At 40.2% G+C, this 140166-nt stretch overlaps 14 protein-coding genes, 4 long non-coding RNA genes and 1 pseudogene across 28 annotated transcripts in view; 12 read left to right on the forward strand and 7 right to left on the reverse strand.

Moving 5' to 3' along the window:
- The first annotated feature begins 316 nt into the window (after window positions 1–316).
- On the forward strand, window positions 317–4633 carry LOC5518784 (protein mago nashi homolog 2). The gene is made up of 6 exons (XM_032363596.2): window positions 317–452; window positions 524–582; window positions 818–874; window positions 2561–2614; window positions 3333–3415; window positions 4197–4633. The coding sequence occupies exons 1-6, from the start codon at window positions 359–361 to the stop codon at window positions 4294–4296; spliced, it is 447 nt and encodes a 148-aa protein (XP_032219487.1). The 5' UTR covers window positions 317–358; the 3' UTR covers window positions 4297–4633.
- A 130-nt stretch (window positions 4634–4763) lies between these two features.
- On the forward strand, window positions 4764–9195 carry LOC116602259. Its single transcript, XM_032363595.2, has 5 exons — window positions 4764–5210; window positions 6517–6675; window positions 6924–7578; window positions 7666–7900; window positions 8577–9195. Exons 1-5 carry the CDS (start codon window positions 5153–5155, stop codon window positions 8658–8660), a joined length of 1191 nt encoding a protein of 396 aa, XP_032219486.2. The 5' UTR covers window positions 4764–5152; the 3' UTR covers window positions 8661–9195.
- A 370-nt stretch (window positions 9196–9565) lies between these two features.
- Window positions 9566–22850, forward strand: LOC5518770. Its single transcript, XM_048725256.1, has 20 exons — window positions 9566–9901; window positions 10687–10777; window positions 11986–12113; window positions 12207–12250; window positions 12534–12615; window positions 12685–12738; window positions 12837–12898; window positions 13077–13150; window positions 16056–16138; window positions 16298–16392; window positions 16788–16850; window positions 17173–17227; window positions 17339–17515; window positions 17969–18035; window positions 18224–18352; window positions 19579–19779; window positions 20009–20124; window positions 20302–20449; window positions 21952–22067; window positions 22440–22850. The coding sequence occupies exons 1-20, from the start codon at window positions 9824–9826 to the stop codon at window positions 22479–22481; spliced, it is 1905 nt and encodes a 634-aa protein (XP_048581213.1). The 5' UTR covers window positions 9566–9823; the 3' UTR covers window positions 22482–22850.
- Window positions 22851–23069: 219 nt separating this feature from the next.
- LOC5518785 (carbohydrate sulfotransferase 6) lies at window positions 23070–26159 on the reverse strand. Of its 2 annotated transcripts, none has more exons than XM_032363572.2 (2): window positions 26007–26159; window positions 23070–25113 (listed from the first exon to the last, which is right to left on the reverse strand). In XM_032363572.2, exon 2 carries the CDS (start codon window positions 24920–24922, stop codon window positions 23600–23602), a length of 1323 nt encoding a protein of 440 aa, XP_032219463.2. In that variant the 5' UTR covers window positions 24923–25113; window positions 26007–26159; the 3' UTR covers window positions 23070–23599. The 2 variants fall into 2 exon arrangements, with proteins under 2 accessions (XP_032219463.2, XP_048581214.1); XM_048725257.1 differs by having other exon boundaries at window positions 23070–25110; window positions 26007–26131.
- A 116-nt stretch (window positions 26160–26275) lies between these two features.
- LOC116602265 (uncharacterized skeletal organic matrix protein 5) lies at window positions 26276–32263 on the forward strand. Its single transcript, XM_048725258.1, has 5 exons — window positions 26276–28938; window positions 29139–29277; window positions 30510–30552; window positions 30632–30761; window positions 30848–32263. Exons 1-5 carry the CDS (start codon window positions 28852–28854, stop codon window positions 31358–31360), a joined length of 912 nt encoding a protein of 303 aa, XP_048581215.1. The 5' UTR covers window positions 26276–28851; the 3' UTR covers window positions 31361–32263.
- A 3238-nt stretch (window positions 32264–35501) lies between these two features.
- On the forward strand, window positions 35502–47583 carry LOC116602249 (threonine-rich protein). 5 transcript variants are annotated; one of them, XM_048724705.1, is made up of 4 exons: window positions 37814–37971; window positions 41047–41239; window positions 41662–42471; window positions 46922–47583. In XM_048724705.1, the coding sequence occupies exons 3-4, from the start codon at window positions 42423–42425 to the stop codon at window positions 47359–47361; spliced, it is 489 nt and encodes a 162-aa protein (XP_048580662.1). In that variant the 5' UTR covers window positions 37814–37971; window positions 41047–41239; window positions 41662–42422; the 3' UTR covers window positions 47362–47583. The 5 variants fall into 5 exon arrangements, with proteins under 5 accessions (XP_048580661.1, XP_032219451.1, XP_048580660.1 ...); XM_048724704.1 differs by lacking the exons at window positions 37814–37971; window positions 46922–47583 and adding an exon at window positions 35502–35653 and having other exon boundaries at window positions 41662–46408; XM_032363560.2 differs by lacking the exons at window positions 37814–37971; window positions 46922–47583 and adding an exon at window positions 35502–35653 and having other exon boundaries at window positions 41662–42062.
- A 3576-nt stretch (window positions 47584–51159) lies between these two features.
- On the forward strand, window positions 51160–54591 carry LOC125561175. The gene is made up of 2 exons (XR_007307190.1): window positions 51160–51866; window positions 52103–54591. It is a non-coding gene; the product is annotated as an uncharacterized LOC125561175 (long non-coding RNA).
- Window positions 54592–54704: 113 nt separating this feature from the next.
- LOC125561387 lies at window positions 54705–55901 on the reverse strand. The gene has a single exon (XM_048725708.1). It carries the CDS (start codon window positions 55899–55901, stop codon window positions 54705–54707), a length of 1197 nt encoding a protein of 398 aa, XP_048581665.1.
- A 320-nt stretch (window positions 55902–56221) lies between these two features.
- Window positions 56222–61417, forward strand: LOC116602263. The gene is made up of 3 exons (XM_032363609.2): window positions 56222–56376; window positions 59820–59957; window positions 60948–61417. The coding sequence occupies exons 1-3, from the start codon at window positions 56328–56330 to the stop codon at window positions 61208–61210; spliced, it is 450 nt and encodes a 149-aa protein (XP_032219500.2). The 5' UTR covers window positions 56222–56327; the 3' UTR covers window positions 61211–61417.
- Window positions 61418–72986: 11569 nt separating this feature from the next.
- On the forward strand, window positions 72987–87447 carry LOC116602237. The gene is made up of 12 exons (XM_048725446.1): window positions 72987–73073; window positions 80255–80555; window positions 80978–81205; window positions 81537–81691; window positions 83171–83350; window positions 83585–83798; window positions 84296–84447; window positions 84856–85057; window positions 85331–85491; window positions 85790–85953; window positions 86406–86611; window positions 87305–87447. Exons 2-11 carry the CDS (start codon window positions 80264–80266, stop codon window positions 86590–86592), a joined length of 1935 nt encoding a protein of 644 aa, XP_048581403.1. The 5' UTR covers window positions 72987–73073; window positions 80255–80263; the 3' UTR covers window positions 86593–86611; window positions 87305–87447.
- A 323-nt stretch (window positions 87448–87770) lies between these two features.
- Window positions 87771–90239, forward strand: LOC5518775 (RING finger protein nhl-1). The gene has a single exon (XM_032363607.2). It carries the CDS (start codon window positions 87957–87959, stop codon window positions 90213–90215), a length of 2259 nt encoding a protein of 752 aa, XP_032219498.2. The 5' UTR covers window positions 87771–87956; the 3' UTR covers window positions 90216–90239.
- Window positions 90240–90773: 534 nt separating this feature from the next.
- LOC5518779 (major facilitator superfamily domain-containing protein 6-A) lies at window positions 90774–95492 on the reverse strand. Its single transcript, XM_032363618.2, has 3 exons — window positions 93451–95492; window positions 92722–92909; window positions 90774–92229 (listed from the first exon to the last, which is right to left on the reverse strand). Exons 1-3 carry the CDS (start codon window positions 95129–95131, stop codon window positions 92098–92100), a joined length of 2001 nt encoding a protein of 666 aa, XP_032219509.2. The 5' UTR covers window positions 95132–95492; the 3' UTR covers window positions 90774–92097.
- A 3682-nt stretch (window positions 95493–99174) lies between these two features.
- Window positions 99175–116111, reverse strand: LOC116609460 (annotated as a pseudogene). Its single transcript, XR_007307344.1, has 10 exons — window positions 115970–116111; window positions 115494–115557; window positions 114686–114730; window positions 113803–114183; window positions 112374–112763; window positions 111302–111673; window positions 102245–102625; window positions 100816–101205; window positions 99749–100120; window positions 99175–99635 (listed from the first exon to the last, which is right to left on the reverse strand). The product of XR_007307344.1 is annotated as an uncharacterized LOC116609460 (transcript).
- On the forward strand, window positions 104790–126347 carry LOC116602224. 2 transcript variants are annotated; one of them, XR_007307345.1, is made up of 7 exons: window positions 104790–104885; window positions 105094–105231; window positions 105992–107472; window positions 113768–116443; window positions 116652–116789; window positions 117550–119030; window positions 125337–126347. It is a non-coding gene; the product is annotated as an uncharacterized LOC116602224 (long non-coding RNA). The 2 variants fall into 2 exon arrangements; XR_007307346.1 differs by lacking the exon at window positions 125337–126347 and adding an exon at window positions 123793–123885.
- Window positions 122436–127698, reverse strand: LOC125561308. 2 transcript variants are annotated; one of them, XR_007307339.1, is made up of 7 exons: window positions 127538–127698; window positions 127062–127125; window positions 126255–126299; window positions 125372–125752; window positions 123914–124331; window positions 122872–123243; window positions 122436–122643 (listed from the first exon to the last, which is right to left on the reverse strand). XR_007307339.1 is itself a non-coding variant. In XM_048725420.1 (7 exons), exons 1-6 carry the CDS (start codon window positions 127562–127564, stop codon window positions 122873–122875), a joined length of 1278 nt encoding a protein of 425 aa, XP_048581377.1. In that variant the 5' UTR covers window positions 127565–127698; the 3' UTR covers window positions 122436–122643; window position 122872. The 2 variants fall into 2 exon arrangements, 1 of the variants encoding a protein (XP_048581377.1); XM_048725420.1 differs by having other exon boundaries at window positions 123942–124331.
- A 217-nt stretch (window positions 127699–127915) lies between these two features.
- On the forward strand, window positions 127916–137907 carry LOC125561313. Of its 2 annotated transcripts, none has more exons than XR_007307350.1 (4): window positions 127916–128011; window positions 128220–128357; window positions 129118–130598; window positions 136897–137907. It is a non-coding gene; the product is annotated as an uncharacterized LOC125561313 (long non-coding RNA). The 2 variants fall into 2 exon arrangements; XR_007307351.1 differs by lacking the exon at window positions 136897–137907 and adding an exon at window positions 135354–135522.
- On the reverse strand, window positions 133997–135929 carry LOC125561310 (pancreatic secretory granule membrane major glycoprotein GP2-like). Its single transcript, XM_048725422.1, has 3 exons — window positions 135505–135929; window positions 134433–134804; window positions 133997–134204 (listed from the first exon to the last, which is right to left on the reverse strand). The coding sequence occupies exons 1-2, from the start codon at window positions 135758–135760 to the stop codon at window positions 134434–134436; spliced, it is 627 nt and encodes a 208-aa protein (XP_048581379.1). The 5' UTR covers window positions 135761–135929; the 3' UTR covers window positions 133997–134204; window position 134433.
- LOC125561311 (pancreatic secretory granule membrane major glycoprotein GP2-like) lies at window positions 136874–139259 on the reverse strand. Its single transcript, XM_048725423.1, has 4 exons — window positions 139099–139259; window positions 138623–138686; window positions 137815–137859; window positions 136874–137312 (listed from the first exon to the last, which is right to left on the reverse strand). The coding sequence occupies exons 1-4, from the start codon at window positions 139123–139125 to the stop codon at window positions 136888–136890; spliced, it is 561 nt and encodes a 186-aa protein (XP_048581380.1). The 5' UTR covers window positions 139126–139259; the 3' UTR covers window positions 136874–136887.
- A 217-nt stretch (window positions 139260–139476) lies between these two features.
- Window positions 139477–140166, forward strand: part of LOC125561312 — a 9987-nt gene continuing 9297 nt past the window's right edge. For both annotated transcript variants that reach the window (XR_007307347.1, XR_007307348.1), the window contains exons 1-2: window positions 139477–139572; window positions 139781–139918. This is a non-coding gene — a long non-coding RNA (uncharacterized LOC125561312). The remainder of the gene's footprint in view (window positions 139573–139780; window positions 139919–140166) is intronic.

Raw genomic sequence — 140166 nt, forward strand, 5'->3', positions numbered from 1 at the left:
TTGATCCATAATCTTTTCTTTTTCACCAACACCTGGAAGTCCGATGACGACCTCTACTACAAGCCAACATTTTAGTTTAGTTTAGATTAGTTATTGTTAATAATATTATGTAGTTATTGTATTATTTTATATATATTTTTTTTCATTGTACCAAGCTATACATCGATCCTTCACTCCTGTACTCTTAATATATCTGACATTAAGCCACTTAAGCTTCCGGCTTTGGCTCTTTCCATGTATGTTATGACCAAGTTTTACCAATATAATTGAATGATTGATTGAATGTGGGGTGCCTGTGGTTTTAAACATAGGAGATTGGTATCTAGCGTCCAGCCGCGTGCGTTAGTTCTCAAACAAAATGGCGGCGGCCGATGACTTTTATCTTCGCTACTATGTCGGCCATAAGGGCAAATTCGGACATGAATTCCTCGAATTCGAGTTCAGACCTGATGGTATAAGATTGTTTGATCCTTAATTTGTGAAACTGATATCCTTGGTGCTAACTTAGAGTGTTATTTTTCAGGTAAACTTCGATATGCTAACAATTCTAACTACAAGAATGACACGATGATCAGGAAAGAGGTAAGATTGTCGATCAATAGATTACAATAGTTTGCATTTATGTGGTCTGCGCTTGGCATTTATCTACCTAATATAGAAAGTGTGATTGATTTCTTCACTTGACTTAAGCTGTTAGAAAGAATTACTTGCTTGACTACTGTACCCTGAAAATGAGTCCATGTTCTATGATAACTTATACATGATGTGTGTTGTGGTTTGTTAAAGGTCGTCATGTGTTACGTTTGTCATGTTCTAGGTCTACTGTCACAAGGCAGTCATCGAAGAGCTCAAGAGAATTATTGATGACAGTGAGGTAATGAAAAGAACTGTTGAAAACACACATTTGTTTAAATAAGCCAGTATAAAGTAGCAGTGCTGAAAAACGTAGTACTAGTTCTAGTACTGTGCGGTTAAACCAGCCTTTTGTTTTGAAATGGCAGCGTTTTACCAGCGAACTGTCACATTTTGGCGAATGCTTAGAAAACTAGACCAAAATTAAGGCTATGATTTTCTTTATGAATCCCTCATTATCAAAGAAATCTGTCATCTTTTGTACAGCATGGTTTTAATGCTGTACATTAAGTCAAAACAATATCTGAAGTCATGCCTTTACTCGAACAATTCAATACTATGATTTTGTTTGTTTTTGCCAAAGCACGCGCATGCTCACACATTATTCAGCAGTATCGTATAGAGTTTAAGAAATGACCGGGGAAGAATGGGTTGAGTCTGCACCATGGGACCAAAATCCACCGGAAGTTGATCGTTCCCCATACAAACCTTTGTATTTTTCTAGCTATATTGGGCGTATAAACTCGCTCCAAAAATTACTATTTTGTGTAGGTCTTGACCAAAAAAGGGATGCAACATGAATCCTAAGGTATGATTAATTAAAGCGATGGCTCTCTGATGATTATTATACAAAAATTGCCTCAGCGGCAAGCGATGATAAAACCCTTGATTAACCCCTCTTCTACAACCACCCTTTCTTTATTCAATACAAACTTTTCACCACAGAGTGATCAAATGTGCGTCTTATTCTCTGATATCCGAAGAAAAAGTGTCAATAAAACATGGAATAAGCAGCATACAATACAGGAAAATACCGTCTTGTTGTCTCTTGGTCAATAGCATGATAAGCCCAAAATCTTGGTTGTTTATTGTTGCTGGCTGCTAAAGCAATTTAGTCATATAATCTAAAGAGGCCAATCTCCTTAAAGGTTCATATTATCGCTTCAGATTGCATTCAACTTTGGTCAATGTTTTCATAAAATGACACGAGTTTGCAAATCCCATATCGCGCAAAAAAATACAAAGGTTCGTATGGGAAATCTTTACTTCTGGTGGATTTTAGTCCAATGGGTCAGACGCGACCCATTCTTCCCTGGACATTCCTTAAACTCCAGCTTATTGTTTTAAGAAAGTTTTGAAAGTTTGAAGAAGTATTTTATGAGTTGGATAATGGCTGGATTTTTAGCAATAAGCCTCCCTGAAAAAAATGTTTTGACTACCACTAGGCTCAATTTCCTGCTCATTTCTGTGAGCCTGCATCAATGGCTGTATAACTAGTCAGGTCCTTTGTCTCTCAACTGAAATTTCAGCCAATCAGGAAAGCGCCTATAGAGTCTCATGGAAGACTGTTAATCAAATAATCAATTAGGGGAAATAGAGTAGAACCTGCTAAATGAGGCCATAATAGATAGGCTACTTGCATTTAGTCAAATCACACTGATGCTTTATCATCAAAGCAGCATTCTGATTGTTTGACGTGCTAGTAGGCTATAGCTTAGCCTATCGGTAGCAAACACTGCTGTAAATAAAAAGCCAAAAAAATGACAAATGACCAGTTAGACAACATTTTTGGCTTTACAAACTGACCTCTGGTGGGATTTAAAATCAATTACAATGTAATACATCATATGTAAAATAACCTTGCATTTAACAGATTTGCTGTAGCTATGTACTCATTATTATCTTCTGTCCTCATCTTAATCATCAGGTTATGAAAGAAGATGATGCTCTCTGGCCACAGCCTGACAGAGTAGGCAGACAGGTGAGTAGATTAGTTTTTGTTTTGTTTGGCTTGTAAAGTTGCAGCAGGCACAACTTTCCCCCCCCCCCCCCCCCTCCGTCCCACCCAAAATTACTTACTTCATCTCAGAGCCTTGCTTAGAATATTTGCAGTACCATAATTAGCATGAATTTTATCAATTGCACAAATACATACATACAGCATACACTTATTTTAAGAAATGTTGTCATTGCAAATACTGAATGGCAATTGGGAAGTGGCAATTATGTAAAGGAAAGGAACCATGGATCTCAATATGTTTCTACAAAATGCAGAATGTTCTTCTTCTTTTCCGGTCTTTTCTTTACTTGTACTTATTTGTTATATGCATGTAATCCCAGTTGGATACTTGGGATATGTAGGACTTAAGATTTGGGGTTTGGGCTCCAAATATAGCCTGAGGGCTATTGGTGCTTAGCTTGTTGTTGTTTTTTCTTTTAAGATAATTCATTTATGGTTCTGACTTTGCTGAAGTTTATTATCTCCTTTATTCTCATGAATAGCATCATAAGTACCTACATTTCATAATAATTTTGTTCTGCTGTCCCACTACTGTATCACTAAAATAAAACCCAGGCAAAAACTAGATACACAGCATTTGGGTCTTGGAATTGTACTCAAATTTATGATATTAGACACTTTTGTTAGACACTGTTTTTATGCAGAAAGAGTATTTTTAATGACTTCTGCTTGTATTTAGGAGTTGGAGATTGTTTATGGAGATCAGCACATTTCATTCACGACTTCAAAGATTGGTTCCCTCGTAGACATCAACCAGTGCAAGTATGTGATCCAAACTACTCGCAATCCTATACTTAAGAATGAGGTTGGGAGGGGATATGCTTGTATATAACAGTTTCATTTTGTCTTTTGACTCGAAATATTTGACCTAGAGCCCTATTTTTGGACAATCAATTATTCATCCCAACTCTTTTTTACAATTAATTATTCATCTCAACTTATTTTCACATGAAATAAAAAGCTCAATAGTGCAGAGTAATATTTTCTAATATTCAGTGCTGTAAGGCCTACTCAGGGCCTATATTCATTTTGCCCCAGTGATAACTCATTTTAAAATAACATGCAATCGTTAGTTTACAAGAATATCCTAGAAAAGCCTTCTTTTCAATCAGTAGGTATTCCCTTAAAGAAAAGAAACACTCTTTGATGACTGTGTACTTTGTTTAAGAAATCAATTACAAAATAAGAAAAAAGTGCAAATAATATTTTCTTGAAATTATTTATTCTATAAATCAAATAATTTTAACAAATGCTTGATAGCATTGTGAAAGAAGAGGGACCTTACAGTATCTATAACTATATGGTTATTTAAAACAACAGGGTTTTTCAAAATATATTTTTTCCATTTAAAGTTTGATAAATCCATTTTTAAGCTTGTGTTTTTATTTTGCATATTTTCCATTAATGCCAGAGTGGAACCATGTTTGAATAGCCTTATCTAAACAACTCCTATCATCTGAAGTATTAGTTGGAATAAAAATATTCCACACTTTTGTATGAAAGCTGAATGAGTTATTGAGACAGCATTTGTTTACATCCACAGGGATCCTGAGGGTCTGCGCTGCTTCTATTACCTTGTCCAAGACCTAAAGTGTATGGTGTTTTCACTGATCGGATTACACTTCAAGATCAAGCCAATCTAAGCTCCTTATACAATCCTCTTAGCTCACCACAAACATCTTTCATAGAAGAAGTTTATTTGTACAGATTGAAACTTCCTACACCCTTGTTTCGTTCCTGGAGATGTTTAGTGCTTCCGTGGGGAATTACTATAAATAAGATCTACAAAGTGACTGTGAGATTCTTCTTCTGTTAAAGCGATCACATGGATGTTGTAGGAGAGAATTGTTTATTTAGCCAATATGTTTTAACTCCATCTTTGTATATGTTGACCATACATATTCTAGAACTTTCCATGCTATTGTAGATTTTTGGTTTCTTTTTATTAATAAATTGATTCGCCTGGTTTATTTACTTTTATACCTGTAGTGTCTGTATGAACTTTCTTTTTTAGAATTGCATTGCTTCCCTCGTGTCATCTGTTTTTCTTGCTGTGATTTCACTCAATATTGACTTGTTCAATGAATATTGACTTTTCAACATAAATTCTGCAACTATCTTGGCCTGTTGGGGACAATTCGGCCATACCAGCCCCTCCTTATTAAAACCTGCAGATGTGCTTTTCAGAAGGAACATATATTCATCTTTTGATTCGCTGTATAATCAGCTTTGGAACCGAGTTTGTTCAAATTCTTTTAAAATATTCTTTTTAAATTTCTTTGATTAGCGAGAGAAAAACTTGAATAATGGAACCCTGGAGTGCGTCTGACAAACTAGGTTGTTGAACAATTCTGGAGACATTAGGTAAATGTTACTTATGTTTTTCTGAATTCTCATGACAACGGAATGGTTAATCAAATAAAGGTTTGACTCGATAGAGATGCCCAAGCGCCCCTTCTGTGAGGCAGACGGCGAAGTCACTTCTTCCTCTGACAAAACATGGAATTGCACGGAATTGTCAACAGTGCCCTTCTATTTCTTGCTCTCTGTTTGCCAGGTATGGTTGTAAAGCCGTGCAGTTATTAGAGATAAATTATTCTTAAATGCATGCAGATATTACAGATACATTGTCATTTATTGCGTCTTCCTGTCCAGTCTTCCTTGTTCATACTTTCGTAAATACATTAATTGAAACATTAGCAGCAAAAAGCTTCGGATAGACCAAGGCTATCGAGAAGACAGGCCTATCCTTGCCAGACAATTATGTGACTGTCAAGTTGATTTTGAACATGTAGCAACGCCCGTTGAAAATAATTTTCAGAGCGGTTGCACAAGAATGAGTTCGTCACTTTTTATTTTCTCTCCTCTCGCACTGTTGAAAGCTTTAAAATGTTAAGAAGTAACAGATATTTCATAAAAAGACACGTTTTTGTGATACTGTACGCTACTGAAGGTATATACGCATTAACTTTAATGCAGCTGGCTTTGTCCTGAATTGTCGGTAAGAAGTCCAATGATGTTTAAAGCAAATAAATAAAAATGGTTGGCAAGGTGCGTATTGGAGGTGCTGCGTCCAAATAACATTTTTACGGGTCTGTTTGAACAAAGAACAATGATAAATCGCAAAAATTGGGTGGAATAGATAATAAAACTTACAATCGCGTTTTACGAAATATATCAACAATAAACCGTCAAGGACTGCTATCCAAACAATCGATATGCCCGTGTTAGATACCAATATCTGATGGCGAAAATGGGCCCTTATTTTGGAAATCTTCAGGGAAGAAAAGTTTGAAAATCTCAATAAAAAAGCGGAATTTTGTAGTTCCAGAAAATATACATACCCCCCCCCCCCCCTCTCATTGAGGTATGACCTCCCCAACCCTCTTGAATTTCCAACCCCCTGGAAAAAATAAATACAGTTACTGTTAAGAAAAAGGGCATTTAAGCCGCCCCTCCCCTCTGGAAATTTGGGCGTTTGAAACCCCCCCCCCCCCCCTAGAATTTCCAATCCCAACAATGGGGGTATGGATATTTTCTGGAACTACACATTGTCACCAGTTTACTGCCAGAAGGCCTAACGGAAACCTCAACAGACAAGAAACAAAAGAATCTTTTAGAATCCGCGATATATTTAACATCCGCTCTAAAATATCAGTCACATTTTCGAAGAAACTTCCAATAGACGCACTGCTTTTACAATTTTTCGCGGTTTCACCTAAATCATCGGAGATTGTTAAGTGATTGACCAAAAGTTAACTGGTGAAATGAAATTGCTTTTTGAAAATTTATCTGGAACACAAATAGAGTTTCTCCCCCCCGTAGTGAAGTCCTGAAGAGTGTATTTTGTTTTCTCTCCTTAGTGTGTGATGCTAATAAAAGGAAAAACAATGTTGGAAGCTTGGAATCTTGGGGTCCATGTATTTGGGAGAACTGTCAATATGGCATTCAGACCAAATCTAACGCGACCCAAAAATGCTCTGAGTCCTACCCAACATCCTGCTACCAGCCGACACCAACAGGTTGTTCACGTGATAAGCCATCTGTCCGTCACGTTATAGCAAATAACGAATGACGTGATTGGCCAGCATTGAGCAGTCAGTCATGTAGACTAAAGTGTGCAAATATTGCAATTTCTGTAGAGAGATTACTTTTTCAATTAACATGGTTCGAGATCAAGACTAATGTGTTTGACCATAAAATTTTGCAGTTCATATATTGAGCATGGTGATGAAAGTGGTTTAGAGAATAAATGCTTTTTTCTTTACAGCCAAGGACTTACTATCTGTGACGAAGACCTTGGAAGACCTTTCCCGTGGCGCAGAGTCCACAATCGACCTTACCAAAGCCAATTTTTTACCATCCCCATCGTCAAACACACATAGCACAACGACTACGAAACAGATAGAACACCAGATCACGCCAACGGCCGCCATGTCATTGAACGCAACACCCTCGATCGTTCTTGTGACGCCTGACGAGGATGCCGTGATAACCACGCAAGCAACTGCCTTTGAAAAAAGCACCTCATCTCTAGTAGCAGCCAAGTCCGGCAAGCACCCTCCTCCAACGGCTGCACCCCTTGAGGAACCAGACAAAGAAGATAATACCCCCACCACCCAAACAACTGCATTTGAAAAAAGCACCCCTTCTCCAGTAGCTGCCAAATCCGACGAGCACCTCCCTACAACGGCTGTCCCCCTTGAGGCCGTAGATACTAAGACAACTGAGAATGACTTCAAAGAGTTCAATGTTGATATGAAGATCGACAAGGAATTCACGCCGGAGCTGAACGATAAGACAAGCGAGGAGTTCAGACGGTTGGAGCAAACATGTATTGAGGCCATTGTCAAAACATTTGAGGGCGACACGAGTTTTGTCAAGGCGGAAGTTAATAAGTTTCTTCCTGGGAGCATCATTATAAGGTTGGCCATCAACAATAGTGTTCTATTATCGTTCTCTCTCTCATTTTCGCTCTCACATCCCTCTAACACACAAAATAAATTGATTAGTTCCAGCTTGTATTTTTCTCGTGGCTCATCTCCTCCAGTCAGCAGAGTCCAGTCCTCTCTCGAGCAAAGCAGCAGCCTCCGAAACCTGGGCATGACGTCACTGTCTGTACAAGATCGTACAGTCGACTCGTCTTCCGCAGAGGATGATGAGAAGGGGCTACCGATGCACGTCTACTTACTGATAGGGGGAGGGGCCCTCTTGCTGTTTGGCGCAGTCTTGTTCCTGTACTCTAAGGTATTATGCCCACTGAAGGGCCGACCGTTTGATATCTGAAGGGGATGTAACGATTTTTTTCTCCTGATCTTCTTCGCGGATCAGTTTGATCAATGATATTTTTTTTATAGAGATTAGTTTGGCTGCTCGACATTTTACTAGGGGGATTTACTGACCCGCGCCGGTTATCAAATTGTTGGTCCATAGTTGGCTCTCTCGAAGCACTAAGTGCACAAGGAGGGTTTCTTACGGAATTTGAGGCGATTTTCCCTTATCTTCTTGCTGCAGTTGTTTGGTGCGGTGGCCTTAGATTGATGGAGCTTATTATAAGTTATAGCATGGCACGAAAGAAATTTAGTGATTAACAAATTAACAAAATTTGACAAATTATAGACGTATAAAGATCTTTGTCTGGGCTCGAATTCAGGGTCGTAGTACACTTAATTTCCAACACGTTTCTGAGCTTGTAGTACTTGCCCCGATTAGTGGGGACGATAAAACTAAGCGACAGCTGGAAAATGTGCTAGCTGACACTCTAAACAGCATTCGGCAACCAACGTCACCCTTTAACAATCTTCCGAAAATTTTACTTAGAAGGTTCGAACAAAATTTGAAGCCATTTGAATAATTGAAGCCATAGACATAAAGCTTTAACAGCAAGAGGCTAAACGCTTTCAAAAACATTTCTTTTTCGTAGATAAAACAAAGACGACAGCATGCACGAGCGCCTGCCAACACAGAACAGGCATCAGATGGAGGTGAAGGACATAAAGACGCTTAGACAAGACGGACTCCCGCGTAGCCTCTATAAGATAGCGAAGAAAGGACGAAAAAAAGGCGTTTTTTTTTATGAGGGTTTCCTGTGGAAAAATAACCCAAAAATGTCAAATGTCGCAGGCCAGTCCTCAAAACCCTAAACACAGGAAGCCCAATCACAAAAAAGGCTAATTGTCTTTCTCGCGTCGCTATTAGCGCACCAACTATAAGTTATATTTACTAGCGTTTAGAATCATCTCAATCTCATCACTTATTAGGCCGGGAGTCAGAAAAGATTATGGTTTATGAAACAACCTTAATTAAAAGGTGCTCTAATAAGTATTTGCTCTAAGTATTTTATGGCGCTGATTATCCCTTTTGGTTTATCAGTAGAAAATTGCACAATAATCAAGGGAAACTACTTGTACTAGATTTTCAGCAAAATGTATCTAGAAGAATGAGATGGTGTTCTGCATGATAGTTGAACAGGTTTCAAGATACAGGTAGATCAAGCCAAAACAAAAACTTTTAGAATTAAAGACGGTGCTTGAAAAAAAAAAGTCATCAATGAATATTGTGTCAGGGAAAATACCCCCCCCCCCCCCCCCTCCCCCGCTATGTTCTCAGCTAAGATTTACTAGATTCTAATCCCTTTCGAAAGCACGTGTCGACACGTGGGTGCTCTCTGCTCTTTTCGTGACGTGGAGTTCGCTTAGGAGTTCCCTTATGCCTCACAACACGTTTTAAAGAGTTTGCTGTCGACTTCAACAAACCGCACTTTAAAAATGCACGCGGAAACGAGCTGAAATCGGTTTTGCGCACGGGAGCACGTTTCCTAGAGAAGGCGGACCATGTGCTTGTGGACGCCATTATTGCCATGGGCGTCCTGTGTTGACCGGAAGTGATACCCACAGTACCCTATGGCGTGAGGGAGGTCCCGTATGTTGTGACTGAAAGTGCAAGTTTTTGAGTTGGTCGTCTTCCGCTGGTCATTAAAAATCGGTCAAAGATTTGAAAAAAGAAGTAACATCCCTCAAAATTCCTATTTTAAGCCTATGGCGTATCTAGCCATTCCATTTTTTGAGCTTTTGTCTAAGTTTTTAGGTGAGGACGTACGCAAATGAAGCCAAGTTAACCTTGAAGCGCGAAGTTTGCTTGAATAAAGGTTAAGAGAGTCGGTGAAGATTGATGAGAAGTCATCGTATCATGGGGCAGTCACCGAGTCGCCGGGCAAGTTCTTCTTCAACTAGAGACGAAGCAACAGAGGTGAGCTTACTACAGTGAAGGGAGTGAGTTTGTTGAGATAGGTGGCTTGGACCGATTCTCCGCTGTCCTTGCTTTGGCTATAAAATGTGGACCCGAAATGTGTAAGATTGATAAACTGTGTTGACCTCAGACAGAAAATAGCCATGCAAAAATTGTGAGAATTGGGGGAAAAACTCTTGGCATCTGCCTTTCCATCTTCCAGACATACTAGTTGGGGTGATGGCTTGTCGATGTGTGAATTGTTTACGTCATTGTTTATTTGTTTGTGTTTATCTAGATATACATGGTATTTACCTACTTACTTTATAGACCCCCCCACCCCCCCCCCCCCAAAAAAAAAAAAAAAAGCAGTGAAACACTATTGCCATTAAGAACCGTTTCTATTAAATTGAATTTTTGTTCACTGGATGGTATTTTGATATTTGTTATTTCCATAGAATGTAAGTCATATGGCACTACTCATATTATAGATAGCCTACAGTAGGTTCGAATGTCAAGACATGCATACAAGGCTTCTTGAGTATTAAGTACCTATTCCCAGCTATTGCTTTTTGTGATTTTGCATTCTTATAAATCCATACAAGCCTGACTTCTTGGTCATTGTCTGTCTATTTATTTGTTTATTTATTTGTTTTTCACAGATAAACATTTTGAGTCTATTACTACTTCACTGTATGTTGTCTGTTACTTAATGAATCATTTTATCCTCAAATGTCACTAAAATGTTGGTGATTGTTTCAGAAGAAGCATTTGAACTTGTTTACCATATTTTATTTATTTTCTAGAATAATGGGGAGTGTAGTCTACATTCACCTACGCTATCAGAGCCCAGTATGGATTCCTCTCTAGAACAAGCTTGTAGCTCACACTCTAAAGGTTTGTCTAAGGGTTCCACGGATGATTAAACCCCATAGACTCGACTTGCTTGATGCATGGTTTCGTGACTTAGGAAACCAAATAAGATGCTAATCTCCACAGTGAATGAAATCTGCTTGAATCACATTAAATTTTAATCCATCCTGCAACTTAAAACAGATAAATTCTATTTCTTAAGTATCACTTAAGGGCCTATGGTACTATCTTGTTGCTACGAAACACCATTGCTACGGAAGGGAAAAGCGCTACATTTGATGAAATAGACTAAAATTGCCATGTTTCCACTAACTTGATTCTGTGGCCCAATGGTTAGCACCTTTGACTCATAAGCAAGTACTCCAGGTTCAATCCCTGGTTGAGTCTTTTTTGTAATTTTATTTTCTTCGAAACTCCAGTTCTAAAATTTTTTTTCTCTTTTTTTTTTCCCAACAGATTAATTAATATTAAACTTTCGACATTTTGTAGAAGAAAATGCAATTTTCATATGTTTTTAGGGAATAAAAATAGATGGCAAAAAAACAAGATGGCTGCCATTTCCGCCCAAGGAAAACACGTTAATTTTGAACATTTTACGACAGTTGTGAATTGTTTTTCACTCAAACCATTGATATTACCATTCCTAACAACTTAGTGCATTGGATTTTTGATTTTTAAAGGAATGAAAAGGTTATTACCAAATATGAGGTTTTCGAAGAACATAAAAAATCACCATTTCTCGCGGTATCAAAATTTCGCACATCCGATGCGTGAAGTTTTAGAAAATAGTGATGTTACAATATTTCTGCAAAAAATATGATATGTTATGTTTGAACAGTAGCTTCTCCGACATGTTTTTCTGTTCTAGGTCATGTGACCATGGGAGGGATCAGATGATGTCATCACTTGTGTCATTTATGTCCACACTTATATTGAAAGTTCCATGAAAAAAAAAAGCTTTTATAAAAAACAAATTTCCCTAGCAACGGACTCAAAAGATAGTACCATAGCCCCTTAATATGGGAAAGATGTATCTTGAAAAATGATGAAAGTTTTCATTATTCAAAACAAAAATAAAACACATTGTCACACAAGCCTCTTTCAATCTGCCTGATTCATTATTCCCTTGTTAAAAAGTCTTTTTACCTGCAATACCCACTCCAAACCCATAAACAAGCACTTTTGTCATTGAACCAAAAAAACCCTCTCGATTAAAGATTTTTTTTTTTTAGATATTGTTTCTCCTTATATAAAATGGCTGGGTATGGAAGCAAAGCAACAACAGAAGCACATCCAACATGCAAAAAACTGTATCTTGTCTCCTTTCCTATTTAAAAGGAAAAATGAATATAGTGAAAAGGTGAGATGCTCTACGTTGGTAATGTTTTATTTCTTTGTCTCCAAATAAATTTGATAAAGCTTCAAACCTAACGCTAAATTGGTATTGTTACAGATTTTAGTTTGGCTTCATCAGAGGGACCTGTTGCCAAACTCAAGGTAATCTAAAATCATACAGCAGCCTTCTAAAAAAAAGGAGTTTGAGTGCCAAAGGTTTCTTTTTTCTTGTTGGTAACAAAAGAAAAATAATATAATTTCTGCATAGATGGAGATAGTCAAACCTCCAGAGAAGGCGTTTTGAGAAGGCTATACAAACAAAGCTCACATGGCCAGGCCACCAAAGGGTTGTAAAGTTGTAGTCCTAATTGGAGCTAGTTGCCCAGGAGAGTGCATTCTGAGATTGCATACAGCTAACATTGAATGGGGTGTCTTCTTATGGTAGGAGTTTTGACTGCTTAACTGACAAACACATTGAGGTGTGTGACTATGCTGAGGAGGTTGCAGATTTAATTCTTTCGGAAATGGTGAGTGGTTTATCTCCCCTGTTGTTATTTTTTTCATTTGGGCTTATCAAACCCTTTTTCATCTTTCAGACCCGACAAGAGTTTCTATATGATGTTTTCCAAGTATCAGAACAACTGAAAGAGGTACATAACAATGGTCGGTATTCATTGTTATTTAACATTGGAAAATGCACTACTTAAAATTTTTTCATAATGAAGCTGACATCTTTTATTTCTGTTAGTGTAACCTTCTAACTGAAGTCCTGTGCATTGCAGAAGACAGTGAACTTGTTAAACTATTATGGTGAGTGTTATGGGATAGATGTTAAAAAATATTTTTAATTTTTATTAAGTTGCCCAGGACATTTTACATGCTGTGATAATATTTTCTAGTTGCTTGAATTTTTTTCATCATCCATTCATGGGAACATATAGTTATAGTAGCATTCAAATACATATACATTGCATTATCTCATTTGCAGGTGTAGTTCTACATGGAGCGACAAACTACGTAAAGAAGATCTTCTGCTGGTTTTGATGTCTGTTTTGAATCAAGGTAAAATGTTTGGTAGATTTGTTGTAACTACATGTTTGAAATGAAATGAAGTTTTTGAAAAGAGCAAATTTAGACATGATTAAATGCACCCCTTAATGCAACTGACTTTGCTAATTAAGTGTTTAGATATGAATTGCTCCACACTATTTACAATCATGAGTGCGAGTAAGCATCCCATGGTTGTACATGTGGATCAATTTTATTGTTGTTGTTGTTGTTTATTTTGTTGTGGCTCTCCATTAACACCATGGTTGTACATGTGGGGCCTTTTTATTGTTGTTGTTTATTTTGTTGTGGCTCTCCATTAATTGAAGCCTTATATCACATCACCATGGTTGTACATTTGGAGCCTTTGCCTTTTTATTGTTGTTGTTTATTTTGTTATGGGTCTAAATTACTACAGCCTTATATCACATCACCATGGTTGTACATGTCAAGCTGTTTGTTGTTGTTTATTTTGTTGTGACTCTCCATTACTACAGCCTTATATCATATCACCATGGTTGAACATGTGGAGCTGTTTGTTGTTGCTGTTTATTTTGTTATGGGTCAAGGGAGAACGGCAGAATATATTTATATTTAAGGTTACGAAACAGTTTTGTGTGGACAGAAATGCCGAAAAAATGATTTTTACATTAACTGAATCCCTACATTAAATACTATTCTGGAATAATATTTACGGTAGCGATTTTATTTTAGAAAATATCAGCGAAAAACGTTTTTAGGAGAATTATATGCATGACACATTTTGCGTTATAATCTTTTAATCCTGTTATCATTAGCAGGCGCTCATGCAGGAACTTACTCGAATTTGCCTGTTACCGAGCAATGCGTCACAAGTGTTGTGATTTGTTTCATCAGCGCTCACACTTGGGTTACTCTGTTCTGCAATTTTCGATCATTTTTAGTATTTTTAGTACAAGCCTCGCAAAAAGAAGAATCCTTGGGGCTCATTTTGTCCTGTTAAGATCTACACTTGCCAATAGCAGCCATTGAATTTAGAAGGACAGTTTTCGCTTCCTCTGGATTGAGATCCTTTGCTTCTCCCTTCTTCACACATGTTTGGCTTTTTTCTTTGCCCATGTCTACAACCTCCTAGTTTGTTGCTCTTGTCAAAAGCTCGTGTAACACTTGAAAAGCGTTTGTTTTCTTCCGAAATGCAACACAGCAGTGGTCGAACCCTGTTGGCTAGATTGCTCGGAATTGCATAAAATTTGGCAGGTCGATAGAGCAATACCTCGCTAACAAAAGTGTGTGTACAGCCATTAAAATTCTAAATCCATCGAAACTAATCGGAATTTGATCACCGGATATGGCTGAAATTTGCATACTGTAACTTTGAAATATAATTACTTTTGAATGAAACTAGATATCAAAAATCGAAGACACACTATTGTTAACAAACATGTGCTGATTGACATTTGACGTCAGTTTTCACTCACGGGGTATGGTACCTAAATCCTTCCAAAGATAACTGGCATTTTTTTAAAAAGTTTCCTTTAAAGCAATAAATAACAAACATTAGGTAAATTCTTCATTTTATAATGATTTATTTGATACCTCGTTTGTATAGTTTGGATAAATTGTGCGCACGTAATAATTTTTTTCGGGACCATGTCGCAAAACTGTTCCGTAAACTTAATGCACGATTGATATCATTACGAAAATAAGGGTGTCATTTGTGTTTGTTTTGTAAGGGGAGATGTCAACAGGGAGTTTGTTCGTATAATCCGCGATGAGAGTTACAGAAGAAGTGACGGGGAGTGAAACTGTAACTCTTGTATGTAGTGATATGTGTAGTATGTTGCTATGCCAAATTGCAACCTGATCTGCTCGCTCTATTCAAACTTCTAGCGCGCCTGTAGTTAAACTTAGATTCAAATTGATTAACGCACTGCATTAATGTACGATCAAGACAACAACAGCACAAATACCATAGACTCTGTTAACTATCTGAGGTCTGTTTGAACTTTCAAGAGAGCGTGTTTTTTTTTTTCTTTCGCTTTATGGAAGCTTTGTTAACTTGCATCTGTGTTTTTTTGTGTATTTCTTACGACACGCTCACTATTTATGTATTCTGCATTGTACGTTTCTTTGGTTTCCAATTTGGCAATTCAATAATCAGCTTAATCCTTGAATAATATTGGATACATTTGCCTTTCTTGCCTGGAAATGAACTTGACACCGACGAAGCATACCGAGTATTTTGCGACAAGTGCGTACGAACAGACAACGTTATTCCTAGTCTAGCGTCAATGGGGCGAATACCAGACCTAACTCTCCCTGACACAATGAAATGAAGAGTAGGAGGGAAAGCAAGAAAAATTATCCTTTAACTGTCTTTGGTCCATCCTCGCGGAGGATTACTTGTCACGGCTATGTTATTTGTAATGGATTTATATACTCTTGTTTCTCGTCACGGTTAACTTTAGATCTCTAATTTCAGTCGAAATATCTCCAAAGAAACTACTCGAGAGCCATCACGCCCACCCCAGTTTCACTCCCCTCTATTTTTCTTGCCTCTTCACGTATCCGATATCTTCGGGCGGTCTGTAACCAATGAAATGAACAAAAACCCTGTTGACAAACATCTAACAGCGCAATTGATGACTCCCACAAAACAAACACACATGAGGTGTTGCATAACAAAGTGGTTTATTTTCGTAATAATATCAATCACACTTTAAATAGAAACACATTCTGCCGTGTTTCCTTCTATGGGTCTCTGTAATTACAGCCTCACATCATCATGGTTGTACACGAAACGTTGTTTGTTGTTGTTTATTATGTTGGGGCTCTCCATTAATTGAAGACTATATCATATCATCCCATGGTTTTACACGGGGAACGTTTTTATTATTGTTGTTGTTTATTATGTTGTGGCTCTCCATTAATTTAATTGCAGCCTTATATCACATCACCATGGCGAGCGACAAGTCATGTGATCACTTGGCTAACTTTGAAAAGAAAACTGAAAGACATGACGAGGTAAAGTGTTTTTAAATGATTCCTTTCTCTTTTTAACTCCTCTGTTAGTGGTTTAGTTAGACATCCTGGAGGTTATCTAAAGCCTTTCTGTGTTTTGGTAATACTGCTGGAGTTGGTGTGCTTGACATTGTGTGCTGATGTGCTAGGTTTTTATTTCAGATCTGTGAGGGTTTACGATTGAGGGGAAACCAGTACTTCAAGGATAAACAATTCAAACAGGCCTCTGTATTCTACACAAAAGCCATCAATCTTAAGTATGTAGGCCACTCTAGGACTCAAAGCTAGAAACATCTGTGTAAGGTTGAAATTTGAAATATTCATCACATTTTCAGCTTAAACAAAATATCAGCTGACTGTAGTTGGCATTTTCCTTGCAGTCTATTGGTAGAATAGTTGTGTGCGTGTATCTTAGAAGCAGCTTTCAATTTTTTTGGCTTGAAAAGTGACCTATAATTGCCTTTTGAGCTTCAGCTTGCAGATGTGCAGATAGTACTTGCCAAATGATCTACTGTAGGTAGTGTTCTGAAAGGAGCCACTATGCCTTCCCTGTTATCAGAGAATGTGATGATTGTGATTAACTCTTTCAAATAAATATATCTTGGTGTTTTTGCTAAATCTTCACTGATACTTTATGTACCTTTTCTTATAGACCCTTCGATGCTGTTCTTTACAGCAACAGAGCTCAGACCTACTTAAACACCACACAGTTTAGGTGAGATACACACTTCTACTTGTTTTTTTAGAGACCGTTAATTCTGAAGAAAACTGAAGAAACCGAATTTAACCTCACGGTATAAGTTTTTTGAATAAAGAAATTCATCCTTGAATGCAAGGAGCCCATTGCCGCTGTACAAAATTATGACCTCTTTAGCTTCTCTTCACACTGCACATGCAAAGTTTTTCTCCCATCATGTCTGTCAGATCTAATGTGTATGAAAATTAAGACAACCAGTGGAAGAAACAAGGGCATTTTTAGGTACAACTACAATAATGGACAAATGAAAATTTAATCATGTTTACTGTATATGGTTTAGAGAGGCATTATCAGATGCTAGACGAGCTATATGTCTGAATCCAACATGGGAAAAGGTACAGAAATTAACTTTGCTACCTCTTTTTTATTTTTTGAAGAACAGAATGCCCACTTTGAGCTCCCACGGCTGTACCCTTAGACCATCTGAATGTTTGCTTGTTCTCTAGGGTCACTATAGGTATGCAAGGGCATACTATGAGCTTGGATATTATGAGAAGGCAGTGGCAGTAAATGAACATGCACTCAAAAGGTGCTCAGAGACAAGGGAGTTGCTGCACCAAGCAGACGAGTTTGCTAAAGCCATTGCTGGTGCCACAGCAGTCATGTGCTCCTCTTCTCATCAGGTGTGTTTTAACCACTGGAATAAGGATACTTTGTCAGCGATTTCTTTAGAAATAAAAAAAAAAGAAATCCCCAATTTATGTTGAATATTGAACTCAGCGAATAAAATATTTCTAACCTTATAATCCGAAATGTCTCCTGCCTTCTGAGTTAGCGAAATCCTTTTTAGTTGCCTCTTGTTATATTTCTATTTCTCTTGTCTAAAAATCATGTCTCATTTACCAACATCACAACATTGGCAGTAACAAGGCAGGTTTTTGAACAATGGAATCAAGCGTTGTTTCACTCAATTTTATATAGAGCCTAAATACGAAGTTATACATGTTTTAACTGCATCATGAATGATCCAGCTTGATACAGTATTAGTTGCTTTTGTAACCAAAATGATAGCAACTTTTAGCACATAAATTATGGCTTGGTTATTTGTTGTATGACTAAAATTGTTTTTATTGTAGTCTTCGCAAGACAGACACACCAGCCAATCTACTTCATCTAAATACAAGACCAAGAAAGCTAAACTTGGTAAGAATGGTATGATGATATTATGAGATGAGAAACAGACACATAAGCCAAGTTTCCATGAGAAGGGGGTCAATAATAAATGAAACTCTAGGATTTCACAATTATTTGATAATTTTATAAACCACCTGAGAGATGCACATATTTTCCTATCCCAATTAAGGATATTCAAACTTTTCTCTTTGCTGTAGGGGGTAGAAGTTCCTCATCTAACTCCAAGCGTAAAAGGCTTGACAGTCTGGGGAAACATAGACAACTACCACATCTGAGTGATGAGGACAGTGATGATGATATGCCAGAGCTTCTCCCTGACTCTGTTGGTAAGAAATCCTTGAATTTCCAACTATATCATTAAATTTTGATGACATTTGGTGTCATTGTTATTAGTTATCACAGTCTACCGTAACCTACACTTGAGATCAGAGCTTGTTATAGCCTCTGGAGCTACTAGCATTAAACTGTGTAGGTGGTTTTCATGGGAAAGAAAGAGAGAATAGAGCACTATAGGCCTGTGTTAAAATGCTGGAATGTGGTAGGTTTTATATATTAAGAGTAACAGTGCTTGCAGCATGTTTAGGGAAAGTTAATTTATTATCCCGAGGGGGGGGGGGGGTGAGGATACTGTGACGGGGCCGCAAGAAATTGCCGAGGTCTACAGGGGGGCGTTGAAAGAATGTGGGTTTTTAAAAGGGGGGGGGGGGGGCACTGATTTCTTCGTGTGTTATCTCTTCTAATTTGACCAAGTGTCAAATCAGACTTCTTGGTTCAACAATTCTCGGGGGCAGCTATTTGGCATGTAAAATCCAGCAGTCCAGAATACACATTAAACTATGTTTTATCTATGGAATGCAAACCTGTATATACCCTTTTTTATGGTTTCCACTTCATACTTATGTTCCATATTTGAAATAATTAACCTTCAAATGCTAAAGTGCTCATTCTTTGTCATCAATGTCCTCGCTCATATCTAATTTGCTGGCTTTTCTGGTGGGGGGGGAACATAAGGGGGGGGGGCAATGAAAATGTTGTTTTGCCTTAAAGCCGCATTGTTACCAGTTTACTTCCGGAGGTCCGACGGAAACCTTAACCGTTAAAAGACAAAAGAATCTATTGAAATCCGAGATATTAAACATGCCATCCGCTGTAAATTATCCATCACATCCTCATAAATAATAAACACACTGCTTTCAATATTTTGAAATATTTTTCGCGTTTTCCGTTAAAAAATCGTCGTAGATTGTTGCGTAATCGACCGGAAGTAAACTGGTGACAATGCGGCTTTAAGGGGGGCAGCTATTTTTTCCCTTACTGTTATATAAAAATTTTTCCCTTGATGTTATATTAAATTTTTTTATTCAATAATTTGTTTACTTTGTTCCCAGAAGATATTTTTTTAATATGTGGTTTTACAAAGCATTTTTAACTAGTGGAAGTAAACACAAGGAGTAGTATATATTGAGATGTATAATGCTTAAAGTGAACCCCTTTTAATAAACAAGATCTAGGCATAATAACCTCACATAATTGTTTTTGTTTTCACTTGCAGGGGACAATCCAAGACATGACCTGCTGCCTGACGAAGATGATGGCATTGAGTGTACTTGTGAATACTGCACAGACCAGGCAGAGTTTGACTCTTTTCCTTCATTTGTCAATGGACCATCACTGTGTGACTGTGTTGGAAATGATTGTGATGATGATGATGATGATTCATCTGAATCATCTGATTTACCACTGCTTCATTCAGGTATTCAAGTATGCCATCTTGTCTTTGATTTTTCATCACTACTATGAAATCTGCCTTAACGAAAAAGCTAAAACAAAGGAAAAAACAAAATAAAGAATCAAGGAGAGAGCTAATTTGTTATACTCCCATCTCCCCTACAGATGGCTTGGTAGGGCCTGTTTTTGCATATATGCTCTAAATGTTGTATCAATCGCTTTTAATATGTCTCATAAGAAGTTATCTTTTAAAGATTTTGAAGATGATGACAACAATGACAGCGATGTTGACGATCATGACAATGAAGAAGATGATCATGACGAGTTACCATTCATGGGACCATTTGGCAGAGTGCCTCACCCGACTGAGGTACTGTTTTAAGCATTATTGATACCAAAATCACAATAGACAGGCCTACCACTAATTAAAACCGAATAAATCCAGTAGGCGGAACATCTCAGTTTTTTGGTCATGTACTGTATTATGAGTGCATTTAGCCTCTGCATTAAACATGCCTAAAAGAGTTCCCTCTCTCTTCATGTTTAGCTGTTTATCGGCGGAGCGTTAGTGCTGGATCTTATTCGTCAGTTCCTGGAAGCACACCCTGAGATGGAGGGGGATGACACTCCTCCTGGTGCCCTGCCAGAGGTTATAGAATCCCTCCCAAGGATCAAGATCACTACGCAGCACACAGGTAGCCCTCTAGTCTTGCTAGCAATCGTTATGATCCTTGCACCCAGGTGACTCACTCAAGCAGTACACAGGTAACCCTCTAGTCTTGCTAGCAATCCTTATGATCCTTGCACCCAGGTGGCTCACTCGAGCAGTACACAGGTAACCCTCTAGTCTTGCTAGCAATCCTTATGATCCTTGCACCGAGGTGGCCCACTCAAGCAGTACACAGGTAATCCTTTAGTCTTACTAGCCATCCTTATAATCCCTGCACTCAGGTGGCCCACTCAACAACACACAGGTAACCCTCTAGTCTTACTAGCAATCCTTATGATCCTTGCCCCCAGGTGGCCCACTCAACAACACACAGGTAGCTCTCTAGTCTTGCTAGCAATCCTTATGATCCTGCACCCAGGTGGCCCACCCAACAACACACAGGTAACCCTCTAGTCTTACTAGCAATCCTTATGATCCTTGCCCCCAGGTGGCCCACTCAACAACACACAGGTAGCTCTCTAGTCTTGCTAGCAATCCCTATGATCCTGCACCCAGGTGGCCCACTTAACAACACACAGGTAACCCTCTAGTCTTACTAGCAATCCTTATGATCCCTGCACCCAGGTGGCCCACTCAAGCAGTACACAGGTAACCCTCTAGTCTTGCTAGCAATCCTTATGATCCTGCACCCAGGTGGCCCACTCAACAACACACAGGTAGCTCTCTAGTCTTGCTAGCAATCCTTATGATCCTGCACCCAGGTGGCCCACTCAACAACACACAGGTAGCTCTCTAGTCTTGCTAGCAATCCTTATAATCCCTGCACCCAGGTGGCCCACTCAACAACACACAGGTAGCTCTCTAGTCTTGCTAGCAATCCTTATGATCCTGCACCCAGGTGGCCCACTCAACAACACACAGGTAGCTCTCTAGTCTTGCTAGCAATCCTTAGGATCCTTTTACTGATGTGGCACACTCGAGCAATATATGCTGTTAAGGAATTTTCACTGCTAGAAAGAGGATTTTAAACGATTTGATTATCATTATAGATGGCTTTGAACTTCGCCAGACTCAATTCAACCCTCTTCTCATCTTGATCACAGGGTGTAAGATCGCGCACCACTTGTTGAAAAAAAAATGTCAGTGAGACAATTTAATACATCCTCTTTTGCAACGAACAGAGTAAGCAAACATTTTTAAACAAAGATGTTGAAAATATAGTTTCGTTCAGACAGGGAATATTACATCGCGACGTTCTTAAACTGTCATTGTTTTTAACTGCTTTTTTTAGTTGCAACACAAATTTCCAGTGTTATGGCTTAGAAATATATGACGCACCCCGCACCTTTACGCAAAGAAATTCCTTCTCCAGTATTTTATTTGTTGGTTTGTTGCCTACTGGCTGGCTATTGTATGAGTTTAGAAAATATCTATACCAGCAAAAACCGGGCGTCTCTGTGGAACTTCCCTCATGTGGGGGATACTAATCTTATTTAGACACAGTACTAATAAGATGTCGCTTTGCAGACAATGGGTCGTCTTGCCCTATATGTCAGTGTGATTTTGAAGTTGGCGAAGAAGCTGCACGTCTACCGTGTAATCACACCTACCATCTGCCCTGCGTCACTACCTGGCTGAAAATGGTAAGGCATACATCACAAGCTTATTTCCTCTCTTCTGAACTACTACTTGTGTTACATGGTAAGGTCCACCCACACCACCGCCAACATTCAGTTGCAGGAGTGCTCGAAAGGTCCATGATTACATAGTATGCTAGCTGTATGCTTATTCGGTTGGTCTGTCATCTCCCCCTCCCTTTCACGGATGTGGGAAGTAGTTGAAGTCATCTTGATTGACTGGAGTGGCCGTGAAAAATAGCTCTGCATCATTTCGAACATTTTAGGGCAAACCGTTATTTTAATACTTCACCTCAAATAATCCCACTTAGCTACCGTTTTGCTCTTGTCCATGTCTTTCAGTGAGAAAACCTCATATATATATTTTTATCTCAACAGCATGCCACGTGTCCAACATGTCGTGACGTTTTGCCACACTAGACGAACTTATACCTGCACGAATCAAGCCAGAGGAACTCTGAATCGTAACCAAATGGGGATGAGACACGCTTGCTAGGCTTGCGTCCTGCTGGGAGTTGTTCAGTTTCTACAGCAAGTTCAAAGTACCAGTAGGCATGCAGTCCTTACCGGCTACTCCTCCCATTACATGGTGCTAGCCGCTAGTCTCGCGCTTTGCGCTTTGTTCTGTCTTACACAAGAACCACGTTATCGTTCACTGTTTTGTTGCACAGCTCTGCTTATTTCGGCTGTTAGCTTCAGAGAATGTGCCAGATTTCTGAAACATTGCTGGAAGTGACACGGGAGCAAAAATGTGGGTCGCGTTTGTTGCGCTTTTTCAAGTTCGTGAGCTGATCAATGTACTGTATCCTAGCTATAAGCTAGGTCACACCTGAAAGAGGGGAGAGGTGGTGGTGGTGGTGGGGGGGGGGGGGGGGGGTTGGTGATTACAGTATTCTCCTCCGCCACCGCCTTTTCGAGAACCAAACCGGGAAGTTGTAATTTGTTGTCAAAAGAGAGACTTAACTGTTTTTCCCACGCAATTTGCACTTGCAGGATAATAAGTAAATGTGACATTAACGGTTCTTTTTGTTAATTCAATCACCATAAAGATTTATTTATAAGCGTTACTATTCGGGATTAGTTAGATATTTCTTAAAAAGTATAATGAAAAAGCCTAAACATAATACAGAGAAGACGTTACACAAAAATATTTTTCTATAATAAAGGTAAAATTATGAAGAAAAACCATTTGCGAAATTAAATAAAGTAAATAACATCAACCACTCATGCGTTCCTCTCCCGCGCTGCTATGTTGTGACATGTGACTTACATGCTGCAATGCTATGTCACGTGAATGGCAGGGCTTTGTGCCACGTGACCTGTTATGTTGTAACGTGGCTGACATGTTTTATTGCCCTGTGTCGCGTGACTGACTTGGCGTATAGCTCTGTACAACGTGACTTGCATGGGATGGTGTGTCACGTGACCGACCTGTTATGTTGTCACGTGGCTAACATGGCTTATTGCCCTGTGTCGCGTGACTGACTTGGCGTATAGCTCTGTACAAAGTGAAGCATGGGATGTTGTGGGATGGCCAATCATGTTGTCACATGAATGTCGTGCTCTATGGTAACGTCTTCCTGTGTTATCGCTTCGTGTACGATGTCTGTCACAAACACGCTCGGTCCCTCGTTTTTATCGTACATCCGGCGAGACAGGTCCCTCATCTCGGCGCCAGTCCCCGCCCGTCTGTATCCCAATAGCATCATAACACGGGAACATTCGGCCTCGATCACACGAATAGTCTCTAAATCGTTTGTCAAACGCCAAGTATTAATCGCTATAGTCGCGTTCTTAGTCGTCGAGAACGCGTTTTCATTGTGTTTACCATGGGCGTTGGCCGTGACCCAATCGCGAATTCGTGTCGTCTTACTCAGCCTTAGATACTCGTAGAGTTCCTTCGCTGCCTTCTCGGGATCCTCCGCCACGTCCTCGTAGCGAATCACGTGATAGTTCCCTGTCCAATGTTTTGCGGTACCTTTCTGCAGATTTCTTAACATTCGGGTACAAAGTGCTCGCGCATGCTTTTTTACGTTATCTGCTGTCCATGTGGATGTTTCTGTTCGGAGGCGCGAGCTGATTATAGCACGGGGATCCCGCACGAGGTGGACGACTTTAAATACGGTCCACGGTGACTCGATACTAAACTCTTTGAACTCAACCAGACTCTCTAACGACTCTACACGTATACTTTTTACAACGATATAACGAAATGATTGGCAGATGTCTCTCAATGTTCTAGCATAGAGCCGTTGACAGTGGTCTTGAATCTTGTCCGGACTGATCCTAGCCGGACACATTGGAGGGTCGGACAGTGGCCGTGTGTATAAACGAAAGGGCGAATCAGACAGCTGGCTAACAAAGTATGGGTGTCTCTGAAAGTTACACGTGTAGATGATGCTAAGCAGTGTATGCGATAGAAGCCTGAACGCACTTGGGTGCCTCTCCGACAGGCTCTTCACGAAGTACAATGGCTCGTAGAGGTACATGACATCTGGGTGTTGGTTTAATAACTGGCCAACGAAGGAAGATCCTGATCGCTTATACGCTAGTAGCATTATATTAGTCCGGAATTCCCCTCGCCTGGGACTGTTCGAATTGTTACTCAGTAATCTCTGTAACTCGCGCTGGAGCCTAAATGCAACAGATTTTAGTTCTTGAAGTTCATGACGATAACGCTGGTCACATGTCCACGTGTCCCTGCTTGCCTGTGTCATGTGACCTGTCTTGGTCAAAAAACCATAGAGCAAAAGAGATGCAGCAGCCATACAAATTGTTAGCCATAACAGTGTCTGTGTGCGCAGTGGGGTTGCCTTATTGCCCATGCGCAGCAAAGATCCTTGGTTATCTGCTGCTGCCATATGATAACGAATAATCAAACGGCCCACACCTTAGACATTTTCTTCGGTGTTTTTACGATTGAGGCTTCATGTGAATTTCTTTTAGTGTCCAGTCTCTCGCGCTTACCGCACCATAGCAACGCGACGACTACAGAAGAGGCGAGTATACTGTTTGTTTGCTGTCCGACTGGTTTATTCAGATTGTACCACTACTGAAAGCATTTAAAGAGAATGACACTAGATGAGATGCGCATTCATATACACATGTGCACCCTCATACCACTTGCAGTATCCTGGGTACCAGAGCCTCCAATCTTCTCTCGCCAAGTGACGCTCAGCTAAAAAGTCGCGACGGGTCACGGAATTTTGGCTGAACGTCACTGGACGAGAGAAGTCTTGAGGCTCTGGTACCCAGGGTACACTTGCAGCTGAGATTGAAGTAAACGAATCCATTTTGTCATCCTAGAAAAACAAGTGTGATTTCAAACAGCTGATGATTAAGGGGGTCTATTGCGATGTCTTTTCGTTAAATAAAGTATAAAAAAGGTGTATCCGACCAAGGGCTCAATAACCCTATATACGAGAACACAAATCGTCACTTAAAGGAAACGTTGCCGAGGTCGCAAACAAAGGCAAAAGAATGAATCAGATATTTTGCCTTAACATTGCATCGTTTTTTTACCGGCGCTGTAGGTTTTTTTTTAAATTTAATCCAAACACAAGCGGGCATGGAGTGACGCAATTTTGGAAAGTAAAGGGATAGAAAAAACGCGTTTGAATTTAACGCTACTAATTCGCTAAAGTATTTTCGCTTCGCATTTAGCCCCGTAATCTGGTCACCCGTCACCATAGTAATGATTACCTGTTTTGTGTAGCAACGCTGGAAACGGGTGGTAAAACAAACCCCTTAGAAAAGTTATTTTATGTACACAAAATATATATGATTTTAAAAGTGTGAATAAAGCTTCCTCCAACGGCCATGTGAAATTTAGGATCTTTAATTAAAAAAATCAGACGTATTCGCATAAACGATTTGTATCAGTAAAAATGTATTTAGCTATCAGTATGTGAATGTCTAACAACCGTAGCATGTGAACAGTAGTACCTCCACAATCCGTTAAATGCCTTGCGTTGTGTCACGATATTTCTCTGTGGTTCCTGTTTGGACATCTATTATGTTTTTGACAGCCATACCGCCTGCAGTGTTTCGCCGTCACAAGCCAATAGAGGAGTGTTCTCGAGGTTTTTGGATGACATCATTTGTCTTGACATTTAGTCGTTGTCACACAAAAACAATCGCTTTGATGATCTTCTGAGAAATCGCGGGCCGGTTATTTGTTATTCGCTCTTTTGCCCAGACTCTACAAAGCAAAAAATGACCGTATTTATTATATTGAATAGCTTCATCGATGTTCTAGAATCGATCCACCTTGATTGATTTTGATTTATGTTGTAATTTTTTTCTTCACAAAAACTTATTCGATACTACCACAATATAACTTTTGGTTTCTTTAGTACAACACAAGAAAATAGTCGGCGCACTAACATAACCTGGCCCCAAATGGTCTATGAGATTTTATGAGATTTAGGATACCCCCCCCCCCCCAAGTTTTCTTGTGTATTCAAGAAATTTATAGCCAAGCCTATGTCTAGACAAGATTGGATAGGGATTATTCATAAGAACCTTTTTTTTTTAAAAAACGTTCAGCATAAAATTTTAAGAACATGCTAAAAACAAACGGAGACTGAGAAAGCAGACAATAGGCCAAATATTGCTTTGTTAGTCTGATACGCTCTAAAATGCAAAATAAAATTGTGTTCACAAAAAACAAATATTGTTGCTCTTCCTAATTCATTGGGTATTATTATTATTATTATTATACACTAAACTTAATTTGTCAATAAACCTTTCTGGCAAGTTCCACTTTGTAAGTCGGCCTTTTTCATCTAAATATAGCTCGATACAGCACTCATAATTGCAAAATGAATTATATGTGGTCCTTCTGCACGATTAAATAGCTTTTCTGCTATAAATTTCACAAATCCCGAAGCACTATATAAACACGTCCGTACGCTATGACGCCATGACGGCCATAGAGGCGCGTCTATGCCGATGCATTTGTCCACTTCGTTTTGAAGAGCGTTGACGGAGTTTGAAGCAGTTTAAAAAATTCGCAATACCTCGATTGATGCAATAGATATTTTTTTTAAAGAAGCTCAAGGTGCACATCAATAAATATAAACCATGCTCGTAGGTCTATCATACGATCCGAATTCTATTGATGGCATTGAGAATACGCAGTTTTCCGTTATAGCCATGGGGCATGATTCAAAATTTGGGAAATCGACCAAATTACACATCAATAAACCATGTTCGCAAGCGAGGTAGACATGCATGGGCATACCGGCACGCCTCTCTCGCCCACAGGGAAGCGTCGCTTTATACCATAACGATCCAAATCAACCAACTAGCAATTAAAGTTTCTTGAGTATGGCGTGCTTTCTCTCGCCTCTTTTCCTACTTTTGTGTATTTTCACGATTGTAAAGTCACAAGGCCGAAAGGACTTCTCAAGGGATACCGTCTTCACAGCGACTGAAAGTAAAGAAAAAAGAAAAAGTCTATAATATTTTATGGAAAAAAAAATTCCTTGGTTTCTATAGTACAAATAAAATTTTGCTGAACATCAACGACGTAGTATAAATGAATAAGGAAAACCTCAAAACTTTACATAAAAATAGGAATAAGACAAAAAAGTACAGGTTGATTTGAATCTGTTTTGTTAACTTTTTAAAAACAATTATTGACATGCAAGACACAAAAGGCATGCTCGAATTTGTATAAAGAAATGATCTAGTTTTTCCTAATAAAAACATTAATCGCTTCGAAAAGGCGCTTATCTCACTTTTTAGACTTCTGCTTCAACGAATCAAAGCGTTAGTTTAACATTAAAGCCGCATTGTCACCAGTTTACTTCCGGTCGATTACGTAACAATCTCTGATGATTTTAAACGGAAAACGCGAAAGATATTTCAAAATATTGAAAGCAGTGAGTTTATTGGAAGTTTCTTTGAGGATGTGATTGATAATTTAGAGCCGATGGCCTGTTTAATATCTCGGATTTTAATAGATTCTTTTGTCTTTTAACGGTTGAAGTCTCCGTCGGACCTCCGGAAGTAAACTGGTGACGATGCGGCTTAAAGCGGCGATTTTAATTACATTAAGCGTTAGTGTTACATTAAACGTCAGTTATTACATTAAGCGGTGATGATACACGCATTGTGTTTGTGAGAAATCAAAATCAGAACATGATTGAATCTTCTAGTTAGGAAGTTTGTCTCAATCAGAACAACGAATCTCGTATTGTGATTGGCCTTCCTTTTACTTTGATGGCCTTGCTTGACATCAAGGATTTCACAGTTTTTAGGTGTTCACGATGGAAAACTATTTTTCTACCCTCTTTGAGACTGTGGGATTTATTAGCTCTGCTGTTTTCTTGCTGATTGCGCTAATTCAGAACAGGGCAATATTGAAGCAAAGCGCTAGTCGCTGACGGGGAACTGTTGATTTGTACGTCGTCACATAATTTACATTTAAAGAGCTCGGGTTCGCGGCGTTAAGATCATCTTCAGTTCCAAGCTACTGTCACCTACCACTTTGATATCTATTCTTCTCGAAACGCAGTAAAATACACGAACACACAGACAGTGCGATGGACTTAAATTACATAATGGACTTGCTGAAGAAATAAATGACAGATAATACATCGTTTTGCTGATAAAGTAGCGTGCAATGACGGATAGAAATAAATGTATATTTTTCTCTTAAACAGATGAATACTTCGACCTCTTTGTCATCAAAACAGTGACCGCCTCTCGTTCTTTCGACTGCAACCTTTACTGCCTGGCCGAACCTGACTGTCAATAAACCAACTACCATCCACCGACGCGCATGTGCGAGCTGTGTAACCACACCTTCACCTCTAGGCCTGGCTGCAAAATCCCCAAACCAGGCTACATTCACTTCGACTCTGAAAAGGTATTTATATAATGATCATTCCAATCAATTGGCTTTAACAGGGACAACCGTCTGGACATCAAAGCTGCTATCCTAACTCTTAAAACTTGTATTTTTCCTGGTTAAATTAACCCTTTTCATACAATGTGTTTCGCGCTGCAATTAAAAATCCTCGCTAGCTGATTTCGGCCTGTTGATGGTACATACCTTTTGTTCTGCAGGGAACTCTCTTTTCCGACCCCTGCAGTAATGTGACGTGCAAGAATGGTGGTAGGTGCAATAGCACATGCGCAGAAGATCCTGAATGGTCGTGTGCTTGTCAACCCAATACTACCGGCAAGCTCTGCGAACAGTTTACAGGTGCGTTATAATATACCACGGCACGTAGGTTGAAAAGGGGGGGGGGGGTGCATAAAAGGGGGATAGTGGGTGTGGTACGGGTAGAGGTTGGTGGCAGGGGTGAGAATGGGAGGGTAATATGGGATAGTGCTAAGTGGAGTTAGGCTGTCAGGAGGGTACGGGGTAGTGAGGGTGTGGCTGTCAGGAGGGTACGGGGTAGTGAGGGTGTGGCTATCAGGAGGGTACGGGGTAGTGAGGGTGTGGCTGTCAGGAGGATGGAAGGCACCCCACCCCCCACCCCCACCAAGAAAAGTCCTGGATACCGGCCTAAATGTCCAATTATCCCCAAGAGATCTCCCCCACATCATCAGTATTGTATCTGTGGAGTCGCTCTTGAGAGAGTGCAGTACCAAAAATGTATTGGTGTGTACATATCGCATCCCTTGAATTGGGCAAAGCAATGCACTAAGGTGAAAAAGAAGGCCATCAGGGTACTTGGAGTCCTCCAGAGGAACCTTTCTTGCTGCTCTAAGGCAGTAAAACGACGCGCATACCGACGGCCAACGTTGGCACTCCAGCCTGGCCACCACACACATACAAAGAGGACATAAATTACATTGAGTCAGTCCAGAGGCGTTCAGCCCGTTCCGTGTATGGTGACTATTGCCGAACTAGCAGTCCCTTCATTGGTCTTCCTCCAAGATCGCCACACGGACAAGGAGATGCTCTAAAATATCGAAAAGGGATCAGTCAAAATACTCTTCCTCAAGGAGTTAGTCAAGAGACATACAAAGACACGGGGTCAAGCTCGGCGCTATGCCCAGCTGGGAGGCTCAATAAACGCTTTCCACCATTTCTCTCTTCATCAGAACCATCCCAAAGTGGAACTCCCTTCCAGCAGAAGCCATTGAAGCTGACTCTTTATTACTATAACAGAGCAGTAGCAGGCCACGTAGGATTGGGAGGGGGCACAATACAGAAACATTAAGAAAATATTGGGGGGGGGGGGGCACAGATATGCTCCTTCTGGTCATTTCCTTATAATTTTTGAAAATATTGAAAAAAAGGTATTCCTAAAAGTGGTCATCGTCTTCGGAGCAACCCAGTTAAAAGGGGTTTCAAGCCGGCGGTTGTATCTGAAATTGGCTGCTTACGAGGAAAGTCGCAAGACAAAGAAATAACATCTTTTTATTGAATAGACAGATGCTGAGGAAAATAATTCGAAAAATAATACCCTTGTCATCTTTTTGTAGGGAACGCTACTCTTTCCTCATGCAAGGAAGTTTACGACAGAGGGTACGTTCAGGGTTCACGCCTCATTATTTCAAAATTAACTTTTGTCAAATTTATTCGAACACAGATTCGCTGTTTGCAGATTAAAAAAAGACACCGCGTACATTCTGAGCATGGAGAACAAAAGCGTAGAGATCTACTGCCATCTCACAGTGATTGACGGCTGTGGCGATGGGGGATGGACGCTGGCCATGAAAGTCGACGGTGCAAAGGTATACGCACGCCTCTTAATCGTTTGGATATATTGGATATGCATGTTTTACAAATATTACAATTCCTTATTCGGGACACCTTATAGACGACGTTCCGCTACGAGTCTTCTCTCTGGACCAACAAGCTCGCCTACAACCCCTCTGGCGGTCTGACGGGCTTCGATAACCAAGAGACCAAACTCCCCAGCTACTGGGCCACGCCCTTCACCAAGATCTGCATCGGGTTCAAGGTCGGGGACACCCTTAAGTCCATGACGATCCCCTACACCGCTGCGTCACTCTATGACGTCATTGCTGACGGCAACTACAGAGTGACTACCGTTATCGGAAAGACCGCTTGGAGAGCACTGATCGCGGGCTCGTCTATGCAGGAAAACTGTAACCAAGAAGGGTTTAACTTGGGTGGATCGCCTAAACATGGTTTGGTGCGTGTAGGTTTGGTTAGTAACGAACAAAACGAGTGCGATACTGTTGATAGCATGGTGGGTATCGGGGGGAATTCTTTTCTTAACAATAGTGCTGGGAATAGGTGTAAATATTGTTGCTGCGGCAACGGCTACCTTAATATCAAGGCTAGAGGCTATATGTTACTAAAGTAATTCCCACCTATGCAATGATATATTGAAGCAGTTATTTCTTACATTTGTGACGGATATAATCTGTTGTCCTCTTCCTCTAAGTGATAGTAATTGGGATATTTCTGACCTCTTAAAAGGCAAACTAAACGGCTAAGAATGTATAAGATACAACTTCGGTGAGATTCTATTCCTTTTTTAAGGGATAACTTTAAGGCAATGTGGTACAAGCTACGGCATGTCTAGAGACCACTGAGGACTAAGTGCGAGGATCTTGAATTAATTTTTCGCCTTCCTGGTCATCTGTTGCTTTGCCCCATGTGACTTATACCGCAGTGTTCTATGTACCATAATTTCGTCAATTACACATCAGGGTCTTGATGGTAGGGTCTGCATGTTGTTGGTCAGTTAAAATTTCCATAATCTGTCGGTAGTCGGTAAATATTATCAGTCTTTGTCGGTAGTCGGTGAACCTAAGCTAGTATTCGGGCTTGTACCAGATTTCATGTATAAACAAAATTAAACATTATTTAAGATTGATTAGTAATTAATAGCTTATTGGTAATAAATTTATTATGGATTAATAATTGACTGAAAAGTTTGATGCGACAGGAAATACATAGTGTTATTTTGAAATAGCCGTATTTAAGTAGATTGACGAGGGAAGTAAATAGAAAAAATACCGGAAATAATAAAATGCCGGTAGTCGGCAAATATTTTTTGTCGCTACTCACTAGTTTTTTATGCATGCTTTGTAGATAGTCAGTTACTTTTAAAGCCGTTTGTCGCTAGACGTTTAACCCCATCCAGACCCTGACACATAATATGCAACGCGAATTATATGATGTGTTCCAATATTTGAAAGAGTAGGTGTATCAACTGCTAACGTAATGTACGTAATTCATAATAAACATCTAACGGTGCTGCTTTTGCGTGTGAGTTTTTTTTAGTTACACAAATAATAAAAAGAAGAAAAAAACATTTTCAATGATGACCTTAACAACTTTACAATTTCATGGACTCCCAAACTCTCTAGATATTCTTCAACTCTCCACACTCTTCGCATCATTTTCTCCACCTCTTCGGTAAGTGGTGCTAGATTTTTGTTTTTCCAAAATTTTTATTGATTATCTAATGAGAAAATTGGGGAACCATACATAATTGCTTTTTTCAATACCTTTTTTTGTTTACAAAAGACAGATTTTTTAGTTCTCAAGAGTAAAATGGCGTCACTTTGACTCGTGCTGCGTTTGCAGTGTGGTAGACCCATGCATGGGCACAACCACGCCCCTGTCACGGCAATGAGCGCGGGGTTCAATCTCATAACGCAGGCCCGTACCCAGAATTTTACTTGGGGGGAGGGAGGGGGGGTGCGAAACTCAAAAAAGTGGACCTAGCTTTTGCTTTTAGTTTTGCCTACAAATAGCACGTCTATTGAGAAACGAAAGTGGACTTTCGGCCGTTGTGGGGGGTGCGCCCCCACCCCCCCCCCCCCCCCCCCCCCCCTCCTGGGTACGGGACTGTAACAAACTATCCAACTAGCAATTATCAAGGGCATACAACGGGCCCCCCTTCCCAAATAACGGTAAAATGGAAATTTGTGCGATCTCAATGTAATTAACGTGGATGAGAGATCTCACCAAGACCTTTCATCTGTATAAGTTTGGTTTGATTCGGATCAATTGCTATCGAATTAAAGCCAATTGTCACGAGTGGTATTCTGTTAATTTCTTCCTGGAAATTTGTGCGATCTCAATCTAATTATCGTGCATGAGAGACCTTATTAAGACCCTTCATCTATATGAGTTTGGTTTGATTCGGAACAATTGCTATCGAATTAAAGCCAATTGTCACGAGTGGTATTCTGTTAATTTCTTCCTAGGAATTGATGCGATCTCAATCTAATTAACGTGGATGAGAGATCTTACTAAGACCCTTAATCTGTATAAGTTTGGTTTGATTCGGATTAATTGCTATTGAATTAAAGCTAATTGTCACGAGTGGGATTCTGTTAATTTCTTCCTGGAAATTGGTGCGATCTCAATATCTAATTAACATGCATGTTAGACCTTACTAAGACCCTTTATCTGTATGAGTTTGGTTTGATTCGGATCAATTGCTATCGAATTAAAGCCAATTGTCGCGAGTGGTATTCTGTTAATTATTTCCTGGAAATTGGTGCGATCTCAATGTAATTATCGTGGATGAGAGATCTCACCAAGACCCTTCATCTGTATGAGTTTGGTTTGATTCGTATCAATTGCTATTGAATTAAAGCCAATTGTCACGAGTGGTATTCTGTTAATTATTTCCTGGAAATTGGTGCGATCTCAATGTAATTATCGTGGATGAGAGATCTCACCAAGACCTTTCATCTGTATAAGTTTGGTTTGATTCGGATCAATTGCTATCGAATTAAAGCCAATTGTCACGAGTGGTATTCTGTTAATTTCTTCCTGGAAATTGGTGCGATCTCAATCTAATTAACGCGGATGAGAGATCTTACCAAGACCTTTCATCTATATGAGTTTAGTTTGATTCAGATCAATTGCTATCGAATTTTAGCCAATTGTCACGAGTGGTATTCTGTTAATTTCTTCCAAGAAAATAAAGCGATCTCAATGTAATTAACGTGGATGAAAGATCTTACGAAGACAGGGATTAGGGCAAATCAGTGACCCATACTTTTCGAGCACGGCGCCCTAAACTTGAAAAATATGTAAATATATTATAAGTATTTTATTAGGTTAACGTCTAATCTTGTTACTGGAAAAATATCAAAAGTGTTCTATTCTAAAGTGTTCTATAAAGTTATGGTGGTAAATGCAAAAACCGTCCGTAATTGGGGCAATACACTGTAGTATGTATTGACAGCCTCATTATAAATAAATTTTCACCCCTCACCATATCTTAGTATGAATGAATAATCGCCGCATTCCCTGACAGGCGCCCTAAATGTATGTAAATAACACTGCGATACTAAACAGAATACCAAAGAAACCCGTGCATTTTTAACCCGCAGCGAGTTTTAGTTTACAAAAAAAACATTACTATTTTTAAGTATTTTTTATTTCCCCTCGAGGTCTCAAACCTCGTTACCAAGTGACTTAGGTAACAGGAATGAAATAGTATGAAATGAACATTTACTTTCCCAGGTCGTAGTTATGAGGGTTCACTCACGCTTGCAAACCTTCCAACGTTGCACGAGCGAAGAAATATTGCATGCCGGCCGTTCGTTTCCAGAATCAAACCACAGAATCCTCTTTTTCCTATCATTTAAGGGCGTCGCATTACACATGATTCAGGGTATAATCTCAGGTCTAAATCTACATCGTATCAGAGGCCTACTAATACGATTCGTTTCAACGAGTTCGTTACTGTTAAATATGCTGATTACATTTAAATGTAATCGAGTGGTTGTCACGAGTGGTTGTCACGAGTGGTTGTCACGAGTGGTTGTCACGAGTGGTTGTCACGAGTGGTTGTTACCAGTGGTTGTCACCAGTGGTTGTCACCAGTGGTTGTCACCAGTGGCTGTCACCAGTGGTTGTCACCAGTGGTTGTCACCAGTGGTTGTCACCAGTGGTTGTCACCAGTGGTTGTCACCAGTGGTTGTCACCAGTGGTTGTCACGAGTGGTTGTCACGAGTGGTTGTCACCAGTGGTTGTCACCAGTGGTTGTCACCAGTGGTTGTCACCAGTGGTTGTCACCAGTGGTTGTCACCAGTGGTAAAAAACGTTTTGAGTCTAGTAGCACTGCTGAGGGGTTCCCTGTGTAGTGCATTTATCTTGGGCCCTGCGCCTTGAGACAAGTTGTTTGATGTTATGGCCTTTTATGGTTGTTCTCCGCATCGCAAAGAACTAAAAATAGAGATGAAGATACAAACACTTTTACCGATTTAGCACGGCCAATAGCAGTGACAAAACAAGTTCTGTACTGGGGTCCATCATGTCTCATTGATCTCATCATGTCAAGGCAATTTTCTATATAAAAGCTACGTATTTTCAAATATTTCAATCTCCAATAAAATGAGCGCTAGGGGTACTTATTTATTGATTATTTTGCGATATGCGAGTTCCTCGAACTCAGGATACCTGATATGCGGAAATCAAACCAAAGAATTCTGTCATTGGCTTTGTATGCGTCATCACAAAAGACGTTTCGTATTACAAGCCTACACCCATTTGGCATTACTATAGGTTCACAAGGTTCTTCGTCTCACGATAAGCGCTGCGTGTAAGAACAAGAGACTCAAAATGGCATCCGTATACTGTGTTCTTGTGAGTCTGGTAGTTGTAGCTGCATTATCCGGGCAAGGTAAGTGATCTAAGGATCGGCTAATCCTTATTTTCTTTCAGTGAGACTCACGATTTATTATGCATGAATGAAAAATCTGACCTCGATCACAGAGTTCCAAAATCATTCAACTTCTCTCCTTCTGGCCTTTTTGTTTCTCGATCGAGCGAATTCTTCACCTCTCTGCTATTCCCCTGCTATTTCCGCATGAAAATAAAGCGATCCAGGAAAATAAAGCGATCTCAATGTAATTAACGTGGATGAAAGATCTTACGAAGATTGGGATTAGGGCAAATCAGTGACCCATACTTTTCGAGCATGGCGCCCTAAACTTGAAAAATATGTAAATATATTATAAGTATTTTATTAGGTTAACGTCTAATCTTGTTACTGGAAAAATATCAAAAGTGTTCTATTCTAAGTGTTCTATAAAAGTTATGGTGGTAAATGCAAAAACCGTCCGTAATTGGGGCAATACACTGTAGTATGTATTGACAGCCTCATTATAAATAAATTTTCACCCCTCACCATATCTCAGTATGAATGAATAAGCGCCGCATTCCCTGACAGGCGCCCTAAATGTATGTTAATAACACTGCGATACTAAACAGAATACCAAAGAAACCCGTGCTTTTTTAACCCGCAGCGAGTTTTAGTTTACAAAAAAAAAATACATTACTATTTTTAAGTATTTTTTATTTCCCCTCGAGGTCTCAAACCTCGTTACCAAGTGACTTAGGTAACAGGAATGAAATAGTATGAAATGAACATTTACTTTCCCAGGTCGTAGTTATGATGGTTCACTCACGCTTGCAAACCTTCCAACGTTGCACGAGCGAAGAAATATTGCATGCCGGCCGTTCGTTTCCAGAATCAAACCACAGAATCCTCTTTTTCCTATCATTAAAGGGCGTCGCATTACACATGATTCAGGGTATAACCTCAGGTCTAAATCTACATCGTATCAGAGGCCTACTAAAACGAGTCGTTTCAACGAGTTCTTTACTGTTAAATATGCTGATTACATTTAAATTAATTGTACTTTGTTGTAGTGCTTACTTGTATCTCTGACTCACCTGTAATCCAGTCTATACTTCGAGAGGTTGAATTAAACTTATTATTACTTTCATGTTTCTCATAATATAGAGTTAAACACGAAGTTGCGTATAAGGATTTGATCTAAGGATTTAATTACACAGATACTTTTCATGTTTATGGTATGACATTTCTTTCCTGCTTCGAAAAATCTAAGCTGCTGATAAATGCCGACAACAAACTTATAATTGTTAAACAATGAAGCAAATTACGCTATTTTTTATAGTGCTAAAGTACTGAGTTAAATTTTACGTTTGTATCTAATAAGCGATTGTCAAGAACGGTCTTCAAATAGTAGCCGTCACACGAGAGGTTTTGTCACCAGTGGTTGTCACGATTGGTTGTCACCAGTGGTTTTGTCACGAGTGGTTGTCACGAGTGGTTGTCACGAGTGGTTGTCACGAGTGGTTGTCACGAGTGGTTGTCACCAGTGGTTGTCACCAGTGGTTGTCACGAGTGGTTGTCACGAGTGGTTGTCACCAGTGGTTGTCACCAGTGGTTGTCACCAGTGGTTGTCACCAGTGGTTGTCACCAGTGGTTGTCACGAGTGGTTGTCACCAGTGGTTGTCACCAGTGGTTGTCACCAGTGGTTGTCACCAGTGGTTGTCACCAGTGGTTGTCACCAGTGGTTGTCACCAGTGGTTGTCACCAGTGGTAAAAAACATTTTGAGTCTAGTAGCACTGCTGAGGGGTTCCCTGTGTAGTGCATTTATCTTGGGCCCTGCGCCTTGAGACAAGTTGTTTGATGTTATGGCCTTTTATGGTTGTTCTCCGCATCGCAAAGAACTAAAAATAGAGATGAAGATACAAACACTTTTACCGATTTCGCACGGCCAATAGCAGTGACAAAACAAGTTCTGTACTGGGGTCCATTATGTCTCATTGATCTCATCATGTCAAGGCAATTTTCTATATAAAAGCTACGTATTTTCAAATATTTCAATCTCCAATAAAATGAGCGCTAGGGGTACTTATTTATTGATTATTTTGCTATATGCGAGTTCCTCGAACTCAGGATACCTGATATGCGGAAATCAAACCAAAGAATTCTGTCATTGGCTTTGTATGCGTCATCACAAAAGACGTTTTGTATTACAAGCCTACACCCATTTGGCATTACTATAGGTTCACACAGGTTCTTCGTCTCACGAAAAGCGCTGCGTGTAAGAACAAGAGACTCAAAATGGCATCCGTATACTGTGTTCTTGTGAGTCTGGTAGTTGTAGCTGCATTATCCGGGCAAGGTAAGTGATCTAAGGATCGGCTAATCCTTATTTTTCTTTCAGCAAGACTCACGATTTATTATGCATGAATGACAAATCTGACCTCGATCACAGAGTTCCAAAATCATTCAACTTCACTCCTTCTGGCCTCTTTGTTTCTCGATCGAGCGAATTCTTCACCTATCTGCTATTCCCCTGCTATTTTCGCATGAAAACTCTTCAGAGGTCACTGACTTAGTAACTTTCTATTGGATATTTTGGTTGGCCCAGATCAGAAGTTGAAATTAAGGTTCCCGCTGTTTACGATGTGAGTTTATCGAGCGGTTCAAATAATGAGAAAAACACTACGACTCTCCCACCTAATCGCGATAAATATGTCCTAAGTTCAGCCTTAGACATGTGTCAACGTTATTTGGGATAGAGAAACCACACAAAGAACAAGAGAAGGCTTTCTCTGCTTTTCTGAACGATGATGTCGATGTCTTTCTACGGAAAGTCTTTCATTTACCAAGCAATTTCGTTATTTTAGTTATTTTCCAAAGTTCTATCCAAATTGGCTAGGTTTTTACCAAATTTTTCCTATTAAGCTGCAGATCACGGCAATCCTGAATATGTATGCGCTTATGTTCCCTGCTAGCAGAGGCCTCTTTTCTCTGTATTTCGCTGGGCTGGCGTTCGCGAGGAAGGATCTTTTCCACGCGAACGACAGCCAAGCGAAATACAGAGAAAAGAGGCCTCTTCTAGCAGGGAAGCGCTTGTGTTCTGTACACAGAAATCTAAACGCTCAAGTTCACATCGAACGCTGAAAGTCGAGGAGCGCTTGCTATATATTAGATACCGTTCGTAATCTTTCTCAATTACCCTCTTACACAGAATGCAGGTATAATTAGCAGAATTAAAACGAAGGAATGTGCACTTGAAAAGTAGCAGCATTAGGGGGCGATGTTGGAATGTTTGAAAAGCCATTCATAGATGTCAAAATTAATCTATTCAAATTTATTCAACCACTTCGTAAGCCTAAGTCATTTTGACCTTTGTATATCAGACATTCTGTCACATTACTTTCGCTTTCCGCATCATATTTCTGAGTTGGTTGATGCAGGGTAAAGATCCGAAATTAGCCCGTGACATATAGGGGGTTGGAAATAGCCCCTTGAATTCACGAAAATGCTCCCAAACAGTCCTGTTCGAGAACTGGTTCCATAAAAATAATAATGCTTGTCTCTTTTTAATCAGTTTATACGATTCTGGATGTATTTTTTGGGGTCACGCAAAGCTGGCCAATAAGGCCACATAAAAACATAGAAATATTATTGTTGTTTCTGGTCGCCGCCCAGAAGCTGCGTCCGCATGCCACTTTTTATTAATTTTTTCTCTGTAAAACCTCTAGCATCATGCAATGTTTTTAGTTTTGTTCTCTTTGATTAAAAGCAAGAAATGGCAAAAAATTGACATCCAATCAATCATGCATACACCAGCGAGAGATGTGGTCGGGAAACCATTTCACTGAACTGGAGATGTCGCATTGGTGCATCTGATTGGAGGGATCATTTATTTTTCTCCGTATCGCGACATATTACAAATCGTCTGTTATCACACGTTATTTCTAAAAAAAGCATCATGATGAACCCGTGTTTTCGTGTCTTTACTCTGTAATATAGCTCCAACCCTAATTTTCAGATAGAAGAAAATTAAAAAAAAAGAAAAAATCGCGAACAGATACGAAATATTTTTTGTGGCCTAGTAAACAAGAAAAATCAAGCCAATAGCCTTCTCACTTATTTTAGGATAGGTAACAACGAAAGGATCGGCAATATTTATTTCCGCCAGCCTAGAGCTGAATTCTTGGCACGCTTTTACATTTTTGGGCTACCTGTGATTCTTGGTGAACACTAGATTTATTATTCGATATTATCTTTTGCATTGTTCTTATTTTATATTTAGCAAGCTAATTATCACATTGTGCTAAATTAGATATGATTTGATTTTCGTTTAAACAATATGTTGACCAGAAAATAAACCCCGTCACCCTGAGAGTTAAATTCGTTTGTATGAATGCTCCTTACCAAAACAAAATGTATATACAAAAAAGGTTACAGTGGAGAACTTTGAAGGTGATTTCGTACGCTATCTTATAAGCGAATTGAATCGCCGGTGGGCTTAAAAAATATCGGCGAATTCTCCGCCGCTGCGGCAGCAGACAGATGTAGATTTTCAGTCGGCCATTTGCATTCGCTTGTATGAGCGTACAAAATCGCCTAGTGTGTCGTAGGCTTAACCCATAGTCAGAGCAATAGCAGGCCTCGAAATATTGGGGACACAATAAGTAGCGGATCTAGGGGAAGGGTTTAGGGGTTTTAAACCCCCCTTTGGGCTGCCAGAAAGCCATATGTGACAAAAAAATTACACCCTCCCCCCTTTGTTACTGAGCCAAATCTCCCCTTTAGCGAAAAGCTGGATCCGCCCCTGACAATTCAAAAGCATTAACACAATATTGGGGGAAAGAACCATGCCCCTACTATGCCCTTGCTATTTATCTTATAGAAATGGGAGGGGGAGGTAAGGGGGGCATGTGCCATCAGTACCCCACCGGCTATTCCGCCACTACGGCCCTGACACCTGTTCATGGGTAACAAACAAATCACTGAATCGCGATCTCTGAAAGCGATGTGAATATTCACAGGCAAATATATAAAAATGTTACAGTTTTCCAGACCTAAGTTCTTAGTTAGGCTTGTTTGTTTATTTATTTGATACCCATGGATCAATACGAGTGCAATCTGTATTTGTAATAGGTGTATTCTGCTTGTTTACTATAAGTAAACCTTCAAACATGTGAAACACAATGTGAGTCTGCAGGGGTGGATCCAGGAGCTCCAAAAAGAGGGGCCGAAGCAAGGGTTTCAAGAAAGGGCGGGCCGGATTCAATGTTCTTCGGAATATTTCTTTATATTTCTTGTTATTTCAAAGCCTAATATCTGAAAATAGGGGGGGGGGGAGGTCGGGGCCCGCTCGGCCCACCCCTGAATCCGCCCCTGGTCTGTACTGTCTATGAAATACAGATTGTAAGAGTTTTTTCCCTCGATGTCGTTGCAGCGTATGGACTGAATTGCAGTCAGTGTGTCTCGACAACTGAGAACTGCACTGATGTGATCGTCCCGTGCAGCATGGGGGAGAGCTGTTTTAGGGCCAGCGGACGCCTATGGAATGGAATGACCTTCCAGGACGGGTTTCTCAAAGGATGTGCACCATGCAACAGCACCGCCCAAGCATGTGACTATCTTAACACGTGAGTGTAAAAAGGCTGTTAACCGTATGTGAATATCTTAAAAAAGTCTGCTAATGTGAATATCTTAACACGTGGGTGTAAAAGTATGTTTTTGTGACTTTCTTAACACGTAAGGGTAAAAGTCTGTTTAAAGACCGAAATACCGTCAAACATCCCCCATAGGGGTCATTGCAGTGCCGCTTTTAACGATAAAGTGTAATATACTTAATAGCGTCAGTTACTCACTTAGTTTAACCTACCAGAATGGATGCTTTGGAGACTGAGTATTGTAGGCGCGTACACGGGGGGGAGGGGGAGGGGGCTTGGCGACGTGATTGGACAATCTATCACGGACAAGGGTAACAGTGGCCGATTAATACTCTTTATCTTCTTTATTCGTACATTATAAGTTCATTATCTATAATTATGTCTTTGTTTTTCAGAACCACTATTAAGTCTGTGTTTAGCCCATCGGCGTACATCGAGACTTGTAACTTGATGTGTTGTACTGGTGAGAACTGTAATGCGGGACTTCCGACAACAACGACGACTCCCCCTACTTCCACTCAAACCGTTTATCCTGGCGGGGGAACTGTGGCCCCAACATCTGGCACATCCACGCGTGTCTTCGGCGGACTCGGTCTTGTCGTCTCCGTGCTGGTGGGCTTCTTGTTCTGACCAAGCGTCCACGGTATCCCTGTGTTCCGAATGCTGTTAAGAGCTTGGGACCTGGTGAAGAAAGTTTTATGTGCTTATTTTTTTGTCTGACTTAGATGCTCAGTGTATTTTGTTTGATTTTATAGTCGTTTCTATATAATCCTGATTAAAAATATTTCTACCTCCAGTTTGTACGTCTCGTGTAAATGTAAAAAGAATGGACTCTTGTTTGGAAATGTTTTGTCCCACTACTTCTTGTTACTTCCTATTCGATTAGATGTATCTTTGATAATTTTGAAATCCTTTTTAAATCTTGAAAATTTGCACTAAAATTTACACTCCATAAAGGACAAGTATGTACTCAAAGCAGGTGTTTTTGTATTTAGTGTAATTAAATGAAACCAGCTCTCATAGCGAACAAGGCAGGAATACAGCCAATCACACGCAAGAGTATTTTATCTATCACAATACTTGTCATTCTCTTACATTTCGAAACAGACTATAAATACATATTCATAGCTTTCTCCTGGCAGTAGCATCGTTTAACATGAGTAAGTTTACAGGTCTCGTCGCTCTCGCTGCTTTTATTGTATCAGGTACGTATGAGAAAAAATATCCTCCTATCTGTTAACATCTATGATAATATATCTAAGGAAACAAAATATTGCACTGTTCTGGATGTCGTATCAACGAGCTAATGTTTTGTTCAGTCTATGTCGTTATGGTGTGCAAATTCGTGGTTTACTTATAAATAACAGGTGCATTTATTTCTGTGTAATCTTTCACACCAAACAACGCATTTAGATTGTTATTGAACTATGTTCACTTTTTTAAATTAACAAAAAAAGAAATCATGGTCACATGAATATTTTTGGAGACTAAAAGAAGCAATACAAACTTTAAAAAATGCTCTCAATAAACTTATAATATACCACCTAACGTCTCCATGGAAACGTAAATCTACAGGAGCTTTTTACGATTCCTACTACTATCGCACATGAATTATTATGGCCTATTTATTATAGTGGCTTACTTGCATATAAGGTTTGTTTCGGTAAATAAGTAAGATGCTTTACGTAGGCTGGAATCATAATTACATATCATTCTAGATTCTCTTACTTGTATTGTAATTGGTGAGTTTGAAGATATCGAAGCTTCTACATCGATACTCGGCTGCCATTCCTAACCTCGAGCAACAACAAAAAAAGAAGCTGGATTTCATGGGACGTTTCTAATGTGAATAAAGATGAGTTTGCAACAAAAGCTGCAGAGGAATGATATGTGTTTTTGTCTATTCAACGATCATGAAAATAATTGCACTTGCTGAAACTAATAAAAATTATGCTGCGTGTGAAGAGTCAAATGAAACAGAATAATTAAAAAAAGTGAATTTGTCCAACTGCACAGGAAATGTGCTAAGATTGTTATTAAAACATTGTCATTAAAATTGGGAAAAGAATAGTTTACACAGGCGCGTTCCCAGGACTAGCCGAGGGGGTGGGGGGCGCAGTCATAGGTATAATATGGAAAAAGCATAGTAGTATTTGAAGATTCCTTAGTAAGAAATGACACGCTTTATGGCCGCCAAGGGGAGTGCACGCGCACCCTACGCACCCAACTGTGTACGCGCCGGTTTCAAGATTGGTCGTTTACACGCCACCTTAAAGGCCGGTTCACACAATGACATGAGTAGAAACAGAAACAGAAAACTTTATGTGTGAACCGGCACGGCAAAAGCAGAACCCGAAATAGTAAATCACTTTGGGCGCTTGCGTCGTCTCGTGTTCATATTTCTTTTCTTCTGTCTCTGCTGTGTTGAATCTGTCATAGTGTGATCCGACCTTTACAGATGGCAAAAAACGAGAAGCGCCGAGACGCTGAACTATGTAAACGAAAGTTTTACTTATTTGCCAGTTTTCATAATACTACTTAGGCGGTATGATACCCTAAAATTTACCAAATTTGAATTAATTGTGAAAAAAATTGTTTTCGTCTCAAAGTTACCGTTATTTATCCTTGAAATGTATGCCCTAGTGTAATTTAAATGAAAATATATTTTTTCCTATAGTATTCAGCTTTTAAAAAATGTTGGCGAGCCGTTGCTAGGGGCAACCGGTCTGTTTGCAATTTGTTTTGATCTAGAAGTCGGATTTCAAAGGGCCTATTTTGATGGGGTTTTCGATTTTCTCTTGTTTGTGTTCCCTGTGTTTTATCCACGTGACTGAATAGATCACTAACAAGAGAGTTTACATGCAGTACCTTCCTAAATATCGATCTTCACATTTCAACATCAAATCAAAATACAACCTTCCATTTTACTCTTCAAATATGCCTAAATTCGCTAACCAGAGACGCAAAAAGCGGCGTTTTTGTGGGAACCGCTTTACAGGAAGTCTCAATTTAGAGGAAAGCGAGTATAAGAGAGTTGAAAACAGTCCTAATGAGTCGGAAAACGAACCGAGTTGTTCGACTGACATGGAGCCTGTTCAAGAAGGCAATCCTGCAAAATCTGCTTCTTTTCGAAAGCTTTCGAAAACCGCTGTTGAGGCAGATACAGTGCCTAAACCTTCCCAATCCACTGCAAAGGTATCTGATGCTAAGGTGACCGGGTATCGTTTCGTGGATATGGACATTCTTAGCAATATTTTCGCTTTGCTACGATGTGGTGACTGTGGCGAGTTCTGCCTCGTGCTCGGGGAAGACGAGCACAACCGGAAGGGTTGTGCCTCGAAGCTACGTCTAACCTGCCAGAACTGTGACTGGAAGCATATCACTTATACTTTGAAAGTTCAAGGGCAAAGTTATGAAGTGAATCGCAGACTGGTTTACAGCATGAGAACACTCGGAAAGGGACATACTGGAGCCAGAAAGTTATGTTTACTTATGAACATGCCGCCACCACCTACTGCGAGGGCATTCACTAAAAACTCGCGCACACTGCTGAAGCATGTAAAGGAAATTGCAACCAAAAGTATGGGTGGTTCTGCAAAAGAGCTTAAAGCAGATACATCGGATGGGCCAACCAATTGCAGTGCTTCATTCTATGGCACCTGGCAGAGAAGGGGCTTTTCATCTCTGAATGGCTGTGTCACCGGCATCTCTATTGACACAGGGAAAGTTCTCGATGTAGAGGCCCTTACGGTGTCCTGCAAACAATGCAAGCTGCATGATCATCTAGATAAGGATAGCGTGGAATACAGTTTGTGGAAGGCAGATCACAACGACTGCAAGGCCAACTTCAGGGGTTCCGCACCTGCTATGGAGCCTGAGGGTGTACAGCGAATCTTTAATCGTTCTGTAGAGACCCACAATAACTGGTAACTCCCTTCGAAAACTGAAACGTGACACCCCAGGTCTAGGCGGCAAAGGCAAGCTAACCGATGCACTCATTGACAAACTACAGAATTATTATGGCATTGCCATACGTTCAAATGTTGGAAACTTGGAGCAGATGCGTAAGGCAATTCATGCTAGTCTTATGCATTGTGCTTGTAATGAAGCCAGAGTGCTGCATGACCACTGCCCGACTGGAAACACAAGCTGGTGTAAATATCAGAAAGACAAAGCAGACCACACCAATACATTTAAGCACAGTGCTGGTCTGCCATTGGAGATACTGGCCAAGGTAAAGCCAGTATATGTTAGGCTAAGTGAAGCCAGTCTGCTGGAGAAATGCCTACATGGCAAAACACAGAACCAGAATGAGAGTTTGAATGCAATGATTTGGCAGCGAGTGCCCAAGGAGGTGCATGTCGGCAGGGATATTCTGGAATTGGGCTTGTATGATGCTGTATGTCATTTTAACATGGGGTACAGCTCTGCACTAAGACTGTTGGAACCCCTCAAAATCCCTGCCGGCAAATATACGGAAGCAGGCTGTGGCCTTGAGGATACTTCTAGAGTTCGGCTTGCAGAGTATAAAAGTAAGGAGGCATCTAAAAAAAGGAGAAAGGTCCTGAGAGGCAAAAGAAAAAAGAAAGAGGACAAGAAGAAGCAAGCTGAGGGCTCTCTGTATGATCCTGGTGGATTTTAGAAAGTATGATCTGAACACTGCCCTCATATTATGAATTTACACATTTACGTTATCTTTAACTTGAGATTTCTCAAATTGTGAGATTTCCGTATATTAGTAATACTCTAACAGTGATATCTTCCAGAGGATTTGTTGGAATTGGCTATTTTTTTCAGGGGATGTGCAGTATATGTATTCTTATACAAAGACCTAAAGGATAAACATTTGCTTTAAATCTCAAATTGAAAATAATTTTCAAACCTGACAAACAAATATCCAAATATTAGTTTCTGACAAAATATTCCTCAAATTTGAAAAATATCACCAGGGTAATTTCTATACTTCATTGTATGCATATGTTGTAGTAGAAGATTTCCTAAAAGTTTGGTGGCTATTGATAAAAAAATAAAGGAGTTATCACTGTAAGACTGGATACCATGATTTCGGGGTAATTAAGCCCCCCTGGTTGCCATAGCAACGCAATGTTTTGTCAAGTATGTCAATAAATTTATCTGATCACATAGGTTGTATGTATGTTGGTTAAAAATTATTCTAGAGCCGTAGCAGACCACTGAATATTGGGGGGGCCACAATACAGAAACAGTAAGAAAATATTGGGGGAGAGCACAGCCACGCCCCTACTGGTAATTTTTGAAAATACTAGGGGGGGGCACATGCCCCCAGTGCCCCACCCCCTGCTACGGCCATGATAATAAATAATATATTGAGTAAATTATTAGATTATTTTTCGTGTTTAAAAGATTATCGTTTATAGTTATTCATTCTACCAAATGCTCAGGTGAATCTTTCGAATTTAATGTCTAATGGCAAGTGTTGTTGGCGAAACATGCTCTGGTTTACCTGCGTCAATAGCACCCTTAAAATTAGCTAGCTTAAAAATAGAATGAAAACTCACTGAAAGCGTTTCGTGTGCTATTTGCTTGGATAAAAATATTCTTCGCTATGTTATCAGTCTAATTCTTCAGTGTGATCGTTATGCGCGTTGTTATAATTATAATTTCTTTCATCGGCAGTGATTTCTGATATAAATCTTCAGTGCAAGCATGAGTTTAGGTGGAACATGACCTCAGTGATGCCGCTGACCAATGAGACCTGTACCGGGGACTCACGCTGCGTCACCATCACCGGAACTGGTCTCAACCACACTTCATCCGGGACATTTCACTTCAAGGGATGCGCAAAGTGCAGTGAATATGCCTCTACAAGCAAGGCTGACGCGTGCAGAATGTTTCCTGTCCAGGCGGCTACGCTTCTCGCCCCTCACAACATGAACTTCACCATCCCCGACTGCGCAAATCACGTGACTATGGAATTCGCCAATCAGCAGTCTTGCAGCGCAACGCCCAACACCACTACACATCCCCCTACCTCCGGGCCTATCAGTGCAGCCTTCACTACTCGCGTGCTCGCCCCAGTCGCCGTTTTCTCCGCGCTGATCTCCTTGGTTTGGTAGCCACCCTCAAGGGAAGGTTACCAAGTGGCGCATGTGCATTCATTTAATTTTACTTACGATGTTCGAGATTTTGTAGTTATTTATGCGTTAAAAAGACAATTGTGAAAATTCACTAGCGGTTAAAAATGGGAATATCAATAAAATTTTGGTTGTTATAAGGAATGTCTAATATTTAAAATGTGTGTAAGAAACTATCATAATAAAGGAGTTTGTTTGACACTATTTCTATGTTGCTATATATATCCCCATCATTTCCTCATATTGGGTTTCACACTCTCATCAATAGGCCGCGTGCCAGCGCCCAAACATTTAGCCCCCACTCGTCTCGCAGTTTCTTACTAACTATTGTTTAGAGTAAATCATCTATAAACTCGTCTACTTGCAGATTTGTTTATCAATAAGTAATCTTAGTGACTAAAGTTGAACTCAGGAAGCCCGGCAGATTACACAAAGTTGAAACCAATATGATATGAAAATCATAATCTGAAAAATTACTGTAAATCAAGGTATGATGTAATCCCACAGTGAAGTTAGCCGCCTATTCGCGTTTTAAAGAAAATTGGCTTTAACTTTTGTTTAACGTGGCCGATTCATCTAAAATTTACAGGATGTACCAAGAATCACTTTCCTCGCAATGTAAGAGGGTTTTTATGCACGACGTCATCAATCGCGTGACCGTGGGAAAATCGACGATATTTCGTAAAAAAGACATAGAATTTGTATGAATCTTTGACAAATTAAATTCAGTGACAAACAGACACATTCAACAAATTTCGACAAATATTTTTAATGACGTCATTAATCACGTGACCGTGGGAAAATCGACGATATTTTGTAAATAATTTGTAGGAAGATACCAGAAACTTCAAAATTATACTCTCAGCGACTAAACAAAGCCTATTGCATACAAACACACACACACACAAAAAAAAAACAATGACGACCGACGATATTTGAAGAAATTTCATGTCAGCGACTAAACAAAGCATATCGTAGATTGGATTAACAGAAAACGCTATGGTACGCTACGGGTTCGGTGGATGGAATAACGCGTCTCGTTTGCGTTACTGGCTCGGTAGATGGGATAACTGGACTCGTTATGGTGGGCTACGGGTTCGGTAGATGGAATAACGCGTCTGGTTAAGGTGCGTCACTGGTTCGGTAGATGGGATAACTGGACTCGTTATGGTGGGCTACGGGTTCGGTAGATGGAATAACGCGTCTCGTTAAGGTGCGTTACTGGCTCGGTAGATGGGATAACTGGACTCGTTATGGTGGGCTACGGGTTCGGTAGATGGAATAACGCGTCTGGTTAAGGTGCGTCACTGGCTCGGTAGATGGGATAACTGGACTCGTTATGGTGGGCTACGGGTTCGGTAGATGGGATAACGCGTCTCGTTAAGGTGCGTTACTGGTTCAATTCGGTAGATGGGATAACTGGACTCGTTACGGTGGGCTACGGGTTTGGTAGTTAAGATAACGGAACTGGTTATGATGCGCTTACTTGTTTGGTAGATGGGATAACCGGACTTGTCATGGTGCGCAACGGGTTTGGTAAATGGGATAAAAAAATATCGTCGATATTCACACGGTCACGTGATTGATGACGTCATGCATAATAAAGCTTTTAGATGAATCGGCCACATGAAACAAAAGTTTAAGCCAATTTTCTATAATTCGCAAATAGGCCACCGTGGTGATGTTTATATACCGTATTTACTGGAATAAGCGCCTCTCCCTAATAAGCGCCCTATTTGAAACAAAACTATTCTACCCGCCTCTCCCTAATAAGCGCCCTATTTGAACCAAAACTATTCTAACCGCCTCTACGAATAAGCGCCCCCCTCCCCTCTTAATAATAATAATAATAATAATAATAATTTAATATAGCATTATAAAAATCTCAATGCTTTACAAACATCCTGACGAGAAGGTTCTTGTTATCAGATCTAAGGGATCGAGATGGCGTATACGGTGTTAAGAGTTCAGTGATCTATTCAGGAGCCTGGTTGTGGAGAGCTTTATGTATGATTGTAAGAATTTTAAAGTCTATTCTAGAAGCAACAGGTAGCCAGTGAAGTTCCTTAAGAATGGGTGTAATGGCGTCCCTCTTCTTAGCACCAACGATTAGTCTTGCGGCAGAGTTCTGAACACGCTGTAGTTTGGCTATTTCTTTTTCTTGGAGTCCAGACAGAAGACTATTACAGGCATCTAGTTTTGAAGTTATGAAAGCATGAATGAGCTGCTCACAGTTATTGCGGTCAAGGTATTTCCGTATTCTGCCAATGTTCCTTATAGAATGGTAGGCTGATTTGCAGATGCTGTTGACATGTTTTGTCATAGATAAACTCGAATCGATGATTACTCCGAGGTCGCGTGCTGCCTGGGCTGGTTTGATGAAATGTCCATCAACGTCGATTTCAGGAATTATGTTGGTTGACGTGAATCGAGATGAGATATGTACAATTTCCGTTTTATCCGGGTTACAAGCGAGGCCATTTGACGTACACCAGATGAGGATATCCTTGACACAGACTTCAAGCCTTGATAGGACTGAAGACCGATCTTCAGACGGGCAAATGGACACATATAACTGCGTGTCATCAGCATACATCATCGCACCAAGACCATGTGCACGAACAACATCTTCGATAGGCGCGAAAAACAAAGAGAACAACAACGGGCCGAGTACAGAACCCTGAGGAACGCCATAACGCAGTGGTTGGCTGGAGGATAGAACACCGTCTATAAGGACTTGTTGAGTTCTGCCAGTTAGATATGATTTGAACCACTGGAGTGCTATCTCATTAATTCCATAACGATGTCAAGTGGCCACCGCATAACCAAAACACTGAGTCACTGAGTAGCGAAAATAGTGGTGTATTTTGCGACGTTACTCCGGTATTTTACCTTGTACAGCAGCGAGAGTTTCTTCAGTATCTCCTTGTCTGATGACAGACACTTCGACAACGATTGCTGCGATTATGAAGATCACTCTGATTGCGTGTGTACTGACGGTACTAATTTCGTCGGGTATGTAATAAATATGAATGCTGTGGATGTAAGATAGTCTAGGAATTCCCATTTGGCTTTTTATTTAGTAATATAATCAAAACACATACAGCTTAAACAGATAACAATTAGGCAGAAAGAGCTTACACAAAGATTATTGGTTTTTTCTATTTTTTCTTAATAACTCGGTTCATATACTAAACAGAAGTTTTGCTTCATGTATATGTTCTCGAACGTCTTTGTATTGTTTAAAGATACTCCTCTTGTATCTTGACTAGACAAAAAGGAGGGTCTCTGTAAAATGTAGACCGGACCTCCGCGGACCGGACCTTCACGGACGTACGCGGGCCGGGTTTTTTTTTTAACTATTTATTTTTTAATACACACAGGTATACCAAGCTATTAATTGTAATTAAAACGAAATCTCTGTCGCATCTCACATAAACTAATACAATGGAAGCAGAGTTGCACTAAAAAGGAGTCGAGTCTAACAAACGGGGAGTAAAGTTGAAATAGGAACAGAACACGCAAAATGTAAGCATGATTTAAATTTATTTGAATAGCTTGGTATACCTGCGTGTATTAAAAAAATAAATAATAAAAAAAAAACAGGTCCGCGGAGGTCCGGTCCGCGGAGGTCCGGTCCTCATTTTAAAGAGACCCCAAAAAGGACGATTTGACCTTTTAAGTTGTTGTTGGCTTAAGTCACGAATTTGGAAGAGTGAGGGGGGGGGGGGGGGGGGGGGTTGGGTAGTCTGGGTCTCATGTTGCCATTGTTGTGACGTTAGCCACTAAGGGAGGTGGGACATTTATCATCTATCGTATCTTGACGTTTCCCTCCTAAACTGCAAAGGAGAGGGCACTTGGCTGGGGTGCCATCCATGTGACCATCAGCGGGTAGGGGAGCTCTATCATTTCTCGCTTTTACATTCTTCGAGTCAAGGTTAACCGGAGCTCTCTCCTGTCCCTCTTTTACGTTCTTCATGAGTCAGGCACCCCCAATAATATAATTTTCTCGGTAGACAAATAATATAAAGTATTTAACATTTTTACCTTGTTAATGACGTATATATTGTAGTACCCTTTGACGGAGAGACAAGGGAGGGGGAATACAATTTGTTTTGAGCCCCCCTACAACATTTCTTTTGTTTCCGTTGCCCATAAAATCGGAGTGTTGCGGCCATACTTGATACCTAGCCTCCAAAATGAGTGGAAGGGGTAGGAGGGGGACTCTCTCTTTAATCTAACCTTTATGACCCCAATTCGCTCAGGTCTTACCGCGTTGTGCCATACATGTAATGTGACCACAACGCACGCAGCATGTAAGCAAGCCAAGGAAGTGACCGACTGCAGAAAGGTTAAGGTGAATGGCAAGGCAGCCGATTCCTGCTTCTCCCTGAACGGTACGGACAATAATATAGTAACAAGGTGGTGAACGACGGATGCTAGACACGGGTGCGGATAGCGGTAGTGCCTAGTATTCATGCTATTGGGTAAGATTTTGTAAGGTGGTGTGCGTGTCGTGAATGAACATATGTGCGTGGCTTAATTGGATAGGTATGTGTGGTCGACGTGTGTGCGTATCTTGGACGTTTGCGCGCCCAATAAGTGGTAGTGTTTGCGTGTACGCGATTGCGCGTGTATGCGCGCGTTGGTTCACGTATGCTCGTGATTGTAAATGTGTCCTCGGCGCGGAGAGCCTAACAACTTTTAAATATGTTCCCATCAGGGACCAGAAAGGACGGAAGCCCTGTGTATCTTCAGTATTGCGCCGATCACACGAAGTGCGATGACATCTGCGGAAACTTCAATAGCACTATCCTGAATTATTCCCTGGTTTCATGCAAGGCCATGTGTTACAATGAAGGCTGGGCGCCGCCTACTTCGACTACCAATAAAATCCTCACCATCGAAACAACGACAAAAGCTTCCGCTTCAGCTAGAAACCTCCTAGCTTCCTGTGTCATTGTCATCATTGCCATGGTGAAGCTGTTGTTTGTCTGATATAATGTTATACCATTATCGAGAAGATAAGTGACTAAGGCTTGAAGATATCACCTAGTGTTAAGATTAAGTTGTTAAGATGGGTTTTTTTTCAAAAAGAAAAAGGCTGGCTCGCCTAAAAAATGTTTTGTTTTTATCACCTTGTAACGCCGTAGTTGACGTGACAGGCGCTTACGTCACATTCCTGATAGTCGGTTGCGTTACGCTTTACAGATTCATCAGGGTCTGAATGGGGGAGTCTGCATGTCGGTAGTCAGTTAAAATTTCCATAATTTGTCGGTAAGAATTTTCGGTCTTTGTCGGTAGTCGGTTAATCTTAGCTAGTACTCGCTTTTATACTAGATTTCACGTATAAACAAGATTAAACATTATTTAGGATTATTTAGTAATTAAAAGTGACCGTCTCAGACCAAGAAAATTTTTGTTCAGAACAAAAATACCATCTTTTGCCAGGAGAGCGGATAAATATTTTTGGCTTGTGAGAGAGGAAAATGTATTTTTCGAATATAATTAGCGATTTTCGGTATTTTTCGGCTTGGACAGAAAATGTCTAAAAAAACATACAAAATTAAGCCGGACGGCAAAAATCAAACTTGATTGATAGAAATTATATAATTGCACATATTTGGATTAGGTCGTTGGTAGTTATAGTATTGTTCTTAATTTTTAACTGATTTTTCAATTATTTTCTGTCTTTCGTACTCCGTAAATAAGCCCGAAAAACGAGGCATATATCTTCCATGGGACGTGGAATTGCACAATTCTTTTCACTCTAGGTATACAGCACTTATTGTACTTCCAAGATATCAAATAAAATTTTGTGGCAATTAAAAACACGGGTTTTGATGAGGCGATAAACAGCCCCCACTGAGCGCTCATATTTCAACAATTGCAAGACAATGGCTGTCGTAAGAGCACATACCTTTGCATCGGGGCACCTTTTATCGCCAAAACAAGTTCAAATAAATGCGAAACGTGGTCCTGATGGACTCTAAATAACATCTTACAAGGCGTATCTAACCGTAGAAGTTCAAAAGAGCACTCGATAACGCTAGGTCAATCCTGTCAATGCTTGTATCCAGAGGCAACAATGACAACCCCCTCTTCTATCCCTAGGTTCCATGACAGTGTAGTGGGTATTTTTTAACAGTCTCAAATTGGCTGTTCGAGCTTTTATGTGCTCTAGTAAGTTGTACAAGTAGTAGCTAGTAGTGTACAGCCGGAATCAACATAGCATTCAATTATGGCTCTGTTTCACAATAAACAGATACCTTGACACGAATATTTTGTATTTTATAGTTTATTATATCAGCGATAGAACTGGAAAAAGAAATATGAACGTTATATGAACACGACAAAAACGTGTTTTTAGCTGTGCTTACATGGGCTTCCTGTGGTATTGTCACGCATTCATTGTTTATATCTGACAGTTAACATGGCGGCGAAATCCGGATACAAAGACGACCTCAAATTCGTAAAAAAGCGGCAAGAAATCTCTTACAAGCTACAAACAATAGAACCAAAATTAGTTCCTACGTAGGGAAACTGTAATGTTTCTAGTACAGCTTTCTATTGAAGGACTAAATTCGACGGGAAGCGTGGCGTACGATTGCGTTTAATTCGAGGTCGATCGAATGGTTGACCTAGCGTTATCGAGTGCTCTTTTGAACTTCTACGGTTAGATACGCCTTGTAAGATGTTATTTAGAGTCTACCAGGACCACGTTTCGCATTTATTTGAACTTGTTTTGGCGATAAAAGGTGCCCCGATGCAAAGATGGTAAAAGATGGTATTTTTGTTCTGAACAAACATTTTCTTGGTCTGATAATAAATTAATTATGGGTTTATTATTGACTGAAAAGTTGATGCAACAGGAAATACATAGTACAGATTGTGAAATGGCCGAATTTAAGTGGATTGACGATGGAAGTAAGGAGTAAAAATACCGGTTATAATAAAATGTCGGTAGTCGGCAAATATTTTGTTGTCGCTAGTCACTAGTTTTTTTCATGTTTTGTCGGTAGTCAGCTACTTTCTTAAGCCGACTGTCGCTAGTCGTTTAACCCCATCCAGACCCTGATTCATTCGCGACGGCCTCGCATGGTCGCGGCAGACCTCTTGTTACTTTGATTGAGTTTCCTGTGCATCTTACTCAATATTAAAAAGCACCCAATTATTATTTTTTTCTTTGGCATCATAAAAGCGCTTTTGGCTTGTTTATTTTTTTGTTAAATAATATCGTGCAGGACCAGGTCCCTGAAAGCAGGTTGTTGTTCGTCAACTCGTAGTCGAGTATGACCATAGCAATACTGACAGTATAACAATGTCTAAGGGGCGGAGGGATGAATCCGCAGGTGGCTTATAAGGCCAATTCGTGCAAGAAAACCCCTTCCACAAGTCGGACACCAGTAAGAGGGGGTCATATTGGTAGGTTGGTCAGCTCTAGCCTTGCGTTTTTGGCGTTTGTTTTTGGCTGCGTTGGAGCGTTTATTTTCTGAGTGGATGGCACCTTTGTGAATCAGATTACGCCAAATCGGTCTGTCAGATGCTGCAGTTTCCCACGTTGAAACGTCGATATTGAAGTCTTTCAGATGTGATTTGATGCAGTCTTTATAGCGTTTGCGCTGGCCTCCAACTTTCCTGCTTCCACGGCTTAGTTCACCGTACAACAGCTGTTTGGGTATTCTGGAGTCTGACATACGGCAGACGTGTCCTGCCCATCGTGTCTGAGCTTTGCGCATGGTGGTAATGACGCTGGGGAGGTTTGCTCTCTCCAGAACCTCAGTGTTTGTGATTCTATCCTGCCAGCGGATATTTAGGATGTTTCTGAGACAGCGGAGATGGAACTGCTGGAGAAGTTTCTCATGTCTTCTGTAGATGGTCCAAGTTTCGCAGCCATAGAGAAGTGTTGTTAAGACGACTGCTCTGTACACTTTGATCTTGGTGCATTGTGAGATGCCTCTGCGTTCCCAGACTGACTTCCTCAATCTCCCAAAGGCACTGCTTGCCTTCGCGATGCGGTTGTTGATTTCTGCATCGATGTTGGCGTTGCGGGAGAGAGTGCTGCCGAGGTAGGTGAAGTTTTCTACATCTTGAAGTCGCTGCCCCTTAACTGTGATGTTTGGTTCCTGATATGGTTTTCCTGGGGCGGGCTGATACATCACTTCAGTCTTCTTGATACTGATGGTGAGGCCAAAGTTGTCACAGGCGGATGAGAAAGCGTCCATTTCCTGTTGCATGTCATGCTCATTGACGGCGTTGAGGGCACAGTCATCAGCAAAAAGCAGGTCACGAATCACAGTCTCTTTGACTCTAGTGACGGCCTTCAGACGTCGTAGGTTGAACAGCTTTCCATCACACCTATACCTGATGGGGATGCCTAGGGGTGTCTCCCTGAAGGCATCAGTCAGCATTGCAGAGAACATCAAACTAAACAGTGTAGGGGCAAGGACACAACCTTGCTTGACTCCATTTGACACTTGAAAAGGGGCAGAGGTATTTCCATCATCAAGAACACGGGCCATCATCCCATCGTGAAATTAACACTAAGATGAATACCTTCTTATCCAATCAAATGTCGTTGTTAGCGCTAGCCAGCTTTCTAGGAGCCGGCCCCAGGCTGCTAATTTATCCAATATCTGCTTTTTTTCGATTTTTTTTATTACCGCTCTTCAAAGTAGATCGCCTTTTTTTTGTTTATATCTTCTTTTAAGGTAATATAGATATGACAAGGAACCATTTAGGCTTCTACAGGGAACTCTTTTTCGGTCGTTGAATACAATCAGCCATCAATCAGCCCGTAGAGTGATAACTCGTTTGTTGCGTGACTAAGTGCGTGACGTGACTGAGTGCGTGACGTGCGTGCAGCAATCAAGAAGCAATCATTTCACTTTACAGCGGAGTATTCAACGATTAAACACACTGGATAGTCGCTCGACAGTTGTTCAAATATGAAGTTAGTTTTACTTGCTTGCTTGCTTCTTCTGTTGGTGTCATCAGGTAAGTAATAAATGCTGGCAATTTTATGTAATTTTTAAATTGTGTGACTTAAAAGTCACAACAAACGATACAGAAATAAGTTTCACGGTTTATATTGTCAATAAATACAAATTAAAAACTGTAGAAATCGGAAACAAATTTCATTTTATCATTTTCAAGTACGATGGTCACTTTGAGATTTTAAAAACAGCAAATTAATGTTGAAATTGTTTTGCGTGCTTAAAGGCACGCTTATCAAACATATTTTTATAAGAGAAGTCAACCCTTGCGCATAATCATAATCAGGGCATGCCTACAATGAGAAGGGAAGTTGTCGTGTCGGGTTCTAGCAAACGCTATTTAGAGGGCCGGAAACACGATGAAGGTCTGGCGTTAGGATGTTTTGCCACTCAGGTCTTCTTTTGCATGGAATTAATGATTGTGATATAACAAGAGACCATGATGTAAGACAACAAATCCCCCGTATTAGGGTATGTTTCAATGATGACGTCCGTAAAAACTTGTTTTAGAACAAGCAGTTATTTTTAGATACGTCTCTGATTGGTGAGCGCTTACGTTTCCTAGCAACATGAGTCTTACGCGCGATCACATCTTGAGCAATATGATCCGGCAAAGGATGTTTTGGAAATCTTTTTGACCGAAAATACCTTCCTTTTTTTACGAACGCTGTAAAAATGATTTTCCATAGAGTACGCTGGAGCCAATCAACCGTTTCTGGGACATTGAAATGCATAAAGTGCGTGATCAACTTCCCCAAAAAAAAGTTTTCACTGCTGATTCGCAAATTATAACTTCTTAACACAACAATCAATCGTAAATCTGTGTTTACAAAACGCAATTCTCTTCCATTTCCCTTTTAATGAAAAAGATACATCCAGAACTTAATACCATTATATTCACACCGATATTCAAGATTTCAAGTCTTTATAAATAATGAAGTAAATGTCGTGGAAATTCGTTTCCCCGTGCAATCAATTTCCTTCGATACCAATGTCGTGGAAATTCGTTTCCCCGTGCAATCAATTTCCTTCGATACCTTTTTGCGTTTGCGTTTGCGTTTACTTGCACTTCATGCTACGTACAAGCAATACAACTCTCAACGATCAACGTTTTACAATCAATTCAATCAATCCAATCCAATACGATCAACACGATCAATACGATCAATACGATCAATACCATCAATACCATCAATAACTAAACTATACAATGTTCTCCCTATTTATACCCTAATTTTACGCCCTTACAATCAATGGATAATACAGCGCTTTCTTTCATCTACCCACAAACGGATATTTACTAAATAGTTTACATTCCTTTCTTACTACGATTCATCGTGCTATTCACGTTCACAAGATTAAATCACTACTTAATTTCCTGATAAGATAGGACAATAACACCTAACGTAATTTCCTTCTCGCGTCACGTAAAACTAATAAACTCTTAATCCCCGACAGTAAATCTTATTCCAGTGACAAGGGTTTCTGAGAGACATGATTTCTGAACATTTGCGTGAAATCAAAGAAAAATAAAGGCCTCCTTGTATTAAAATACATAACATAGACCCTGAGAATGCTTAGGTATTCTATCTCACCGAATTGCAGAGAAAAAGAACTTTTAAGGAGACTGCACCTTGAATGAACTCCATATTTACCGTCTCCCCGACGTCTTCCCGTTCAATTATTTATATAACATTTAGATAACTGAACATTAGATAACTTAACAGATAACAGGACACCACCCCTTGAGTAGCATTGTGATCATGAGCCTTGAAGAGCAGCTAAAGGATAAAAACAGGCAGCGAACGAAGTAAAGAAGTGCAGTGGGAAAAAAATTATGGTGAAATTGTATTAGCTCGTGGTGCCCATGACCAAATATGGCGCGACGAAACATGTATGGATGCTATGATTGGCAAGCTCGCGCAATCTAAAAATAGCTTTCGTGGACGACATCATGGGCCACGGGGATTCGTTCTCTTATATCATGGTCTCTTGGTTATAGAAAGTTCGTATGAGTTACCCGATTTTACTACCCTGTAGCAATTTTCATGTTTAATTCTTAAATACAATATAGAGTTGCTTGGTAGCCAATTCTTCTTTACCCTTCCACTCCTGGGTACTTTTGAGCAAAATTGTAAGAAAAACAGACTGAAAACAGAAACCTCCCCCGTATTTCAAGTCCAACACTACCAGTTAAGCTAAGCTACCGCTGACAGACGGTATGCCTTGAAGTTTCTAACAATGCACTGTGGTGCCTTTTCTTTCTAGCGACGGCACTGCTACAGCCTGTTGCTTACAACAGTTTTGCTTGTGATTTGCTTAAAAATTACAGCTTTTTCACATCTGGAGAGTGCCTTAGGACATCATAAAGTCTATTTGGGCATAATTAATGCTGTGCTTATGGATGTTTGCACGCTGAGGTTGATTCAATGGGATTATTCCTTGTCTGGGCTTCACCAAGTGAGAAAGGAATTTTCTAGTGAATGGCCTCATACTCTCCAATGTGGGCCATCTTTGCTACCCAACCTTATTCAAAAATTATTTTCAGTCTTATTCTAGGTTCCTTAGACCTGGAAATGTTTTGTTTGGCTTCGGGGCAAAGAGACTTACAAAAAAAACTGTTATGATTCTGGGGGAGGAGATTACCCGCCTGTCTGTCAAAGTAAGACTCCCATGATGCAGTGCAGGCATGCAAAAAAGGCTAAACATGGTGACTCGCTTCTAAGGAGGTTCTAGCATTGATTATTGTGACAGTTTGCTGTAAAATAGGACCCGACGGAGCGCAATAAAGGTATCTATTTGTGACTTGATCTGTGTTTTGCTTGTCTCTATTTGTAGTTCGGAATTTTGTGTCTTTTTTGGTAAGAAACGTTTCTGAGTTTAAGCATTTGTTTATGAATTGGTCAGAAATCAAGACAAAAGAGTCAATTCTATTACCTTGCTTGGATGCGCTTTTGAACGTCGTCTATGCCTTGGAGGAATCCTTGAGTATCCGGGTCTGGTGATGTTTAGTTTGCATTTCTGACGTTTTGGAGTTGGACCTATATTTTGCAGGCGTCTCAGGGCGTAATAGCAATGAAAGACTTAATTTGTGTCTTTTTAACATTTCCTTGTTCTTGTCTTGATTGAATCGAAAAAATGTAAAAGCCGGTAAAAGGCATCGGTCACTTCCTTACAAATGTTTGTGCACCTCAATAACCAAAGAAACATTGCTTTTCCATGAAAAAGCTGATTATTAATTAATTAATTAATTAATTTCTCAACTCTTAGTGAATCAAACGAGTGCTGTAATTTCCTATTTTTTTTTAGATTTGTCAACTGTGCGAGAGCATCCCCTCCCCCAATACCACCCTAAAAAATTAGGCTCTCTCATTCCACTATTATCTTCTATTATTGTTGTTCCACAATTATCATCATTTACCACTTATTTACCACTTTCATTAGGTCAGGCGATCCACTGCTACTCATGCAATCTCACAACTTCTGAGCAATCTTGCGAGAATGCCAAGAAATTAACGGACTGTGATACGGTCAAGTTGGATGGCACTAACAAGACAGCGGATTCGTGCTACATCATGAACGGTATGTGTGCGGATGTTTCCTTTGATCGGGGGTTAGTTACCCTCCTGCGCAAAGCTTTCTGTGTCGCTCGTTTTCTTGGCTCCAAATAAACGAGCGACAGGATGCGCAGGAGGTTAGGGGGGGGGGGGGGGGGTGGATAATTTGGTAACAATTGTCAGCGTGTATATTAATTGGAAAATATTTTAATTTTTTTATCCTCTGCAGTATTTATATGGCAAACATGTTTTACAGAGAGATTCCCCTGTTGTTTCCAATTTTTCAAAAATTCCTCCTCCCCCATTTAAAGCCAAAAATGGTGACCAAAACGAAGCTGATGGCCTGAATGTCGCTGTTTTCAGCATGTGTGCCGATAGTGTTCTGAGCAGAATTTTGGCTCTAGGGTTTGGAGCACTATTTCTCGAGAGGGATTGAAAAAACTATACGGGTACAGTGTATTTCCTCAGAAAACGGGACATGCCTAGGGGAGACCCCCACCCCCCGCGCGCCGAATGTATTAGAGGGGTACTGCTGCAAGGGGCGGCGGAGCTGGCCCTCAAGACCATAATCAAGGGGTGTATATAGTATTGTAATTTTAGACTATTAAGAGGGTCAAAAATTGATCAGAATACCTGTTTAAAAAATTTAGGCCCTCCCTTAAACCCTATTTAAAAATTGAGGCCCTCCCCCAAATCGGCGCTCAAAAAATTGCAACCCTCCCCCCAAACATAGCAGCCCTCCCCCCCGTTAAATAGTGACCCTTCCCTTATTTCCTAAATCTATCTAAGCTCAATCTTACGGAGTTCTTCTTCTATCTTCGTACTCGCACTTCGGAAGCTCAAATATTAGTAATATCCTAATATATTCTAATTTGGCTGAGCTGGCATAACTTCTCTTGCGAAACTTTACTTGTTTTTCTTAGTTGGAGGACTCCACCGATACGAAGCTATTTTCTTAACAAACCCAAATATGAAATATAGACATCCTTTTATTACACATTAACTCAATTTTCAGGAACCAAGAGTGACGGGAGTTCCGTGTATATTCAGCATTGTACACTTCGTGCCGGGTGCAGTCACATTTGTAATTATTTCAATCAGACTCACCTGAGCAACACTCTGAGGTCATGTGACACCAAGTGCTTCAACGGGACCGTCAGCACGCCCTCAGCTTCCGCCACTACACCTACCGCAACCACGAAAAGTTCCAGTACCGTGATCTTCGTAACTTTCGTTCCTATTTTCGCCATGGCAATAACTATGCTGGTGTTCTTGTGATGTGTGTGGGACCCTCTACTTAGTTAAACTTTCTATTTGTAGTTCAAAGCAAGGGAACTATTCCACGCTTTATATGATATTGAATAAGAAGTAGGTTTTTAAACTAATTCAAACGGAGACGCTAATTAGCTCTCAGTAAATTGACGTAAACGAAGTAAGCGTAATTTTTTTATATAGTTCTTAACAAAATATAATTTCTTAAACATGTGCTATGTCTGATTTGTCCTGCTAACTAATGCATTTTGCCCCATGCTGGCCTCAACGCAGTTTAAAACACAACGCAGTGCGCATGCTCACAACTTTCCCTGCCAAAAGCAACCACGTGGGCACCAGCCTGAGCTGAGCATGCGCGTTAGCCACCACTGTACTCGGGGATGTCCTGCTCTCGAGTCCAATCGTCAAAACCTCGATATTACATAGGTCTGTCACGCAGCAAGTGACGTGACAAGTGACGTCACTAGCATGGCATTGTGGATTGAGTGACGTATTACAGATTCTTGCACAGCCGCGTGCAAACGTATGCATTTCCCCGGAAGTAGTAGTCTTTGTCACAGTTATTGTTACACACTTGTTGACGGGATGATTGGCACATGTCATGTCTGTTGACGTGCTGGCACAGTCTTCCCATGATTCCATGCTTGTGCATCGGTAGCACTCAAGGCAGCCGCCTGCAAAATTGTCTACATGAGCGAGTGATTCTTGCAGTGATGACATCGGTAGCGATCATCATATCAGTAGCGAGCTAAAAAAAACTTAGTGGCTATATGCCCACCGCAGTTAGATGCCCTATAGTTTTTAATTTATTCAAATTACCCATTAAATTGTCGACCTAGGGAAATAAAAGTATGCTATATTTGTCGAACAAAAGGCAAGCGAATCTGAATTGACCTTTGTTGTCGGAATTGAATGTTTTACCGTGCTTGTATTCAAAATAAAATCTCCAAAGTGACACTTGCGACTTTTATCTGCTACAACACCACTGTCAGGAAAGGTCTTTAATGGACTAAATGCCCGACAGTTTCCAGTTTAATTAATAAGTCAGTTTAATGAACGAGTCAGTTCAATTTAATAAGTCAGTATATAGCCACTGCGTTACTTGAAAAGTAACTAACCCTAAAACTAAAATCTTAAAATACCTGGCAACGGGCCAGCTAGCCCTTACTAAAACCCAGGCACCTGGATACCCTGTGCTGTTTATCAATTCAAGATTGTAAGTGGTGACATTTTTCTTATGGTTACCCTGTGGTATGTGTTGCCATGCACTAAGACTGCATACATGGCATGCAATGCGCTGCAATATCATTACCAACTGAACGGAATGAACAGATTGAAATGAACAGAAATGGACGCCATGTCACGCCATGAAAAAATACCGCCAATAGTTATAGTAAACAGTGAAAGAAATCGAGGACATTGCCAAGAATAGGACCTCCTCAAGATCAGGTTAAATGAAAAAAAAAATGCGATTTCGGCCCCAGCACCGCTATTTAGCAAACTATACAACACAAAGGAACCTGAGGTACCCGTACTCTTGGGAATAAGCGTGTTGCTATGAAAATGTAGTGATGTCGTCATCATGTGCAGCACACTAGGACCTACAATCCGCGCCAAAACTCTTGATACCTCTACACCTTTTTTTGGACCAATTAGAATACCAAATAGCATTACAAAACACCCCCTCTGTCCTTGATATAATCACTCCTCCTCCCCTGGTCCAATGTTGGTCCGATAGCAGGATGTCCACTCTCTAACATGGCCCACTGGCCCACTTGGAATCTCAGCATTGGACCGGGGAGGGGGGGGGGAAGAGGGGGGGTCTCGTATGTTGACGGGATCTTTGCCGGTGGGATACAAATTTTTTACTATTACGCGTAGTTTCGGCGCGGATTGTATTTTTGTCACTTTTTGGGTTTTGTATTAGGTACATTACTGTTGATGTTTCTTAAACTGTTACGAAAGTTCTCTTCGTGTACAAAATTTTAGCCAAATCTGACATTGGAGTGAGGCTGAAATGCTGTTTTCTTATCATGCTCGGGATATCTTCGCCCCGTTTTTTTCTCCTAAATAACTCTGGGAAAAGTTCGAAAAAATCTTCGTCCCGTTTTTCCTCCTAAATCCCTCTGGGAAGTGTTCGAAACGTCGATAGAAATGCTCAAGCTGCATGAATCTTAAGTAATTCACGGTATGTTTTCATAATAATAACCATTTAACTTTGAACGAAAGGTGAAATACCAAAAAAAACAGTGTTCTTAGGAAAAAACAGTAGGTCTACATTGCTGCTGTTTGCGTTTGTTCTTCTTTCTCCGGTCACGCACGTGCATATGACAGTTTTTGTACTCAGAATTACAAAAGCAAGCTACATTGAAATGCACGTAATCTAAGATTTTGTTATTAGGTTTTATAAAAGTTAATTTCTTAGCAGCATTTCAGTCTAGAGTTCATATTTTTCTTGGCACAAACATCGGGTGTGGTTCTCATACTAAAATAAAGCGTCCAAAAATCAGAAATCTTGCGATTTGAAGTGTAATCTGACACGCGCTGTATCGAAAAATATAAAAGATGACGCAGTTTGTTTGTGAAATCGGAAGACTCCATCTGCCTCTGTCTGTTTTCACCACCCCATCACTTTTCTTCGTTGAACCAATACGGAGAATGCGCGCGCCCGTATCAAGCACTTGGCCTTGGAAGGTTTAACGTACACATGTATCGGTACATCGTAAGTTAACGTTTTTCATGTTCACGGAACAGCAAGGCTACCTGCGTTGGATTGAACATCTGATTACGTCTCGTAAAGCCTCAATTGCTGTGTTTTATCTTGCTAAAATGCTTACTTGAAATGTTTGAACGTTCTGCATAGGAAGCTCAGCACATGGTTAAATTCCCCACCCTACCCCACTCATCTACACGCTACAACTTTAGCCATATATGGATGCTGTTATGTTATTCATCTTATTGTGCTTATCTTATGATAAAGAAAAGAAATAAGTACTTGGTCTATCAAATAGAATAACATAGCAAAAAATAACAAACAAACAAACAAAGAAAGAAAGTGATATTCGGTCTATCATCATATAGCTGCAAGCTTTGCTCCTCCGTCCAATTGATGTGTACTTAACATCGCTTTTATTTTAATGGTGGCTGAAATATCACATCAATGAAACAACACTCTTGGCAGTTGCTCGAGAATTTAGCTCGCGCCGCAAACCCACCTGAATTTATCCCGAGCATGAAGACAAGAAGTGACCAACCAAATTGGAGCATTGAGGGGCCGTTTTTTTATCGTACACCTGAAACTTTAAACATCAGCAAATAGGGGGATAATGTCTATTATACAGCGACACTTGTTAATCGCGCACTCTGATTGGTCAATGGTCCATGTTTTATTAGAGGACACGCGCACGCTTGGCATCAAAATGCGCGCGCTCCCCAAAAACTAGAATTATAGGTGAGAAAACATTTTAATTGGTGTATGAACCAAATAGATCTCATTGTTTTGTGCGTCTGTCCTCTAATAGATGCACAGAAGACGTTACAGCGTGTAATGAACAACAGTCACGCAACTCGACTGCGCCTCGTTGCGTACGTTTTTGTTCATGAAACGCTGTGACGTCACCTGTGCATCTATAAGAAGACAGACTCACGCACAAATGAGATCTATTTGTTAACCACACAGCGACATTTTATCTTGATTGTTTGATGGTACTTACTGTAGTGTGAGCGAGCCTACAGAAGAGGAGGGGAAGAAGGGCAGGTGCAGAGTGGAGGGAGCGTGTGCGTTAAGATGTGTCTTGCTTCAATGTCAAACAAATGCATATAAAAAACTTGATCATACCGTGAGAAAAGCAGCAAAATCTGATGTTTTCAACAATTTGGTTTGGACATCTGCATCACGCCTTATTTCATTCTTATTTGATATCTTACTGGGTGTGTATTGCTTAAAGTCATTGCAGTAAAACTTAACTTATCTGAAATGCAATCTTTAACCAATGTATACTTTTCACCAGTCGTTTTTTTAATGGAATAGTCGTTCTTTTGTTAGAATAATTTTTCAATTAATTAATCGTGATTCAACAACAACAGCGTCGAACTGCCGGACAAATTATCATTTAGATTCTAGTATGTTATATCATATGCATAACTTTGTATCTATAAGAAATGGGCACAACACGCGTCGTTTGCTGCTTTTATTAAGAAGGATTTAATCGCACAATATCACACTCTTGAATGAAACAATTAAAGACGCGAGTTAAAATCGAAAAAAAAATGTCCAAAAACATCATATCATAAAGAAAGTTTTACATACTTCTGACAGTATCTTACGCAAAGAGCATGTAAGATATGATTATACGCCAGGAAAATGCCATCCTATATTACTACAGGCGGATGATGTTGGCGTCGCCATGGTAACGCTGTTGTTGGGTGTGGCCATACTAGCATTCATGCTGCTTGTCACTAGCCTGGCATTGTGGATTGAGTGACGTATTAGATTCTTGCACAGCCGCGTGCAAACGTATGCTTTCCCTGGAAGTAGTAGTCTTTGTCACAGTTATTGTCACACACTTGTTGACGGGATGATTGGCACATGTCACGTTTGTTGACTTGCTGGCACAGTCTTGAAGCATGAAGACAAGAAGTGGCCAACCAAATTGGAGCATTGAGGGGCCGTTTTTTTATCGTACACCTGAAGCTTTAAACATCAGCAAATAGGGGGATAATGTCTATTATACAGCGACACTTGTTAACCGCGCACTCTGATTGGTCAATGGTCCATGTGTTATTAGAGGAAACGCGCACGCTTGGCGTCAAAATGCGCGCGCTCCTCAAAAACTAGAATTATAGGTGAGAAAACATTTTAATTGGTGTATGAACCAAATAAATCTCATTGTTTTGTGCGTCTGTCCTCTAATAGATGCACAGAAGACGTTACAGCGTGTAATGAACAACAGTCACGCAACTCGACTGCGCCTCGTTGCGTACGTTTTTGTTCATGAAACGCTGTGACGTCACCTGTGCATCTATAAGAGGACAGACGCACGCACAAATGAGATCTATTTGTTAACCACACAGCAACATTTTATCTTGATTGTTTGATGGTACTGGCTGTAGTGTGAGCGAGCGTACAGAAGAGGAGGGGAAGAAGGGCAGGTACAACAGAGTGGAGGGAGCGTGTGCGATAAGATGTGTCTTGCTTCAATGTCAAACAAATGCATATAAAAAACTTGATCATACCGTGAGAAAAGCAGCAAAATCTGATGTTTTCAACAATTAGGTTTGGACATCTGCATCACGCCTTATTTCATTCTTATTTGATATCTTACTGGGGGTGTATTGCTTAAAGACATTGCAGTAAAACTTAGCTTATCTGAAATGCAACCTTTAACCAATGTATACTTTTCACCAGTCGTTTTTTTAAATGGAATAGTCGTTCCTTTGTTAGAATAATTTTTCAATTAATTAATCGTGATTCAACAACAACAGCGTGGAACTGCCGGACAAATTATCATTTAGATTCTAGTATGTTATATCATATGCATAACTTTGTATCTATAAGAAATGGGCACAACACGCGTCGTTTGCTGCTTTTATTAAGAAGGATTTAATCGCACAATATCACACTCTTGAATGAAACAATTAAAGACGCGAGTTAAAATCGAAAAAAAAATGTCCAAAAACATCATATCATAAAGAAAGTTTTACATACTTCTGACAGTATCTTACGCAAAGAGTTTGTAAGATATGATTATACGCCAGGAAAATGCCATCATCTCCCATATTACTACAGGCGGATGATGTTGGCGTCGCCATGGTAACGCTGTTGTTGGGTGTGGCCATACTAGCATTCATGCTGCTTGTAGAGATAGTGGTTCGGTTGGACGAGTATGGCGTTATATTCCCGCCAAAATTCGATCTTGTGATTTGACATTCAAAAGAGGTTTCAATGTGCAACTTTTGTCATGCAATATTTGACGGTCACAATTTAACATGCGTGCATCTATAATGCGATTTTCTATGTTCACAATTCAAAATGCGTGCTTACAATTCGACATCCATGTCCATAATTTAATGTGCTTTTTATCGCAGTTATACTTGCTTCTTAAGGGTGTACTGACATCTGTTGCTAAGGAAAGGACTCAAGCAGCTCCCCCTGTTTGACCTGTGTGCATCATGGGACACATAAAGCCTCCAGAGACTTGCCGCTTGTGCATCGCGCCAGGGGCGTCAAGTCACACTCCATCCCTCACTCGCCGAGTCTTTGACTACGCTGATGAGACCCCTCAGTTTAGAGCTTTACCAAATGGAGCCTCTGTCATCGTCAGCTAAACGACCTGTGTTGGTTACCTTTGATGGCAGATATGCAACCATTCGACGTCGCGTCAAGGTTCATCTGATGGATTACTGCGCAACAGAACCAGATCACATGTCAGCGCTTTTATCTTCCGTCAGCCAGGTGTCACATGATGAGCATGAGTGGATGACGGCAGAGATATCTGAGCACCTTAAAGCTAACACAATCAGTGTTACAACTCTGCAACCAGGCCTTGAAAGACTTGACATGAGTTTGATGGATACAACAGCTCGTCCTCTCTCAGTGTCTGTATTTGATTGCGTGAAGGAGGAAACACAGGACGAGGAGACTAAACAAGACCAGGCTTGCATCATGGCGATTGAAGAAATGTTCCCGCCAGTGAGACAGGTGGTTGTTCAATTTCCTTCCGGATTTTACGAAGCCCTACCGTTCTGGCATTCGTGTGGCATTCAGTGGCGAACAACTTCCTTCATAAATGCGTTCAATTACAGAAGAAGAAGGCGAAGCGCAAAAACCAAAGACCAAAAGCATCTCAACGCAGATCACGCAAAGACATAAAAGAGTGTCCAACGAAAGAAGATGAACCAGAATTTTCGGTAAGAGGAACGGAATCTATCCTTCATAACGTCAAGACAGAAGCGAAAGTCGAACAAGAAGTCGTACCTCCTAAGCACTACCCCGTGACAGAGTCATCAGACGCGAGACCTGATAAAATCGGCCATCAGGCTAAAGAGATGAGATGACTCCTCATAAGACGCCGTCAGATTCTGAACTGTAACAAGGAGATAATTCAGTCATATTGTTCAACTCTAGTATCAACCAAAAAAGGAAAACACCGAAACAATAATGGAGATGATTACCCCAGAAAGGGCCACGCCTGTGGGGTAATGGGTAGACCCTCCACGCCTTCCACCACCAAAAGGAGTTCATACGCCATAGCGACCCAAAAGGGAAACAGCACAGGGAAAGAAAACCACAGACAATCATACCAGACGAATGGTATGGTACAAGATGACGCAAGATCAATAATAGGTAAGAGGCTAAGCAGGTTGATAATTTTTCGCTGGAGAGATATCCCTCGTGGGATATTGAATCACCATATTCAAAAGTCAAAACCTTAGACGGGGGCGTAAGGGTTTGCGGTGATGCGATTTTGCCGTAAATCTGGCGCGGTTTTTCGTATTTTATTCCGCGGTTTTGCGGTTTTTCTAGACTACGCGGCTTACTGTTATTTACTGATTTTGACGGTTTTGCGTTTTTTTGGCGTTTTTCTGTGCGGATTTGCGGTTTTCGCACACCCCCCCCTTACGCCCCTTCCTAACATTTATGGTGAGTATCTTTTTTTTTTATAAAACGTCAACTTGGGTGGCGTAGATAACAAAATACAGTGAAAAGCTAGGGAAGAAGATGAAAAAAATTTGATTGCTAGAAGACAGGTGGAGGTTTATCCCCGAGGTTTATCATCCTGTATTCCCGTTTAGAATAAACTAGATGTTTTACATTTCTGTTTTTAGTTACGAGTCACGTGATAGCAAGAACAGCTCGCGTCTTCTCGTCAAGGCAAACATGCACCAAGGGGACGCAAGACTTATCATCCCAGGTGTACAGTGTTGTTCCATTGCTCTCTGCGCCATCCTCAGAGCGTCCGGCAAAAGTCCTTTGCTCTGGACGCCTGAGGACATGGACGACATCATCTTCACCGGGGATAAGAGACACAGGGAGACTCAAGAGAAGATGGGCCTCTCGAAAACCGCATATCTGCACATTGATGAGATGGATTTAGATATTAAACTACGGGGTCGGCACTTCCACTTGAAGAGAAGTGGTGTTATGTGTGGTGACATTATGAACGATGGCACAGACAAGAGAAACCCGCTACCAGGCATTGAAAGTAGTATTGATTCCCTAAACGAGTATGACATGTTCATCGTTCGATATCTACTTTATACAATAGCCTTATTTAAGACATCTCAAACCTGGTTGTTGTTTGATTCGCATAATCGAGACTAGAATGAATTAGACATCCTAACGGGAAAGCCGTTCTTCTTGAGTTCAAAACACTACGAAATGTTGGCTGTTACATCAGGCGATTCGTGATGCTACGGCTTCAGCGACGAGACGAGTTCGCTATTCAGATTTGAGCTGGCCGGCATTAAGGTAGCAGTCCTGGGCTGAGCTAGGATACTTTGGATGCATTGCTGGCGATTCTTTGCTTACTCTTCGGACTAAGAATTTAAAAAGATTGTATATTTTGTATATAGCTAATAAAGTACGTTCAATTATCATCTGTTCTTCCTTTTTACTCCCTCTGCGAAAAACGTGAGGCTCACTGGGTAACGAAAGAGAACTTTTCGCCTCTTATTACATCCCCTCCCCTTGTTTTTGAAACCAATCATTTGTTCAATCAGAATTCCTCAGAAGTCTCGATTCCCCGCTACCTCAATACCGTCCCCAGAGTCCTTTGGCGTTGCCAAACTAAGGCAAAGTTTGGTGACGCATGCGCAGAAATAAGAAGAACTCTTAGCTAGGGACGGGATTGCCGCTGATGTGGCAAGGCCGTGCAAGTCCTGCAATGGAAGCTCCATCAAGGTCTTTGGGACTTGCTCAAATGTTTTTTTTTTTTTTTATTTGCTTGAAATGTTTGTTTGTTTGTCGAACTGTATGTAAGCAATATAGCCCACCGGCACTTCTCACACAACTTTCAGTGCAAATGGTAAATGGGTTATGGGTACTAATTATTCGTAAAATAAAAGGTGTTTAATAAAGTACAGCAATGTCAGAGCCAAGCATTGGTAACCTTTAATGGATAATTGTTTGATTTTTCCATGTTCTTCGGGACGCATGGTTACTTTCGGTCGTAGAACTGCCGATTGCCAATCGCCATTTGCAACCTTTATTATTGAAATAGGTGTATATTTAGGCAATGCCGGAAGCGGAGCCCAGCATATCACTTATTGATCGTATCTATAAAGTACAGCCCTTGACACTTAGATATGCAAGAGCAGTTATTTATACATATTGTGAAACTACCACAACTGTGATTTATTTCAAAATTGCTGTATTGCTTGCAGGGAAAATGCCAAATTGCACAATTTACATCGAGTAAAATTTAACAACAAAAAAATAGTTAATAATATAAAAATATACAGACAACAAATTCCTCGATTCTGATTGGCTGAAAGCAGTGCAGTACAGGATGTTATTCAGTGCAAAAATTTGTGACAGAACACAGTGCAATTACATACTTACGAATCAATTAATCAATGACATTATGCCGTAAAATCAGGATTTTCCTATGTTATTCACATAGTAGGCCAAGTTTAAATCTGATTTAATCCAAAATAAAATAAGAAATATAGGGAACAGAACAGGCAAATTCTGTCGTTCGAATTGTTATGACAATCTCTATAGCGAACAGAACGAACAAAAGTTTTCTGCGGAAAAACCTTTGTATTTCTGAAAACCCCTTCTCCACGCCAGATTCAGGCGTATATTTATTATCCTATGCTACTTCATCGACAAGTCCTTCTAAAGTTAATAAGTCTTTCGGTTTTCCATTCAGCATTTGAAAACAACAATTCAAATTCGTAAATCTGTAAGAGGGTTTCTAGAAAGCTTTCGCCTGTTAAGTTCACATTCCTTTTCGCAAATTCGCCCCGTTTTCCATGTTCGTATTTGTGTATTTTCTCAGTGTTTTATAATATTTATAAGCTTTGGCTTTGTGCTTTGCATGTTTGTTTCTCAAAAGAAGGCTAAAGGTTACCACTTTCGCGCCATTCAACATTCGACCAATCAGAGACGCAATGAATGAAGCAAACGTTCTCGATGTTAATAATCACAACGATGAACGAGCCCTAAGTACAAAAGATAGGACAAATACGGTAGGAAAATAATACTATAGATCTATTACAGTGAATCAATAATAAACTTACGTTTTCTTTAAACAAAGTGACTTTTTAATTTTTTTTACTCCCCTGTTCCGCCCCTGAGCTCTCATGGAATTTTTTGTACAGTTTTGATATACTTAACCGTCTGTCAAATTATAGGAGGCATGACCTCTCGTCCAACCCCCCCCCCCCCCCCCCATAAAAAAAGATGATGTAGATTCCATATTGAAGCTCTTTCTTTTCACAGATCAACAACAGTTTCACAGGCAACAGTTGGTTCAGCCATAACCACGCCATCTTCCGAATTTTCCCCCGCATTGCTACGGATGGTACCCCTGTGCAGTATGGTGACATAGTCGGTCTGCTGTACCCCTCCTACTCCAGCTACACCTGGCTGTACTACAGCGGAGGGCGATATGGTACGCACGCAATTGCAGATACAACAACAAGCTCTCCTTTGCCAAGCAGAACTATCCAACGGAATTCCAGATATTCAAACCCCTGTAAAACTGCTTAGACTTGATTCGTGGAAAATAAAATAAAAGAGAAATGCAATGACCAAAATGCTGTTGTATTATATTAGCGTCTACTAAAGGGACTTCAATATTTTGTCCGAACCCCTGTATGCCCAAAAGCGTGTAGACGTTTTCACGAAAATGGAATAAAAATTAACGCATTATCAAAATAATTCGTATCTCCTTAACGGAGTAGATATTCGAATCCCTGTAGAACACGTGGCATCTCCTCTCCTTTGTTTTAGCCTCTCCTCCTCCTAATTAGATATTCAAATTGCTGAAAACATGAGAAGGGATGTAAGACGTGATTCTCGGTAAATAGAATAAAAGAGAATATGATTAATTGTTCCATCAGCAGAAGTTCTTACCTTTTACATCTAGGTGAAACAATCTGCCAAAGCTAAACCATACATAAAGGGGTAAATTCGAGCTCTATTTTTTCACTGAAAGTAAGGCACACATCACGGCCCGTAGACTGGGTTCCAGGTCGTGTCGTCTCGCTCTATCTCTAGCCTCGTTTCAGTGTTTTCACCGAGAAGAAGCTAATGAGACAATTTAGAATATCCGTAGAGGCACAGGTGGCAGGTTGATTTGTTAAGTCAACATTTGAATAACCTTTTTAGAAAAAGAGAGTTATTAAGAGAAGGGGATAATTTCAGAAGCAGCTCTAAAAATGCTCCACTCCCTTCTCTCTTTACCCGAACCTCCATTTTACCTACCTCCTCGACAAGACTAAGTATTTTTTTATTGTTCTTTAATACATAAGATATATTTTAACAGCAACAAGAAACTGCAAACCAACATGTATGAAGACATTTGACCTGCTTTTGGGACCAGTTTTTTAAGAAAATATAAGGTATCGTTCTTTAAAAGCCTTTTCAAATGTATTGCAGTAGGATAACTTTAAGATTTTCTTAAGGACTTCTTTAAGTAGACTGATAAGTGCACTGCCTTGTTAAAAAAACTTTATACAGACTCCTTGGCTTTATTTAAAAAATTCCTATGTAATTAACTTACCAATTAGCGCCAGCATAACATCGCCGTGTTTGATTGACATCTCTGACGCGGACAGTGTATATCTAGCGTTTTATTACCAAACTGACGACTCGACTAGACATTCAACGTCCCTTTGCTAGCGGCCATACAGTCACAAGGTAAAATACCATCCTTTCAACTATTTTAGTTTTAAAATTAAATAACATTTTGCAATTAACCATAAAATGTATGGCTATCCACTGCATTCTTTTTCCGATACCAAAAAAATTGTTTTCTGCAATGTCCCTCAAAGCCACAAGGCTATCGAGCCTTTTTTCCAACAGCCCAAAAGACTCGGTCCCAAAATCAAAACAATTAACAATTTCCCCATTCTCATTGTATTTTTTTCTGGCGAAATGACACATCGAGTACTGAATACTCCCATCTTTCACAATGCCTTTTTTTCTGTTTTTTTTTTCTATACCTTATGTAAGTGGAGCCGGCGCGTAGGTATAGAGAAATGGTATAGAGAATAAGAGAAATGGTATACAACTATGCGACTCAGTTTATTTGGTCATCGCGCGCGGGTGCTCCTTTAGCTTTTCGCTAAAGGAGGGGGGGGGGGGGGGGTGGCTCAGTGACAAATGGGAGGGGGGGCTGGGGGAATGCTTTTTGCCACATATAGCTTTCTCCGGCAGCCCAAAGGGGGAGGGGGTTAACACTTAATTTCCTATAAACCTTGTCCAACTGGTGTAAAATCCGACGAGCTGCTGCTCATCATTCGGAAATGGAGGGTAATTGAATCCTTCGCTTTGGGAGCAAATTTAAAAGTTACAAGAATCTTGACAGGACAATATCTAATGACGAAGAAGAGGAAGTACTTATATGTTAAGTATTTGTCTCCATCAGTACGAGGGTAAACCGTAGTAAGCTGTGTAACACCAGGGGCGGTTCCAGAATAAGTTTAAAAAAGGGGGGGGCCAAAGTAAAAGTCCGTACTCATTGTTATTCCCTATATTTCTTCATATTTCTGGTTATTTTTTAACTAAATGTCTGAAAATAGAGGGGGGCAGAGCCCCCTCGGCCCCCCTTTTTAATTTGATTATATATTCTACTTTCAGAAATTTCATTCCTTGCGTTGTTTAAAATGTGATGAATTTCCACCCAATATTAATAATCGTAATGTATTTCCCTATAAATCCCCTGTAATCACCATGTTCGATCAATCTATTCTATCAAGCGCCTTTTCTTTTTTCTGTTTGGTTGATGTCTTACCACAATGCACATGGTATTTTCATGTTTACTAAGTGATATCTCCTCGTGAAGTTGACTTTTTTTCTTCACTATGAGAAAAATAGCCCCGCGAGTCGTGCATGTAGCTACTGCAACAACTATTATAGTTTAAGAAATGTTTAACTGTAATTTCAAGTATACCACAATACAATACAACATATTTGGCAATAATCGTGTGCACATTTAGATCGTTGAAAGATGTTTTCAAAACTGTTGGCTTCATCGATTAGCTATAAATTCTTGATTATGGATTTACCCTTGAATAAACTACTAAACTAAAAATGAATGGGATAATATTTTTATTGAAGAATGAGGATTCTCAAAAGTCTAAGAAAGACGCGAAAGAGAGAAAAAAATTACCACGCTCTGGACATGAACTTATAACCGATGCCGATGCTCTATCAATCACGCTACACCGACAAGCACTTTCAAGCCCGTCTAAAATTTAGTTCATAAACCTCGCTTCTTCGTATTGTTTGAAGGACTCTAGTCCGGTTGCTTAGTGTTTCAATCTATACATAGCGGACAAAAGCACCAAACTTGGCATAAAGATAGCCAAGAGGATGCTAATTAATATTGAGACCGGTGCCCACCGGTACCACTTGAGGATTTTGTGTAATAACGGAATAAAAATTAGAAAAAAGCGTCAATCACGGGCTCCATTTGGTGAAATTTAAAAGATCTTGATTTCAAAAACTAACGCGAAATATCTTGTTGTTGTTTTTGGTAGGGGAAATAAAAGTATTTGTTAATATTTCAAGATAAAACTGTCGTCGGCTGCATTAAAGTGATTTATTTAAGAGAAAACGTTTTCAAAGCTAGACCCAATCCCCCTCATCCAAGATGGCGGCTTATATTGGCACTGTATATGCTGTAAGTACCTCATAAAATCGCGTATTTAGGTAAAAAAGATCATTCTTTATGTATCAAGGACGTACAATGTCTATAACCTACTAAATATGAAATTTTGTATTGATTTTAAATTTATTTCTTCTAAATCTGCGATTAATCGCAACTATAGGGTATATATGTAGAGTACGTTATTAAGAAGGCCAGCAAACGGTAATATGCCTTAAGATCACTAAAAAAATCCGGTGTTCAGTCTAATGACTTAGTCCGTATAAACTGTGCGTTGATAAGATCGGTACTAGAATATGCAGCACCAGTGTGGGCAGGTCTACCAGTTTTCCTATCAGACTTTCTGGAAGCGGTGCAAAGGAGAGCGATGCGCATTATTTTCACGCATACTGATTATTGCACGGCTCTTACTAATGCAGGGCTCATGTCCTTATCTGCTCGTCGTGATAGCCTCTGTGAGAGTTTTGTCACCAAAGCGAAAATATCGCCTCCTCTAAACTATATCATTCCTAAAGCTACAGAAGTCAACCATAGCTACTCACTCCGGTCTGGCTACATGCGTACCGATAGGTTTCAAGGAAATACAGACAGGTTTAATAATTTTGTTAGTGTGCGATTTCAGTAATATTGCGTAAAGTAGTGGCGTGAATGACCCTTCACTGTAATTCAGACTTTTGTCTGCAAGAGTGTCGTAATAAACTATTATTATTATTACTATTACTATTTTGACGTTGGCTAAATAAAAAGAGGTAGAGAAGGATTTAATAAGGGGGATTTGTAAGTATCTGTCAACTGGACACCAAAAACCAATAAGATGCTATAGATATGCCTCCTTAATCAAAGTCATTAGGTTGTGATTCTTTTCTTGAGAATATTAGCGGAGCCAGCGCGGAGCCCCATAGGTATAGAAATGGTCTATAACTAGGCGACTCAGTTTTTGTGGTCAATGACGTCATTGTCACAAGCTGCCATCTATCTAGTCCAGACCTGGGACTCTCTTTGCGCTCGACATTCTGGCTCGCGTGAAAGAGGGTCCAGTATTTATTGCATACGCATGCGCGAAAATACACCGCATATATGCGGTGTGGCCTGGTTGCTTAGTTCAAGATGGATGCGAAAGGGACGTGCGAGGGTTTATTTAAAAAATAATACGCTGATTTTGGTCGTGGGTAAATACTTGATTGTCAATCTTTTCTGAGAACAGGACAGATGATAATTAGAGTCTGGAAAATTTATCAATCAAATAGCTTTTCCGTTTTCGTTATTTTCACGTGCGCGCTTTAGGCAATAGCGCCATTTCAGGCGAGCGCGCGCTTTTTTGAATTTGATTTTCAATCACACTTTACCGCGTTTTTATAGAAAACAAATCCCAAGCAGTTCGCTGATATTCCTTCACATGCACAAAACATTCTTTTCAACTTAGCGATGATCGATTTTCGGAGCTCTGCGCTCGACAAAGTCTAGCGGGAATCGACCCTCCTTTGGCACGTCCGTTATTGCGCGCGCTCGTATTTCAACTTTTGCCGCGAAGGTCGCTGATTGGTACATGTTCGCGCATGCAATAAATACTGGACCTTCTTTCACGCGAGCTAGAATGTCGAGCGCAAAGAGAGTCCCAGGTCTGGACTACCATCCATCCAGCCAGCCATCCAGCCGCGATCTGCCTCGGCACAGGCCTTGAGAGCGCGCAAAACAATATGGCGGACGCTGCTAGAGTATTTCTGCCCCTTAAAACACACACAAACTGACTGCAGAGAAGCCAAGAATTTTCGAAAAATAAGTGCTTGAAAAAAATCATTCGTGGAAATGCTAACCACGGATATGAACTTGTCTAATTATGTGCAAAAGACTGTGAAAAAGCATGGTTGAAAGTTTTGAAGAGTCAAGTCTTGTGCTCGAGTCAAGGTCAGCTGAAATGTCAGAGTAAGCCACAAGATAAAGAAAACAAAACAAGCTAATTTTATGGACACCTTCTCCGACAAGTGCTCCTATGTATTTGTTCTTGCACTGGCAGACTTAGGTAAGTTGGCGTATTGTATAAAGTACTTAGCGGAACGATCTTTCGGAGTTGTTTTGTTTTCAAACTTTGAACACCTTTTTCATTGTTGAATTTAATTTACTTTAAGTACTTACCTCAGGGAATAAATATTCTATGCTGTATTTATCATATTCGATCTCTAAATCTGCTATTCACCATCTATCATAGGGAAATTATAACTACTTTTCATGAATGAATTGAATATAAGTTACCAGAGCTGTCAACTCTGTCACAAGATTTTGAACCTTATCATAAACCTAATCTTTGTGAGAATTTTTATACATTCTCTGTATTCTTCCGCATTGGCTTCTTGCTCTTTTTTTTCACATATTTTCTGTATTTCATCCGATTTCACAAGATTTATGTCCAAGTTGGGTTGACAGCTATGATATATTAGAAATAAAACCAAAGTGATTTTTAATTCATTTCAATAAATGATTGGTCAAATTCTCACAAACATGAGCAAGGCTTAAATGAATTACTTGGGTAAACTCCAGCTTTCTTTGGAGAAAGAAATAGAGAACTGGTTTCCTAAAACCTTAAAGAAATTGAGAACTGGTCTCCTTGAACCCTAAGTAATAGTAATTTGCGAAAAACAACATATATTTGATAAACCCTTTAACTTTAAATCGACTATTCTGGAATTCTGGACTTTGAGGATCTGTTATTACCTAAAAATATACCTTGTTTTTATACCACCTACAATATTTTCAATAACCCTGGGTACCTAAGTAAAATTCAGGTTTCATAGAAAGCCAAGACAGCTTTTTTGTAGAGGATCAATTTGCTCAAAAGCAATGTTTTTTTCCCTCTGCAGCTTCTCCTATAAAAGCTCTTTTTAACATCTGGCTCATCAGATCATAGAGCTTGATGAGACAGCAAAGTTCATATGTTCATTTTCTGTAATGGGTATCATTTTAGAAAATTTTAGTTGGGACTATTTTTAGTTTTAGGTTTTATGAATTAGGTTTTTGTGGTATAATATTTGTATCGTAAGAAAATTACCAGTTTTTTCTTAAATGCTTTTCTCCAAACTTTTTCAGGTTAATCTCAGCCAGAGATTCTGAAATCAAGCTGAGACACAAGCTGCTGGCTAAGAGGCATGACCCAGGGCAGGATGTACATATAAGGCATTGGTATTTAATGTAGGTCACCAAAAATAAATTTATTTTGCTAATTTTGCTGTATCAGTTGTCTATCAAGTATAGTTTAGTTAATGATATCCTTTTATTAATGTCAATAAATACTTTTTTACCTAGAACAAAAAACATATTTGTTCTAGGTATTCCCTAGGAGGATTGGGAGGACACCTTTTAATTATAATTGCAGTATTTATAGAACATGCAATCTTTATATGTTTTTCATATGGCACCTTTTTGAGGGTGGTGGAACATGATGCATAATGAAAGTCCAGGGAAGGGGGGTTCTACACAAGTTTATGCGGAAAAAAGTCATGCTGGCTCCGCTTTTAGGCAGTGCCTAAATCTATATATTAGAGGATTTGGATGTTCTGCAGAAGAAACATCTGTAGAAACTCTTTGTCGCGCAAATAGCGCAAAATGGCACAGGAATTGTCACAAATTTGCGGTATTAATGCTCGAAAGCACTTTAAAAAAAACCTTACCAGCAGAGGTACTATGAAAAAAACAGTGCTTATTGCTCCCTACGTGCATCATACTGAATAATCGCCGCACCAATAGAGGACTATTTTATTATCCTAAAGATGTCTTAATGATTACCTCAGGGATGGAAAGGGCCGTGGAGCATAAGAAAAGGAAAGGTCTCCAGGAAGCGAGAGAGGATGATAAAAAAGTATAGAGCTTTTGTCAGGCTTATAGTGGAGGCTGTTGAAAATGGTACGTTACTTTTTCTGATGTCCGAGCTCCACAATGTACATGAGACACGCTTGGGAGATTTTGGGAATGAGAAATCCTTGAACCGTTTTCTACTAAAAGACAGAGTTTTCGAGGCTTTTCCTAAGGTACGGATCAGTGATCGGCGGACCGTTATTGTAATAGAGGGGAAAAAGTTATTCTGAAACAAACTGAAAGAGACTTTTCAGAATGATGCGCGTACGCTAGCATGTGCCCAGGGTCCGCGGGGATTTCTTTTCCAAACAGAGGATTCATCCTTTCTCAGGGACATTTTCTTCGAGGTGCCGAAGAAACGACGGTGCTATAAAAAAAGTGTTCAAAAACTCTAGTTTTGACGATACTAGCGTCAACCTTAAGAGAGGACACGTTTAGCCCAAAACCTGACGTAAGCCAGAATTATTCTATTATTCTAACGATCAGAAGGTTTTGAGCGCCATATCTGTAGAGGCCAGCCACCGCTGGCGATCTATATTACTTCGATATCCTTTTTTTTTACAAAATGAAAATATAAATCATGGAACGCTATTAGCTAGGGTTTTCGGCTTCAGACGACCGTAGCATCAGACGATGCGCAGTAGTTACAAAAACAAAATGGCGTAAAGCGAGTAAATACAAAACTTAACACTCAGGGTATAAGAAACAAGCAACCACTCAATAGCATTTCATTTAATGTTGGAATATGCTTGAATGAAATAATTGTTATGAACCTTCTTGCTGCTGATTCTAAAAGAAACTCAACCCTTCTTTTATAGCACAGCATTTTTAGACTTTCAGAATAAAAAAATACGTTATCTCTAAAATGATGGCTCCGCTTTAGGCTGTGCCTAAATCGCCTAAATCTATATATAATGCAAGTTTTACTTTGTTTCTGTTGACATTCATTGAGCGGCTGGTTTGCATGTATGAGGGACGGAAATGACCACATAAGACGGTACAAGCAGTCGCATAGCTTACTATTCCTTTTATGTGTCTATATATGCACTCACAAGCCTGGCCGATCTGCGCTGTAGATATTTGACCTTCCTAAACGTACACTAGGGTTGAAACACGTGGACTCGGCCGTGTACAAAACGGATTCTACCCGTCTTTCTGTAGGCACGGGATTTCGAAATTTCTTTGAAAATTTCGGATAATAGTACATTTTTCCTGTTTTTTTTTTTTTTTTTTTTTTTTTTAACTAATGCATGTGCAATATACTGCATAAGGTACGATGATCATATCTGGCGATATTTTCTGAAACAGTATTCCCCTTTGCATCAGATACAAAATTGCTCACGCTTTTGCCTCTTTCTTTCAGCCTTGGATCATGCAGTTGCGCATACGCAAAGCATTTGTTCTATGTGTTCTCGTTTTGCTACACGAGTTCGCGCCTGCACAGTTAGCGCTGATTTACCGACCTGGTCCACAGGCTTTCGCAGAAGGCTTAGACATAGCGCAGCACAAGCATGAAGTCGAGGAGATAACAGATGACGATGATGACAATGATAATGATGACAGCGATGTCAACCATGGTGATGATGACAGCGATAAAAATGATGTTGAAAGAGATGAAAGCGACATAAGTGGTTACCACGACCACATCAAAACTGGAAAAAGAGGTGATATCTGTCAATCTTGTTTTAAAAACTGTCGTATTTCTAGATCGCTCGGTCATTTTCTTATAAGGCACTACATACCATATTTGGGAGTCCCGCTTCAATCAATTTTTTGCTTTTTTATCGCTCTGGATTGTAAGTCGAGAATTTCCACGTAAACTTGGAGGAATTCGTGTTTACTACGATTTTGCTGGCAGCCATATTGGAAATGGAGCCTAGTCCCTATCGTTTTAGAATATTCCAGGTCTCCCGCGCGCTCGCCCCAGGCACTTTTAGACCATTTAGAAAAACGACAGCCATTGCAGATTGATATGCGTGTTGCTCTGCTCAAGGCAGATAACGAAAATGTGATGCGGAAAAAAGGGATATCTAGGGAGGTAGATATCCCAGGTGAAGAGCTCATTGATTTTTTTTGAAAAACACAGGGAATGGCTTAGGATCGGTTGTCAAATACACCATCAAAGTGTTCAGCTTCGCCAAAAAAGTTATTCCTACCTTGGTCACCATCGCAAGCTTGAGTAACGCGATCTTTCGGGGAATCGCGGGATGCTGCATCGACTACCCGCAAGCGTGCGAGGGGTACGAGGAGGCTGAGAGATTACGGCAGACGCTTGAAGAAAAGAGCCATCAGTTAGACAACATGCAGCTTGAGGGTGAGAAGTGTTACCTCTACTAGAATTAAAAAAAAATCTCAATAGGTAACTAGAGTTAGCAGCATTAAAAAAACTCAAAATAATCTAATATTGGATTGATAAAAATGAGGTTATCAACGAAATTCAAGAAAGTAATTCGTATTTTAACTACAATCCATGGTATAAATAGAGACGAGGTGTAACGGGTAGGTCTAACGCCATGTATTAAATTATTGGTATAATAGATATAATGTGAGGGAGGTATAAGGGACGTAAAGATATGGGCAAAAGGTAATCTATTTATAATTCAGTCCTCCACCAATGTCAAAGCCTTATTGTTGCGGTATTACAGCACAAAATATGCAAGAATGGGCGGAGTCGACGAGCAACAAGTTCACGTTTGTTTTATTTGAGCTGAACAACATCGTGGATCACTCCGAGTACTTGGTTAATGCAATATCACCAGATATAAACATCGGGATTGCGAACAAGACCACGGAAATAAAGGTACTATAGTTACAGGACCACGCCTTCGTACAGATGCAGGACCACACCCTCGTACAGATGCAGGTGGTCGCGGCCGAACAAGAGTTCGACACATAGAGATCATGGCTGCAACGGCTGTCACGATCACTTGTTTGTGCTACACGTGTATGGTCGCGATATGACCGCAGGTGGTCGCAGCCGAACAAGAGGTCGACACAGAGATCATGGCTGCAACGGCTGTCACGATCACTTGTTTGTGCTACACGTGTATGGTCGCGATATGACCGCAGGTGGTCGCGTCCGAACAAGAGTTCGACACATAGAGATCATGGCTGCAATGGCTGTCACGATCACTTGTTTGTTGTACACGTGTATGGTCGCGATATGACCGCAGGTGGTCGCAGCCGAACAAGAGGTCGACACATAGAGATCATGGCTGCAACGGCTGTCACGATCACTTGTTTGTGCTACACGTGTATGGTCGCGATATGACCGCAGGTGGTCGCGTCCGAACAAGAGGTCGACACATAGAGATCATGGCTGCAACGGCTGTCACGATCACTTGTTTGTTCTACACGTGTATGGTCGCGATATGACCGCAGGTGGTCGCGTCCGAACAAGAGGTCGACACATAGAGATCATGGCTGCAACGGCTGTCACGATCACTTGTTTGTGCTACACGTGTATGGTCGCGATATGACCGCAGGTGGTCGCGTCCGAACAAGAGGTCGACACATAGAGATCATGGCTGCAACGGCTGTCACGATCACTTGTTTGTGCTACACGTGTATGGTCGCGGTATCACCGCATGTGCATGGTCGCGGTGACCGCATGCTCATGTACGCAGAGACCACACGTCCATGGCCACCGCCATATGACTGCATGTAATTGTTGGCAGCAGATCGCTGTGATCGTATGGAGGCTGAACGCGGTTACTGCATGTGCATGGTCACAGTTGCTTCACGCGCATGGTCGCTATAGATCGAATATACATGGTCGCTGCTATAGTCGCGTTGATCGCACTTGTAAGGCCAAGCGTGGAAGGGGCGAGCGCATGCGCATGGTTGCAGCAACCAATCAATACGATATATGACCGCACAAGGCCGTAGCGGGTATGTTCCCCCGCCCCCCAATGTTTTAAAAAATTATAAGGAAATGACCAGAAGAGGTGTGGCTATCTTAATGTTTCTGTATTGTGTCCCCCCCCCCAATCTTACGTGGCCTGCTACGGCTCTGCCGCATTTTCATGGTCGCGGTGACCGCATCATGTTACAGGTGTGCGCGGTCCCAGCAAATTATAGGAGCATCTTCGACGTGGTCGCATGAAGATGGTCGCGGCGATCGCATAAGCCGTATGCAAATTGACCGATAGGATATGGTATCGCCACACCGCATACTCGAACTGCAATTTCTGATCGTTCCATAAAACTCTTTACTAAAATCCATTTATACCCTACAAAACAAATCGGATTTTCCAAATAACATTGCATTTTGTTGTAGGAACTTGTGCGACGTAAAAATTCCGATGAGTTGGGGTTTTTGGAGGTCGAGTCTATGTACGAAGACACGATCGATACCACGATAAACTTGGCAGTTCCATTCTTCACAGCGATACTCCCTAGTTTGCCTGGACTCGTGCGATTCGCATCTAATCGACTTGGGCACAGGAAAGCGTTCGAGGTACTTTTAACGTCCGCTTTCCACTTATTTTACATATTTAAAGTGTATTTTCTGTCGCTGCCCCTTCGCTTTGTCCCCTTATTGGACAAAGTGAGCAAGAAAGCTAAACATGTTGTTTAATCATCTGTCATATTTATCAAGAATGCGTGCTGGTGTTTCATTGAAGGGAGCTTTACCCCAAGTGACAAGTGCTCTGTGCCAAAAATGTTTACCTAATTTTCTACGCATCTTTAGCTGGACGAAAATTTGAATAATGTGCTAAAAAAGCCGCCAAAATCCAGCCCCAAGTTCATCGAGTCTAAGAGCTGGATGGCAAAGACACGAAACGCCATCAGCATGAAGTTGCAAAAGTTCCGTAAGAAGATCGAGACAAAGTACACTAAGGCAGTACGAGTCGTCAGCACATTGGCAAACATCCTCTCCTCGGTGTTCGAGTTCGTCTCTACAGGTGAAAATATTTTTGCTATGGTCTTTTCTTTAGCCTGGACGTACTTCTTTGCATCAAACAGATATAAAAATGAAGAAAGCTAACGAAAAGGTGGGAACAGAGATAGAAGAGATGGGAAGTAGCCACAACAAAATGGATGTTAATATAGAGATCAAATACATCATCGCGATTCTAACTTGGTCAAAATGTTACACCGTCAGCATACTGTCAGTATACAGCATACTTGCATATTCATTTGGCTTGTATAAAATATTTTTTTTGCATCTTTTCTCTAATTTTCGATCAGAAGATCCATATCTGTTTATCTGGCGAGTTGCTGTAAAAAAGATATTGAGTATAAGGAGTAGAATCCAACTGAAGACAGCAACTTTAACTAGACCTTTACTAGCAGATGTGTCCCTAAACAAATCTTGTTAGGCCCTTGCACTATACACTTAGACCGTCCCAAATATAGTTATCATCTCGAGTGTGTGATTCACGTACGATATATTTTCTAGCGTATGACATCTATGGCATTGTCGAGAGTGCACAGGGATGCTACGAAAAAGCAAAGAACCTGAAGCAAGCGTTGAAGGAATTCAAAAAGGCCAATAGACTAATGGATGAAGCTATCAGTAACGCAACTACTTCCAAAGCATTCATAGAGAAGGCGAGTTCAATATTTTGCCAACAGCCATCAGTCGCACACTGCTTTTTACTAGTATGGGATTTTACTGTCGAAAATCACGTAGAAAACCGTTATATCTTTTCGTCTATTTCAGACGTCTTATGCATGCAAGCGTGGAGTGAAAACACAGTTTTCAGATAACTTCACTGTCGCTTTAATCGTAAAAGCAGAGTCCGTGATGTAAAATTATAGTAATGATGTCGTGTCATCTATAATATAGCATCACCTTTGCTTTTAATTTTCTACTCAGCCTAGTCATAGCGGCTCCCATTGGGTTTCCTGTGTTTGGCTAGAAAATGGCTCTCCCCAGGCCCTTTTACCTCACAACCAACCGCAGGAATCCCGAGTAGAGCGACATGAACTTTACTGCTTGTTACTGACTGTTCACAGGTGTGGGAGGATCTACACATCGCGATGGCAAGTGCACCACTAGTCAAAGACCTTCATGAAGTTAGGATGACAGCACAAAAGCTCGGAGGGAAGGCCAACACTTTTAGCAATAATGTGGATGCGATTGGGAACTACATCAGTAACGTCGCGATCACCAGGGACTACAAGGGGCTCCATCAACTTCTCGAGGATCTTTCTATCGGTTAGCTTACTTTCGTCCCTGATGTTCTGTTCGGGACATCTGTGGTTGGCAGTTAAGCAAGTGAGCTAGGGGATATTGAGAAATTCAGGTGTTGTCCAATATCAACCAGAGGAAACCCAAAACTTTAACAGGCCACCCCAAAAGAACGTCAAGCCAAACATAAAGTTTAGGTGGTTATAATAAAGAGATTTACATGACACCACAGTCCCACCATGTCATGTCTGTTTGATGTTCACGGTTGTTGATTGGTTGGATCTTGACGTTCGATTGCAGGCTTGGGGTCGCTGCCGTTCACCATGACGTGTTATACGAACAAGGTCAAGATGGTGGAGTTTGTTCTGCGTGAGTGTGAGCGAGGGAGCGACACTTTCAGCTCCCTATACTCCTCCGGCCTCAATACCTTCGACTCCAACGCAAAGGAGTGCAGAAACACGGTACCGACATTATAGCAGTAGTGAGAAAGCTATCAACGCCAATACAAACTGTCAAAGCTTAGATTTCCAATGACATTATGTACTATATATAATGACATTATTATCACATATGTTCCTTAGTTCGTGAAGGTGTCTTGAATCAAGTTAACATATTTTTATTTTTTCTATCTGTGTAAATTATCCTTTATGGTCTTCAAGGAGAACACGGTAACAGTAAAATTCTCGAGTACCAGCTTTTTCACATCTTGAAGGCCTATTCGCTACAGATTACTCACAGCCTTCTTATCATGATATGCAGATGGGGTTTACGTACATTGACGAGCCCACCCTTACGATGGCCATAGAGGACAAGAGTAAGCTTAACAACTTCAATACCGACTGTGTGCTCAACTCAGACTTAAAGAAGTCGCAAGCATGTCTGCGTAAAGATGAAGGCTATGTTAACTCAGATATAGCGATAAGGTAAGCATGCAATTGAAGGGAAAAATTACTCAATGCTGATTGGCTAAGAGCGAGCTGTCATTGCCTCGAGCTATGATCGCGAGCTATATTTTTGGCACTTTTATATCATAAACATGTAATACCATGGAGTTCCTCGTAAATTTTGGATTTTTGGATTTTATTGTTTTCCAAATTTCCAAAATACTTAGTCAATAATGCTTATCATGTTGTTTTTAATTCATTTTCGAAATTATATTAAGAAATTCCAAAATATAAATCGTGAAAAAATTGCATACTTCATTTACCAAATTCAAAAATATATCACAATAGATTTTAGCGGAAAATAATGGATGCTTTCTCACTATTTCTGACATGATTCAAACGTTGCAAACAAAATTCGTTGAAAGCTTGATTCTTATCCAAGTCAAGCTTTATACCATTGTATATTCGTAAATTTCAAACAATTCTTCTAGCCTGGGCGTGACCGAGGAGCAGGTTGAAAAGCTTGTAGAGAAATGCCCGAAACACGCGGTGACTCCTTTAGAAGTGAAGCGGATATGTGCCCTACGAGCAAGGATGAGGAGTAACGACGACATCGCAGACATCTTAGACCTAGATGTGGGCGATGTCGAAGCAGTCAATTGCCCAAAAGATGGCTAAGGACTCATCGAGCGCAAAGGTAGATAAACCTGGTCGATTTTTCCAGGGAGGGGGGGACTTTCAGCTATAAAAATAACGGAATTACCTGGGGGGTCATTCAGGAATAGAAACTACAGCTCCCAAAAAAATACCGGACCCTGTTATCTTATACCTAAATACACTAATGTTCACCAAAAACGGAGTGCTGTAGAGTCGACAACGGTTTTGGGTGAGCCATTATACTCTTGTTAACGTCCAAAGCTATTTGGGTATTTCGATTGAACCCTATACTTTGGATAGACAAAGGATTGTAGCTTACCAACCCAAGATACTAGATAAAGAATGTACCAGCTAAAGTTTTCAACCCGAAAATATTACATTTAAAAAATCGCAAACACGCTTATCCGTGTCCCCCCTCCCCCCTTAAATCCCACCAAATATAACACACAACTTTCTTCACAACCGTTCAACTAGATAGTTTGCTTGGTAACCTGCCCGAGATTCGCGAATCGTGTATATTTCATAGCTTGCAATGCAATGATTACTGAGACCTGTATCAATACTCTGATAGCTGGGAGATTATGTCGAATGGTCAAATATGTTATTCAGATTCTTTATGATACTTTACTTCATAATACGGCATAATCGAAAGCATAATTTTAAACATTCCCTTTAATATACTTATAGTTATATTTTTGTATGATAAGAACTTTGGTCCTTTATTGTTTTGCAGGAAACTGTGAATGAAGACCCATGGTAAATGCATCCTTTTCACATGTTTACCCTTACTCCTGAAGACATATCATGTCGTCAATGTCATAATACTATTCGCAAATAAATAAATAAATAACAACTGAATAAACGATTTAACTCTTACAATTTTATATGGTTCATAATTCAAGCTATTGAAAATCGATTCAACTAAGAAGTAGCGCTGACCTTGTGCGGATTTTGCGCCAAAGTGGAGCGCTAATTTTGAGACGCCTTTTATATCGAGTTCGCTGATTTTCAAATTATGTACAACATAGGTTTGTGGTTAGCCTAAATGATTTAGTCGATGAATCACTATGGGCTAAAATGGGCTTATGGACACTGATTCTAACTCGGCTCAATTTCAATTAGAATTCAAATTAGTCCTGATATAAAATCATTGCACCTGCCACGCTGACAAACTTGACAATTCTCGCGCTTACTGCTATTCTCTTTATAAGCAAATCCAGATTATTTGCCTGAAGTGTTATCGCGTCTCTCTGAATGGGTCTGACTCACTAACACACGGTCTTATCATAAGACCATTGACAGCTGCCATTGATCCCCCAGTAGCCGCCCATGACTCGGCCTCCACCTTGGCGCTCGACCGAGGCTCTCACGACGGTGTAAACAATATGGCGGCACCAGAGGAACGGTCAAAAGAGGCGGAAGGAATAATTCGCTCGGCGCATGAAAGTTCTTGTTGTCCTATATGCTCGAGACCGTTTAAATCTCCTAAAATTCTGCCGTGTCTTCATACCTACTGCTCAGACTGCGTCAAGGAGATCGTAAGAAGCCGGCTCGGAAAGTTGACTCTTCAGTGCCCAAAATGCCCTCGAAGTGTAGACATACCGGATCCTTTTACACCCGACACTTTGCCATTCTCGTTGTACCATCGAAGGCTTTTGGACTTGAGACTACTAGAAAACCCCCAGGACTCTTCCGCAAGTTGTGGTAGCTGCGATAGTAAATCTCCACTCGTCTGCTATTGTTTTCATTGCGGCGAATTCCTGTGCACCGAGTGTTGGAGTGCGCACAAACTCGTCAAAGTACTCAAAGAGCATCGCCTTGTCAGAGTGGATGAATTCGAGCCTCAGGATGTGCGAGATTTGTTGCGAAAACCCTTCGCGTGCTCAATTACCAGTCACGAAGACCAAACATTGGAGTTTTTATGCAATGACTGTAATTCATGCATCTGCCAAAAGTGTGCGCTCACTTCTCACAAGGGCCATTTCTTCACATCGATGACGGAAGCGACAGAAGCACGCCGGCCAGAACTCCTGGAACGAGTGAAAAGTCTAAAATTAAAGTTTCCGGTATGCGAACGACAGGTGAAGAGAACTAGCGAAGCTATTTTGTTGCTAGAGAAACAAGTCAACTTAGTGCGGCAGGAAATTCGGGCGAAGACTGAATTAATCATCGAAACATTAAAAAGTCATGAGCAGCGTATGATGGCGAAGCTTGATAACATTCACAAGGAAAGTTACCGTAAATACATCGCGCAAAAGAAACTATTTGAGGGACAAGTGACGCAAATTAACGAATGCATAGATTTCTCCCAGTCCGTCCTCCAAAGAAACTTGAACTCCGAAATACTGCAAACGTACCCCTTACTCATCAGACGATGCGAGGAGCTGGATAGACTCGTGACAGAATCCGTCACGAAATCCCCCGAGTCTGTCACGATATCGTTTGCGGTAGACCACAAGCTGCTCGAACAAATACAGAACAGCCGACTGGGGACCATTCATGTGACCGCAACAGACATTAACTGCTGCACAGTAGAAGGAAAAGGACTGCAGGAAGGCTACCCGGGCCACGCTTCTCAATTTACTGTCGCTACTGGGAGCTCTACGGGAAGAATGTGTTACGCCAAAGGGGATTGCGTGACAGTTCGTATCAGTGACCCTAAGGGTAAGCTTTTGAGTAACGACATCGACGATCGTCGAGACGGTCGCTATAACGTGACGTTTACACCACAGTCATTAGGGTACCACAGTGTTAGCGTGTTCGTAAATAATAACCCCATTAAGAACAGCCCTTTCACAGTAGATGTGAGAGAAAGGTATCAGTTGAAACAGGTATTTAGCGCCGTTGGAGGGAGCCCCGAACAGTTTCAGCAGCCACGTGCAGTTGCAGCGAGTCTGAATGGTGAGCTTGCGGTGGCGGACAGCGGTAACCACCGCATACAGCTCTTCGACTGTCAAGGGAAGCAGCTCAAATATCTGCGGCAATTCGGGTCAGCGGGTACGCACAAAGGCGGCATGCGCTGGCCATCGGGGGTCACTTTTGATTCCGAAAATAATATATTAATATCAGACACGGAAAACAATAGGATACAAATTTTCTCCAAGCACAAGGATATTGTATTGGCATTTGGGCAAACAGAGCTTGAGAACCCACAGGGGATATGTGTGAACGATAAAGGGCACATCGCTGTGTGCAGCGGAGGACAGAATCCAGGCGTGAAGATCTACTCAGAAGATGGAAAATTCCTAAAACACTTTAACAACCCCGAAAATGGACGTTTCCCCGCTTACCTCACGTACAACAGTGGGCGGTACTTTGTGTCTTACTCCGATGGGTCGGTGGTAAAGGTGTTTGATACTAACGGGTCTTTCTTGTACTGTATCGGGATGCGAGACGGTGACCCGCATGGAGACTACAGACCACGTGGCCTTGCGATAGACATGGATAATCACCTTCTTGTCAGTGACCGGACTGGACTGGGTATTCAGATATTCACCCTCGATGGACGGTTTATAAGTAGTTTTGGTGAGGAGCAAGAGAGGTTTGGCCTGTGTAGGTATGTGGACCTTGCAATATCTGCGGATGGGAGGCTATTTGTGCTGCAAGACTTTGGGTTTAACAGTCGACTGAGGATTTTTCAATGATGTGCTCTTTTGTGCTGTTTTTTTTTTTTTTTTTTTGCACCATACATTAAAAAAGAGAGAGATATATATTAAACATACTGGTTCAACACTAGCGCAATAAAGACGTGCCAGGCCTGTGAATACGAAAACAACACAAAGTTCCTCTTCTGTCGCACTGGCGTTACCCGGTTCAACCAGGGAAGTGGTTCAACCCACTCTTTTATGCTCTTGTGTTATCTGGCTTATGCACTCTTATCTTGCTCTTGGTGTACATGTATTTGCTTGGTTCACTTTCTGACAGCCCTTAAGTGTACAGTTTATAGCAAACTATTACATCTAAGTTTGTCAAACTGACGGTCAAATGACGTTTTGTAGTATGTTTTATGGTCTGGCTCTGATAGTAAAAATGAATAAAATATTTTGTAGAAACAGTAATAACGCCAAAAGCGAAGACTATTTTTTCAACGTTTTGGCCCTTGAGGTATGAGAGTAGTTAGTTTTGTCAAATTGTAATCATGGTTTTTGTACTAGGAAAATCTTAGATAGAGAACATATATTGCAAACAAGACAATTCAAATATTCATTGTGTACAGATTCATTTTATTCATTATACAGGTTGTTTTAATTTAAAAGATTGAATTCAAAACCCCTACGTGTTGTCTCAGTCTACACATTACAACAAGCGACAAAAGTTTACCCTTAGCTTAAAAAGTACCGCGGTGATCCTAGAACCTAATCCCTCAGAACGGAATCAGAACCTAAAAACGGTCAGGGGGGGGGGGGGGTACTTCAAAAAAATAAAAAAATAATAAAAACACCTTTATAACTATTAAAATCAGCTAGAATCGATGAAAAGGCATTATATAAATATGATTTCCTGAATTATTTATAGCAACTTCTGTAATTTGTATGGATCCTAGACTGATGTCTGATTAGAATCCCTTGTTTGGTTTCTTGTTTTAGACGCTTGCAAATTTCTATGCAATACGCAAGGAAATAGCAATAATATGCATTTATAAAACGTTTCTATACCGATTTAGCGCTTAGTTATTGCTGATGTTTTCAAACAGCAATCGTCTAATTTTGTACATAATGAATGCTGTGAACGGTGAAGACCACCCAAGTGGAAGTCACGCTTAGATCACGCGCTTGGCATCACGCTAGCTACATCAACTACAGTAACTGCGCTTCAAATACGGAGAGTTAAATTTAAACTGGCCTCAAATTGACCGGGATAAAATCAAATCATCCGAAAGAAGGGGATATTTTTCTTTATGAGATCTGCATAATTTTTTTTGGACTAGTTTCTGATCTGTTCAAATAAAAACAAAAATAAAGAAAGCAAGAAAAATAAAGAAAGAAAAAAAAATGTTCCTACCAGCTGCTATTTATACGAACAAAATCCAAATTCGTTTCCTCGTATTTTTTTATTCAATTGTATTGAGCTATGTGTATGTGTAGGATCGCCTTTTGGGTATTTCATGCTAGTGATGACTGAAATAGAAATTTAGCTAAAATCCGCAAAATAGCGCAAAAATCGCTGTAAATTTTTTTTGACGTATTTCCAGCCCTACTCTGTAATTCTATGCAGAAAATAGGTAATTTTGATTTTTTTTTGTTATTAACAATTACCCCCCCCTTGCTATTAGGTTCTGTTTCGGTTCTGATTCTGTTCTGTTTAGGTTCTAGGATCACCGCGGTGCCTAAAATTTTACTTTTAAGAATATATATGAATGGAGTTAAGATGAAATCGAGCCTCCGGGGTTATTTTTAGTATGGGAATGAGAAAAGTACCATCATTATTTTGATAACTCCTGATAACTCTAACTAACCCGATTTTCCTTAGAAATTCCAGTTATCAAGAGCCAACTATTTACGAATCAACTGCAGCAGGTGGCTTTAGTCATCTTGCGTAGAATAAGCATGGCACAAGGGGAGCTGCCGGCGCACAAATGAATAGTGTGGGCTCTCTCTTCACCGCTAGTAAATTATCTAATCCCTCCTGCTTTCTCTGCGCAAGCTCTTCGTCGATAGCCTGAGAAATAAGGAAATAGAATTAGTAACGATGGCGGACATGGGTGGCCATGTTGACAATAAGGAACTAGAATTAGTAACGATGGCGGACATAATGGGTGGCAATGTTGACATTTAAATGATTAACTGACAAGGCATCGTGATGTCCACTGGCGGACAGCGGAAACACTGGGAATGCTGTTCATGCATGGTCGCCATTCTAAGCTTACGCGGCGTTATTATCATATATATTTAAATATCTTTAGCGGCTGCACGACAAACGTACAGACAGACGTATCTAACAGGAACTCTCCCCCCCCCCCCTCCCCCTCGCGACCACGGGGACTAAACGGTGGATTGGCAATGACAGTATGCTAAAAAAAAAACGTCGGGCAAAAAAAAGCCGTTCCAGCTAAATGGACATTTACGTGACTAAAATTTGAATATAGTGCTAGCATAGCCTTTTTTCCCTCTTATTATCGTTCTTGTTAAAAAGAGACAGCTTTAATCTTACCTTTACTCTGTCGCTAATAACGAGAGACACGTGAACGGTAAACAGTGCAAACGCGATTACCGCTACCACGCTGAACTCTGTTTGAACCCCGTATGCTTGAATTACAACACCGCTGATCAGTGAGCCTGCAGCCATCCCGACACCCCAGTACGCACCTTGAAGAATGTTCTGGATCATACTCAAAGCTTCTACAAACAGGAAAAGAACGCAGGGACAACGTATTTATAATTATACTTTCACGTAGTTTCCGTTATATCACCACATATTTCTACAAGTATGATACACACATATAATGGGCGAATAACCATCATCGTTAACGTCGTCATCGATATAACAGCTTTGGTGCTCATAACAATGGATGATGAAAATCTTAGTGATGTAGACCACCTTAACATTATATCCCGTCATGTTCAGGACCAAGATAGTCTCAATTACCATTACATAATTTGTAAACCGATCATATATTGTATATGTAAATCCTTCTGTTAAAACTATATACAGGAGAAATGGAAAACTAGAAGTAATTTATAAAGTGGAAAAGTTTTTTTAGATACTTTAAAATACCTCGGCCATATCAGTTAAATTATTAAAGATCATCATTACCATCATTATCTTCGACGCCATTGTCTTCACTAGCAGAAATTAACTATCATCATCATCATCGTCCAATACCACCAATACCACCATTATTATCATCGTCATCATCACCATCATGAACAATACACCTACCTTCAGGCACGCTGATGTAGGTGGGTGCGATAGACCACACACCGCCATAGGTCAAGCCCTGTACAAGCTCGATAGGTATTACCAGCCAAGGATCCGTGAGGTTGGCGTACATGAGAAAGCGTGCAGTGTAACAAGCCAGTGCAAGACTTAATGTCCCTTGATGTCCTATCTTCTGAACCACAAAACTTGACGAGAAATACATAACCACTTCTGCAAACGAGTACACAATTATGATGACCGCGAAAAGTATAGGTGTACCGCCTAAATCTTGAAGAAACCAGAACAGGAACGAAATCTGTATGCTGTGCGCAAATCCAAGCAAGAAAATCGTCAAAAGAAAAAATCCTGCTCGAGGAGTCTTAAAGAATTTCAGACCATCAAAAATGTTCACTTCGTTTCCCTCAATATCTGGCGAATCGAGCTTGAAGAAAAGGCTGATGATGATGGTGGCAGCTAGAGCGATCTCGAACAAGTAGAAACAAGGCAAGTAATTAATGGTGTCTGTGTAGTGACACTCGCTCCACAGCGTGGTCCACAGTGCGGCCAAAAGAGCTGCGAGGGCGAGGCCAAAAGAGCCGAGGAGCCTCTGATCGCCGTACCTGCTTTCTGTGTTAGCTAGAGCTTGTACCACCTCGCTGTCGGCCAGCATTAGAGTTGGTGTTGTCAGGACTTCGGTTAGAAAAACGATCACCAGCAGAGTCAGAAAGATCAAAGAATTGTAGTGAACTCTAAAGTCATGGGATGGATGAGGGCTGGTTTTAGATTTCGATTTAGTAAGGGTAGATTTACTCTTTGAGAAATGTGTGGAGGAACGCTTGAGCACAAGAGGTTCTATAGTTGCATAGTTTTCATTCCTTTTCTGCAGGAGTTGCTTCTCTGCGCCTTTTTTTCTCTCGAAGAGCAATCGTTTTTCTCCTAGAAATTCTCTCTCTGGCGCTTTGTGGTATCCTGCTTCTTTCTGGTGACCGACTGTAGGCTTCTTTGACATTTCGGATTCTTTTATGAGTTTCCTATGGACAATAAGTGAAGCGGGACCAGGGCCCTTCGCCAGTAACCTCGATAAAAATTCATTATCCTTAGCAGAAAGCTCACCATCGGTTGTTGAAAATTTCTCATACGGTAAGACTGTATAACGATCAGATCTGTCTCGTTTTATCAGTTTCATGTCATTTCCATTCCAGGAATTTATCGAGGTGACATTTCGTGTTGAAAGGTTTAATAATTTACCCGATTGGTTGAATGGCGCCAAATATGTAGTAGGGATCGCCACTTGGGTTGTTAATGGGTTTTCTACATAACAAGGCAGTTGTACAGGACATACGAACGTTTGGCCAAGATACCCAATAATCCAGCCGAACATGGATATGAAGTACACAAACTTGTATTTACTGAATTTATCGGTGACCATTTTCCAAAGAGGCAAACAAACAAGTTTCACACTTGGTCTCAAGGCCAACAAGATTCCAATCTGGATCGGTGAGAGCCATAACTGCTTGTAGTACAAGCTTAAAAATGGAAATAAAGCCCCAAGAGACGAGTAGAACAAGAAGTAAAATAACTTTGAGATAATGAAGCCACGGTCAATATCTTGTAAAGTTAAAAATAGCTTCTCTCTGCTTTTTACACCTTTGTTATCAGGAAGACTTTCATCCTCAATGCGCTTGTATGAGCAGGGAATCATGTCTTCACAAGTCAAGTCTTCACATGTCTTCGTTATTACTCAAGTCATTGCGGTGAGTGGGAGACGTGTTTCTTCGTTAGTTAATAGAGCGAATTCCCCGCTTGATTTCCTGATTCACTCGGGTAAAGTGACTGAAATTTGAATATCACTCGCTAGTCTCCACACAAGACAAAAGGGTCGTCGAAGCATGCCATGTGCTCTGTCACATATGTATGAAATTAACGCATAAATCATAAAATCGCGTTTCAAACGAATCAATGGATTTTCAAGATTTCTTGCTCTTTTAGAAAGGGTAAAAAGGGGCGCTTGCACGATTAATTGTGTATTTAAGTGAGTTAAGTGTTATTTCGAGGAGGATTTTACGTTGTATGGTACCCTGTGGTGTCACTCGACAGCCAGTCAGTCAGTCAGCCTCGCAACTCAAAGGCCCCACTCGGCCCCGGAGTAAGTTATCGGATTAGCCAGTGCTGAAAAACGCAAGACTAGTTTCAGTACTGCGCGGTTAAACCAGCCTTTTTGTTATGAAATGGCGGAGTTTTACCGGCGAACCAAACTTAAGGCTACAATTTTCTTTATGACTCCCTCATTATCACACAAATCTAGTGTCATCTTTTGTACAGTATGGTTTAAATGCTGTACAGTAAGTCAAAACAGCGACTGAAGTCAGCACTCGAACGATTCAACACTACGATTGTGCTTGTTTTCGCCAGAGCACGCGCATGCGCATACATTATTCAGCAATGTCATCGGTTTATTAGATAGCAGAGGGGAAAACCCCATTTGAGAGATGAAAAGAAGAAGAAGTGACTGTGAGAGCTTATTAACTAGTCATTTAATACCCCGACACTGGTCCCAGGAAAGGGTGGGGGATTACTTTATCTTAAACAACTGTAAACAGTCAATGCCACCACCCATCTTGGCATATTCTGTTTAAAAAGTGGTTTAAAACTTCACATCAACCCCAAATTTCCACGGGACTATAAGGGAGGGGGCTCAAATGATGAATATATTTTCTTATCGAACATTTTAAGAAGATTCATTTTTTCGCTTTTTCTTCCTGCTGACTATTTGTATGCAATTGATGTTCTTTACTATTTCCCCTCTACACCCAAAATAAATTAATGAGCAGATTTGGTTTGAAATTAGAAATTTTCATTTAGCACTTTCACTAATGGCTTCTATTTAGGATTTCCTTTCCAAGTCAATCTGTTTTCGAATGCATTTATTTTGGAAATGCATTAGAATGGTTGGATCCAGGGTTTTTAAAACACCAAAATATAATGCATTACTGGATGTATATTTGTAACCTGAGTATCAGGCCTTCTTATGTTTCTATCGCGCGGCGAGAAACAAGACAAGGGCCTGATACAAGTACTGTTCAAATCGCATGTTTTCATGCCTGATTCCGGCATGGCTCCAGATTGGTCAAAAAAACAAAGGGTACTCGAATGGGACGCGCTGATTGGTTCAGCTATATATAGTGCCCTAACCCGTCGACTGCTCGCTCTCAGAGTAATGGCGGACTTCAAAAGTGCTTTTGACCTTGCGTTAGCAGAATCAGAGAAATCGTTTTCTATACATTAAAAAATATGTATTTTTTCCTCTCTTCATTTTTTTCGGAAAAATTCCGCCTGATACTCAGGTAAGATGTTCAGATGTTTTGCCCAGGCCGTTCACTGCGTGTGTTTATTTCTCATTGGTATCGTTTTTCGAAGCGAAGATCTACTAGTTATATCAAAGGCGCTGGATGTCATAGAAGCTGCTTAATACTACAGACATCATTAGTAGTAGCTATCAAATTTGAAGACAGACCAGGCGCCGAATATTCGAGAAATTTGTCTATGAGAGCACGAAGAATGCTAGGGGTTGTTTGCGGCACTTCCCGCGAGTTGTTGATCTTGTGAGCTTATCAATAAATAATGGCATTTGTGTTCAAGCAGCGGTTTGTCTATTTAGACGACAAAGCCTGTAGTAAATTGGTGATGTGAATATCCTGTTGTAAGTTAGTGATGTGTGGATCTGCAGTCATATCGTAAATCTCCTGAGCTGTGAACTATCTTTGCGTTTCAAATCATTTAGCGAACCGGGGTTCGTCGTTACTAAAACTATTACCCAATGCCAATGCATTTTTAATCTCAGTAAAGACAAGGAGAGCAGGATCCTAGACCCCTAGATTCCCCAAAACTACCTCGATCAGACAAAACGAAAGATGTTCAATGCTGGCTCCGCTTTTAGGCATTGTCTAAATCTATATATTACACACTCGTAAAGATGAAACAATCGACTCGATTCATTTGCTTGCATTTGCATTGAATACGGCTCATTGATAATATTGAACTTAGCCTGAGGGTGCTGCCGTCTTCTGCCACACAGTTCAAGGGGAATTCGTCCCCTCACGTTTTTTTTCCAAGAATCAGAATGGAACGCTTTCAGAGGATCCTATTCAAGTTTAAAGTGTTCCAGTTTTATGAATTGTGAAGTCTTCCACAGAAAAACAAAAAGTATTTATTTCTCAGAAAGCACCATTCACGTTTTGACCCTCATAGTTCTAGCACAACTCACATAAAAGTGTTCAGTAAAAAGGTTTTTTTAGTATAGAAAGCAGGAAGACATCAGTCGTAGGGGACTGGGACGGGTAGGGTGGGGGCTGCTTAAACTCACATCGATTTCAGGGTATTATCAATGACTTTATAGTTTAAGTTAGCTCTGAGAATGTCTTGACCGAGGACACGATTTGGCAAAGAATATGTAATATGACTAATATATATATATATATTAGTCATATTAGATATTCTTTGCCAAATCGTGTCCTCGCTGCATAGCCTCCTCTGCAGGCATCTCAAAGAGCAGAAAGAGAAAATATAGGATTGGGTTTCCTGTGGCAAAAAAAAAACGGAAGTGACAAACCGTAAATCCCTCCTCTTGCAATTTCGCCACAGGTAACCCTTTTTATCCCTCCTTTTCTTTACGAGCTGCCTGCGTAGTACTGCGTAACTAAATTCACAAACCTGAAAAGGACTGGGTCAACTTCTGGTGCACAGGTCCGTCTAAATCGAAAACGATTACTCTAGAGCTTAGTTCTAATTCAGAAGATGTTTTTACTGAGGGACAAAGGCGGACCAGAGCTTCATTCCTGTTTGTTAAAAAAAAAACGCTTTTTCGTTTGTTTGCGGTCACAAACCTAGAGATTGTGTTAGTAGAAAAAACGATTATACAGTATAATGAATAGAGACTGTAGAAATCTGAATAGAGAAATTTTGAAAGAAAAACATTGGTACTCTTTGTCTTATTGGGTAAATTTAAGCCCATGCAGAATTTTTTATCGACGAGAATGAAACTATCTTTTTGTGTGTTCTGTACGTGCATCTTCGGTCATCCGAAAGGGGCGGGGAAGTAGCATCCCCCTCTTCCTCCCCCACCCCCCCAAAAGGGACAAGGGGGGTGAAACTTGAATAATGTCTCATGGATGCATAAGTCGGCGAAAATTTCTGCTCAGATATTTCACTTACTATCCGCCTGTTTGACTCATTTGTGAAACCGGCCTTACTATATGGAAGTGAGCTTTGGGCTCTAGAGGGGAAATAAAATGAGATGTGTGATCCTGTTGAACAGGTCCAAATAAAATTCTGTAAAATGCTACTGGGAGTTGGCAAGAGGGCAGACAACAGTGCTTGTAGGGCAGAATTGGGACGCTTCCCACTACGAATTGAAACCATAAAAAACACAACAAAGTATTGGTTTAGACTTATTCACCAAAGTGATAGTAGAATGACCAAAAACGCGTACAAAGAGGGTCTCTTGAGATCTCTATCTTGGCCTAGCCTTGTCAAAAAAACCTTAATTGCAAACGGGTTTGGATGGCTTTGGGATTCACAAAAAAATATAGATGCGCAAGCAACCCAAAATTTTATTTCTGCCTTTGAAATATAAGTTTTATGGCGCTTATCAATCCGTCCAAGTCTAATGCTGCTCAAATAGCCAAGTACATCTTCACTTGTTTTGAAAGGCGCAAAGCGACTGTTCAGTCATGTTTTCCGCCTTCATTTTCATTACTTCATCATTTATTGTTCATGTATTCAAATGCGCCAGAGTTGGTACACTGAAGGACAATAAATCATTCTGATTCTGATTCTAAGTATCCTGAAAAATTCTGCCGTGTTCGCGCTTGAAAATAAAGTTATGCTTTTGTTTGGTATAATTCAAGGAGCAGGTCAGGCGAAGCGTAAGCACTTGTGTTTAGGTATCGCGATGTCTGTTATCACTAAACAAATTCGGTGTGGCAAATGTTATCAACAACATTATTTTTAAATGCTCATTTATTGTAAAAATACTAAGTGGTAATTTCCTGTGGTTCAAGTTTCGAGCAATGCTGCTATGACCCTGTTCCACATAACACAACTCTGGAAGAGATCTCTTGATGTCGAAACATCAGAGCAGCTATACAGACTTCATTTTCCGTTCCGTTCCGTTTCTGTTGTTGACAAAGCATATTTTATTTGATTACCTAAAAGAAAAATAACAGCAGCTTGTTGCGTAAGCTTGTAAGGTATTCTGAGTAACAAACTCACGGCAAAATATATCCGAATATATTGGTAGCATTGTTGCAACAGCTCTTACTTTAGTAGCCACGGCCACAGTAGCGAAGCCAACAGACGGGTGTCTTGGGTAGCTGGTAGACGTAGAATCCGCCACAGTTCCTGACTTTGATGTTGTTGCTCCACCTGCAGCAGCTTCCACTCCAGTGATAGCACACCTTGCGTGTCACCAGGCTGTAACGAAGGCTGGGGTGAGATCCGACCATCCATCCAGGGGCATGGGTGCCACAGCGTCTTACAGGTACACAACTTGTTGGCATGGCATTTCCTGCTGCGCCGAGGAAGCGGTACCAGAGATTACCCGGAAGGTCTCTCTGGTCACACTTGAGGCTATTCTGTGCGGTATTGCCAATCGCTCGGTCAAAGCTGTTGAAGACAGTGTATCTTCGGCACTCTGCAAAGACGAATGAACTCAATCTTCCAAAAGAACATATAGCAATGGATACGATATAAATCATGTGCTTATAAAACTGATCAAACAGCCATGTATTCAGCCACAAAACATAGTTTAGTTTAAGCTTGCTATTCATTTTGCTATTGCTGTAACTGAAGTGCTGAAAGTGTGCCACTTTGAGCAAAGGTGATCTATAAAAAACATGGGAGTTACTTGTGGGATGTTTTCACATTTTTTTGTAGTACGGCCAGAAGCTTTGCCAACTGACCTACTAATTAATTACTCATTGAATCGTGAGCTTAAGTAAGGGTTCTACACATATTAATTCAGTTTACCTGCGTCATTACTATGCTATTGAATTGAATTTAAAATACGTAAAATATTTAAGGGTTGCCATCAAAGTGGCTTCATTTTCAATTCAACTCATTTAAGTCATCATTAAATCAGCGAAATTGATCTATAGTCATTGATATACAAAAGGGTTGACATCGAAACGACCTGCTATTACAAAGAAAACTAATACTACCTTTTTTTTTATTTCCAGACTTGAACCTCGCACCAAATAGATGTCTTTCAAAACAGTTTTCAATTTGGCGGTTTATCCCTTTGAAATAGCCGATTCCATGTTTTCAGTTTAAAAATATGCTACGGGATAAGACACACTTACCTCGGCATAAACACAAAAAAACACCAACCTGGAGGAGGAGGTGGAAGCGATACCCGATTGCCGCAGTAGCGAAGCCAACAGACGGGTGTCTTGGGTAGCTGGTAGACGTAGAATCCACCACAGTTCCTGACTTTGATGTAGTTGCTCCACCTGCAGCAGCTTCCACTCCAGTGATAGCACACCTTGCGTGTCACCAGGCTGTAACGAAGGCTGGGATGAGATCCGACTATCCATCCAGGGGCATGGGTACCACAGCGTTTTACAGGTACACAACTTGTTGGCATGGCATTTCCTGCTGCGCCGAGGAAGCGGTACCAGAGATTACCAGGAAGGTCTCTCTGGTCACACTTGAGGCTATTCTGTGCGGTATTGCCAATCGCTCGGTCAAAGCTGTTGAAGACAGTGTATCTTCGGCACTCTGCAAAGCCAAATGAACTCAATCTTCAAAAGAACATATAGTCATGGATACGATATAAATGATGTTTTTATAAACTGATCAAACAGCCATGTATTCAGACACAAAACATAGTTTAGTTTAAGCTTGCTATTCATTTTGCTATTGCTGTAACTGAAGTGCTAAAGTGTGCCACTTTGAGCAAAGGTGATCTATAAAAAAGCATTGGGGTTACTTGTGGGATTTTTTTCACATTTTTTTTTGTAGTACGGCTAGAAGCTTTGCCAACTGACCTACTAAATGACTCATTGAATCGTGAGCTAAAGATAAGTAAGGGCTCTACACATATTCAGTTTACCTGCGTCATTACTATGCTATTGAAATATATCAAGAGATCATATATGATGTAAGAGAACGAATCCCCCGTATTAGGGTATGTTTCAGTGATGTCGTCCGTGAAAACTATTTTTAGAACAAGCAGTTTTTTTTAGATACGTGTTAGAATTGTGTGTTTACAACACACAATTCTCTTTCAATTCCCTTTTAATGAAAAAGATACTCCCGATAATACGATTAGATTCACACCGATATTGTGGTTATTGAGACAGGTATTTCACAAATAAAAGATTTCAAGTCTTTATAATTAAGTAGATCCCAGGTCTCCACCCAGTGGGTGGAGGGAGTGTGTTTTCTGATAAAAATCTGAACATCCCCGAAAGACCAAAAAGGGATTTGTATGCCATTGCAGTATCTCCACGGGACGTTTGTTATCAGATCTAGCTTAAAAAAAAAGTGTGACTTTCAGATTTATCATGTACCAGAGTGATCTAGAATGCCTTCTTTTAATCTAAGTCCCTTATGCTTTATAGTTTTGTCTACAAACAGCACGTCTTTTGCCAACCGAAAGTGGACTTTGGGCCGTTGTGGGGGGGTGCGAACGCAACCCCTGCACCCCCCCTCCCCCCTGGGTACAGGCCTGTACTAGGCCTAGAAATTTTTCCTTTTTTTACTATTTTTTTTTATTTCAGCGGTGCAGCAAGTAGGAGACTTGGATGCTTCTTACCAGGTGGTTGAGGAATGCCGTTGCCACAGTAGCGAAGCCAGCACACTGGTGTCTTGGGAAGCTGGTAGACGTAGAATGCACCGCAGTTCCTGACTTTGATGTAGTTGCTCCATCTGCAGCAGTTTTTAGTCCAGTGGTAGCACACCTTGCGAGTCACCATACCTTGGGCTACAGTGGGATGAGCTCCCACCATCCACCCAGGCGCGTGGGTTCCACAGCGTTTTTCAAGTACACAACTTGTTGGCATAGCATTGCCTGCTTGTCCAGTGAAACGGTACCACAGGTTACCTGGAAACTCATTCTTGTCACAGCGGAGGGCATTTTGTGCGGTATTGGCCATTGCACGATCGGCTCCGTGTAACATTGTGTACGATCTGCATTCTAAAGAAAAACACAGCTTTTGATTTATCGGATATCATCTTTTTTTTTTGTAAATTGTCTTAGTAAGTATTTTTATCAACATGTCGATCACATACTATTGTTTAGGAATACTAGTTCATTTTATTGTATTGTTTTTAGACAGTCATGAAAATTAATAGCATCCAAAAGTATAGCCTGCGTAGCAAGCGTTTCTTTAGAGTTTCAGCAGGAATAGTATAGAGAGCGATACGCAGGCTACCAAAAGTATTATTAGCCAGCTAGCAAGGTTAATACATCATTTATTATATGGCTATTTAAATTTATTTGAGAAGACATTTCAATGGGAGAAGGGAAACCACGCAAGTCAAGTTTCGTTGATTTGTTGTGCTAGGTAAGGAAAAAGTCAAATTTCGTTCTAAAGATGCAAAATTCTGTTAGCGCATCGGACCCCTGAGATGGGAATATCTCGGCTACTAATCACATCGTGCGGTACGATTATAATATGTCTTCTTACAATATTTACCTGATGGGGGGTAATATGCGCGCGGCTTGATGTCGAGCTTCTCATCTGTCAGAAAAAAACATTACATCAAATTAAAATCCTTTAAAAATCGAATTCCGTTTTTATTAAGAAGTAATTTAGTCAGTTAGTAGGATGGATTGAAATTTACCGTAATTAAATCTCACTAAAGATTGACATCTCATTTGCATAGAGTTTCATAGCCTACGAAACCACCCGTCACAATAGTCGGATCGACAGGCGCGTGACAGTTCAAAAGACAGGAATGTGAAAACGTCAACCTCCCGCGTACATCGAAAGCACCGGACGTCATCTATATTTGAAACCGCGCCTTAGGCTTTTTTGTTGACTTGAACGGAATCCTTTTCTAAAAGTTGAATATGAAATCAAGTCCCACTGGGCTATCGAAAAGAGCTTTTTAAAGCTCTATACAAAAGAAATAGCTTTCAACCTTGATTCTCCAACAATGATCAAAAAATCGATATCTTTACAATGCGACGTTCGCTACCGACAGTCTTGTAAGCAATAAAAGATGATCGACATTAACTTCAACAAGCCCAACACCGTGGCAATAGAATGCTTCAGTACTCATCGGCGAACGCCAGAATCCTCCTAGATACAAAGTCTGTATGTACCAAACAATGATTCTCACAAGCGAGATCTCGGCTCAGTGTTGCCACTCTATAAATCAATTCAAACTTAATTTTTATATTAATCAGAAATGTTAAACATATCTTGGAATTCGAGAAATTTAACGGATCCTCTCGAAAACCATTATGAGTATCAAGCTAAAATACGAATAACCACTCACCTTCAGTGTTGGAGCTTTCTTGAGTGTTCTCCTTGGCAAGGCATCCATAAAGCAAAGCAAAAACCTTGGGAGAGAAATGTTGAAGCTAAGTTATCCCGACACACTCAATTATTTTAACAAGTATCCAGGTGAACGCCCTTTAACCACTAGGTCGTGCCAATGAAGACACTTTAGCTAAGACTTGGATTCATTTTAGAAAACTTAAAAGAAAAGAGCCCAGAAGACGATCGTGATTAAGCCGGATTTGTAGTACTTATCAGATAAACTTTTAGTTAATATTTTTGTTTCGCGACCGTGATTATACCAGCTAACAGAATCGCTTCGATACCACTAAATTTCCAATATGCTATAGTTTATAAAACTTTATAAAAGTATGGAAATCAGTAAATCTTGGCGGCACGCTGCTCGAGCTTCTGATAAATTCTTTGTTAAAAGACTGACTACTCCATACAGAAGACGCACACAAATGCACTTACTAGTATCCACGAGCAGACCAGCTTCATCTTGGCGAAGAGGTTTTCGGTGAAAGCAGATGTGGCTAACCCAGTTGCTTGAGCTTACCTCGCTCAATGGATATTTCGAGGTGTGACTTTAGTTTTATCAACTTCTTTGTCCCCGCCTCCTCGAATGATTGACAGTTTTAAAAAGAGAGCCTCTTAGGAATTTACAAGTATAAAAGGCCTTTTTCAAAGGAAGATGTTTTACTGAATATGCTTCCTTCCCATCTCATTCCATATAGCACACGTTATAACAAATGAAACGGGCCTTAGATTATTACAACTATCTTCATCGTTAGAATTGGCGCGAAATTCGAACGTGCGTTATCAGTTGAACTTGCGCCTCCCTGGGGACATTAGCATGCAGCTTGTGAGTCGCCACGTCAGCTCGCTAGAGTATTTAAGCAGTTCCATATATAAATTCAAGGCCTTTTCAGAAATCTACGCAAGCCGGTGAGTCGCGCAGGATTTTCTTTGCTTTAAATTTGGGCTACGTCGCCAAAGTTATATTTTCGTCCATTCGTTATTCTCCCTTATTTTTATAGATACACATTGGAATCCTGCTTCTGGTTTACTATATTCTTTTATTTATAACCACTTGTCTTGGTGGTCTTAGTTTATATTTTATTTCTAACATTTTACTTCTATTTTTGTGCGTTAGTTTGCTCGTTATTTCACTTTAATGGCTGCCCCGGTTCAACCTGCCCCCGAAGCTTTGCAAGCGCTCGTTGGAGCTGCTGTCGCTCAGGGAGCTGACGCGGTTCCTGGAGACTAACAAACGCCTATTGAAAGCAATGAGGTAATCTTTGTTCTTTAACTTTTCGCCTCGATACATTTTTATACTACAGTTTAGTTTAGTATCTAGCAGTTTTTTATTTTCGGTTAGTCCGCTTTCGTTTTTTTCTGGTTTACTAGTATTAGTTTGGTCCATATTTACTCGTTCCTAAGGTTAGTTTTGGCGCTTTCAACATTTTAAGTGTGTTCTTGCAGTCAATAGAAGTGTATTTACTACTAGTTTTCTCATGTTTATATATATTTTTAGCATATAACTCTCGCAATTATATTTTTGGGTCTGTTGCTGGACTTCGGGTTTTTAATTCGGACCATGCTTTTTCCGAATTTTCCGTAGTTGTTTTGGGAACGTACGGTTTCAGTTCTTATCCTGGTCTTTATAGCTTGTTCTAGTGTTTATTTTATCTTATTTCTTGTATACACAAGTACACATCAGCCTCTAGTTTTTGCCTTCGTTTCGCTTTACATTTCACTCTGTGTATCGGCAAAAGAGTCAGCGAGTGTCGGATTTTTTTTTTTAGTCGGCGAGTGTCGGTTTTTATCGCTGTACGTCGGAATTGTGTTGTCATAAGTCGAACTTTAGACACCGTGTGTCAGTTTTGAATCGCTGTGTGTGGGCATTTAGTAGCCGTCTCGGCATTGTGTGTCCAAAACAAATTTTGTACAATCCTTTTCTAGGTATATATCAGAGTTTTGTTTAATAGAGTTTCCAATCAGTTGTTTTGCGAGTTATTAAAGTTTTTGTGTTATATTTTGATGTGTTCTAGCTCGGGCAGTTGAGAGAGCGGATTGAGGAGCTGCGCAAGCTACAAGACTCGGGGTCTGTGGACTCAACGCTTCGCCATCTAAGAGAAATGTTGGCCAAGAAGTTGCCATAGCTAAAGAGATTCAGAAAGCGCTTAAATCTGCGTCCTCTGCAACTCCTCGGCGCTTAGAGTCTGGCCCGTACTACTGAGACTCGTGTCCTTCTGTAATATGTTATTTCTGTGGTCGCAGAGGACACATAAGCAGAAACTGTTATGCCAAACGAGGTGGTCGTGGCCAAGGTCGCGGCTATTAATATGATCGAGTCATTGTTTCAATTTCATGTTAATGTATTTCTCTATAAAGGGTTAATTCCAGGTGTAGTTACTTCATTTTTCCCGCTTCTCTGTGGAATATTTTTATTATACTTTATATCTTCACAGTTTACATACTCGTGGTTTTTATTACATATTATTAGTGAATGTATTCAATGGAAGCTATTTTGCATAGTTATACACTCTTTCCGTAATTTTAGGGGAAATCTAAATCAACTCCCTATAGCTTGTCTTCGGACGGGCTTCTTATATCCAATATCGTAAGATCGAGGTAATTTCTCATATATTTCACTGTATTTTCGCCGGGAGAAAGGACGCCATCGAAAAATCGAGGTTATTGTAAAAAAATTTTGTTGTTTCAGAGTTTTATATGGGGGTTGGGGGGTGAATTAACCCCTGCGAAATGAACTCCCAAGATTTGGGAGCTCCTAGGATTTCCTAGGATATCCTGGATACTCCTAAATATTGGGAAATTGAATTTGGGAGTATCTAGGAAAACATGGGAGCCAAATGCGCGCCTCTGATCATTTGGGAGTTCCTGGGATATCCTAGGAACTCCCGAATCCTCGGCTATTCTCCTAGATTCTCCCCAAAAGTTGGGAAACCCAGCGCTTGCTAAACATCTCGGACAAAATTGCACAGTTTTCTAAAAAGAGTCTTATGGAGGACAAGCCCATCGCAGGTTTGCTGGCATCTCTGCTAATTATTATTATAATAATAGAGGGGAAGAAGGAACAACTCAACTGAATTATTCGCTGATGACAACAGTAAAGAAAATAAATGACTTCATAAATCTTCTCGCGTATGTTTATTTTCAAATAACATGATGGAAACTTGATTTGTAAATCACTGTTAAAGTCAATTTATTCATTTCCCAAAATTTAATTGGAAAAATTTTAAGGTCTACAGTCTTTCATTTGTATTTTGGAATTGCTGTCGTATGGGTAGCTCTAGCATGGGATAGCTGTGGTATGCTTAGCCAATCAGATGCCAGGTTTTTGGCGGGCTTTTTCCCGCGCGTCGCGTTCAAAAGTGATGTCCCGCTCGCCACAACTTCAAAAGGAGTCCAAACCATTGTTGTGAGAGGGGTTTCGCCGAGGATTTCACGCCAAATACACCCAGTTTTCATCTTATTTTAGCACTTCTGCTGATTAAACAACTATCTGCAGGTAAGCATTGGATTTCTCGTTGAAAAAACATCTAAATCGCGCTAAAACAGAGTTTCAAAGTCCTTGATAGTCGTGTGCGAGTGTAGTTGTTTTTCCTATTGACCAAATGAAAAGTGAAGCTGAACCGATTAAAAACAAATTTATCTTTCTCGTATATTGGGGGTTCTACAAAGCAAATAATGGTTCATGTTATCTATTGACGATAAAAGTCTGTAGTTTTTTTTTCTGTAATACAAACTGTTTTATGTTATTGACCGCTTTGCATGACTCTTCCTCTCTTGCTGCCGCCTGTCTTGTTTGGGATAGATATTCAAGAGATTATGGGAGACTTTTCAAAGCTTTATGTGCCCTATATGATCACCGTGTCTAAGAAAAAAAAGGAACTCAAATCCAAACATTTTTCTGTCTGGATGAAAGTCACAGTTATCAGTGTCAATAAAGTGAAAAGCCTGATTTTAATATAAGGGGGTGTTCCTTAATTAAGACACCTTAAAATTTTAAAGCCCCCCTTTCATTATAAACATTTTTTTACTTCCTCCCCTCTTTCAGAACCCCAAAATTTTCAGAGCCCCCCACCTTCCTTAGGACCTCAATAAACAGGAAAGTCTTTAAATCTGGAAAATGAATACTGCAAAAATGCCCTCCTTGCCGATGATCCTGTCAAGTTTATCGTTATTTCAGAGTCCGACATCTCTTATTCACAACTTTCGGTTTCAGCCTTCATAATTTCATAATCTGTTTTGCATGTAAAACTATTGTGTAAAAAGATGCAGGGTTGGGTTGCACGGATTTATTTCCTCAATCAGTTACTTGCAGAATTTTTTTTCAAAATCACCCCCGTATCCCCCCTCAAATGTCACATGGTCCGCCCCTAAGGACGCCTCAGTTTTTTTTTGTATAAAAAGGAAAAATTTCCAATGTATAAAACATTGTATGTATATCGTTTTGTGGATTTGCATGCTCCACCCACTATTTAGAAGTTTATTTTTATTTGTTCCTGTTAACTGAAAATAAACTGTATCGGAAAATCCAACTGTTATATACTGAAAGCTGGAAGTATCTATCTTATGGCTTATAAAGATGATATTAGTAAAATTTAAAAGTATGGCTCCTAAAAATTTCAAAGCCCCCCTTAGATGACCTTTTTTTTCGTAGCCCTTCCTTTTGGTGGTTAAACATTTTCCCCCTCAATATCTTCGCTCCCTCCCCTCGATGTATTTAATGAACACTCCCTAAGCCTAATTGATTTAGTGATTGAATTCCAGCCAATATTACATTATTTATATGTGGTACAGGGTGAATATACAGGGTGAAGGGAGTGAGAGTAATTTGGTTGGACTTTTTCTTTGTGAAAAGAGTTTTTTATTTAGTTTTGCATTATCTGAGCTGAATCCAATTTATTATTATTGAGAAAGTTTTCAAACTTGAGATCTTTACAGAAAATATTTAATGTAGCGCATATGCATTAATTGGAATCTTTTATTAAATGGTCTGCAATACATTTTTTTCCCTTTCAAAAAAAATTTTTTTTGATACATCTTTTTCCAACCAGACAACGTTTTAGATTATTTATGTTAGTACGGTTTTCAGTAACAGCCAACAGTGGGTAAAATTTGCTATCTTTTTCGTAGGCTAGGGTAAACACTGTTCAGGGTTTTTACACCCTGTTAGTCGTCATCAGCTAGCACTGAAAATATCGCCATTAAAACTCCACAGGAGAGAAGGGGGCCTCCCTAAAAGAAGGAAGAGTTGTGATTGTCGTAACATTCAGGGTATACAATTGTACTACTATCCTTAGAGGGTGTTCAATTCTGCTATCCCTTACTATTCAGGAAATAATGTGTTGATGGCTGTTTTCTCAAACAACGGTATAAAACTTTATGTTTGTTAGGGCGAAGGACTGCTTAAGCACACCAAATTTGCTATCTCTTAGGGCTAAATACTAAAGTACTCAAATCGGCGGATTCGACCCCGAAATGCTCACGGATTACGGATTTTGATGATTATTTCAGCGGATTGGGGGATTTTAAAAAATACGGCGGATCACGGATCTGTTGACAATTTGGGCGTGGATTCCGGATCTTGACTGCTTTGACGGTCGAACTTCGGATTTTAACACTTTCACTCCTGGGTACTTTTGAGAAAAATTGTAAGAAAAACAGACTGAAAACAGAAACCTCCCCCCCCCCTATTTCAAGTCCAACACTACCAGTTAAGCTAAGCTTCCGCTGCCCCAAGACGGTAGGCCTTAAAGTTTCCAACAATGCACTGCGGTGCCTTTTCTTTCTAGCGACGGCACTGCTACAGCCTGTTGCTTACAACAGTTTTGCTTGTAATTTGCTTAAAATTACAGCTTTTTCACGTCTGGAGAGTGCATTTGGACATCATGAAGTCTATTTAGGCATAATTAATGCTGTGCTTATGGATGTTTGCACGCTGAGGTTGATTCAATGGGATAATTCCTGGTCTGGGCTTCACCAAGTGAGAAAGGGATTTTATAGTGAATGGCCTCATACTCTCCAATGTGGACCATCTTTGATACCCAACCTTATTCAAAAATTGTTTTCAGGCTTATTCTGGGTTCCTTGGACCTGGAAATGTTTTGTTTGGCTTTGGGGTAAAAAAAAACTGTTATGATTATGGAGGAGGAGTTTTCCCGCCTCTCTGTCAAGGTGTTTCAAAGACTCCAATGATGCAGTGCAGACATGCAATATAGCCTAAACAAGGTGACTCGCTTCTAATGGAGGTTTAGCTTTGATTATTGTGGCTGATGGCTGTAAAATGGGACCTGACAGAGCGCAATTATGGTATCTATTTGTGACTTGATCTGTGTTTGCTTGTCTCTATTTATAGTTCGGAATTTTGTGTCTTGTTTGGTAAGAAATGTGTCCAGGTTTAAGCATTTGTTTACGAATTGGTCAGAAATCAAGGTTGATATTTTGACTATAGAGCCAATTCTATTACATTGCTTGGATGAGCTTTTGAAGGTCGCCTATGCCTTGGAGGAATCCATGAGTATCCGGGTATGGTGATGTTTGGTTTGCATTTCTGACGTTTTGGAGTTGGGCCTATATTTTACAGGCGCCTCAGGGCGTAATAGTAATAAAAGGGTTAAATGAATTTCTATCGATGCTATTGTTTATCTGTCAAACATGCGGATTTAAACATATCTTGGGATCCACGGATTTGCCCCGAAAATGTAGCGGATCGGTGGATTACATACAGCTATTCACCCCCTTTATAGTGCTAAAAATACATTTTCCTGTTCCAGTTCTGAGTTCTTCAATTGCTAAATATGGAATGATCAGGCGAAGCACAAGCACTGTGTTTGGGTATCGCGATGTCTATTATCACTAAACAAATTCGGTGTGGCAAATGTTATCAACAACATCATTTTTAAATGCTCATTTATTGTAAAAGTACTAAGTGGTAATGTTCCTGTGGTTCAAGTTTCGAGCAATGCTGCTATGACCTGCTCCACATAACACAACTCTGGAAGAGATCTCTTGATGTCAAAACATCAGAGCAGCTATACAGACTTCATTTTCCGTTCCGTTCCGTTCCGTTTCTGTTGTTGACAAAGCATATTTTATTTGATTACCTAAAAGAAAAATAACAGCAGCTTGTTGCGGAAGCTTGTAAGGTGTTGTTTTAGGGAAGTTTTGGTGAAGCCAAATTTCTGGGGATATGATCTATGAGATCTAATAGAAACTAGGGACTCAATTAAGATTTGAATTTCCCGCAAAAGAAATGACATTACGTTCTGAGTAACAAACTCACGACAAAATATATCCGAATATATTGGTAGCATTGTTGCAACAGCTCTTACTTTAGTAGCCACGGCCACAGTAGCGAAGCCAACAGACGGGTGTCTTGGGTAGCTGGTAGACGTAGAATCCGCCACAGTTCCTGACTTTGATGTTGTTGCTCCACCTGCAGCAGCTTCCACTCCAGTGATAGCACACCTTGCGTGTCACCAGGCTGTAACGAAGGCTGGGGTGAGATCCGACCATCCATCCAGGGGCATGGGTGCCACAGCGTCTTACAGGTACACAACTTGTTGGCATGGCATTTCCTGCTGCGCCGAGGAAGCGGTACCAGAGATTACCCGGAAGGTCTCTCTGGTCACACTTGAGGCTATTCTGTGCGGTATTGCCAATCGCTCGGTCAAAGCTGTTGAAGACAGTGTATCTTCGGCACTCTGCAAAGACGAATGAACTCAATCTTCCAAAAAAACATATAGCAATGGATACGATATAAATCATGTGCTTATAAAACTGATCAAACAGCCATGTATTCAGCCACAAAACATAGTTTAGTTTAAGCTTGCTATTCATTTTGCTATTGCTGTAACTGAAGTGCTGAAAGTGTGCCACTTTGAGCAAAGGTGATCTATAAAAAACATGGGAGTTACTTGTGGGATGTTTTCACATTTTTTTGTAGTACGGCCAGAAGCTTTGCCAACTGACCTACTAATTAATTACTCATTGAATCGTGAGCTTAAGATAAGTAAGGGTTCTACACATATTAATTCAGTTTACCTGCGTCATTACTATGCTATTGAATTGAATTTAAAATACGTAAAATATTTAAGGGTTGCCATCAAAGTGGCTTCATTTTCAATTCAACTCATTTAAGTCATCATTAAATCAGCGAAATTGATCTATAGTCATTGATATACAAAAGGGTTGACATCGAAACGACCTGCTATTACAAAGAAAACTAATACTACCTTTTTTTTTATTTCCAGACTTGAACCTCGCACCAAATAGATGTCTTTCAAAACAGTTTTCAATTTGGCGGTTTATCCCTTTGAAATAGCCGATTCCATGTTTTCAGTTTAAAAATATGCTACGGGATAAGACACACTTACCTCGGCATAAACACAAAAAAATACCAACCTGGAGGAGGAGGTGGAAGCGATACCCGATTGCCGCAGTAGCGAAGCCAACAGACGGGTGTCTTGGGTAGCTGGTAGACGTAGAATCCACCACAGTTCCTGACTTTGATGTAGTTGCTCCACCTGCAGCAGCTTCCACTCCAGTGATAGCACACCTTGCGTGTCACCAGGCTGTAACGAAGGCTGGGATGAGATCCGACTATCCATCCAGGGGCATGGGTACCACAGCGTTTTACAGGTACACAACTTGTTGGCATGGCATTTCCTGCTGCGCCGAGGAAGCGGTACCAGAGATTACCAGGAAGGTCTCTCTGGTCACACTTGAGGCTATTCTGTGCGGTATTGCCAATCGCTCGGTCAAAGCTGTTGAAGACAGTGTATCTTCGGCACTCTGCAAAGCCAAATGAACTCAATCTTCAAAAGAACATATAGTCATGGATACGATATAAATGATGTTTTTATAAACTGATCAAACAGCCATGTATTCAGACACAAAACATAGTTTAGTTTAAGCTTGCTATTCATTTTGCTATTGCTGTAACTGAAGTGCTAAAGTGTGCCACTTTGAGCAAAGGTGATCTATAAAAAAGCATTGGGGTTACTTGTGGGATTTTTTTCACATTTTTTTTTGTAGTACGGCTAGAAGCTTTGCCAACTGACCTACTAAATGACTCATTGAATCGTGAGCTAAAGATAAGTAAGGGCTCTACACATATTCAGTTTACCTGCGTCATTACTATGCTATTGAAATATATCAAGAGATCATATATGATGTAAGAGAACGAATCCCCCGTATTAGGGTATGTTTCAGTGATGTCGTCCGTGAAAACTATTTTTAGAACAAGCAGTTTTTTTTAGATACGTGTTAGAATTGTGTGTTTACAACACACAATTCTCTTTCAATTCCCTTTTAATGAAAAAGATACTCCCGATAATACGATTAGATTCACACCGATATTGTGGTTATTGAGACAGGTATTTCACAAATAAAAGATTTCAAGTCTTTATAATTAAGTAGATCCCAGGTCTCCACCCAGTGGGTGGAGGGAGTGTGTTTTCTGATAAAAATCTGAACATCCCCGAAAGACCAAAAAGGGATTTGTATGCCATTGCAGTATCTCCACGGGACGTTTGTTATCAGATCTAGCTTAAAAAAAAAGTGTGACTTTCAGATTTATCATGTACCAGAGTGATCTAGAATGCCTTCTTTTAATCTAAGTCCCTTATGCTTTATAGTTTTGTCTACAAACAGCACGTCTTTTGCCAACCGAAAGTGGACTTTGGGCCGTTGTGGGGGGGTGCGAACGCAACCCCTGCACCCCCCCCCCCCCCTGGGTACAGGCCTGTACTAGGCCTAGAAATTTTTCCTTTTTTTACTATTTTTTTTTATTTCAGCGGTGCAGCAAGTAGGAGACTTGGATGCTTCTTACCAGGTGGTTGAGGAATGCCGTTGCCACAGTAGCGAAGCCAGCACACTGGTGTCTTGGGAAGCTGGTAGACGTAGAATGCACCGCAGTTCCTGACTTTGATGTAGTTGCTCCATCTGCAGCAGTTTTTAGTCCAGTGGTAGCACACCTTGCGAGTCACCATACCTTGGGCTACAGTGGGATGAGCTCCCACCATCCACCCAGGCGCGTGGGTTCCACAGCGTTTTTCAAGTACACAACTTGTTGGCATAGCATTGCCTGCTTGTCCAGTGAAACGGTACCACAGGTTACCTGGAAACTCATTCTTGTCACAGCGGAGGGCATTTTGTGCGGTATTGGCCATTGCACGATCGGCTCCGTGTAACATTGTGTACGATCTGCATTCTAAAGAAAAACACAGCTTTTGATTTATCGGATATCATCTTTTTTTTTTGTAAATTGTCTTAGTAAGTATTTTTATCAACATGTCGATCACATACTATTGTTTAGGAATACTAGTTCATTTTATTGTATTGTTTTTAGACAGTCATGAAAATTAATAGCATCCAAAAGTATAGCCTGCGTAGCAAGCGTTTCTTTAGAGTTTCAGCAGGAATAGTATAGAGAGCGATACGCAGGCTACCAAAAGTATTATTAGCCAGCTAGCAAGGTTAATACATCATTTATTATATGGCTATTTAAATTTATTTGAGAAGACATTTCAATGGGAGAAGGGAAACCACGCAAGTCAAGTTTCGTTGATTTGTTGTGCTAGGTAAGGAAAAAGTCAAATTTCGTTCTAAAGATGCAAAATTCTGTTAGCGCATCGGACCCCTGAGATGGGAATATCTCGGCTACTAATCACATCGTGCGGTACGATTATAATATGTCTTCTTACAATATTTACCTGATGGGGGGTAATATGCGCGCGGCTTGATGTCGAGCTTCTCATCTGTCAGAAAAAAACATTACATCAAATTAAAATCCTTTAAAAATCGAATTCCGTTTTTATTAAGAAGTAATTTAGTCAGTTAGTAGGATGGATTGAAATTTACCGTAATTAAATCTCACTAAAGATTGACATCTCATTTGCATAGAGTTTCATAGCCTACGAAACCACCCGTCACAAGAGTCGGATCGACAGGCGCGTGACAGTTCAAAAGACAGGAATGTGAAAACGTCAACCTCCCGCGTACATCGAAAGCACCGGACGTCATCTATATTTGAAACCGCGCCTTAGGCTTTTTTGTTGACTTGAACGGAATCCTTTTCTAAAAGTTGAATATGAAATCAAGTCCCACTGGGCTATCGAAAAGAGCTTTTTAAAGCTCTATACAAAAGAAATAGCTTTCAACCTTGATTCTCCAACAATGATCGAAAAATCGATATCTTTACAATGCGACGTTCGCTACCGACAGTCTTGTAAGCAATAAAAGATGATCGACATTAACTTCAACAAGCCCAACACCGTGGCAATAGAATGCTTCAGTACTCATCGGCGAACGCCAGAATCCTCCTAGATACAAAGTCTGTATGTACCAAACAATGATTCTCACAAGCGAGATCTCGGCTCAGTGTTGCCACTCTATAAATCAATTCAAACTTAATTTTTATATTAATCAGAAATGTTAAACATATCTTGGAATTCGAGAAATTTAACGGATCCTCTCGAAAACCATTATGAGTATCAAGCTAAAATACGAATAACCACTCACCTTCAGTGTTGGAGCTTTCTTGAGTGTTCTCCTTGGCAAGGCATCCATAAAGCAAAGCAAAAACCTTGGGAGAGAAATGTTGAAGCTAAGTTATCCCGACACACTCAATTATTTTAACAAGTATCCAGGTGAACGCCCTTTAACCACTAGGTCGTGCCAATGAAGACACTTTAGCTAAGACTTGGATTCATTTTAGAAAACTTAAAAGAAAAGAGCCCAGAAGACGATCGTGATTAAGCCGGATTTGTAGTACTTATCAGATAAACTTTTAGTTAATATTTTTGTTTCGCGACCGTGATTATACCAGCTAACAGAATCGCTTCGATACCACTAAATTTCCAATATGCTATAGTTTATAAAACTTTATAAAAGTATGGAAATCAGTAAATCTTGGCGGCACGCTGCTCGAGCTTCTGATAAATTCTTTGTTAAAAGACTGACTACTCCATACAGAAGACGCACACAAATGCACTTACTAGTATCCACGAGCAGACCAGCTTCATCTTGGCGAAGAGGTTTTCGGTGAAAGCAGATGTGGCTAACCCAGTTGCTTGAGCTTACCTCGCTCAATGGATATTTCGAGGTGTGACTTTAGTTTTATCAACTTCTTTGTCCCCGCCTCCTCGAATGATTGACAGTTTTAAAAAGAGAGCCTCTTAGGAATTTACAAGTATAAAAGGCCTTTTTCAAAGGAAGATGTTTTACTGAATATGCTTCCTTCCCATCTCATTCCATATAGCACACGTTATAACAAATGAAACGGGCCTTAGATTATTACAACTATCTTCATCGTTAGAATTGGCGCGAAATTCGAACGTGCGTTATCAGTTGAACTTGCCCCTCCCTGGGGACATTAGCATGCAGCTTGTGAGTCGCCACGTCAGCTCGCTAGAGTATTTAAGCAGTTCCATATATAAATTCAAGGCCTTTTCAGAAATCTACGCAAGCCGGTGAGTCGCGCAGGATTTTCTTTGCTTTAAATTTGGGCTACGTCGCCAAAGTTATATTTTCGTCCATTCGTTATTCTCCCTTATTTTTATAGATACACATTGGAATCCTGCTTCTGGTTTACTATATTCTTTTATTTATAACCACTTGTCTTGGTGGTCTTAGTTTATATTTTATTTCTAACATTTTACTTCTATTTTTGTGCGTTAGTTTGCTCGTTATTTCACTTTAATGGCTGCCCCGGTTCAACCTGCCCCCGAAGCTTTGCAAGCGCTCGTTGGAGCTGCTGTCGCTCAGGGAGCTGACGCGGTTCCTGGAGACTAACAAACGCCTATTGAAAGCAATGAGGTAATCTTTGTTCTTTAACTTTTCGCCTCGATACATTTTTATACTACAGTTTAGTTTAGTATCTAGCAGTTTTTTATTTTCGGTTAGTCCGCTTTCGTTTTTTTCTGGTTTACTAGTATTAGTTTGGTCCATATTTACTCGTTCCTAAGGTTAGTTTTGGCGCTTTCAACATTTTAAGTGTGTTCTTGCAGTCAATAGAAGTGTATTTACTACTAGTTTTCTCATGTTTATATATATTTTTAGCATATAACTCTCGCAATTATATTTTTGGGTCTGTTGCTGGACTTCGGGTTTTTAATTCGGACCATGCTTTTTCCGAATTTTCCGTAGTTGTTTTGGGAACGTACGGTTTCAGTTCTTATCCTGGTCTTTATAGCTTGTTCTAGTGTTTATTTTATCTTATTTCTTGTATACACAAGTACACATCAGCCTCTAGTTTTTGCCTTCGTTTCGCTTTACATTTCACTCTGTGTATCGGCAAAAGAGTCAGCGAGTGTCGGATTTTTTTTTTTAGTCGGCGAGTGTCGGTTTTTATCGCTGTACGTCGGAATTGTGTTGTCATAAGTCGAACTTTAGACACCGTGTGTCAGTTTTGAATCGCTGTGTGTGGGCATTTAGTAGCCGTCTCGGCATTGTGTGTCCAAAACAAATTTTGTACAATCCTTTTCTAGGTATATATCAGAGTTTTGTTTAATAGAGTTTCCAATCAGTTGTTTTGCGAGTTATTAAAGTTTTTGTGTTATATTTTGATGTGTTCTAGCTCGGGCAGTTGAGAGAGCGGATTGAGGAGCTGCGCAAGCTACAAGACTCGGGGTCTGTGGACTCAACGCTTCGCCATCTAAGAGAAATGTTGGCCAAGAAGTTGCCATAGCTAAAGAGATTCAGAAAGCGCTTAAATCTGCGTCCTCTGCAACTCCTCGGCGCTTAGAGTCTGGCCCGTACTACTGAGACTCGTGTCCTTCTGTAATATGTTATTTCTGTGGTCGCAGAGGACACATAAGCAGAAACTGTTATGCCAAACGAGGTGGTCGTGGCCAAGGTCGCGGCTATTAATATGATCGAGTCATTGTTTCAATTTCATGTTAATGTATTTCTCTATAAAGGGTTAATTCCAGGTGTAGTTACTTCATTTTTCCCGCTTCTCTGTGGAATATTTTTATTATACTTTATATCTTCACAGTTTACATACTCGTGGTTTTTATTACATATTATTAGTGAATGTATTCAATGGAAGCTATTTTGCATAGTTATACACTCTTTCCGTAATTTTAGGGGAAATCTAAATCAACTCCCTATAGCTTGTCTTCGGACGGGCTTCTTATATCCAATATCGTAAGATCGAGGTAATTTCTCATATATTTCACTGTATTTTCGCCGGGAGAAAGGACGCCATCGAAAAATCGAGGTTATTGTAAAAAAATTTTGTTGTTTCAGAGTTTTATATGGGGGTTGGGGGGTGAATTAACCCCTGCGAAATGAACTCCCAAGATTTGGGAGCTCCTAGGATTTCCTAGGATATCCTGGATACTCCTAAATATTGGGAAATTGAATTTGGGAGTATCTAGGAAAACATGGGAGCCAAATGCGCGCCTCTGATCATTTGGGAGTTCCTGGGATATCCTAGGAACTCCCGAATCCTCGGCTATTCTCCTAGATTCTCCCCAAAAGTTGGGAAACCCAGCGCTTGCTAAACATCTCGGACAAAATTGCACAGTTTTCTAAAAAGAGTCTTATGGAGGACAAGCCCATCGCAGGTTTGCTGGCATCTCTGCTAATTATTATTATAATAATAGAGGGGAAGAAGGAACAACTCAACTGAATTATTCGCTGATGACAACAGTAAAGAAAATAAATGACTTCATAAATCTTCTCGCGTATGTTTATTTTCAAATAACATGATGGAAACTTGATTTGTAAATCACTGTTAAAGTCAATTTATTCATTTCCCAAAATTTAATTGGAAAAATTTTAAGGTCTACAGTCTTTCATTTGTATTTTGGAATTGCTGTCGTATGGGTAGCTCTAGCATGGGATAGCTGTGGTATGCTTAGCCAATCAGATGCCAGGTTTTTGGCGGGCTTTTTCCCGCGCGTCGCGTTCAAAAGTGATGTCCCGCTCGCCACAACTTCAAAAGGAGTCCAAACCATTGTTGTGAGAGGGGTTTCGCCGAGGATTTCACGCCAAATACACCCAGTTTTCATCTTATTTTAGCACTTCTGCTGATTAAACAACTATCTGCAGGTAAGCATTGGATTTCTCGTTGAAAAAACATCTAAATCGCGCTAAAACAGAGTTTCAAAGTCCTTGATAGTCGTGTGCGAGTGTAGTTGTTTTTCCTATTCACCAAATGAAAAGTGAAGCTGAACCGATTAAAAACAAATTTATCTTTCTCGTATATTGGGGGTTCTACAAAGCAAATAATGGTTCATGTTATCTATTGACGATAAAAGTCTGTAGTTTTTTTTTTCTGAAATACAAACTGTTTTATGTTATTGACCGCTTTGCATGACTCTTCCTCTCTTGCTGCCGCCTGTCTTGTTTGGGATAGATATTCAAGAGATTATGGGAGACTTTTCAAAGCTTTATGTGCCCTATATGATCACCGTGTCTAAGAAAAAAAAGGAACTCAAATCCAAACATTTTTCTGTCTGGATGAAAGTCACAGTTATCAGTGTCAATAAAGTGAAAAGCCTGATTTTAATATAAGGGGGTGTTCCTTAATTAAGACACCTTAAAATTTTAAAGCCCCCCTTTCATTATAAACATTTTTTTACTTCCTCCCCTCTTTCAGAACCCCAAAATTTTCAGAGCCCCCCACCTTCCTTAGGACCTCAATAAACAGGAAAGTCTTTAAATCTGGAAAATGAATACTGCAAAAATGCCCTCCTTGCCGATGATCCTGTCAAGTTTATCGTTATTTCAGAGTCCGACATCTCTTATTCACAACTTTCGGTTTCAGCCTTCATAATTTCATAATCTGTTTTGCATGTAAAACTATTGTGTAAAAAGATGCAGGGTTGGGTTGCACGGATTTATTTCCTCAATCAGTTACTTGCAGAATTTTTTTTCAAAATCACCCCCGTATCCCCCCTCAAATGTCACATGGTCCGCCCCTAAGGACGCCTCAGTTTTTTTTTTTGTATAAAAAGGAAAAATTTCCAATGTATAAAACATTGTATGTATATCGTTTTGTGGATTTGCATGCTCCACCCACTATTTAGAAGTTTATTTTTATTTGTTCCTGTTAACTGAAAATAAACTGTATCGGAAAATCCAACTGTTATATACTGAAAGCTGGAAGTATCTATCTTATGTCTTATAAAGATGATATTAGTAAAATTTAAAAGTATGGCTCCTAAAAATTTCAAAGCCCCCCTTAGATGACCTTTTTTTTCGTAGCCCTTCCTTTTGGTGGTTAAAAATTTTCCCCCTCAATATCTTCGCTCCCTCCCCTCGATGTATTTAATGAACACTCCCTAAGCCTAATTGATTTAGTGATTGAATTCCAGCCAATATTACATTATTTATATGTGGTACAGGGTGAATATACAGGGTGAAGGGAGTGAGAGTAATTTGGTTGGACTTTTTCTTTGTGAAAAGAGTTTTTTATTTAGTTTTGCATTATCTGAGCTGAATCCAATTTATTATTATTGAGAAAGTTTTCAAACTTGAGATCTTTACAGAAAATATTTAATGTAGCGCATATGCATTAATTGGAATCTTTTATTAAATGGTCTGCAATACATTTTTTTCCCTTTCAAAAAAAATTTTTTTTGATACATCTTTTTCCAACCAGACAACGTTTTAGATTATTTATGTTAGTACGGTTTTCAGTAACAGCCAACAGTGGGTAAAATTTGCTATCTTTTTCGTAGGCTAGGGTAAACACTGTTCAGGGTTTTTACACCCTGTTAGTCGTCATCAGCTAGCACTGAAAATATCGCCATTAAAACTCCACAGGAGAGAAGGGGGCCTCCCTAAAAGAAGGAAGAGTTGTGATTGTCGTAACATTCAGGGTATACAATTGTACTACTATCCTTAGAGGGTGTTCAATTCTGCTATCCCTCACTATTCAGGAAATAATGTGTTGATGGCTGTTTTCTCAAACAACGGTATAAAACTTTATGTTTGTTAGGGCGAAGGACTGCTTAAGCACACCAAATTTGCTATCTCTTAGGGCTAAATACTAAAGTACTCAAATCGGCGGATTCGACCCCGAAATGCTCACGGATTACGGATTTTGATGATTATTTCAGCGGATTGGGGGATTTTAAAAAATACGGCGGATCACGGATCTGTTGACAATTTGGGCGTGGATTCCGGATCTTGACTGCTTTGACGGTCGAACTTCGGATTTTAACACTTTCACTCCTGGGTACTTTTGAGAAAAATTGTAAGAAAAACAGACTGAAAACAGAAACCTCCCCCCCCCCCCCCCCCCCTATTTCAAGTCCAACACTACCAGTTAAGCTAAGCTTCCGCTGCCCCAAGACGGTAGGCCTTAAAGTTTCCAACAATGCACTGCGGTGCCTTTTCTTTCTAGCGACGGCACTGCTACAGCCTGTTGCTTACAACAGTTTTGCTTGTAATTTGCTTAAAATTACAGCTTTTTCACGTCTGGAGAGTGCATTTGGACATCATGAAGTCTATTTAGGCATAATTAATGCTGTGCTTATGGATGTTTGCACGCTGAGGTTGATTCAATGGGATAATTCCTGGTCTGTGCTTCACCAAGTGAGAAAGGGATTTTATAGTGAATGGCCTCATACTCTCCAATGTGGACCATCTTTGATACCCAACCTTATTCAAAAATTGTTTTCAGGCATATTCTGGGTTCCTTGGACCTGGAAATGTTTTGTTTGGCTTTGGGGTAAAAAAAAACTGTTATGATTATGGAGGAGGAGTTTTCCCGCCTCTCTGTCAAGGTGTTTCAAAGACTCCAATGATGCAGTGCAGACATGCAATATAGCCTAAACAAGGTGACTCGCTTCTAATGGAGGTTTAGCTTTGATTATTGTGGCTGATGGCTGTAAAATGGGACCTGACAGAGCGCAATTATGGTATTTATTTGTGACTTGATCTGTGTTTGCTTGTCTCTATTTATAGTTCGGAATTTTGTGTCTTGTTTGGTAAGAAATGTGTCCAGGTTTAAGCATTTGTTTACGAATTGGTCAGAAATCAAGGTTGATATTTTGACTATAGAGCCAATTCTATTACATTGCTTGGATGAGCTTTTGAAGGTCGCCTATGCCTTGGAGGAATCCATGAGTATCCGGGTATGGTGATGTTTGGTTTGCATTTCTGACGTTTTGGAGTTGGGCCTATATTTTACAGGCGCCTCAGGGCGTAATAGTAATAAAAGGGTTAAATGAATTTCTATCGATGCTATTGTTTATCTGTCAAACATGCGGATTTAAACATATCTTGGGATCCACGGATTTGCCCCGAAAATGTAGCGGATCGGTGGATTACATACAGCTATTCACCCCCTTTATAGTGCTAAAAATACATTTTCCTGTTCCAGTTCTGAGTTCATCAATTGCTAAATATGGAATGATCAGGCGAAGCACAAGCACTGTGTTTGGGTATCGCGATGTCTATTATCACTAAACAAATTCGGTGTGGCAAATGTTATCAACAACATCATTTTTAAATGCTCATTTATTGTAAAAGTACTAAGTGGTAATGTTCCTGTGGTTCAAGTTTCGAGCAATGCTGCTATGACCTGCTCCACATAACACAACTCTGGAAGAGATCTCTTGATGTCAAAACATCAGAGCAGCTATACAGACTTCATTTTCCGTTCCGTTCCGTTCCGTTTCTGTTGTTGACAAAGCATATTTTATTTGATTACCTAAAAGAAAAATAACAGCAGCTTGTTGCGGAAGCTTGTAAGGTGTTGTTTTAGGGAAGTTTTGGTGAAGCCAAATTTCTGGGGATATGATCTATGAGATCTAATAGAAACTAGGGACTCAATTAAGATTTGAATTTCCCGCAAAAGAAATGACATTACGTTCTGAGTAACAAACTCACGACAAAATATATCCGAATATATTGGTAGCATTGTTGCAACAGCTCTTACTTTAGTAGCCACGGCCACAGTAGCGAAGCCAACAGACGGGTGTCTTGGGTAGCTGGTAGACGTAGAATCCGCCACAGTTCCTGACTTTGATGTTGTTGCTCCACCTGCAGCAGCTTCCACTCCAGTGATAGCACACCTTGCGTGTCACCAGGCTGTAACGAAGGCTGGGGTGAGATCCGACCATCCATCCAGGGGCATGGGTGCCACAGCGTCTTACAGGTACACAACTTGTTGGCATGGCATTTCCTGCTGCGCCGAGGAAGCGGTACCAGAGATTACCCGGAAGGTCTCTCTGGTCACACTTGAGGCTATTCTGTGCGGTATTGCCAATCGCTCGGTCAAAGCTGTTGAAGACAGTGTATCTTCGGCACTCTGCAAAGACGAATGAACTCAATCTTTCAAAAGAACATATAGCAATGGATACGATATAAATCATGTGCTTATAAAACTGATCAAACAGCCATGTATTCAGCCACAAAACATAGTTTAGTTTAAGCTTGCTATTCATTTTGCTATTGCTGTAACTGAAGTGCTGAAAGTGTGCCACTTTGAGCAAAGGTGATCTATAAAAAACATGGGAGTTACTTGTGGGATGTTTTCACATTTTTTTGTAGTACGGCCAGAAGCTTTGCCAACTGACCTACTAATTAATTACTCATTGAATCGTGAGCTTAAGATAAGTAAGGGTTCTACACATATTAATTCAGTTTACCTGCGTCATTACTATGCTATTGAATTGAATTTAAAATACGTAAAATATTTAAGGGTTGCCATCAAAGTGGCTTCATTTTCAATTCAACTCATTTAAGTCATCATTAAATCAGCGAAATTGATCTATAGTCATTGATATACAAAAGGGTTGACATCGAAACGACCTGCTATTACAAAGAAAACTAATACTACCTTTTTTTTTATTTCCAGACTTGAACCTCGCACCAAATAGATGTCTTTCAAAACAGTTTTCAATTTGGCGGTTTATCCCTTTGAAATAGCCGATTCCATGTTTTCAGTTTAAAAATATGCTACGGGATAAGACACTTACCTCGGCATAAACACAAAAAAACACCAACCTGGAGGAGGAGGTGGAAGCGATACCCGATTGCCGCAGTAGCGAAGCCAACAGACGGGTGTCTTGGGTAGCTGGTAGACGTAGAATCCACCACAGTTCCTGACTTTGATGTAGTTGCTCCACCTGCAGCAGCTTCCACTCCAGTGATAGCACACCTTGCGTGTCACCAGGCTGTAACGAAGGCTGGGATGAGATCCGACTATCCATCCAGGGGCATGGGTACCACAGCGTTTTACAGGTACACAACTTGTTGGCATGGCATTTCCTGCTGCGCCGAGGAAGCGGTACCAGAGATTACCAGGAAGGTCTCTCTGGTCACACTTGAGGCTATTCTGTGCGGTATTGCCAATCGCTCGGTCAAAGCTGTTGAAGACAGTGTATCTTCGGCACTCTGCAAAGCCAAATGAACTCAATCTTCAAAAGAACATATAGTCATGGATACGATATAAATGATGTTTTTATAAACTGATCAAACAGCCATGTATTCAGACACAAAACATAGTTTAGTTTAAGCTTGCTATTCATTTTGCTATTGCTGTAACTGAAGTGCTAAAGTGTGCCACTTTGAGCAAAGGTGATCTATAAAAAAGCATTGGGGTTACTTGTGGGATTTTTTTCACATTTTTTTTGTAGTACGGCTAGAAGCTTTGCCAACTGACCTACTAAATGACTCATTGAATCGTGAGCTAAAGATAAGTAAGGGCTCTACACATATTCAGTTTACCTGCGTCATTACTATGCAATTGAAATATATCAAGAGATCATATATGATGTAAGAGAACGAATCCCCCGTATTAGGGTATGTTTCAGTGATGTCGTCCGTGAAAACTATTTTTAGAACAAGCAGTTTTTTTTAGATACGTGTTAGAATTGTGTGTTTACAACACACAATTCTCTTCCAATTCCCTTTTAATGAAAAAGATACTCCCGATAATACGATTAGATTCACACCGATATTGTGGTTATTGAGACAGGTATTTCACAAATAAAAGATTTCAAGTCTTTATAATTAAGTAGATCCCAGGTCTCCACCCAGTGGGTGGAGGGAGTGTGTTTTCTGATAAAAATCTGAACATCCCCGAAAGACCAAAAAGGGATTTGTATGCCATTGCAGTATCTCCACGGGACGTTTGTTATCAGATCTAGCTTAAAAAAAAGTGTGACTTTCAGATTTATCATGTACCAGAGTGATCTAGAATGCCTTCTTTTAATCTAAGTCCCTTATGCTTTATAGTTTTGTCTACAAACAGCACGTCTTTTGCCAACCGAAAGTGGACTTTGGGCCGTTGTGGGGGGGTGCGAACGCAACCCCTGCACCCCCCCCCCCCCCCCCTGGGTACAGGCCTGTACTAGGCCTAGAAATTTTTCCTTTTTTTACTATTTTTTTTTATTTCAGCGGTGCAGCAAGTAGGAGACTTGGATGCTTCTTACCAGGTGGTTGAGGAATGCCGTTGCCACAGTAGCGAAGCCAGCACACTGGTGTCTTGGGAAGCTGGTAGACGTAGAATGCACCGCAGTTCCTGACTTTGATGTAGTTGCTCCATCTGCAGCAGTTTTTAGTCCAGTGGTAGCACACCTTGCGAGTCACCATACCTTGGGCTACAGTGGGATGAGCTCCCACCATCCACCCAGGCGCGTGGGTTCCACAGCGTTTTTCAAGTACACAACTTGTTGGCATAGCATTGCCTGCTTGTCCAGTGAAACGGTACCACAGGTTACCTGGAAACTCATTCTTGTCACAGCGGAGGGCATTTTGTGCGGTATTGGCCATTGCACGATCGGCTCCGTGTAACATTGTGTACGATCTGCATTCTAAAGAAAAACACAGCTTTTGATTTATCGGATATCATCTTTTTTTTTTGTAAATTGTCTTAGTAAGTATTTTTATCAACATGTCGATCACATACTATTGTTTAGGAATACTAGTTCATTTTATTGTATTGTTTTTAGACAGTCATGAAAATTAATAGCATCCAAAAGTATAGCCTGCGTAGCAAGCGTTTCTTTAGAGTTTCAGCAGGAATAGTATAGAGAGCGATACGCAGGCTACCAAAAGTATTATTAGCCAGCTAGCAAGGTTAATACATCATTTATTATATGGCTATTTAAATTTATTTGAGAAGACATTTCAATGGGAGAAGGGAAACCACGCAAGTCAAGTTTCGTTGATTTGTTGTGCTAGGTAAGGAAAAAGTCAAATTTCGTTCTAAAGATGCAAAATTCTGTTAGCGCATCGGACCCCTGAGATGGGAATATCTCGGCTACTAATCACATCGTGCGGTACGATTATAATATGTCTTCTTACAATATTTACCTGATGGGGGGTAATATGCGCGCGGCTTGATGTCGAGCTTCTCATCTGTCAGAAAAAAACATTACATCAAATTAAAATCCTTTAAAAATCGAATTCCGTTTTTATTAAGAAGTAATTTAGTCAGTTAGTAGGATGGATTGAAATTTACCGTAATTAAATCTCACTAAAGATTGACATCTCATTTGCATAGAGTTTCATAGCCTACGAAACCACCCGTCACAAGAGTCGGATCGACAGGCGCGTGACAGTTCAAAAGACAGGAATGTGAAAACGTCAACCTCCCGCGTACATCGAAAGCACCGGACGTCATCTATATTTGAAACCGCGCCTTAGGCTTTTTTGTTGACTTGAACGGAATCCTTTTCTAAAAGTTGAATATGAAATCAAGTCCCACTGGGCTATCGAAAAGAGCTTTTTAAAGCTCTATACAAAAGAAATAGCTTTCAACCTTGATTCTCCAACAATGATCGAAAAATCGATATCTTTACAATGCGACGTTCGCTACCGACAGTCTTGTAAGCAATAAAAGATGATCGACATTAACTTCAACAAGCCCAACACCGTGGCAATAGAATGCTTCAGTACTCATCGGCGAACGCCAGAATCCTCCTAGTACAAAGTCTGTATGTACCAAACAATGATTCTCACAAGCGAGATCTCGGCTCAGTGTTGCCACTCTATAAATCAATTCAAACTTAATTTTTATTTTAATCAGAAATGTTAAACATATCTTGGAATTCGAGAAATTTAACGGATCCTCTCGAAAACTATTATGAGTATCAAGCTAAAATACGAATAACCACTCACCTTCAGTGTTGGAGCTTTCTTGAGTGTTCTCCTTGGCAAGGCATCCATAAAGCAAAGCAAAAACCTTGGGAGAGAAATGTTGAAGCTAAGTTATCCCGACACACTCAATTATTTTAACAAGTATCCAGGTGAACGCCCTTTAACCACTAGGTCGTGCCAATGAAGACACTTTAGCTAAGACTTGGATTCATTTTAGAAAACTTAAAAGAAAAGAGCCCAGAAGACGATCGTGATTAAGCCGGATTTGTAGTACTTATCAGATAAACTTTTAGTTAATATTTTTGTTTCGCGACCGTGATTATACCAGCTAACAGAATCGCTTCGATACCACTAAATTTCCAATATGCTATAGTTTATAAAACTTTATAAAAGTATGGAAATCAGTAAATCTTGGCGGCACGCTGCTCGAGCTTCTGATAAATTCTTTGTTAAAAGACTGACTACTCCATACAGAAGACGCACACAAATGCACTTACTAGTATCCACGAGCAGACCAGCTTCATCTTGGCGAAGAGGTTTTCGGTGAAAGCAGATGTGGCTAACCCAGTTGCTTGAGCTTACCTCGCTCAATGGATATTTCGAGGTGTGACTTTAGTTTTATCAACTTCTTTGTCCCCGCCTCCTCGAATGATTGACAGTTTTAAAAAGAGAGCCTCTTAGGAATTTACAAGTATAAAAGGCCTTTTTCAAAGGAAGATGTTTTACTAAATATGCTTCCTTCCCATCTCATTCCATATAGCACACGTTATAACAAATGAAACGGGCCTTAGATTATTACAACTATCTTCATCGTTAGAATTGGCGCGAAATTCGAACGTGCGTTATCAGTTGAACTTGCCCCTCCCTGGGGACATTAGCATGCAGCTTGTGAGTCGCCACGTCAGCTCGCTAGAGTATTTAAGCAGTTCCATATATAAATTCAAGGCCTTTTCAGAAATCTACGCAAGCCGGTGAGTCGCGCAGGATTTTCTTTGCTTTCAATTTGGGCTACGTCGCCAAAGTTATATTTTCGTCCATTCGTTATTCTCCCTTATTTTTATAGATACACATTGGAATCCTGCTTCTGGTTTACTATATTCTTTTATTTATAACCACTTGTCTTGGTGGTCTTAGTTAATATTTTATTTCTAACATTTTACTTCTATTTTTGTGCGTTAGTTTGCTCGTTATTTCACTTTAATGGCTGCCCCGGTTCAACCTGCCCCCGAAGCTTTGCAAGCGCTCGTTGGAGCTGCTGTCGCTCAGGGAGCTGACGCGGTTCCTGGAGACTAACAAACGCCTATTGAAAGCAATGAGGTAATCTTTGTTCTTTAACTTTTCGCCTCGATACATTTTTATACTACAGTTTAGTTTAGTATCTAGCAGTTTTTTATTTTCGGTTAGTCCGCTTTCGTTTTTTTCTGGTTTACTAGTATTAGTTTGGTCCATATTTACTCGTTCCTAAGGTTAGTTTTGGCGCTTTCAACATTTTAAGTGTGTTCTTGCAGTCAATAGAAGTGTATTTACTACTAGTTTTCTCATGTTTATATATATTTTTAGCATATAACTCTCGCAATTATATTTTTGGGTCTGTTGCTGGACTTCGGGTTTTTAATTCGGACCATGCTTTTTCCGAATTTTCCGTAGTTGTTTTGGGAACGTACGGTTTCAGTTCTTATCCTGGTCTTTATAGCTTGTTCTAGTGTTTATTTTATCTTATTTCTTGTATACACAAGTACACATCAGCCTCTAGTTTTTGCCTTCGTTTCGCTTTACATTTCACTCTGTGTATCGGCAAAAGAGTCAGCGAGTGTCGGATTTTTTTTTTTAGTCGGCGAGTGTCGGTTTTTATCGCTGTACGTCGGAATTGTGTTGTCATAAGTCGAACTTTAGACACCGTGTGTCAGTTTTGAATCGCTGTGTGTGGGCATTTTGTAGCCGTCTCGGCATTGTGTGTCCAAAACAAATTTTGTACAATCCTTTTCTAGGTATATATCAGAGTTTTGTTTAATAGAGTTTCCAATCAGTTGTTTTGCGAGTTATTAAAGTTTTTGTGTTATATTTTGATGTGTTCTAGCTCGGGCAGTTGAGAGAGCGGATTGAGGAGCTGCGCAAGCTACAAGACTCGGGGTCTGTGGACTCAACGCTTCGCCATCTAAGAGAAATGTTGGCCAAGAAGTTGCCATAGCTAAAGAGATTCAGAAAGCGCTTAAATCTGCGTCCTCTGCAACTCCTCGGCGCTTAGAGTCTGGCCCGTACTACTGAGACTCGTGTCCTTCTGTAATATGTTATTTCTGTGGTCGCAGAGGACACATAAGCAGAAACTGTTATGCCAAACGAGGTGGTCGTGGCCAAGGTCGCGGCTATTAATATGATCGAGTCATTGTTTCAATTTCATGTTAATGTATTTCTCTATAAAGGGTTAATTCCAGGTGTAGTTACTTCATTTTTCCCGCTTCTCTGTGGAATATTTTTATTATACTTTATATCTTCACAGTTTACATACTCGTGGTTTTTATTACATATTATTAGTGAATGTATTCAATGGAAGCTATTTTGCATAGTTATACACTCTTTCCGTAATTTTAGGGGAAATCTAAATCAACTCCCTATAGCTTGTCTTCGGACGGGCTTCTTATATCCAATATCGTAAGATCGAGGTAATTTCTCATATATTTCACTGTATTTTCGCCGGGAGAAAGGACGCCATCGAAAAATCGAGGTTATTGTAAAAAAATTTTGTTGTTTCAGAGTTTTATATGGGGGTTGGGGGGTGAATTAACCCCTGCGAAATGAACTCCCAAGATTTGGGAGCTCCTAGGATTTCCTAGGATATCCTGGATACTCCTAAATATTGGGAAATTGAATTTGGGAGTATCTAGGAAAACATGGGAGCCAAATGCGCGCCTCTGATCATTTGGGAGTTCCTGGGATATCCTAGGAACTCCCGAATCCTCGGCTATTCTCCTAGATTCTCCCCAAAAGTTGGGAAACCCAGCGCTTGCTAAACATCTCGGACAAAATTGCACAGTTTTCTAAAAAGAGTCTTATGGAGGACAAGCCCATCGCAGGTTTGCTGGCATCTCTGCTAATTATTATTATAATAATAGAGGGGAAGAAGGAACAACTCAACTGAATTATTCGCTGATGACAACAGTAAAGAAAATAAATGACTTCATAAATCTTCTCGCGTATGTTTATTTTCAAATAACATGATGGAAACTTGATTTGTAAATCACTGTTAAAGTCAATTTATTCATTTCCCAAAATTTAATTGGAAAAATTTTAAGGTCTACAGTCTTTCATTTGTATTTTGGAATTGCTGTCGTATGGGTAGCTCTAGCATGGGATAGCTGTGGTATGCTTAGCCAATCAGATGCCAGGTTTTTGGCGGGCTTTTTCCCGCGCGTCGCGTTCAAAAGTGATGTCCCGCTCGCCACAACTTCAAAAGGAGTTCAAACCATTGTTGTGAGAGGGGTTTCGCCGAGGATTTCACGCCAAATACACCCAGTTTTCATCTTATTTTAGCACTTCTGCTGATTAAACAACTATCTGCAGGTAAGCATTGGATTTCTCGTTGAAAAAACATCTAAATCGCGCTAAAACAGAGTTTCAAAGTCCTTGATAGTCGTGTGCGAGTGTAGTTGTTTTTCCTATTCACCAAATGAAAAGTGAAGCTGAACCGATTAAAAACAAATTTATCTTTCTCGTATATTGGGGGTTCTACAAAGCAAATAATGGTTCATGTTATCTATTGACGATAAAAGTCTGTAGTTTTTTTTTTTTCTGAAATACAAACTGTTTTATGTTATTGACCGCTTTGCATGACTCTTCCTCTCTTGCTGCCGCCTGTCTTGTTTGGGATAGATATTCAAGAGATTATGGGAGACTTTTCAAAGCTTTATGTGCCCTATATGATCACCGTGTCTAAGAAAAAAAAGGAACTCAAATCCAAACATTTTTCTGTCTGGATGAAAGTCACAGTTATCAGTGTCAATAAAGTGAAAAGCCTGATTTTAATATAAGGGGGTGTTCCTTAATTAAGACACCTTAAAATTTTAAAGCCCCCCTTTCATTATAAACATTTTTTTACTTCCTCCCCTCTTTCAGAACCCCAAAATTTTCAGAGCCCCCCACCTTCCTTAGGACCTCAATAAACAGGAAAGTCTTTAAATCTGGAAAATGAATACTGCAAAAATGCCCTCCTTGCCGATGATCCTGTCAAGTTTATCGTTATTTCAGAGTCCGACATCTCTTATTCACAACTTTCGGTTTCAGCCTTCATAATTTCATAATCTGTTTTGCATGTAAAACTATTGTGTAAAAAGATGCAGGGTTGGGTTGCACGGATTTATTTCCTCAATCAGTTACTTGCAGAATTTTTTTTCAAAATCACCCCCGTATCCCCCCTCAAATGTCACATGGTCCGCCCCTAAGGACGCCTCAGTTTTTTTTTTGTATAAAAAGGAAAAATTTCCAATGTATAAAACATTGTATGTATATCGTTTTGTGGATTTGCATGCTCCACCCACTATTTAGAAGTTTATTTTTATTTGTTCCTGTTAACTGAAAATAAACTGTATCGGAAAATCCAACTGTTATATACTGAAAGCTGGAAGTATCTATCTTATGGCTTATAAAGATGATATTAGTAAAATTTAAAAGTATGGCTCCTAAAAATTTCAAAGCCCCCCTTAGATGACCTTTTTTTTCGTAGCCCTTCCTTTTGGTGGTTAAAAATTTTCCCCCTCAATATCTTCGCTCCCTCCCCTCGATGTATTTAATGAACACTCCCTAAGCCTAATTGATTTAGTGATTGAATTCCAGCCAATATTACATTATTTATATGTGGTACAGGGTGAATATACAGGGTGAAGGGAGTGAGAGTAATTTGGTTGGACTTTTTCTTTGTGAAAAGAGTTTTTTATTTAGTTTTGCATTATCTGAGCTGAATCCAATTTATTATTATTGAGAAAGTTTTCAAACTTGAGATCTTTACAGAAAATATTTAATGTAGCGCATATGCATTAATTGGAATCTTTTATTAAATGGTCTGCAATACATTTTTTTCCCTTTCAAAAAAAATTTTTTTTGATACATCTTTTTCCAACCAGACAACGTTTTAGATTATTTATGTTAGTACGGTTTTCAGTAACAGCCAACAGTGGGTAAAATTTGCTATCTTTTTCGTAGGCTAGGGTAAACACTGTTCAGGGTTTTTACACCCTGTTAGTCGTCATCAGCTAGCACTGAAAATATCGCCATTAAAACTCCACAGGAGAGAAGGGGGCCTCCCTAAAAGAAGGAAGAGTTGTGATTGTCGTAACATTCAGGGTATACAATTGTACTACTATCCTTAGAGGGTGTTCAATTCTGCTATCCCTTACTATTCAGGAAATAATGTGTTGATGGCTGTTTTCTCAAACAACGGTATAAAACTTTATGTTTGTTAGGGCGAAGGACTGCTTAAGCACACCAAATTTGCTATCTCTTAGGGCTAAATACTAAAGTACTCAAATCGGCGGATTCGACCCCGAAATGCTCACGGATTACGGATTTTGATGATTATTTCAGCGGATTGGGGGATTTTAAAAAATACGGCGGATCACGGATCTGTTGACAATTTGGGCGTGGATTCCGGATCTTGACTGCTTTGACGGTCGAACTTCGGATTTTAACACTTTCACTCCTGGGTACTTTTGAGAAAAATTGTAAGAAAAACAGACTGAAAACAGAAACCTCCCCCCCCCCCTATTTCAAGTCCAACACTACCAGTTAAGCTAAGCTTCCGCTGCCCCAAGACGGTAGGCCTTAAAGTTTCCAACAATGCACTGCGGTGCCTTTTCTTTCTAGCGACGGCACTGCTACAGCCTGTTGCTTACAACAGTTTTGCTTGTAATTTGCTTAAAATTACAGCTTTTTCACGTCTGGAGAGTGCATTTGGACATCATGAAGTCTATTTAGGCATAATTAATGCTGTGCTTATGGATGTTTGCACGCCGAGGTTGATTCAATGGGATAATTCCTGGTCTGGGCTTCACCAAGTGAGAAAGGGATTTTATAGTGAATGGCCTCATACTCTCCAATGTGGACCATCTTTGATACCCAACCTTATTCAAAAATTGTTTTCAGGCTTATTCTGGGTTCCTTGGACCTGGAAATGTTTTGTTTGGCTTTGGGGTAAAAAAAAACTGTTATGATTATGGAGGAGGAGTTTTCCCGCCTCTCTGTCAAGGTGTTTCAAAGACTCCAATGATGCAGTGCAGACATGCAATATAGCCTAAACAAGGTGACTCGCTTCTAATGGAGGTTTAGCTTTGATTATTGTGGCTGATGGCTGTAAAATGGGACCTGACAGAGCGCAATTATGGTATCTATTTGTGACTTGATCTGTGTTTGCTTGTCTCTATTTATAGTTCGGAATTTTGTGTCTTGTTTGGTAAGAAATGTGTCCAGGTTTAAGCATTTGTTTACGAATTGGTCAGAAATCAAGGTTGATATTTTGACTATAGAGCCAATTCTATTACATTGCTTGGATGAGCTTTTGAAGGTCGCCTATGCCTTGGAGGAATCCATGAGTATCCGGGTATGGTGATGTTTGGTTTGCATTTCTGACGTTTTGGAGTTGGGCCTATATTTTACAGGCGCCTCAGGGCGTAATAGTAATAAAAGGGTTAAATGAATTTCTATCGATGCTATTGTTTATCTGTCAAACATGCGGATTTAAACATATCTTGGGATCCACGGATTTGCCCCGAAAATGTAGCGGATCGGTGGATTACATACAGCTATTCACCCCCTTTATAGTGCTAAAAATACATTTTCCTGTTCCAGTTCTGAGTTCTTCAATTGCTAAATATGGAATGATCAGGCGAAGCACAAGCACTGTGTTTGGGTATCGCGATGTCTATTATCACTAAACAAATTCGGTGTGGCAAATGTTATCAACAACATCATTTTTAAATGCTCATTTATTGTAAAAGTACTAAGTGGTAATGTTCCTGTGGTTCAAGTTTCGAGCAATGCTGCTATGACCTGCTCCACATAACACAACTCTGGAAGAGATCTCTTGATGTCAAAACATCAGAGCAGCTATACAGACTTCATTTTCCGTTCCGTTCCGTTCCGTTTCTGTTGTTGACAAAGCATATTTTATTTGATTACCTAAAAGAAAAATAACAGCAGCTTGTTGCGGAAGCTTGTAAGGTGTTGTTTTAGGGAAGTTTTGGTGAAGCCAAATTTCTGGGGATATGATCTATGAGATCTAATAGAAACTAGGGACTCAATTAAGATTTGAATTTCCCGCAAAAGAAATGACATTACGTTCTGAGTAACAAACTCACGACAAAATATATCCGAATATATTGGTAGCATTGTTGCAACAGCTCTTACTTTAGTAGCCACGGCCACAGTAGCGAAGCCAACAGACGGGTGTCTTGGGTAGCTGGTAGACGTAGAATCCGCCACAGTTCCTGACTTTGATGTTGTTGCTCCACCTGCAGCAGCTTCCACTCCAGTGATAGCACACCTTGCGTGTCACCAGGCTGTAACGAAGGCTGGGGTGAGATCCGACCATCCATCCAGGGGCATGGGTGCCACAGCGTCTTACAGGTACACAACTTGTTGGCATGGCATTTCCTGCTGCGCCGAGGAAGCGGTACCAGAGATTACCCGGAAGGTCTCTCTGGTCACACTTGAGGCTATTCTGTGCGGTATTGCCAATCGCTCGGTCAAAGCTGTTGAAGACAGTGTATCTTCGGCACTCTGCAAAGACGAATGAACTCAATCTTCCAAAAGAACATATAGCAATGGATACGATATAAATCATGTGCTTATAAAACTGATCAAACAGCCATGTATTCAGCCACAAAACATAGTTTAGTTTAAGCTTGCTATTCATTTTGCTATTGCTGTAACTGAAGTGCTGAAAGTGTGCCACTTTGAGCAAAGGTGATCTATAAAAAACATGGGAGTTACTTGTGGGATGTTTTCACATTTTTTTGTAGTACGGCCAGAAGCTTTGCCAACTGACCTACTAATTAATTACTCATTGAATCGTGAGCTTAAGATAAGTAAGGGTTCTACACATATTAATTCAGTTTACCTGCGTCATTACTATGCTATTGAATTGAATTTAAAATACGTAAAATATTTAAGGGTTGCCATCAAAGTGGCTTCATTTTCAATTCAACTCATTTAAGTCATCATTAAATCAGCGAAATTGATCTATAGTCATTGATATACAAAAGGGTTGACATCGAAACGACCTGCTATTACAAAGAAAACTAATACTACCTTTTTTTTTATTTCCAGACTTGAACCTCGCACCAAATAGATGTCTTTCAAAACAGTTTTCAATTTGGCGGTTTATCCCTTTGAAATAGCCGATTCCATGTTTTCAGTTTAAAAATATGCTACGGGATAAGACACACTTACCTCGGCATAAACACAAAAAAACACCAACCTGGAGGAGGAGGTGGAAGCGATACCCGATTGCCGCAGTAGCGAAGCCAACAGACGGGTGTCTTGGGTAGCTGGTAGACGTAGAATCCACCACAGTTCCTGACTTTGATGTAGTTGCTCCACCTGCAGCAGCTTCCACTCCAGTGATAGCACACCTTGCGTGTCACCAGGCTGTAACGAAGGCTGGGATGAGATCCGACTATCCATCCAGGGGCATGGGTACCACAGCGTTTTACAGGTACACAACTTGTTGGCATGGCATTTCCTGCTGCGCCGAGGAAGCGGTACCAGAGATTACCAGGAAGGTCTCTCTGGTCACACTTGAGGCTATTCTGTGCGGTATTGCCAATCGCTCGGTCAAAGCTGTTGAAGACAGTGTATCTTCGGCACTCTGCAAAGCCAAATGAACTCAATCTTCAAAAGAACATATAGTCATGGATACGATATAAATGATGTTTTTATAAACTGATCAAACAGCCATGTATTCAGACACAAAACATAGTTTAGTTTAAGCTTGCTATTCATTTTGCTATTGCTGTAACTGAAGTGCTAAAGTGTGCCACTTTGAGCAAAGGTGATCTATAAAAAAGCATTGGGGTTACTTGTGGGATTTTTTTCACATTTTTTTTGTAGTACGGCTAGAAGCTTTGCCAACTGACCTACTAAATGACTCATTGAATCGTGAGCTAAAGATAAGTAAGGGCTCTACACATATTCAGTTTACCTGCGTCATTACTATGCTATTGAAATATATCAAGAGATCATATATGATGTAAGAGAACGAATCCCCCGTATTAGGGTATGTTTCAGTGATGTCGTCCGTGAAAACTATTTTTAGAACAAGCAGTTTTTTTTAGATACGTGTTAGAATTGTGTGTTTACAACACACAATTCTCTTCCAATTCCCTTTTAATGAAAAAGATACTCCCGATAATACGATTAGATTCACACCGATATTGTGGTTATTGAGACAGGTATTTCACAAATAAAAGATTTCAAGTCTTTATAATTAAGTAGATCCCAGGTCTCCACCCAGTGGGTGGAGGGAGTGTGTTTTCTGATAAAAATCTGAACATCCCCGAAAGACCAAAAAGGGATTTGTATGCCATTGCAGTATCTCCACGGGACGTTTGTTATCAGATCTAGCTTAAAAAAAAAGTGTGACTTTCAGATTTATCATGTACCAGAGTGATCTAGAATGCCTTTTTTTAATCTAAGTCCCTTATGCTTTATAGTTTTGTCTACAAACAGCACGTCTTTTGCCAACCGAAAGTGGACTTTGGGCCGTTGTGGGGGGGTGCGAACGCAACCCCTGCACCCCCCCCCCCCTGGGTACAGGCCTGTACTAGGCCTAGAAATTTTTCCTTTTTTTACTATTTTTTTTTTATTTCAGCGGTGCAGCAAGTAGGAGACTTGGATGCTTCTTACCAGGTGGTTGAAGAATGCCGTTGCCACAGTAGCGAAGCCAGCACACTGGTGTCTTGGGAAGCTGGTAGACGTAGAATGCACCGCAGTTCCTGACTTTGATGTAGTTGCTCCATCTGCAGCAGTTTTTAGTCCAGTGGTAGCACACCTTGCGAGTCACCATACCTTGGGCTACAGTGGGATGAGCTCCCACCATCCACCCAGGCGCGTGGGTTCCACAGCGTTTTTCAAGTACACAACTTGTTGGCATAGCATTGCCTGCTTGTCCAGTGAAACGGTACCACAGGTTACCTGGAAACTCATTCTTGTCACAGCGGAGGGCATTTTGTGCGGTATTGGCCATTGCACGATCGGCTCCGTGTAACATTGTGTACGATCTGCATTCTAAAGAAAAACACAGCTTTTGATTTATCGGATATCATCTTTTTTTTTTGTAAATTGTCTTAGTAAGTATTTTTATCAACATGTCGATCACATACTATTGTTTAGGAATACTAGTTCATTTTATTGTATTGTTTTTAGACAGTCATGAAAATTAATAGCATCCAAAAGTATAGCCTGCGTAGCAAGCGTTTCTTTAGAGTTTCAGCAGGAATAGTATAGAGAGCGATACGCAGGCTACCAAAAGTATTATTAGCCAGCTAGCAAGGTTAATACATCATTTATTATATGGCTATTTAAATTTATTTGAGAAGACATTTCAATGGGAGAAGGGAAACCACGCAAGTCAAGTTTCGTTGATTTGTTGTGCTAGGTAAGGAAAAAGTCAAATTTCGTTCTAAAGATGCAAAATTCTGTTAGCGCATCGGACCCCTGAGATGGGAATATCTCGGCTACTAATCACATCGTGCGGTACGATTATAATATGTCTTCTTACAATATTTACCTGATGGGGGGTAATATGCGCGCGGCTTGATGTCGAGCTTCTCATCTGTCAGAAAAAAACATTACATCAAATTAAAATCCTTTAAAAATCGAATTCCGTTTTTATTAAGAAGTAATTTAGTCAGTTAGTAGGATGGATTGAAATTTACCGTAATTAAATCTCACTAAAGATTGACATCTCATTTGCATAGAGTTTCATAGCCTACGAAACCACCCGTCACAAGAGTCGGATCGACAGGCGCGTGACAGTTCAAAAGACAGGAATGTGAAAACGTCAACCTCCCGCGTACATCGAAAGCACCGGACGTCATCTATATTTGTAACCGCGCCTTAGGCTTTTTTGTTGACTTGAACGGAATCCTTTTCTAAAAGTTGAATATGAAATCAAGTCCCACTGGGCTATCGAAAAGAGCTTTTTAAAGCTCTATACAAAAGAAATAGCTTTCAACATTGATTCTCCAACAATGATCGAAAAATCGATATCTTTACAATGCGACGTTCGCTACCGACAGTCTTGTAAGCAATAAAAGATGATCGACATTAACTTCAACAAGCCCAACACCGTGGCAATAGAATGCTTCAGTACTCATCGGCGAACGCCAGAATCCTCCTAGATACAAAGTCTGTATGTACCAAACAATGATTCTCACAAGCGAGATCTCGGCTCAGTGTTGCCACTCTATAAATCAATTCAAACTTAATTTTTATATTAATCAGAAATGTTAAACATATCTTGGAATTCGAGAAATTTAACGGATCCTCTCGAAAACCATTATGAGTATCAAGCTAAAGTACGAATAACCACTCACCTTCAGTGTTGGAGCTTTCTTGAGTGTTCTCCTTGGCAAGGCATCCATAAAGCAAAGCAAAAACCTTGGGAGAGAAATGTTGAAGCTAAGTTATCCCGACACACTCAATTATTTTAACAAGTATCCAGGTGAACGCCCTTTAACCACTAGGTCGTGCCAATGAAGACACTTTAGCTAAGACTTGGATTCATTTTAGAAAACTTAAAAGAAAAGAGCCCAGAAGACGATCGTGATTAAGCCGGATTTGTAGTACTTATCAGATAAACTTTTAGTTAATATTTTTGTTTCGCGACCGTGATTATACCAGCTAACAGAATCGCTTCGATACCACTAAATTTCCAATATGCTATAGTTTATAAAACTTTATAAAAGTATGGAAATCAGTAAATCTTGGCGGCACGCTGCTCGAGCTTCTGATAAATTCTTTGTTAAAAGACTGACTACTCCATACAGAAGACGCACACAAATGCACTTACTAGTATCCACGAGCAGACCAGCTTCATCTTGGCGAAGAGGTTTTCGGTGAAAGCAGATGTGGCTAACCCAGTTGCTTGAGCTTACCTCGCTCAATGGATATTTCGAGGTGTGACTTTAGTTTTATCAACTTCTTTGTCCCCGCCTCCTCGAATGATTGACAGTTTTAAAAAGAGAGCCTCTTAGGAATTTACAAGTATAAAAGGCCTTTTTCAAAGGAAGATGTTTTACTAAATATGCTTCCTTCCCATCTCATTCCATATAGCACACGTTATAACAAATGAAACGGGCCTTAGATTATTACAACTATCTTCATCGTTAGAATTGGCGCGAAATTCGAACGTGCGTTATCAGTTGAACTTGCCCCTCCCTGGGGACATTAGCATGCAGCTTGTGAGTCGCCACGTCAGCTCGCTAGAGTATTTAAGCAGTTCCATATATAAATTCAAGGCCTTTTCAGAAATCTACGCAAGCCGGTGAGTCGCGCAGGATTTTCTTTGCTTTCAATTTGGGCTACGTCGCCAAAGTTATATTTTCGTCCATTCGTTATTCTCCCTTATTTTTATAGATACACATTGGAATCCTGCTTCTGGTTTACTATATTCTTTTATTTATAACCACTTGTCTTGGTGGTCTTAGTTTATATTTTATTTCTAACATTTTACTTCTATTTTTGTGCGTTAGTTTGCTCGTTATTTCACTTTAATGGCTGCCCCGGTTCAACCTGCCCCCGAAGCTTTGCAAGCGCTCGTTGGAGCTGCTGTCGCTCAGGGAGCTGACGCGGTTCCTGGAGACTAACAAACGCCTATTGAAAGCAATGAGGTAATCTTTGTTCTTTAACTTTTCGCCTCGATACATTTTTATACTACAGTTTAGTTTAGTATCTAGCAGTTTTTTATTTTCGGTTAGTCCGCTTTCGTTTTTTTCTGGTTTACTAGTATTAGTTTGGTCCATATTTACTCGTTCCTAAGGTTAGTTTTGGCGCTTTCAACATTTTAAGTGTGTTCTTGCAGTCAATAGAAGTGTATTTACTACTAGTTTTCTCATGTTTATATATATTTTTAGCATAT

This window comes from Nematostella vectensis, chromosome 3, assembly GCF_932526225.1.
Source record: "Nematostella vectensis chromosome 3, jaNemVect1.1, whole genome shotgun sequence".
Lineage (NCBI taxonomy): Eukaryota > Metazoa > Cnidaria > Anthozoa > Actiniaria > Edwardsiidae > Nematostella > Nematostella vectensis.

Coding starts and splice junctions, on each gene's coding strand:
- LOC5518784 (XM_032363596.2), top strand. CDS start 359: ATGGCGGCGGCCGATGACTTTTATCTTCGCTACTATGTCGGCCATAAG. Junction 453..523: donor ATTCGAGTTCAGACCTGATG/GTATAAGATTGT, acceptor GTTATTTTTCAG/GTAAACTTCGATATGCTAAC. Junction 583..817: donor ACACGATGATCAGGAAAGAG/GTAAGATTGTCG, acceptor GTCATGTTCTAG/GTCTACTGTCACAAGGCAGT.
- LOC116602259 (XM_032363595.2), top strand. CDS start 5,153: ATGGAATTGCACGGAATTGTCAACAGTGCCCTTCTATTTCTTGCTCTC. Junction 5,211..6,516: donor TCTTGCTCTCTGTTTGCCAG/GTATGGTTGTAA, acceptor TTCTCTCCTTAG/TGTGTGATGCTAATAAAAGG. Junction 7,901..8,576: donor TCTTGTTCCTGTACTCTAAG/GTATTATGCCCA, acceptor TCTTTTTCGTAG/ATAAAACAAAGACGACAGCA.
- LOC5518770 (XM_048725256.1), top strand. CDS start 9,824: ATGAGAAGTCATCGTATCATGGGGCAGTCACCGAGTCGCCGGGCAAGT. Junction 12,114..12,206: donor AAAATGAATATAGTGAAAAG/GTGAGATGCTCT, acceptor GTATTGTTACAG/ATTTTAGTTTGGCTTCATCA. Junction 18,036..18,223: donor GACCAAGAAAGCTAAACTTG/GTAAGAATGGTA, acceptor TCTTTGCTGTAG/GGGGTAGAAGTTCCTCATCT.
- LOC5518785 (XM_032363572.2), bottom strand. CDS start 24,922: ATGGCAGCAGCAGATAACCAAGGATCTTTGCTGCGCATGGGCAATAAG.
- LOC116602265 (XM_048725258.1), top strand. CDS start 28,852: ATGTGCGAGCTGTGTAACCACACCTTCACCTCTAGGCCTGGCTGCAAA. Junction 29,278..30,509: donor GCTCTGCGAACAGTTTACAG/GTGCGTTATAAT, acceptor ATCTTTTTGTAG/GGAACGCTACTCTTTCCTCA. Junction 30,762..30,847: donor TGAAAGTCGACGGTGCAAAG/GTATACGCACGC, acceptor GACACCTTATAG/ACGACGTTCCGCTACGAGTC.
- LOC116602249 (XM_048724704.1), top strand. CDS start 44,126: ATGCAGTACCTTCCTAAATATCGATCTTCACATTTCAACATCAAATCA.
- LOC125561387 (XM_048725708.1), bottom strand. CDS start 55,901: ATGGCCCGTGTTCTTGATGATGGAAATACCTCTGCCCCTTTTCAAGTG.
- LOC116602263 (XM_032363609.2), top strand. CDS start 56,328: ATGAAGTTAGTTTTACTTGCTTGCTTGCTTCTTCTGTTGGTGTCATCA. Junction 56,377..59,819: donor TCTTCTGTTGGTGTCATCAG/GTAAGTAATAAA, acceptor CACTTTCATTAG/GTCAGGCGATCCACTGCTAC. Junction 59,958..60,947: donor TTCGTGCTACATCATGAACG/GTATGTGTGCGG, acceptor CTCAATTTTCAG/GAACCAAGAGTGACGGGAGT.
- LOC116602237 (XM_048725446.1), top strand. CDS start 80,264: ATGCAGTTGCGCATACGCAAAGCATTTGTTCTATGTGTTCTCGTTTTG. Junction 83,799..84,295: donor GTTCGAGTTCGTCTCTACAG/GTGAAAATATTT, acceptor TATATTTTCTAG/CGTATGACATCTATGGCATT. Junction 85,954..86,405: donor AACTCAGATATAGCGATAAG/GTAAGCATGCAA, acceptor CAATTCTTCTAG/CCTGGGCGTGACCGAGGAGC.
- LOC5518775 (XM_032363607.2), top strand. CDS start 87,957: ATGGCGGCACCAGAGGAACGGTCAAAAGAGGCGGAAGGAATAATTCGC.
- LOC5518779 (XM_032363618.2), bottom strand. CDS start 95,131: ATGATTCCCTGCTCATACAAGCGCATTGAGGATGAAAGTCTTCCTGAT. Junction 92,910..93,450: donor CTACATCAGCGTGCCTGAAG/GTAGGTGTATTG, acceptor TCCTGTTTGTAG/AAGCTTTGAGTATGATCCAG. Junction 92,230..92,721: donor TTATTAGCGACAGAGTAAAG/GTAAGATTAAAG, acceptor CTTATTTCTCAG/GCTATCGACGAAGAGCTTGC.
- LOC125561308 (XM_048725420.1), bottom strand. CDS start 127,564: ATGAAGCTGGTCTGCTCGTGGATACTA. Junction 126,300..127,061: donor AGAAAGCTCCAACACTGAAG/GTGAGTGGTTAT, acceptor TTTTTCTGACAG/ATGAGAAGCTCGACATCAAG. Junction 125,753..126,254: donor CGCATATTACCCCCCATCAG/GTAAATATTGTA, acceptor GTTTTTCTTTAG/AATGCAGATCGTACACAATG.
- LOC125561310 (XM_048725422.1), bottom strand. CDS start 135,760: ATGCCAACAAGTTGTGTACCTGTAAAACGCTGTGGTACCCATGCCCCT. Junction 134,805..135,504: donor GCTTCCACCTCCTCCTCCAG/GTTGGTGTTTTT, acceptor TCGTCTTTGCAG/AGTGCCGAAGATACACTGTC.
- LOC125561311 (XM_048725423.1), bottom strand. CDS start 139,125: ATGAAGCTGGTCTGCTCGTGGATACTA. Junction 137,860..138,622: donor AGAAAGCTCCAACACTGAAG/GTGAGTGGTTAT, acceptor TTTTTCTGACAG/ATGAGAAGCTCGACATCAAG. Junction 137,313..137,814: donor CGCATATTACCCCCCATCAG/GTAAATATTGTA, acceptor GTTTTTCTTTAG/AATGCAGATCGTACACAATG.